Here is a 115,101-nt window from a genome sequence, read left to right as displayed (position 1 = left end):
AGCTTCTGTAACGGGCGGGGGCAGCAGCCACTGAGGCATACTTCTGTGACCTCTTTCCAGCAAGGTGACTGCATCTCTCTCCCACTCTCTCTCAACAATTTTGGTAAAGTACGTGTGCTTCGACCAACTCAACATCAACCATGCCGAAGCCACCACGCTGTGCAACGGCATCATCGATCCCAACTTCACTGGTAACCTGGGAAGACCAGAAATGCTTTGAGCTTTGTGGGAGATAATCTTTGTAGGACGCCATTGGAGAAAGCTTCGAGCTTTGTGGGCTGTAATCGACAAATTTCAATTACGATTTTAACTGAGAGAAAAGTACCAATTTGAATGGTCATGATTCCAGAATTGCAGCCAATGTCAGGACAATCTTTTCCTTCGAACCATTCCTTCTTGAAAACCTTTCAACCTAGCATCTTCTTCCATTTCTTGGCCGATCTGATAGCCGTAGTAATTTTTGTGGTTTCCATAAGGGAAAATCTCTTTGCGTTTCTTATTACTGATCTGCCCATGTTGTTGTTCACCTTCCAAACCTAGATGCGACACCTCCGGCCCAACCCCATTCCTGCTCCCAAACGACGTCATCTCGTACCTGCCATTTAATGTCTCCCAGCTCCCCCCGTTCATCGCCCGGTCTGAATACACCACCACCCGGTGTTCCGGCTTCCCAATCTCGACGTGGAGGTCGTTGATGATTTCCTAGATTTCCTTCGATTTGACCAGAGTAGGGGGTAAGTCGGCGGCGGTAGGCAGGCTTGGGCTTGGCCTTGTGGACCCGGGAGCGATAAAAGGAGAGGAGAAAGAAGATCAGGACTATCAGAGAATCGACAGGATTCAATGATGACCCAGAGACGAAGCCCAAAGATTGATGTCGGTTTCGAAAGCTGCGAGTTCACAAACGCTGCGACGTACAACGATATTGTGAATACTAAGAGAACGGCTCAGACAGTTCACTGCTTGGGTTGTGGGTTCCGTCGTATTGGGTCTCCGGAGTTTGATTTTCCTGCCATCGACCTGGTGTTGGGAGAAAAAGGGGGTTTATGTTGGGAGAAAATGATTGGGAAAGTGTTTGATAGTTTTTTTATAGATAATACACATAGAGGAGGACGAAGTGTTTGCTTGGTTCAGAAAAAGATGGATTTTTTGGATTTCTTTTTATTTTGGTTCCTGGGTTTTGTAGATCCACAGTGGAAGTGGAAAACTGAGAGAGAACCGACACAACTTTTCCTATCGATTCCCACAGACGGCGTCAAATGTTGATGCACAAAACCAAAGGTTTTGGTACAACGTAAATCCGACCATGAATCTGCAAGTAATGTAAATAACACAAGATGTATCGTGGTTCACCCCAAGGTTTGGCCTACGTCCACAATGATTATGTATTTATTTGAGAGAGAGAGAGCTCTGAGAGTGAGAGCTTTGAGAGCGGGTGAGAGGGCCCAGGAATTGGCCTCTTCCTTTATTACATAATTACATTTAAGTCCCCCGAGTATTTATACGAGGTTTAAATACGAGGCCCTAAATATGGTATAAACAAGAGACTCTCCCTCACCTTCATAAAAGGCCTCACATCCAGAGAGTCTCAGATACATCTCTCACAATAATATAGAGGGCAATACCCTCTCAGCCAAATAGAAAGCAAAATGGCAAGGGCTGCATCCACAGAGAGCTCCCTTGCTGATCTATTGTAATTCATACATTTATACAGTAAATGGAATCAACATCAGTGTGGACATAACCCAAACATTGGGGGTGAACCACGATACATCTTTATGTTCTTGTGCGTTTGTGCGATTCACTGCCGAATTTACGTTGGTCCAAGATCCTCCGGATTTTGTGCATCAACATAGTTAATGAGGAATGCTCAACAAGTTTTAGGGCAGAGAGAGGTGTTAGGCAGGGTGATCCTCTCTCTCCATATCTTTTTGTGTTATGTGTTGAGAAGTTGGGGCATCTTATCAGTGAAGTTGTCTCTAATAAATGTTGGAAGCCTGTCAAAGTGGCTAAAAAGGGCCTGCCATTTCGCATTTGTTTTTTTGCAGATGATAATATTTCTTTAGCGAGGCTTCTATTTCTCAAGCTAAAGTGGTTAAACATTGTTCGGACACTTTATGTTTTTTTGTCTGGGCAACAAATTAGCTTTGAGAAGTCTCAAATTTTTTGTTCTTCTAATGTGGACAGCAATGTTGCTGATCTAATTAGTGAAATTTATGGCTCTCCAATTGTTCAGAACTTGGGAAAGTATCTAGGTGTGCCTTTAATTCATTCTAGAATTAATTACAGCACCTATATGGAGGTTGTTAACAAGGTTCAGAGTAGACTCTCTGCTTAGAAAGCCAACACTTTATCTCTTGCTGGAAGAACTACTCTTATTCAAGCGGTTACTTCAGCTATTCCAGTTTATGTGATGCAGACAGCCAAGCTCCCAATTAGCACTTGTGATTTAATTGATGGTTTGAATAGGAAATTTTTGTGGGGTTCTTCTGAAGTCAAAAGTAAAACTTGTTTGGTTAGATGGAGTTCTGTTTGTCTTCTTAAGAACAAAGGTGGTTTAGGTCTTAAGAGAATGAAGTACATGAATGCTACTCTTTTGGCCAAGTCCAGTTGGCGTTTATTACAACGAGATGATGGTCTTTAGGCTAGTACTTTCAGAGGTATGACTGATAATTCCTATTATGACTTTTGTGATGGTTGTGTTGAATCTATTGATCATATTCTTCGACAGTGTGATCGTGCAGAGTTAATGTGGAATCAATTGGGTATGCATTCAATTGTTCGATCTTCGGTTGGTATTGACTTTCATGATTGGATGAGAGTGAATCTTTTTTCGAGAAGATTACTCTGCCATAATCTGCCTTGGTGGGGTGTTTTTGCCTTTGCTTGTTGGTGGTTATGGAAATGGAGGAATTTAAGCATTTTTACGTCTGATTTCATTTTCCCAAGTCAACTCATATTCTCATTTTTAAAGCTGCTAAATAGTGGTTTGAGGTGCAAAATTTTAGTGCTAAGCCTGTGAAGAGTATGATTTTTTTAGCCTAGGATCCTCCTCCTCCTATGTCACAGCCCGTCCCAAAATTCATTTATCAGTGATGTAAAATGACAGCTTTATCCTTGGACGGGAAAATGGTAGTGTGTATGTGGGACATATTGAGACTTAGAGATTGTTATGTGGTCTTGAATTGGTGACCACGTGGATCACACACATACCACACTCACTCATTATCTCTTATTCCCGTGCTCTCTCTTTCTCTCCTCTCTCAGACTCTCTTTCTCCTTCTTCTTGTATGGACGAACATCAAGGACCTCTCAAACCTCACAGATCGAGGAAGAAAATGGTACCATTGTATTCATGAGGACCCTACGAGTTCAAATGTATCAATTTCTGGTAAGGAAACCTTTGATTTCACGTGGAAACCCTAGCCCTGATTTTGGTCACTAGTCATGTGGACGTAAATATGTTGATTTCAGGGAATTTCTAGCTCATAGAGAGCTTTAGGAGGTCCTAAGGAGGCTCGGGGTGGTTCGTTGGATAAATTTGGACGTCGAGATAGCTAGTTTCGAAATTGACCGGATTATCGAGCTTTCTCAGGTAAATTCTAGTGGATTTCAAGGCTTAAAAATGGTATAACGTGATTCTGCATGTTATTAGTTTTCCAATGGTTCAAATTTCATAAGTTTTGGTGAAGAATCGAGTGAAAACAAAGGTTTTGAAGTTTAACCCAGTTTTCTGACAACCGGCAACTCACCGGAGAAGAAAGGGGAATATTCCATCAGTTTTGACGGAATATGTTGACGCCGTCAGTTAGTTTGGATGGTTACCGTTGGACTTAACGGAATATTTTGGGGAATATTCCTAACAGCAGTTAAGGAATCCGCAGGATTCCCTGCGCGTGGCTGCTCGTTTTGCTGTGAGCTCGCCGGCGCGTGAGGGGTCCAAAAATTAATCTAAAAATTTGGGGATGATCCTGAGGTTGTGTAGGTCACTATGGTATATTCATATACCCATTTTGAGCAATGTATGAGAAGTTATTAACTAGTTTTGTCTATGTGCTTTAAAATAACGTTTTTATGGTTAATTCACATATATGTGGGACTTATCCCGAGGACGAGTGTATCCACGGGCGACTCGGGGGTTACGACCCGTCGACGTACCAGTGAGTAGGCTTTTGTTTTCAATATATATTTATATACTTGATATATTTCCCATAAATGCATTTTTAAGGAAAGTATGCTTTGAAATAATATGCCAAATGCTTTTATATTCTGAATACGCATTTCATGGTTACATATATATATATATATATATATATATATATATATATATATATATATATAAATGTGGTGTTGTGGAGGCACATGTAAGTTCAGGTAAGTTATGTTTGGTTATGTGAATCATCAATGATGTGGTATGTGATGGATTGATGTTGAGCTCTTAAAACTGCACCTAGGGTGATTGTGATTTCGCTAGAGATATGAAGTACATGCCTGTTTAATTATGTCACCTCCCGCATTATATGCTCATATTGGATCCAACTTAAGTGCACAGTTTTGTCGTACAGACCTTAATTATGGTTCTAACTCATAGGTGACTAGCGATTTATCGCCCGGCTATTATGAGAAAGTAAAATTGAGCATAACTATATTACACCCAATCTTGTCGTACATACCTTTTTAGTGGTTCCGATTTATGTGTAGTATATTGCCGTATAGGTCATTGTAGTGACTCCGGCTAGATTGACTTAGAGCTATGAATTCAGCCGTACAGACTCTCATAGGGGTTCCAGCTAACATATCATATTTCTATGAATTTATTCTTACCTGAATTGCTTACTCTGTTATATATTGGCATGACATATATTTGAATATAATTATGTGAAGCATGAATTGAATTGATATGATTTCATATATATATATATATATATATATATATATATATATATATATATATATTATGTATATGCTTATATTCTGATTCTGGGAAAAATTATACATGTTTTACAGCGAGGGGTTAGATATGTTGATAAAGAAAATGATTTTGTAAAACATTTGTTTTTGCCCACTCACGTTTTCTATTTTGCGCCTCTCCAGGTTTTAAGTAAGCTCGCTGTTGGTGGCTTGAGGACGTCGGCAATTCTGACTTATCTAAATAATAGTAGGACATTCTTAGTACTGTATAACTAGTACTTGTTCTACTGGACTGCACCTAGACTTTTATGCTCTGAATATGAGTGTTTACTGTTGTAACTAACTCCTATCACTCCATGTTTAGTAGTGCACTCTAGTAATTCGGTTTTTAATTATTCGTATAATTCTTATCTTTATTGCTTCCGCACTGTGCACATAGCTACGTCACTCTCACGTGACGGCCAGCATGCCTTGATCTTGGTTGCGTTGTGTCATCCTAATTATGTCAAGTTGAATGTGGATGGCAGTAGGAAGAGTGGCAAGGGGTGCTCTAGTGCTGGTGGGATTCTACATGCTGCTACAGGTGTGTGGATTGCTGGTTTCACTATAAATATTGGTGTGGGGAGTGTGCTTAATGCTGAGTTATGGGGTTTTTTTCATGGCCTGACTCTTGCTTGGAGATTGGGTTATAGAAAAGTGCTTGTTGAATTGGACTTCGATGTGGCTGTTACCTTAATAATGGATTTTAATTCCTCTATGCACCCTCTTGCTCATCTCATTACTGCTTGCCCAGAGTTATTGCGCAGGGATTGGATTTGCTTGATTTCACATGTTTATCGTGAGAAGAATAAAATGGCTGATGGTATGACATATTTAGGCCATAAGTTTGACATTGGTCTTCATGTTTTTTATGAGTCTCCTCCTCTTGTGGATAGGTTGATCTTTGATGATGCTGTTGGGTTTCCTCATACCCGTTTTGTTAATAGTTAGTTGTTTTTCTTGGGTCTTTTGACCCCTAATTTTACCAAAAAAAATATAAAAATTTCAGATCATATTTCCTACTATTCAAATTTGAAGAAAAAAAAATGTCACTCAATACTACAGTTTGGTGGTATTCCTTTTCACTTGAAAGTGAAAGGTCTTAAGTTCGAATCTCGTGGATGGCGAATTTGATACCAAATTAGGCTGCCCATTGTGTGGCTTAGCTAAACTCCCATTTTTTTTAATGTAAAAATATCGATTGTAAAAAAAATTTGAGGAAAAAAAATAAAAAAATTCATGTCTGCTATTAACCTTTACATACTTTTAGGGAGAAATTATTAATTTTTGTTATTAAATTTATTAATTAATACTGAAATTTAACATTTTATCCTTCAATCAAATTCAAATTAATAAGGCTTTAATATAAGATTTTGGTCAACTTGGCACCAGATCCAAAGTTCTCTTCCTATTATTCTGGTCAAAGCTAGCCAAATCTTACTAAAATGTTTAGTGTATGATATTTTTTGTTGTTTATTATTTTATGCGTTGAATAATACATTGGGTCGTGGCTTCAATGCAAATATGACACTCAGTATTATGGTTGTTTTAATCTTAGATATAATTTTTGCAATTAATTTTTTATTTTCAATCTCAGCGATTCAAGTTTTGTTTCACTCAATGCTAAGTACTATTGAAGAATCATAAATTCATTGATAATATCATAACGATAGAAAATGTAAAAAATATTCCCCCCCCCCCCAAAAAAAAAGCCATCAATCCATTTACTATACTTTTATGGTGGTTTGTGAGAAAATTAAGACTCCACCGTAAAATTATTTGGAAATGTAGGAAGTAGCCCAACGTATTTATAGGGGTATGTTATCCATACATCCCATTTTACTTCCTACACACCCTCTTAATTTATAACCGTCAGATCGACTAAATCAAAGAAAATCAAATGACAGAAATTAATTAAGAGTGTGAGAAGTAAAAATGAATGCAATGTCCCTTCTCCCATAAATATGAGATTCATTCTCAACACGTCTTCTCACGTGTGAGAAATTTTCAAGTCTAATAAGTGGAACAACCTGCTATGATAGCATGAAGAAAGTTGCAGTTTTACTGTAAAACCAATTAGCAATATGGAAAATGCCTAACGTACTTATAAGTCCATTCAATGTCTTCCTTTCCACTAATATGAGATTCATTCTTAACAATTCGGACTCTTGTAACTGTTAAATATTAGTTGTTGTATTTCGTAAAATATCTAAAGTTAGAAAGTCTGGACACTCTAGAAAATCTCATCCTTCTTCTGAGTTGGTGAAGTAAGGATGCGAGCGACTTATATGAAACATGTTCAACGATATGGCCGGTCCTAAGAATTTGAGGGCCCTAGGCAAGCCTTCAAGGTGAGGCCCTAAAGTTCTCTAACCCATAACTCTTTGTACATTGATATATATAAAAAAGTTCGCTAAATACACAAAAATATCTATTTATACATCAAATATCATTAGAAATTAATATCAAAATATTACTTAGATGTTACACATATAGCGTTTTTTAAAAACAAATGTACTAAATTAAGTATAGATAATCGAGATAGAGTCATAGTCCACTAAAACAACTCATGTGTTAGAAAAACTTGTGCACATAGTGATCGATAGGGGTGGGAAATTTTGCCATAAACCGATTTATCGACCGAATCATACCGATTGACTCATAATGGTATGATATAGTTTTGGCATTTTTTCATAATCGGTTGGCATTTTACCGAACCGACAATTAATGACATGGCTTTGGTAATTGATTTTGTATGGCGGCGGTAAGCTATACCTACTAATATATATATATATATATATATATATATATATATATATATATTTCTATTTAAATATTTTAGGTTTTTTTTTTACATGCTTGACTCCTCAGTTTTAGGGTTTAGAAAATAAATGACTCTTTAGTTTTAGGGTTTAAAAAATATATGTATATGCATATGTTTCATGCCATGATAAATATAGAAAATATTGTTAACAAAATTGATAGCTTGATGATTATTGATACTATATATACACGTACATATATATGATTTTGAATGTATATGCGTTGCTTATGTTTAGGATGATGGAGTCTAGCCAATCAACCGCTAGTGCACAACATGGATTAATCAAAAATGAACCGCACAATGCAAGCACCCCAATATGACAATCAAATTGAGCCCTTGGAAATGGAAGATAGCGAGGAAGAAGTGGAAACCATCAGTTATGCCATTTACCAATCGAACCAGCCAATAATGTTGGCTGAACTAATTTTTGGCAACTACAAGAAAACGGTTAACTAGCGGTAACTGATTTTCAATAATTATATATATATGGCTGGTAAGTTGCACGAAAAATTTGTCAATCGAACCGAGCCTTAGTGATTGACAATGGAATGGAAAAGCTCTTGCAAAGACAAAATATTAATGGCGCGTTTATTAATCCGTAATCAAATTGAGAGGAATTAGATTGAGGGGGGATTGGATTGAGGAGGAATTGAAATGAGGTGGAATCAGAATCTGATTCCTGTTGAAGTTGTTTACTAAAACTAATAGGAATTGGAGTAGGAATAATGTTGAGTCCATATAAGTTGTTTACTAATTCATTTCAATCGGAATGAAAACTAGGTTGATTACTATATTGCCCTTACATAAATAAATTATTTTCATACTAATTAATTAAATTAAATTCTTAATTAAATTTATATAATAAAATTCATCTATATAAGCATGTATAAATAGGTTTATTTATTTATTAAAAGATGGCAAGAATGATGTTGAGTCCATATAAGTTGTTTACTAATTCACTTCAATCAGAATGAAAACTAAATTGATGACTAAATTGCCCTTACATAAATAAATTATTTTCATACTAATTAATTAAATTAAATTTATATAATACAATTATCTATATAAAAATATATAAATAGCTTTTATTTATTTAATAAAAATGACAGAATGAGTGTCAAATGAAGATCAATGTTGGGATAATAAGAAACAAATGAGGGCATAATTGGAATAAAAGATGCATTCCCGATTCCCTTGCCCTCAGGGAATTCAAATACCTCACAAAACTAGGGAATCTGGTTCCTCCAATTTCAGGAATTGGATTCCTTGTTTCGTGTGAGCTCCACCACTTTTTTGATTCCTTAATATTTAGTAAATACCGAAATACTCCGTAATCGGAATTCAATTCCTTTTTTTTATTCCGATTACCCTTAGGTGAACATACCATAAGTGGAGAGTGGAGAGAGAAAAGGGTATTCTATTCTCTACATCACTGCGCCCGCCGCCCAATGCCAGTTCCAGTTCCAGTTCCAACTCCAACGCCAATTCCAATTCCATTTGGCAGTTGGCAATTCCAGTACCAATTCCTTGCCTGCCAGCTTTGACACGTTTGTTTATGATCCATCGATTAATATTATTTTAATTATTTATTCAAAGGGAGAAAAGTCAGAATTCAATGGATTCATCCCTAGTAAACGAATGAATCCAGAGGCAAGACAAGAGAGGAAGCAAACTAGGTCTAGGCTAGATTATTAGTAGAGAGACAGGATGGTCCCCCTTCAGCATCATCAGTTATATTACAATAATAATATTAATATTAATATTAATAACACTGTGACTACCTGTACCTGGGGAGGAGGAAGAGGAGGAGGATTTGGATTAGGTTATAGTAATCTTCATAATGTTATCCTTTATCCGGGTCAGGGTTTTGCATGTCATCAGATTCATCATCACACTCCTCCGTTAGCCAAACATTCCGTTTCCGCTCTCCACGAAAGAAGAAAGTCAATTCCAGATTCCAATTCCAATTCGTTGTGTCGCCTTCTTATACCAAGAGGAAGAACAAGGAGGAGCTGTTTGTGGGCGTCGCCCAAATTTAAATCCTGCGGTTGGGACATGGAATCATCATCGCCTGATCATGCTGCTAATAACAACAAGAAGCCTCGTAATAATCCAAATTTGATTACAACAAGCGATCACCTGCGGCATGTGGAGTCGATGGCCACAATGCCTTCTGGCGCCGGAAACATTTCCCACCTGAACGCCATCATTCTCGGAGAATCACTCGCCTCTGAAGAGAACGATCTCGTCTTTCCCAGCGACCACTTCTCCCTTCAGGCTCACGTCTCCTCTCCCCAACAGGTACGGTAGTTTCTTCTCTCAGTTCTCTGCGCTTTGCACTTCCGCTTCCAAGTTCCAACAACATACTCTAATTTCTTGTTACCCTCCTCCTCCTCCTCCCCCTCAGTATCTGGAGATGTATAAACGGTCCATCGAGGACCCCGCCGGATTTTGGTCCGACATCGCTTCCACCTTCTTTTGGAAACAGAAATGGAGCAAACCAGTCTACTCGGAGAATCTCGATATCAGGAAAGGCGATATCCGGATTGAGGTCTTTCTTTTGATTCTTTGATTTTATTTGCTTGCCTTGTATTTTTTTGAGTTCAGAAAATTCTAATTTGAGTCGAGCAGTGGTTCAAGGGCGGTCTCACCAATATCTGCTACAACTGCCTTGACACAAATGTTGAAGCTGGACTTGGCGACAAAATTGCCTTCTACTGGGAAGGCAATGATCTTGGTGTTGATGCCACTTTAACTTACACCCAGCTTCTCCACAACGTTTGCCAGGTCGGTCCGTCTATCAATCTGCCTGGGACTCCGAGTTGCTTCATAAAACTAATCAATAAATATTTCACCTTTTCTTACCTGTACCATTCATTTGCAGCTTGCAAACTATTTGAAAGATGTTGGAGTTAAAAAGGGTGATGCTGTTGTGGTTTACCTGCCCATGTTAATGGAACTTCCAATCACAATGCTTGCATGTGCTCGAATTGGTGCCGTTCACTCGGTGTTGCACCATCTTTCTCTTTGCTTTCCAGCATCCCCAATGCTTTCTTTTTTCATAATTAATTGACTTTTCCACTCTTTCAGGTTGTCTTTGCCGGATTTTCTGCAGAATCTCTTGCTCAAAGGATTGTAGATTGCAAACCGAAAGTCGTAATCACTTGCAATGCTGTTAAAAGAGGTTCTAAGGTTATCCACCTCAAAGATATAGTTGATGCTGCCCTTATAAAATCATCCGAAAGCGGGGTTTCTGTAGGTATGGAAATTAGCAAATTGATATGTGATTTATATAAACTGCTTCTTTTTAATAACCTATATGCGTGTGTCGTGGCGAGGCAATGCACACTTTTTATGTAAAAGTTCTTTGTATCATGACATCTGATGCCCTGTTTGACCAGATATATGCTTAACTTACGAAAATCAATCGGCTATGAAGAGGGAAAGTACTAAATGGCTGGAAGGAAGGGATGTATGCTGGCAGGTTAGCACTTGTACTAGCACCTCTTTATATAGACTTCCATGAAAGAAAGGATTCTTTTATTTGTTACATGCATAAAGGATTCTTTCATTTGTAACATGCATGCTGCATTGTGTGCTCTTCCTATATTATTGTTTCATCATATGCTTATAATTGGCCTGAATGTTTGTCTTACGGACGGTTGTGACTGATGACTCATGATTATCTCCAGGATGTCATACCTAAATATCCAACTACTTGTGCAGTGGAGTGGGTTGATGCGGAAGATCCACTTTTTCTGCTCTATACCAGTGGGAGCACTGGTAAACCGAAGGTAATTTATGTTCCATGCTTCAATTAATTGTTTTCTCCTTTTCCTTTTGGATTCTTCTAATAATAAGCTCTTATAGGGAGTTCTCCACACAACTGGAGGATATATGGTGTACGCTGCAACAACTTTTAAATATGCATTTGATTACAAGTCATCTGACATCTACTGGTATCCTTCAAAACCCTAAGCTTATCATTATTGTTATTTTGATTTTTTTTATGTGAAAGAAGCTTGCTTTGTTCTGCTATTTTTTCGTGACTGAACATGGCTTTATCTTTATTTAGGTGTACAGCTGACTGTGGTTGGATCACTGGGCACAGCTATGTCACTTATGGACCCCTGCTAAATGGAGCGACTGCTGTTTTATATGAAGGGGTAACTAATAGATAGATTTTGTATACATATTATCGTTTACATGTATGAGAGTAACCTAATATATATGTCCAAAGAAAAAAACATTCATCTGTGTACATATAGATCAGCCGACATCTCTACTCTGGCACTTGGAAATTTTTGGGAAAGAAGAAAAAGAGTATACCAAGAAGAAGCTGGACAGCTAGTCTAAAGATTATTTTTTTCTTTTTAACTTTTTTTTTTGTCAGTATAGTACTATCCCCTTAAGCGGAAGGTCTCTAGTTGGACATATGGTATTGTTTAAAGGGTGGATAGGTTCTTATGGTAACAAGGGTAAGCCCTAGGCTGCAGACTAACCATTGGACTGAGAATAACTTAATAAAAGGTGTCTTTATTTCCTCAAGAAAGCAAAATAACAAACAGTAGTTGACTAGTTATGAATATGACATTTAATTAAAATTTGTACATGTTTACTTCTGGTGAGAAGAATTACGTATCACTGTCTATGATCTATATAAAATTTTAATTTCTTTGTACATTATACTATAAATGAAATGAACTCTTCTAGTGCTAAATACATAATTACATTTAGGACACTGACTAGCTGTATCTGAATATGTGCATAATGCCAGAGGATCTCATGTGTAAAGAGTGCTGCAGTAAGATTGATTATGGTGTAATTTTTGGTGCATATGCTTGCTCTAATTTTTTCTAATTGGATTTCCTATGTTGACATTTCATTTAGCAGTTACAATCCATGTATATGTTGCAGGCTCCAAATTATCCTGACCCTGGACGCTGTTGGGATGTTGTTGATAAATACAAAGTGAGCATATTTTATACTGCCCCTACATTGGTGCGGTCCCTCATGCGTGATAGTGATGAGGTAAGATATTTTAGCCATTCGTTCATCATATATGGATGTGATTATTTTAATGTATTTGTTATTGATCCGGATGATTATGATTTTATAAGTTGGTGATGGCTGTTCCCAGCTATGTAGTCCAAAAAAATTCATTTCTCTATTTTCTTTTTTCTAGGTTAATCATTTCCCAAACAATTTTTTTCTTCAATCTAATGGATTTTTTTTCATTAACTGAACATGATTTTCTTGAAGTATAAAGCTTGTCTGTGTTTTTTAGCCATAAGATCCTCTTGTCATTTGTCCTTGTTTAAATTTTGTTCTTTTGTTCTGTCAAAGATGCTCCCCTGTTACACATCTGGTTTTCATGGGTGTCCCGCCTCTTGATGTATCTTATTAAGTTACTGATCAAGAAATCAGTCCTCTTTATAATCTCCATCATTTACTATCTGCATTGCAAGCATTGCAAGACTTTCCATTCTACATAGCGTTCTGTTTCTGCATCCATGGTGGTCTTGTTGTCTGGATGAGGCTAAGATTCAAGTACCCCTTACATAATGCCTTAAATATTTATGGATGTGTGTGTTCATTGAATTTTATTTATTTATGTATTATGCAGTATGTTACACGATACTCGCGAAAATCCTTACGGGTCCTTGGAAGTGTAGGCGAGCCTATTAATCCAAGTGCATGGAGGTTGTCATCTCATTTGTTGTCTGATTCAAAAGCTTCACTTCACACCAAAAAGAGTTATTAACCCAATGCTGTTTGGTACAGGTGGTTTTTCAATGTGGTTGGAGATTCAAAATGTCCTATTTCTGACACTTGGTGGCAAACTGAAACTGGTGGCTTCATGGTATTGTAGTACTGTTCTTATATAGTTTTTAACCCGTGCGCCATTGACTGGTGTTAAGCAGAAATATTATTGGCACGGGAAAATTCCGGGAAAATTCCTCAAGATTTTACTTTTGTTAAACACTCCCCTCACCACACTTATGTGCCAATATGCATGTGCATTCACCTTTCCACCAGCGAGACGTTTTAACTTGAAATGCTTGACCTTCTTTACCTGACAGATAACTCCATTACCGGGTGCCTGGCCACAGAAGCCTGGTTCTGCTACTTTCCCTTTCTTTGGGGTTCAGGTATTTTATTCTAATCTAGTTTATGGATCTCATTAAGTGTCCTCTTTTTATACTTTTGAATCTGCAAGATCTATATCTTGGTAATTATTTTGCTTGTAACTGCAGGCTGTCATAGTTGATGAAAAGGGTGTTGAGATTGAAGGGGAATGCAGTGGTTATCTGTGTGTAAAAAGCTCATGGCCTGGAGCCTTCCGAACTCTGTACGGTGATCATGAAAGATACGAAACCACTTACTTTAAACCTTTCCCTGGGTATTATTTTAGTGGTGATGGATGCAGCAGGTAAATAATAACATCAAATTGCAGTTACATCAGCGTGAGTGCTAACAAGTGTTATGCACGGAGGTTTTTGCTTCCAGGACAAGATTTGATTCCTTTATTTAGTTTAGAGTTTATAATTGATTCATTAGCACTTATTCTAATGTATTATAAAACTAAGCGTTACACATCAATGTCTCAGGGACAAGGATGGATATCACTGGCTTACAGGAAGGGTTGATGATGTTATCAACGTTAGGTATTTTGGGATTCCATAAACTATGTGCATATAATTTTTCGATCTTAATTTTTGTATGAGTGAGCTAAATGTAGTGATAGGATAATTAACGTGTGGATTTCTTAGGATGTAATGTGGACGACTCTGTGATTGTTGTTTATTCCCTTTGTTCAATGATAAAATCATAATATGTGCAGTGGACATCGTATTGGTACAGCAGAAGTGGAATCTGCTCTGGTCTCACATCCCCAGTGTGCTGAAGCTGCTGTGGTTGGCGTTGAGCATGAGGTATGTGAATGTGACGCATTTACTGAGTTTATAGATTAGTATTGCCACTTTACACCCTGAAACTCGACTTTTGCTCTACTTTGGTGGTATTCCATCTATTCTGTCAAATAAGTGTTAAAGTTTGCTGACGTATAAGGGCAATACAGTAATTTTGTCCTAGTTGGCACTGTTGGAGCACAAAGCTGTCAAAACAGCCGATTAAAAGTTGCCATGTAGTTTCATTTTCCACGTCCTTATCACCACCGTCTCTCACCTCAACTGATCCTTCCCTCTTTCTCGTTCTCTCACTTTAAGTCACCGTTTTATAGTTTGGCGATGAAATTCCAGCTGGGAATTGGGTTGGGCTGTCTGGATGTTGGGTAGGAGAGTGGTTGTACAAGATTAGCAAGAAAAATTTCCATAAAATCATGACTGAAGGAGAGCAGCAAAGTATGATGAAGAACGGCACAGCCAGAACATTATGTTGTTGAACTCAAATTGGGTTGGGCTTCAATCCCATACAAATACAACACAATCAAATTAGGAGTCAATTGATTGAATTTATTATGATTTCTTTGGATTTGAGCTACGATAAATGAGGAAATTAATTAAATAATTAGAAATTAAACGAGGATTTGGAATGGTTAAAGGCTTGGGTAATTTGCAGTTTCCCAGAGCTTGGAGATCAGCGAATATCTTTGCTGCTATGGCCCTCCCTCCCCCTCCTCTTCTCTCTCTCCTCCGTTTATTTTCTCTTCCTCTATGACAGATTCCTTCGCTGCTATGGGTTCTCAAGTACGTTGCAGGGCGGGACATTACACCTTGTGGCTGCCACATAAGCAATTTATTGGGTCCCACCATGCCGCATAACACCTATTTGACAGAATAGACTGAATACTGCTAAAGTGGAGCAAAAAAAAGTCGTGTTTCAAGGTGCCAAGTGGAGATATTTTTTGCTTCAGGGGGGAAGGGAGATTGAGTTTGAGTTCCATGGGGTATAACAAAAAATAAGCCAATAAAATATCATATCCCATTTGAGAAGAATAAACTTAGCCCATTAGAGAATAATAAACTCCTGTCTTTCTATAATCTGCATTGAAAATCTGATAATTTGTCTCCATATACTTTGCATTGTTTTATCAATTGTGCATGACATATTTAAGAGAGGGTGGGAGAGCGGGAGGGAGGGGTAGATGCTTCTGGCTAGTATGTCTGAACAAAATTACTTTCTTTCTATAGGTTAAAGGACAAGGTATATATGCCTTTGTTACTCTTGTGGAAGGTGTACCTTACAGTGAGGAACTCCGGAAAAGCCTTATACTGGCTGTGAGAAAGCAGGTATATATCTAGTCCTTGCTGTTCAGGTATATATGCTTTGTTTTTCTATTGCATCTTGTAATTGCAGTGCAAGTGCAACGGCACTCTAGTCCTGTGCTGTTCACAATCCAGGAGTCATATTTCAGATCTGATGGTTTCCGGTTACAATTATTAAATTTGGAATGTAAACATTTTTCAGATAGGACCATTTGCAGCACCGGACAAAATCCACTGGGCCCCTGGCCTTCCAAAAACAAGGAGTGGGAAGATCATGAGGAGGATTCTGAGGAAGATTGCTTCTAGACAGTTAGATGAGCTTGGAGACACCAGCACCCTTGCGGAACCAAATGTGGTCGATCAACTAATTGCTCTCGCAGATGTCTAGCAAGTGCGGAGGTTTTATTATTGGCCGCTTCATTTCCCAAAAGTTATCAATTGCACAAGATTAAACCTTAAAATACTTCAAGACCTTTGTTGCATGTGTCATTTTGCTTCCTTTTTATCCAAATGATTCAGATTCTCCGCAGCTACTTGCACAACTGAACACATTATGGATCTATTTTGTAACCTATTCGGTCTGGTTTTGAGCTTTCATCTTTTGTCCCAGATACGTATGACAGTATATGGAGGAAAGGGGGGATAAAGGTGCCGCTGGATGGAGAATGTTATATTGAATGACAATGACTGACAGGAACTATTTGAATTATTGATTACACATGTGACGCATGTCAATTTTCTAAGATGGTGGCAACAGTCACCACCTAGTTAAGGTGGTGAGCAAATTTGGATTCTATTCTGTGTACGGTGTAGTATAGTTTTTAGCATGAATTCTAAATAATGGCCAAGCGGACAAAAACAAAGAAAAATCATTACTCATAAGAGATTCACGCATACCACTAATTTAGATGCATAGTGCACTCTTCAAATGTGTTGCAAGCGTTTATTTGATGATGACACCATTGCATGAGAGAATCTCTCCTCACACTGTTTGTTTCATTAGCTGGACCTAAATGGTCTATTTGTTTAAACTCCTAACATCCAAAGGTCAAGCTGCTGAGAGAACTTAGATTTCATTCCCGAATGGGTCACTTTCCATGAACGAGGCTTTGTCGAGATGAAGAAGGCTGGAGTGGAAGAGAAAAGGGGGGGAAGAGGGGGTGCAGGTTGTCCCAAACGCCCCGGGGGGGGGGTCCAACCCAATTCGGCCATGCGGCAAACTTAGTGGGCCAAAGGTATGCCAGGTCATTAATCAATGGTGTATTTGACGGAAATGTTAACCGAAGTATGAAAATGTCACAAAAATTGAAGTTTAGGTATGAAATCGAGACCCAAAAAAATTGATTTATGAAAATTTGAATATCACGATACTTGTGGATAACAAAGTAAGAAGTACTCATAATATTATTATAATTTAACTCACCCCTATCACTCTATATCATTCTACTAAAATTTGAATAATATATATATATCATATTCATTCGTGGAGGGTTGAGTAGACTGATTTGGTATTTATTGACCCGGCACAAAAAAAAAAAAAAAAAAAAAACTGATTTGGTATTTTGGATTTGGTGTTTGGGCCGGGGCCCAATTCTGTTGCCTGTCACGGTAGGAGAGAAGCCACAGCGCCAAGTGAGGGCAAATGGGTTGTTAGCAGCCGTCAGATGGAAGCGGAATGGTTGGAAGAAATCTGAAGCGGGGTAAATGACCGAATGAGTTACAGGCGTCGTACGCTGGTGATGCGATTTCGATGATTCAGTGCCATACGTTCGTATCTTAGAGTTATTATTATTATTATTATTGGAGGATTAGTGAGTAATTAGGTTAGGATTAAAAGAGGAGGGAAAATGGAATTGCAAATGAAGGTGGCGCAGGCGGTTCACGTACTAAATCACGATACAGAGTCGTGCAACCGCGTGGCGGCAAATCAATGGCTGGTTCAATTTCAGCAGACCGACGCCGCTTGGGAGGTCGCCACCTCAATACTCACCACCGATTTTCACCACTCCGTCGTCTCTGATTACGAGGTCGAGTTCTTCGCTGCCCAGATTCTCAAACGGAAGGTAGCTGTCATACAAATACAATCATGATTCTTATTTACTTGCTTTGCTTTACAACAGTTTATCATTTCATTTGCTTACTGATTGACCGGTGATTGGTGCATTGGGCTGTTGTAAATACTGGACTGACTAATCAACTTTTTGTGTGTTTAGTTCATGGCCAAATCAACTGTTAAACGTTAAATTTGTTTATTTTCATCTTGTATATTTTTCTGTAGAGGCAATCAGGAAATAGCATATTTCTGGAATTAATGGAAATACATTGTTATGTGATCTGAGGCACAAAGTGTGAAACTTGTAATGGAAAATGATGACTGCCTCCTTACTTGGAAAATCGTTTCAATGATGATCAATTAGAATGTAACATTGTACTGCTTGCTAACGTTGGCATATCAGTTGTATTGTATGGCTACACAAAGTGTTCCTAGTGAAGTTTCTATGAGAAGAACACTGTTTGCTAGTTAGATGTCAGTATGTGTAGGCTCTGTCTACCCGCTGAAGCCACTCTTTCTTTGCCAGGGCTTTTGATAGCTGCGTGAAACCTAGATATTTGTGTGTAAATCATATATTTGGTTTCTTGCATGCCTAGTTTTCTAAAGATATAACATATTGCTTATCGTCATTTTACATTCCAGATCCAAAACGAGGGCTGTTACCTGCAATCTAGAGCCAAAGATGCTTTGCTAAATGCCCTTCTTGTTGCTGCTAAAAGATTTAGTTCTGGCCCTCATCAGGTTCTTTTACTACCCATCTCTAGAAAACCTTCTGATGCTTTAGTTGGTTGCTATATGAAGGCTATAACATTTGACCATTTTGATAAAGTTATGTCTTTTACTGCTTTATCACCTTAAATTGTTGCTAGAGCAGGCTATGTTTTTCATGGCTGGAACAAAAGATATTATCTTATTGCCCCTTTATCTTATTACTACATTTAATGAAGGTCCTTGTTTGTTTGTATCAGCTTTTGACACAAATTTGCCTTGCACTGTCTGCACTTATACTGCGAGCTGTTGAGCATGGAAAACCTGTTGAGCAACTATTTTATAGTCTTCAGAATCTACAGACTCAGGTTGATGGAAATGTTGCTGTGCTGGAGATGCTTACTGTTTTACCAGAGGAAATTTTAGACAACCAAAATGCTGACTCTAAAATAAGTTCAGCTGACAGAAGCCAGTATGGCCAAGAGGTTTATGAAATTTCTTTCCATTTCAATGCTCCTATATTTCTCCATCACACGCATCTTCTCCTCTTTTATTCGCTCTCTTTGTATTTATCTTTCTGTTGTATCACTTCTCGCCTATGCAGCTTCTTTCGCATACACCTATGGTTCTTGAGTTCCTACTGCAGCAATCTGAGAAAGGGTTTGATAGTGGTGTACAACTACCTGAACGGAACAGAAAGATTCTGCGTTGCTTATTAAGTTGGGTATGATAATCATTCAATTGTTCTAATGTCCAATGCAATAAAAAAGTATTTGCATGTTTTGCTGCCATCAAATAACCAAATGTTGATGTCCAAGTTGTGTTTCTGGTTGAAGCTCTGAATACAGTTGTGGTACTCTCACCTTATACCGTGACATAAATTTCTTTGCAGAAGTTTGAACTTTTATTTATTAAAGGGTAGGCATTTCTGGTTTTCTTTTTACAGTAGAATTGTTATTATGTTCAGGTTCGAGCTGGATGTTTTTCGGAGATTCCCCATGGGTTACTACCAGCGCATCCACTCCTCAACTTTGTTTTTAATTCTTTGCAGGTAATTTGTATAACTTTATTTACCCAAATTTAATACTTAAAATATGTTTAAGTTGCATAATTGATCTATTTCTGCATTGTTGGCATAGATGTCATCTTCATTTGATTTGGCAATTGAAGTTCTTGTTGAGCTTGTGAGTCGACATGAGGTATGCTATTACTTTAATTAATCATTTATGCTATTACTTTAATTAATCATTCTTGCATATATTATGTTTGCTTAATATCTGGACGATGTGATGCCATCAACTGTTTGATCCTATTTGTATGTGTTTCTGTTCATATGCCTTGTGTTGTACTTTTATGCGCAAACGGAAGCGAATTCTAATAGAGTACCAAATATCAATGGCATAGGTGAAAGCGAAAAGCGAACAATCTCAAAATAAGTACACAAGAGATTGAACGTGGTTCAGCATAAAACCTACGTCCACGGCGAAGCATGGCGATGGATTTCACTAAACAAACAGAGATTACAAAAGAGTATTTAAACTCTCACAACCCAGATCCCACAAATAACAAACCCTAAACCAAACGAGTGGAGAACCCATAACAAACTGAGTAGTCTCTCCCCAATTGTTCTCTAACTCACAAATTGTCTCTCCCCAAATTTCCAAACGAATGACTCATGAATTTGCCGCACGTTCATGTCTCCAAATTGTGACCTCCACCCAAAACCCAATTAGAGAAAACTCTCTAAACTAATGGTGAGGCACACAAATAAACTAACCCTAAGGTCCTATTTATAGTGCATAGGACTTAGGTTACAATGAGAATCTTAATCCTAATCGGAAGTAAACACAAATACAAATCCTAATCAAATAGGTAATTAGCAAAATCTCTCCACCAATCAAGGAATCTAACCAAGAAGTCAAATCCAAACCCAAATAGGACACCAAACAAAATAGGTAACACAAACCTAATTTCTGCATCATCCTAATTTTGAGCGCAAAACCCACCACCTTGCACTCTCTGCATTTATACTGCAAGCTGTTGAATAAATAATCTTATTAACAGATTCTTTCTTCTGTAGGGGCTGCCCCATGTTTTGTTATGCAGGGTGCATTTTCTTAAAGAAGTATTACTTCTGCCAGCTCTTAGTAACGGTGATGAGAAAGTAGTAGGTGGTCTTGCTTGCTTATTGTCAGAGATTGGCCAGGCTGTAAGTATTGATATAGCTCTTTGTTAATTTCCCTCCTGTAACTGCTGTGGGTGGACGTCCTGTTCACTCTCTGTTCTGTTCCCAATAAAATTTTTTCTTTTCAAAAATAAGAAAATCATACTCCAAGTTATCTTTCTCATTAACTTTTAAATTTGTTTTGTATTCCAGGCACCATCTCTTATCGTGGAAGCAAGTGCTGAGGCAGTTGCACTGGCTGATGCACTTTTGAGGTTATTTACTTAATTAACATTTTTTCATGTTTCATTAGGCAAGGCAATATTGTTAGGATTTTGGCTTGTCAAATATGTCCTAGTTAGTTTAGGATTGTTTTAGGAAACCTAGAGGTATACCGATTCTTGTCCTAGAGGGATTAGGAAAGAATTTCAGTTTCCTTATTCAATTTAGGTTTGGATTTCTAGAAGTCTATTTGGATTTGGATAAGTGTAATTTCCTAATCCACTTAGATATAGGAATGAAATCAGCTTTGGGACATGTAACCCTATGTCTATAAATAGGGTGTGGCAAGGCTGATTTTTTAAGAGAAAAAAGAAAACAGCCAGACAGCCAAGAGTTTTGAGATTAGTTATAGGGTTTGCAAAAGTTCTGTAATCTCTATTATTAATCAAAGGAGCAGTGATTTCTCTACCTAGAGAAATCACAACTGGACGTAGGCATAAGTTCTGCCGAACCAATGTGTTTCTAAGTTTTCTAATATTTGCTAGTTTAGTCTATTGCCGTTGGTTACATTAAAGAACAAGGTCTAGTGTGCGGGTTTTTCAACAATTAGTATCAAGAGCTAGGATCAAGGTGTTCTACGATGTCAAAAGGGAAGATGAATGCGGATCAAGGACCTGCGTTAAAGCCCTTTGACGTCAAGGATGACTTCACGGACTGGCAAAGGATGATGAAGAACGTACTGATACACAGGATTTGGATGATGCACTCGATGGTAAGAAGCCGGAAAACATGACAGAGGCAGCATGGACTAAGGTTCTCAAGAAGGCCAAGAGTTCCATCGAGATCCATCTCACAAGATCAGTTCGGTCACACATCACCGAAAAGATGACTGCCCAGGAAGCATGGGAAAAGTTGGAGAATGTTTATATGGGCAAAACCGTGTCCAATAAACTTTTTCTAAAGGATGAACTATTCGGGCTTCGACTAGAAGGAGGTGATATTGAAGATCATGTATGCAGGTTCCAGAATTGCATAGCTAATCTTCAGAAGGTCGAAGAAACTTACAAAGATGATGATATGGCTATCATCTTGCTGAGGTCTCTACCTTCGTCTTTCAAGCACTTTCGAACAGCTCTAATGTTTGGAAAAGAGTCCTTGAAGCTTGAAGACGTAATTCAAGCTCTTCAGTCATATGCTAAACTGGATGATATAACTGAAAGCTCTCAAGGCCTTTATGCCAAAGGCAAGGAGAGGGGGCGGGAAAAGACAAAGGAAGAGAAAATCGGCAATAGAGGTAGGTCAAAATCCAAGAAGAAAAAGGAAAAGAAGGAAGGTTGCTTCGAATGTGGTTCAGCCGATCATTGGAAGAGGAACTGCAAGATTTGGAAAGAGAAGAAAGCCAAGATGGAAGGAAGCTCAGGTTCAGCTAGTGCAGTCACCGAGCATGAGAGTGACGGCGAGCTTCTTTCAGTAACATCAGGCTCCAAGGCTTTCACCAATTGGATTTTGGATACCAGATGCACTTTTCATATGTGTGCAGTAAGGGAATGGTTCGATACTTACAAAGAAGTCAGCAGCGGGGAAGTCTTAACGGGGGACGATTCTTCATGTCCTGTAAGAGGAATCGGCACTGTTCGAATCAGAATGTTCGATGGGATGATACGAGCTTTGGGGAAAGTCAGGTATGTCCCTAGACTAAGAAAGAATTTGATTTCCTTGGGTACTTTAGATGAGGCCGGTTATGAGTACAAGTCTAAAAAAGGAAGACTCAGGGTAACCAAAGGATTGCTAGTGGTAATGCGGGGTGACCTACAACCTAATAAGTTGTATAAGTTAATTGGGACCACTATAGTCGGGGGAGCAGCTGTTTCTATAAATCAGAGTGTAGAAGACAAGACTGAACTCTGGCATCATAGGCTCGGGCACATAAGCCAAAAAGGGTTGCAAGAATTACGCAAGCAAGGCCTCTTGGAAGGCGTGTCATCTTGCAAACTGGACTCTTGTGAATACTGTGTTCTCGGAAAGCAAAGAAAGGTATCATTCGCAAGTAGCAGTGTAGATAACCGAAGCAAGGAGCAACTCAGCTATATTCACTCAGATGTTTGGGGCCCTGCACCAATTAAATCAAATGGTGGAGCTAGGTATTTTGTTACTTTCATGGATGATTTTTCTAGGAAGGTTTGGGTTTATTTCATGAAGCAGAAATCCGAGGTTTTTGCAAAGTTCAAGGAATGGAAAACAGAAACCGAGAATCAAATTGGAAGAAAGATCAAGTACCTGAGAAGTGACAATGGAGGTGAATATACAAGTAATGAGTTCACCGATTACTGCAAGCAAGAAGGCATCATAAGGCACTTCACAGTAAAGAAGAATCCCCAACAAAATGGAGTTGCTGAGAGGATGAACCGAACTCTCATGGAGAGAGAGAGGAGCATGCGATTTCATGCAGGATTGCCTGATAGTTTTTGGGCAGAAGCTGTTAATCATGCAAGTTATTTGATTAACAGGTCACCATCTACAGTTCTCGGTTCTCGGTTTTAAGGGTGCATAAGAGGTATGGTCTGAGAAGCCGGTGGACTATTCCAAGCTCAGGGTGTTCGGCTGTAGTGCTTATGCACATATTCCAAGTGATGAAAGGTCCAAGCTCAAACCGAAGTCTACACATTGCATATTCTTAGGTTTTGAGAAAGGAGTTGAGGGTTTCAAGCTTTGGGATTTCAACAACAGGAAAAAGGTTGTCAATTGAGATGTTGTCTTTGATGAGACAACCATGCCTCTTAATAAAGTCGAGAGTAGTAGGGAGAAGACGGACGATGCTGAAATTGAAGCAACAAAGATTCCATTAATCAGTTCAGATGAAGAAAAAGCTCAGGTGGAGCAAATCGAGCAAGAGGCCGAATCTGATGGTTTTGAGGAAGAAGAGCATCAGCATCGTTCACCAGTTAGGAATCAGGTGGAGCAAGAAACAGGGCAGATTGAAGGCATTCCAATCTGCCAGACATCCCAAAGGGTTCGAACTCCAACCAACAATCCACCTGCATTCCAGAGATGCATAGCACTAGACAAACTTAATCGGAACAAGAAGAAGCCTGACAGATTTGGGTTTGACCAAGACGAAGTTAATTATGCTCTTAACATTAGTCAAGGAGATCCGACTACTTATCGAGAAGCTATAGCTAGTGATGAGCGAGATAGTTGGATAAGTGCTATGACAGAAGAAATGGAGTCTCTTTACAAGAACTCTGTTTAGGAGTTGGTTCCTAAGCCCAAAGATAGAAAGCTAGTTGGATGCAAGTGGGTATTTAGGAAAAAGGAAGGACTACATGAACAAGATGCCGTGAGATTCAAAGCAGGGCTCGTGGCTAAGGGGTACTCACAGAAAGAAGGTGTGGATTATGATGAGATCTTTTCACCTGTAGTCAAGCATACTTCTATCAAATTGCTTTTAGCATTGGCAGCTCAGCATGACATGGAGATTGAGCAGATGGATGTGAAGACAGCATTTCTTCATGGGGATCTAGAGGAGACGATTTTCATGGCTCAACTAGAAGGGTTTGTTGAATATGGGAAAGAGAACCTAGTATGTTAGCTAAGGAAGTCCCTGTATGGCCTAAAATAGTCTCCAAGACAGTGGTACAAGAGGTTTGATTCATTCATACTGAAAATCAATTTTAGAAGATGTTTATATGACCTGTTGTGTGTACTATCATGTGTTCCAAGATGGGATGATCATATTGCTATTGCTATATGTGGATGACATGCTAATTGCTTGTCAAGACAAGTCTAGAATTCAAGACTTGAAGAAGATGTTGAGCGAGGAGTTTGACATGAAGGATCTAGGTGCTGCACAAAAGATTCTTGGCATGGAAATTCAGAGAGATAGGACCGCTGGAAGGATCTGGATATCACAAGCCAAGTATATTCAGAAGGTTCTTGAGAAGTTCAACATGCAAGAAGCAAAGGTAGTTTTGACTCCTTTGGCGGCTCACTTCAGGTTAAGTGGGCAACAGTGTCCTACGTCCGAGGAAGAGCAACAAGTAATGAAGAATGTGCCTTATGCTAATGCAGTGGGCTGCCTCATGTATGCAATGGTATGCACACGTCTCGATATAGCTCAAGCAATCAGTGTCGTTTCCAGATACATGGCAAATCCAGGAAAGCAACATTGGGATGCAGTAAAATGGATTTTGCGTTATTTGAAGGGTTCTTGGCGACAAAGGATTATGTTTGAGAGGCAAAAGGAAAGTGCAGGGGTGTTAGGATATGTGGATGCCGATTATGCAGGGGACTTGGACAAGAGAAGGTCAACTTCTGGTTATGTGTTTACATGTGCAGGAGGACCAATCAGTTGGAGGGCACTATTGCAACCAATTACAGCTTTGTCGACCACAGAGGCAGAGTATATTGCATTGGCCGAAGCTGGAAAGGAAGCGATTTGGCTTAGTGACTTGGTAAGTCAAATGGGAATCACTCAAGATTGTGTGAAGCTGAAGTGTGATAGTCAAAGTGCCACTCACTTGGCAAAGAATCAGGTTTTTTCTGGAAGATCAAAGCACATTGAAGCAAGGTATCACAGAATTAGAGATTGGGTGGAATCTAAGGAAATTTGGATTGAAAAGGTTCATACGGATGACAATGCCGCAGATTTCCTTACAAAGATAGTGCCGGCCAAGAAGTTCAAGCATTGCTTGAACTTGATCAATCTCGTTGATTGATTAAAGTGGAGCACCTCCTCACTTGAGGTGCAATGAGGCAAGAAGAAGATTGCCAAGGTGAAGACTCTTGAAGATTTCCAGAGCTGCTTCAAGAAGGTTCAAAGATACTCTGGGGTGCAACGATCAAGACTTGGTTTGACTCACCAAGGTGGAGATTGTTAGGATTTTGGCTCGTCAAATATGTCCTAGTTAGTTTAGGATTGTTTTAGGAAACCTAGAGGCATACCGATTCTTGTCCTAGAGGGATTAGGAAAGAATTTCAGTTTCCTTATTCAATTTAGGTTTGGATTTCTAGAAGTCTATTTGGATTTGGATAAGTGTAATTTCCTAATCCACTTAGATATAGGAATGAAATCAGCTTTGGGACATGTAAGCCAACCCTATGTCTATAAATAGGGTGCGGCAAGGCTGATTTTTTAAGAGAAAAAAGAAAACAGCCAGACAGCCAAGAGTTTTGAGATTAGTTATAGGGTTTGCAAAAGTTCTGTAATCTCTATTATTAATCAAAGGAGCGGTGATTTCTCTACCTAGAGAAATCACAACTGGACGTAGGCATAAGTTCTGCCGAACCAGTGTGTTTCTAAGTTTTCTAATATTTGCTAGTTTAGTCTATTGCCGTTGGTTACATTAAAGAACAAGGTCTAGTGTGCGGGTTTTTCAACAAATATATCGGTAAAGACACAAGAATTAGTTGAAAAGGTATTGTTTTTGTTCTATTTTCTTTCTTGTTGTAAGGTCACCCATCTTTTATAGTGTTAAGGATGATAAAAAGGTCCAGACGTGCTTGCAACAATGTGATTGAGCCCGGGTATTATTGGTAGTTAGTAACTAAGTTAGTAGAAACTTAGAGTGGTTAAACGTTCAAACATGACACCTTCCGCACTAAAATTGAATACCATCTTATGTTAATGAGTCAACACTGAATAGCAACGCGTTAGGATCAGGCCAGGAAAGGCCAAATTCTTATTTTTGATTCAAATGATCACAATAGATATGGAGAATTATCTCATGCATGCTAAAGAAAATTCATTACAGTTCGGTTGCCTGAAGTCTTCTTTGATATGGCCTGGTGTCGGATTCTTTTTCATGTGTCAAATTTTGTATCTTACCCTTTAAAAATTCTGGCAGCTGCGTGACGTTTCCAAGTGAAGACTGGGAGATAGCAGACTCAACCGTGCAATTTTGGTACTTAAATTTATTTATCAATTTGAAGGTGAATTGTTGTTTGTCTGTATTTAACTTAGTCTGAAAGGATGGTTGCAATTGTGAACGATCTGTTTCCAATTCTGGGACCAAAGAAAACCTAAAGATGATTGAAGAATTATGGAGTACCATGTTTATTGGTCCTTAGTGATTCTATGAATTTCTCCTTATTTAGGTTAGACTCCATTCACAACCTGTTCTAGGTAAGTGTTGTATCCACCAACAAAAAATGTTAATGTTTATCTTTTATTAGAGATTAGAGATAGATCGTTTTTAACTTGTGAGACTAGACTAGGTGGTATAATGCACGGACAGTGGAAAATGAGTTGCTAAATTTTACTTGCTATGATCTTCCTGTTATGGTGAGAAATGTTAGCATCTGCTGATTTTTCAGGCTTTTGGCGTTCTCTATTAAATTTCAATGATCATCATTGCGAGTTTTTCATATTCTTAGGTCTGGTTTTGCAAGCTATATTCTTGGCCTTGATGAGGATGGTGCAAAACAGAGGAAGCAAGTGGAAGACATGTTTTTCCCTGTATTTTCAGCATTACTTGATGCGCTGTTGTTGCGTGCTCAGGTCTCTATTTTGCTTGTCTGCCTTTTTATATACGGATTGTGGCATGATGCCTTTCTAAGCTGAGTAAATCATGTTGCTTTTTATCAGTATGTTGTGTGAAGGTTAAATTTTTAGACTGTACAGTATTACCACCCTCTGTGTCTGATCCAGTTCTAGCTTCAAGCACTTAAAAACACACTACTGATGCTAAAGCCTTTTGTTCAAATCCACATCAAGCAGGTCCATGTTTTGTTCGAGAGGAGGGAATAGGCAATGCCAAGATTTGGCGCTTATGTTTTATTGGTCATTCCAAGCTGATGGAGGCTATTGATCTTCTATGCTGTGCTTGCAGTTACTAACTGGTCGTCCCTAAAGATGATTAAGAGTTTTAGAATGACCATTATCAGACGTAATAGGTAGGGGATAGGTTGTTATGGGCTTGCTACTTCTCATTGGCTATTATCATGTCTAAACCCCTAAAGGTAGATTTAGTTATTTTATTTTTAGTGAGGTATTAGTTAGAGCCTAGAGGGAAGGTGTATGCTTTTTAGGTTTTAACTGTTAAAGCCTGGTTGGAACAGAGCTAGTAAGGATTACCATGAAGAAAGAGATTATACAAACTAGACAATGATCTTCATTACTCACACATATATACATATGATATATTTATATGCTGCAGATGCTGTTCTTGATGACATGATGAAATAGGAGTTAGCTACTCTGTATTTTGATCTCTCTGGTCTATACTTTCATTTTCATTGTTTCTGGTAATTAGAATACTTCTATAATGATAGATATATAAAAAGTGAATCTTTGTTGTTGACTTGACAGGTAGATGGTTCTATGTTTGATGATGAACAAGGAACACCTGAGCTGCCTGATGGTCTTCTCCACTTTAGGATGAACCTTGTTGAGCTTTTAGTGGATATATGTCATCTTTTAAGATCTGCTACATTTATTCAGAAGGTGGTTGATTTGTATTTTGAATAAGCTTATTTGATTATGGACTCGACTTGTGTTGCTGCGTAAATCATTGCATGTAATAGTTCTTCAGTAACTTGCACATTGGGTCGAAAATAATATTTCAGAGCACTGTTTCACCAGTCAATGTTTATTCCAATAGGTGTTAGATGCAACCTTTATTCTTGTTAATTGTTGGTATTGTCTGCGGTAAGATTACGCGTTCAACATGTTGCTAGAGCTTGCCATCATGTTCAATCTCATAAGAAATATTTGCATGTTTTTTCTTTATTTATTTGGATAGTTCTTTACTGTTGAGTTAGTATTTCTCATTTTTTATTTTATTTATCCCATTGTAGATTTTTTTTGGTGGGTGGGCATCTGCAAATACACCAATACCCTGGAAGGAGGTGGAAACCAAGTTATTTGCTCTTAATGTGGCAAGTACAACATATGCTCCTACACTCAATTATTTGTTATCTAATTACCTTATGTTGTTGCCTTTAATGTTTTTGAATATCTAAGAGGACGACTATGTTAATTTTCTTCTGGTATGTATGTATATGTGCGTCTACGCGTGCAGAATCTTTCACTTCAACAAGAACTCACAAGTTTTATAACTTTGGGACCTCCTTTCCCAGCCATTGGATTAGTTGAGTTGGGAATTGGAAATACTAGAAACACATAAGAACCCCAAATTTTATAGGGAACTTTAACGAAAAGCACCCGGTACTGTTCACTTTAACGAAAAACCACATTTTTACACTAAAAAGTCAATCCTGGTACTATTCACTTTAACCTTTATTTTGTCCTTATCATTAAAACTCAAAGTTTTCAAGCCCTTTTCATTAGTTTTCCTAATTTTATATCCCCCTTACAAGTTTTAAGGATTGAGACCTGAAGTTGCAGGGGGGAGGTTGGAAAGTAGGCAGCGATGAGTCAGGAGAGGTAGCTAGCTGAAGAGGATGAGAGGAGTGAAGAGACATGTGTAAGTGAGCGGATTAGGGAGGATAGCTTTCAGAGTTAATAGTAATGATGAACATGAACTGCTGGAGCTGGGAGTTTGGTGGTTGGAAAGGTTGAAAATTGAGGAAATACATTATCGAGACCTTCACAATGCAGAATTTGCATGGTTCAATATGAGGGAGAGTGTCATTAAGCGAAGAATGGAAAGATTTCTATTCACTTTACATGGTCCAAGAAAGCAAAAAGGATTATGGGGGAGCTGATTTCAAGAGCTTCTGTTGAGATTTGGATCTGGGAGGTGTTTTGAGTTGTGATCGACGTACAAGAGGAAGAATTAAACTCAGACAAAAAAGAAAATGGAGTTTAGCCAATCCGAGAGACTAAATTGAAGAAGAGATAGCACTCTCTGAAATTGATGGGTCGGCGCCAGTTGTTTGTTTTCAAGTCAAGCCCTGTATCCCTATCCATAGGAATTGGATGGATGACTCACTCTCTCTTGAATGAGATGTCAAACAGGTTGTGGGAGCTCCTCTCTTTTGGATGACTGATCAATTCGAGGAGAAGGTTAATGAATTTGAAGCTCTGTTTCCCAATTCTGTGACTCTTGCTGACCCAAGGATGGTGGATAGAGTGGAGATGCTCCATGGAAAGAGGTGGAAAGCTGTGGGTATTTGGAGTCAGTAACTGAGGAAGATGATTTTGCTCAAAAGAGGATGATGCTTGTTTTTGAATTGTTAGATCAACTGAGAGGAACTTTGAATAGTTATTTAAAGAAAACAAGATGCAAGACAATGAAAATAGGTATGAAGCAACAACAGCATTCCAATGTGAGAAAACAGAAAATGAGGTCTTCTAAAATTCTGGAGACACTGATGCCGAAAAATGAATCCATTTCCACAAACAATTCACTTCATCACTTCTCATATCTTTAAATATCTGTCTATTATTATCTATCCAAACAGCCCTAATTGTAGCCATGACTGCACGTCTTTGCGACACCAAACCCCTATTCCTTCCTCCAAAATAGTTTCTTCGTGCAGAGTAGTGCTACATATGTAGCTAGAATCACCCAGCTCAAATTAGCCTCCCCTAAGTAACCTTAACCACAGAGTCAATGCTAATGGACAATATAAATTTTTGGTGATACATATGTAGCGAGAATCATCCAGCTCAAAATAGCCTCCCCTTAGTAACCTTAACCACAGAGTCATTGCTAATGGACAATATAAATTTTTGGTGATCCATGCGCTCAGAATATTACTTACGCATCTGACACTAATGTGCAAAAAAGATGCTACGGGTTGGAGGAAGCCTAATGAGATTGTGAGATTTGGATGTATTGAGGATTCTCTATTGAGAACCCTTCGATGTGATTGAGAGTCTGGGAGAGTACGAAGAATAATTTCAAGAGGCTCCTCTTTTGTAATTCTCTTCTTCTTTTGACAGATGATTGTTGTCATCACACGTGGATTTAACCCAGTTTAGGCTGAATCCCATTAATCCTCGGCTGTTGTTTGTTGATTTTCTCATTTTTGTCTAACTCGAATTTATTTTGGTGTGATATGGGGCTAAGGATTCAATCTGTTGTAACTGAAAGAAAGGAATCCACAAGTTGTTAAAATTGCAGGCATATATTTAAAAGAAAGATCTTGTGTGTGCTTGTATATAATTGGTTCTCCTGATTGTGCTCTTTCCCAACTGCTCTTAGGACTGTCAGCAGCCATTCAGAAAGTTATTGTATTTGAGATTATTCTGCTTTGTAAATGTATTTTTAAATATCAAAGTTCCATATTCCAGGTTGCCGAGGTAGTCCTACAGGAGGTCCAAAACTTTGATTTTTCGGTCATCATGCAGTTGGTCACAGCGTTGGCCACTAGGCCTTTAGATGAGCTGAAGGGCATCATGTGCATTGTATGTCAAAGATTCCCCCTTCCCCTCATTTGCGGGGAAAAATTGGTTTCAGCAGTTTAGTTCACAGAAGATTGCTAGCGTATATTGATTTGTATACCTGATGGATTTTTTTCTTTATTTAGGTGTATAGATCTCTTGCAGATGTTGTTGGTTCCTATTCCAAGTGGATATCTACTTTTCAAACAAATGCTAGACCCTTACTGTAAGCACTTTCTTCTTCCAATTGATGCATTTACAGTCAGTGCTTTTCATCTTCTTTACTGTCTTTTGGTAAACCATTGTGTAAAAGAATTTAACATGTGCCTAATTTGTTAAAATATATTAGCACTCACAATTTTCTTTTCTCTGCTGATTGGTGCTATAGATTATTCCTAGCAGCTGGAATATCAGAACCCCTGTCCTCGAGTTCATGTGCTTCTGCTTTGCGCAAAGTTTGTGAAGATGCTTCTGCAGTGATGTATGAACCTTTGAATTTGGAGATTCTGATGTGGATAGGAGAGGTGAAGTATTATCTGACTATAATACATTCTAACATAGATGTGTGCTTGACATTTGATCTGTGTGCTTGCTTCTTGATTAACGTGAATTCGTGGCTTATGCATTTTAGCATGTCAATGTCTGTTACTGTTGAGAGCATATCTAATGAAGGATTCTTTCACCCAATGACACCGCTGAGAATTTCTTGTTTCTTATTTTTAATGGTTCTTTTTTTTTTTTAAAATAAAAATTTTGCTTGCAAATTTTGCTAACTAATGTATAGTTGTTTTTATTATTTACATGCATTCTCTCACAGTCTTTGCCTTATAAATGGTGTTCTCATCTTTGTAGGGTTTGGAGAAGAGATATTTACCTTTGGAAGATGAGGAAGAAGTTATCAGTGCTGTTAGTCTGATCCTTGGTTCTATTACTAATAAAGAAATAAAGAGCAGCTTGTTGGCTAGATTGCTTTCATCTAGCTTTGAAGCCATTGGGAAACTTGTAAGTTTGTCTTTTGTTTCTTATGTTAATTTGTTACATTGAAATCATATGGTTGCCAGAGGCCTTGTACCATGGTTCATTGCAGGATTTTTTTGGTACTACTACTGATCAATAACCATCTGTGGATTCTGATATGCAATAGTGTCTCAATGTTCTTTTAGGTAGATGCAGATAATAGCCACCGTCTTAGACTGAATCCTGCTACGTATACACAAATTTTGAACTCTGGTGCAAGAGGGCTTTACAGGTTTGCTCAAAGATTACTTGTTTAGAGCCTGTGAAATGTTGCTTCTGTTATGAAGGGAATATTGTGGGTATTCCTAGTCATTAAAAATTTAAATAGATATTGGGTCACGGGCTTGTAGAATTGTAGAATTCACATGATACTTGAAATTTGGCAAATGTTTTGCATATGCTTATAGGTATTGGGGATTGATTCTTTTTTATTTATGTTTTTTTTGGCGGGGCTTACTCACACTCTTTATGTTAGGGGTGATTTTCAAAATGGGCCATGAAGTTCAATTTTCCCATTTGGCACCATAAATTGTATTAATTTATGTCTTTGGTCGGATTGATTGTGTTGTCCATTAAATTGATGACATGGTGAGCTTGAGACCTTGTATGGGCTACCATACATGTAAGTAACGTTTGAACCACATTGACAAAAAAAAAAAACTCATCAATTTAATGGAGGATTAGATGTTTAAAGAAACAGAAGGTGTAAATACAAGTTCAAAACTTAATGGTGGAATCTGAGAAAAGTAGAACCTCATAACCCATTTTGAAAATCACCTAAAGCCATCTCCAAACATGAAGGAGTAATAAAAGCCATAGGCACAATTTTAGCCCTCAAAAATGTAATTTTTCAAGGAATAGTAGCCGGCTAATTTTTCCCGTTTCCAACCAAGAAGGGCTAAAGATTCGACCCTATATTTTTGTTACTTTTTAGTATGCCCAAGTACCTCTTTACCATGCCATCAAGTGGTGAGCTTCCCGAGAAAGAAATGCCTATGTGCCCAAGCTGGCACTTTTTAGCCCTTATGGGGGCTGATTTGAGCCTCCAGACCACGCCCATTTGCAAAATGCCCTTTGGTTGGAGAATGTTTTGTTCAATTTTGGTGCTAATATTGGCCAAATGCTCTCTTGGTCATTTTTTTTCATGTTGGTTGCTTGATATATTTTTCTTTAGAGGTTACATGGACATCTTTTCCAAATCTATGTAACACATTACTTTCACTTCTAGCTCTGTGTGATCTCTGTTTGGCAACTGTACCTAGTCAATGTCATTGAATTTAATTGGTGTGTGCTTGAGCTCAATAGTCATTTCCACAATCATAAAGTTGTGGAATAAGAATAGATTTTATAGGTTTCATGTCAAAAGCTGGGTTTTTCATTTCTTGGATTTTATGGTGCTCTAGGAATCTGTATTTTCCCAGAACTATGTATTATGCTGTTATACATAAATTTTTGAAATTAATTTTAATTTCAGGGTGGGAACTGTATTCAGTCATCTAGCAACATCTGTCCAGAGTGGGCCTTCTGCAGATGATTGTATGCTGGCACTGTTGCAAGTTTTTTGGCCTATTCTTGAAAAACTTTTCAGGTCTGAGCACATGGAGAATGGTAATTTATCTGCAGCAGCTTGCCGTGCTCTTACACAAGCAATTCAATCATCAGGTATATCTCACATTGGAACATCTGTGCAAGTGTATATATTTGTTTGTGCACACAATAACTGAACTTTTTTATTGCGCAGGTCAACATTTCTTAAGATTACTGCCCAAAGTACTAGATTGCTTATCAACAAATTATGTCACATTCCAAAGTCATGAATGCTACATAAGAACTGGTAGGATCCTTGATATCATTATGTGGGAAACTTCTTGTGTTTTACTGTTATCCTACTTAGTTTTTAGATGAACCATTTTCTGCAAGAATCAGATCATAGGGCGATTTAACGTGAGGTGGCTTACATTTTTGAGATAGTGATTGAGGAGGGAGTGAGACAGGATGATTAAATGATTTTTCTGCTAGAATAGGATAGCGAGACGATCTACTGCAATTATGTTGTAAACTTTTATGTATGATGCTGGCTTTAAATGTCCCATTTACTTGCTTGAAAGTTCTAAGATGTTACAGCTAACTCCCAAAGGTTAACAACATGTGGCGTTTTCATTATACAACACTAGGAAAGTGAATATAATTACTATTTAAGGAACCATTTTACAACGTAGGGGGTACAAACTTTGGTTAAAGCTTTTATCTGTCAGACATTATTTTGTTTGTCCTAGCCTTAATTTGGTTTCATCAAGACAGTAAAAAGGCCCACATAGTTCCAACTGTTGGATTTTTATTGTGATATCTATGGTTGGGAGTTAGTGGGAACAGGAGGTTCAACTTTTAGGATTTATTTTAACTTTTTCAGTATGTTCTTTTGGGTTTCTTGTAGTTACTTATTTCCTCTTTCTTCATATTGGAATGATACCATTTCAGCATCTGTTGTCATTGAAGAATTTGGCCATAAAGAGGAGTATGGGCCCTTGTTTGTCACCACTTTGGAGAGATTTACATACGCAGCATCGGTAATGGCTCTTAATTCTTCATACATATGTGACCAAGAGCCTGATCTAGTGGAGGCGTACACAAATTTTGCATCCACATATGTGCGCGGAACTCGTAAGGTTTTGTACACTTATCACTATAGAATTTCTTCCACCGCTTTTATAATTGAAGTGATTAAATCAGGGCTTAATTATCTTATATACTTAAATGATGATTCTAGTTTGGTGACATCTCAGGAAGTAGTGGCTGCATCTGGTACCCTTCTTGAAATTTCCTTTCAAAAGGCAGCTATATGCTGCACAGCCATGCATCGTGGTGCAGCACTTGCGTCCATGTCATACTTATCTTGTAAGCTGATATTGCCTTTTCTTTCTACTTACTGGAAAGAGAGATAATTTCTTGATTTTTCTGTAGTTTTTTCTATTGATTTTTTATTAGGGACCAATATGCGGTTAAGGGTTGATACAGAAGTTTTATTTGCAAGTAATAATCACTAATAGGTTCATATTTTGTGAAAAACTGGTTATATATGACCTTTTTCTCATTTTTGGTTTTGTACTAAGCTAACCCAGTCTTTCTTATCACTATGCTTGGTAAGAACTATGAAAGAAACAAGGAAGATAGAAGAGGCCTAGTAGAAGTAGGGAGGATAAGGGCAGGGATGGAGGGATTCCTTATTTCTTGATTGCAAAGATGAAGGAGAGCATTAAATCATGTTCTTACTATACCCTTAAATGAATGACATAAGATTCCATTTGCCAACCTCTCCAATTTGGGGGATCGGGTTTCTGAGGGCCCTAGAGGTGGTCTCTTCTTTTTTCATCTTTCAACACTCCGACCAAATGAATGTTGTTTTTTCCTCTTTTAGTTTTTCGTCTCTACCTAATATGGTGTTGAGTCTCATGCTACCTATGAGTACGACACATTCCAACTCTAACTCCATTAACAGCAGATCCAAGGCCAACAAGCAAAATTTACGAGCTGTTGCTTCATTTGTCTTTCTACTACATTCATACTGCTAGGGCAACTTCATTATTAGCATTGGAAACCTTATCCTTCTACATGCATTTTTCAATAAATTTTTATATAATTTTCTTTTAATTTTATATGTTTCAAATGCTTACTCTTTCGTCACTTTACTCCGGCATCGTTGTGTTTTTGGTTGCATCTGAAGTAAGTTTTTACTTCTCATATCATTGAAGTCAGTTCCATTTCCACATATTATAAGCCAAAAGAACCTTCCTCTCTACAACAAGAACAATAGTTGTGGGTAACTGACAGTATTCTCACTGAAGTCGTTTCTCTTTATGGTCCTTCACAGGAAGTGCTGTTGCTTGATCTTTTATTCCTTGAGCTTGATTTATCCTGTGTATAAGTGCTACCTGATTGAGGCTTATTATCTATCTTGTATGGACCTGCTAGGTTTCTTGGAGGTGGGCCTGGCCTCTTTGTTAGATTCTTCTATGACTTGTATCTCTGAAGGATCATTCAGCGCAATGGCCATTCAAGTCATCTCCCATAGTGGCGAGGGACTTGTATCAAACCTAATTTATGCTTTACTTGGTGTTTCTGCAATGTCACGGGTAAATTTACAATATCCTCAGATTTCAGGTTTTTCCTTTGCAAGTAAAGACTCATGTAAATAAAAATAAAGTGGAGGCATATATTATTGATATGATCTTTACTCTGTTCAAACAGTAAAACTGACTGAGAAACCACCTAGGATGAGCTGCACTTTGTCCTAAAACATATTGATTAGCTTTGCAGCTAAGGAATTATTTGCTACTGATTCCTCACAGGTTCACAAATGTGCAACAATCTTGCAACAGTTGGCAGCAATATGCAGTTTAAGCGAGAGAACAACCTTGAAGGCTATTCTTTGTTGGGAATCTTTACGTGGATGGTTACGCACAGCGGTCTCTCTCTCTCTCCCTCCTCTCTCTCTCTCTCTCAAACACACACACGGAGGTGTGTGTGTATGTTAGTTTAGATGCAACTTGATCCAAGAGCTAAATGAACGGTATAGAACTACTCTAAAAGCTAGTGTTCCTTAAACCTGACCATATCAAACACACACACGGAGGTGTGTATGTGTATGTTAGTTTAGATGCAACTTGATCCAAGAGCTAAATGAACGGTATAGAACTACTCTAAAAGCTAGTGTTCCTTAAACCTGACCATATGTGTGTACATACCATAGATTGTCTCTGCAGGATGTCATTTCTCTCAAAGGGCGGACACATGAGAAAATCACACCATGCTTAATTTTATTCATCTTGGATCCCAATATTTTTTTATAGAATTGATTATTTTGGATATGGATCTCCCTTGATAGCATAGATTTTAAAATCTAAGTGATTAACCAACCCCATAATAAAACCTAAAATCTAAGCTCTAAATCACACTATGCTCTACATTGTTGAATACGCTCAAAATTATGTTATGTGTCTGTCAAATGTTTCTGTATCTTTCTATATCAACTTATGAATGTATCTTTACCAATGAGAAACATAGGGCACCGGATGTTAGAGCTTGCATATTTCTTCAGATTCCGCTGTTTAAATATTTCAGTTACAGCAGGTGCAGGCTCTTCCTGCTGAATACCTAAAGCAAGGGGAAGTTGAAACCTTAGTGCCAGTTTGGTCTAAGGCCCTTGCTGGTGCAGCTTCAGATTATATAGAGAGCAGGAGCTGTGATGGAGGACACAATAGTTACGGGCACATGCAAGGAAAAGGGGGGAGGGTTCTAAAGCGTTTAGTTCGTGAGTTTGCTGATAGCCACCGCAATGTTCCAAATTTGACTTGATTACTGTCGAATTTTACTTATGCCATTTGCATCTGATTTAGCTGGCGGCTTTAAGAGCTATTGGGGCCTTGTGAATCGGAGTTGGTACCGCATTTTGCAGTTGTAAAGCGATTGCTGTTTTTTTTTTTTTTTTTTTTTTGGGTCCAGGCTTGCCAAATATGGGCCTGTTATTTGAGCTATGTTCCCAATACACATATTCTTCAATCTAATTTTCTGTATAGTCTCTTGCCCAATTTTGACAGGAAGAATGCAAGTCAGGATGTGTATGCCAAATTTTTTGCAGGGAAGGTTACTCGATTCAGGAGCAGGTCGTGGGTACGAGCTTTGTAAGAAAATAAGGTGATCATGCGTTAAGCCGAATGCCTCATAGCGTGTTATATGGCTCACAGGCTCACAGATTGATGATTATGACATGTACGACATCTCTTTTCAGATTTTGGGTTAAAGTTGCGGCTTGGATATTTAAGAGATTGGATTAGCTGTATGTATAATTGTTTTTTCCTGGTCGATAGCAGCTTGGGTTAGCTGTACACTCGAAAATGATCTTCTCTTGGATTAGTTAGTTTCATCCAGTTTGATTATCAAAAAACTGATCATGGCTTGAAGCACCAATCTATAATGTCATTTCCCCCAAAATGTATTATCGCACTCACCTGCCCTCTCTTCTCCTCACTTATTCTATCTCAAAACTGAATGATCGAACTGATCAGAAAAAAGGAGTCTCGATGAGCTAGAATGGGGATTTTTGTTGAAGTTGTTTATTAAAACTTTCTTGAATCAGAGTATGTATGATATTGATTGTATCATACAAGTTTTTTACTAAATTAATTGAAGTGATTACTAGAATATCTTTGTTCTAAATAATTATTTTAAGCTTAAAAATGTTGAAGTATTCATTAACTAATTTTAAATAAATAAAAATGTATTTGAGGGTCGTTATGGAGCGACAAATATTTTTACGCTCCTTATAAATTGATGTTTCTTTTGTTTTTAAAAAATAGTTTTTAAAATAATAGAAAATAAATATATATTGTAAAACAAAGTTAGAATTTTAAGAAAAATAAAATTATGTGTGCCACCACTTTTGCTACCTCAACATTCCACTGTTATCGCCCACGCCAATATGACCGTTACCGCCTCGACTGTCTCACCATTGTCACTATTGACACGTCCCGACCCTGATATTTCTCGAATATCAGGATAGACACGTGTTGGTCGACATCCGAGAGTAACAAAAGCCATTAATTGATTACAAGAGCAATGATTATGAGAAAATATTTATGAATAAACATTTGAAATCCAGAGTAATAAACAAGTTTAAGGAAGTGTCTAGAGTGCACATAACACAATCTAATTCAAGATTTACAAAAAGGAAAGATCATTACAAGATATCACACAAGTGGGTGATAGATTGCTACTGGTAGGGGATGCCTCGTATGTCGTCTCGTAGTCCTCATTTCTAAGACCTGAATGGGGGCGCAAAATAAAGGTGAGTATACCAAGTTCATATATACAATAATAATAAAACAGTTATCAATGTACTAACCCTCACAGTTTATATAATGAAAACTACTAGCATAATAAGTGATGGATTTAATCAAAATCCTAGCATGCCAAAAATATCTCCAAAGTCATATCACAAAATAACATCGTGGAAATCAAAACAATAAACGTATCGTAGATCGTCTCATAAGCGCGGTGTGCTGCTAGAAAGATCACTGAATAAATATAACTCCCGGCCCAATGCCTGCTCCGTGGTCTCTGTGCCCGTAGCCAGAGATTACCAACTCCCGGCCCAATGCCTACTCCATGTCCCTCAGCCCATAGCTAGGGATTATTTCTCCCGGCCTATATGCTAACAACAGATCCTCGCCCCAGGCGGCATAGTGTCCTCTAGGTACGCACAAATAGTTACGCCTCTCATAAATAACCACTTCATAGTATAAAGTCATCTATCATCTATATCATAAAGAGGGATTTCTAAAACATGTTCTAGCATCCTATCGTCGTCCATCCGATAGTCGACCAGATCATGGTTTTTATAGAAAATACGATATATTAAAATATAGCTCAATATAGATTAACAATTGATTCCTCACCAAAAACACGAGACGAAAATCAGTGTATTTAATAAACAGGCTTCACATAAATCAAATCATAAACTCGTAGGCATGCTAATCATTTATGCAATTAAACTATAAAATCATGTAATTTTAGAAGGGGTCCACTCACAAATATTCCTTAGCAGAAGAGTCATGCGGATAAGGATTAAGAATTTTTCCACTAGCAACTTTACCTAAGCACAAAAATGTAATAAATAAATAAAAGGATTTTCTAAAATATTAGGCTTGAACTAAATAAAATAGGGGATTTGGGGTTGGATGTGTTAGGGTCTAATGGGTTTTAGAATTCTAAGGTTTTTGAGTTAAAAGGGTTTTAGGGTGAAAAATGGTGGTTTGGGCTTAAGCCCAAACACACACACACACCACAAACACACATACACATGCACGCCATGCATATACACGCATGCGCACACACACACGCTAAACATACACACACACACGGGCTGCACAACACACACACCACACATAAGCCGGCCTTAAGGCCTCACGAAAGGGCAATGCTTTAAGCCCTTTAACAGAAACCGGCCCAAGGCCCTTCAGTATAAGGCTCGTGGCCTTTTGGGTTTTAAAAACAAATAAATAAAAATAAAAAGGATGCGGGCTGGGGTACTGGGCTGGCCCAAAACGGCTAAGGCCCGAGGGTGAGAGAAGGCCGGATGGCCTGCGTTTGCCGAAGGAGAAGGCCAGAGCTGCTACAGCTCTGGTCACCTGAAAACAAAGGTTCAAGACCCTAATCTAAGTACGAAAATGACGAGCAAAGTGAGGGGAAGAGATTGCTACCCCCAAATAACCGTGACATGGCCGGAGGTGACTGGAGATTCCCTCGACGCTCACGGGTTCGTCGAAAAATAGGTGTGCTCAACCCAACTCGATTCCGAGGCAAAACCTACGTAAAGAGGGAAGGATTTAACTCATAAATTACAACCAAGTATCACACTAATAGAGAGAGGGATAGATCTGCGACTTACCTAACTGAAAAAGGGGAGGGTTCGTCGAAGCTTTTTGCTCATGTGCCGTCGAACTCACAGGGAAGATGTGCTAGGCTCGTTGCGAGCCTCCCTTGATGGTGACAAGGTTTAAGCGTGACCAGGAGAAGAGAATGAGGCGAGAGGTTGAGAGAGAGAGGTACGAGAGAGCTGAGAAAGAGTACATAGAGAGAGATGAAGAAGATAGAGGTCTCGGGGTTTGGGGGGGGGGGGGACATAAAGAGAGAAGAGGGAAGTTAGATTTAGGGTTGGGTTCGGTTTGAAACGGTTCGGTTTTTTGCAGAAACTGAAACCAAACCGAAATTTCGATTCGGTTCAATTTTTTTTCGGTTTTTTTCGATTCGGTTTCGACCCGGTTCTGTTTTTACCATGATTTTTTTTTTCGGTAAATCTGGATATTGGTACTGATCAAACCATTATCTTCATCTACAAATCACAACAACAATTATATTCATTTAGGGTTTGCAGGATTTGTGGGCTGTTATTGATGTAGCAAAATACGAAAAGGGAAAAGCTAATTTTTTTTTTGGTCAGAACATGAATCTTTTATCCAACACAATAAAAATAAAATAAAAAAACTTGGATTGAATCAGATGGAAAGAAACAAACACAGATACATAATCTGCATCCCCACGCATGATTTGCAACCCATACTTTCTTTGCTCTCTGTCCGTCTATTGAATATAAAACCAATACATAATCTGCAGCACACACCTCTATGCATCTCCACCCATTTTTATCTCCATAACTGAAAATCCCAAAGAATTTCCCAACGACCCTCACAAAGCAATAACCCAAAGTTTTTATCTTCATACAATAACAACAAATCAATAACCCAAAATCCCAATAAAAACAAATCAATTTTTATCTTCATACACTAACAACAAATCAATAACCCAAAATCCCAAAATCTAGAAAACCCTAAGTTACTCTTCCTAAATCCCTAAAATTGAATACCTTTTGATTGAGAGAGAAGAGAGGATGCCGCAGGGTCAGCATGCTCGTAGCCATAAGGATGGGTGTTGGAGCCAGAGGGAGGATTGAGAGAGAAGAGGGGACGAGAGAGAGAAGATGGAGAAATTGGAGGCATGGACATGAAGGGTCTCACAAATATGAAGCTTGGAATAGAAAAGAAGGATGCGGGTTATGGAGAAGAATGGAGAAATGGACATGGAGGAAGCTGGAGGCAAGGAACGAGAGAGAGATGAGGGGAATGAAAATAGAATAAGTGTGGCTACGCTAGGGAAATGTGTGTTGAGCTAGGGTTTTGTTGATTTGGTCATAAACATTGAAAAAAAATTTCCAAAATCCGGGAGGCATGAGGTGGATTTGAACCCATGTGCTCCACTAGCTTGGAAAGTTTCACTGAAACCAACTTCACAACAGGTTCTGTTTTGTCATAATTGTATAACTAAACTATTTATAAACATTGAAAAAAATAATTAAATATATATATCGGTTTGGTTCGGTTTTCAAACGTCAAAAATCGAAACCGAACTGGCCAAATTTAGTTCGGTTCGGTTTGAGAGTTTCAGTTCGATTTTTTTCGACCTCGATCCAGTTTGGTTTTCGGTTTTTTTTTTTTTTTTTTTCGGTTTTTTGAACCCACCCCTAGTTAGATTGCTACCACATGACAGTTTGGGGTGAAAATAACATTTATCACATATAATTAGGGGTGGTTGTAACAACCACCATCTTTGAAACCACCACGTCCCACCACCATTGCTGCCACCATGCTATCCTCGACTGCCATTAGCCCGCCACCATGACCACTACCAAATCAATCGTCTCACCATCGTCACCACTCCACCATTGTTGTTGCCGTTGCCATTGTCTCACCAAAAACACCACCATTTGCACGTCCGCCAAGGCCACCACACCACCACCTCCACTATCTCATTGTCTCACCATCACGTACACCAGCACCATATTTTCCATCGCCATCACCACATACCACCATTACCACCACCATATTTGCCATCGCCATCACCACCATTCTTGCCACTTCTTAACCATCCCTCACAATCATTGTAAACACAACCAAAATTTGCCACCATCACCGTTGTCGTTGCTGCCGCCACCACCACACTACCACCACCATTGCCCCCTAGACCACTATTTTTACCACCTACGTCCTATCAGGTCACCTCACCACTATTAACACCACTACTTGTCTAATACCACCATCCCAGCCACCATTTATCGTTGCTACAACACTCCCGTTGCAGTTACCATTTCTAGAACTACAACCACCACCACCATCGTAATTATGTTACAAAAAATATTACTTATCCGCACAAATTTATTATTGTTTTTTGACATTTTAGCTATTGATACTAAACACATTTGCGAACTTTTTCTTCAAATTTTTTGTTTGTAAAACAATACCGGACGGATGTACTTGTGAAACTTCTCATCCAAACGCGCGGTGACCAACCATGGCCATGAAACCATACGCAGGGTCTCGAATTGCTTGAAGCAAACTGTCGCTTCCCCGAAGACTGCCAAGATCCAGAACCATGAGCAGAAGTATTCGACAAAGAACAGACTATCCATTCTAGATCGCCACCGTCCACAGACCACCCGTAATCTTCCGGAACGCAGATCAACGGCCACAAGCGTCTGTCGTTATCGGGCATGGACATGGGAATCCCGTTTCCCGAAGAGCTTGAATTGCTTGAAGCTAACTATCACCTTCACGATGACTGCCTAGACTTTGAACCGGCGGAACCTTACCCAGAAGAATACGGCAAAGAACAACCTACCCGTTCTAAATCGCCGCTCTCCACAGACCACCCGCCATCATACGAAGTCCGAAACAATGCCCATAAGCGTTTGCGATCATCCGACAGTCCTGATGAGTCGATTGCGGAAAAATCCGGATTGTCGGATGAGAAACGGAGCAGGGTCGATGATGTGGACCGGTTCGAGAATGATGAGGACTGGCTTTACTCGCCGCCACACGAGATAGATCCCGTGGTCGATCAACGAGTTACTGATGTTGTGGAGGAGAAAGTTGTGTCAAGGTATGCGTCGGAGATAGATGGTAGTTTCATTCCGGTGACGGCGCCGAGTGCCGGGGATAGAGTTTACGCGAAGATATGCTTGGTGGAGAAGGAGCGTCCCAAGAAATTGCATATAAAAGGAACATCGGGAGGTAGAACCAAATTATTTTCTTGAATAATTGGATGCTTTTTTCTCTAGCTGCATGTTTGGTTTCTGAGAAAACCTTGGAAAAGTAGAGAATCGTTCCGTCGCATAGCAGTTAATGGTGTATATAAGTTGCAGTTCACATACATTGCTTTCTATACACATTAGCTTGACTGGGAAGTATAATTTTTGCAGGTCTTATATCAGAACCTATTAATGATCTATTGCAAAGAGTGGAGAAAGAGGCATTTAGGAAGGTATGGTATGCATTTTGAAGATGAATTAGTTCATTGTGAACTTAGGGTCTGTTTGATAACCATTTTGTTTTATAGTTTTCAATTTTGGTGCTAGAGATAGAGGTGAGGAGGGAGAATGTATGAAATGGAAACTTAAAAGTGCAAACAACTTATAATTGTCTTCAATTTAGGTTTTTAGTTTCCATTTTGTGTATCACTCCTTATACCCATTTCTTCTGCATTCTTCCCAATATCCTTCCTCCGCCCTATCTCTGATTTCTCCTATGCATTTCCCTATCATCTTTAACAAAATGGTTATCAAATGGGCCCATAAGAGTCATTGGAGTCATCCAACTTTAATCCACATCATTTTATAAGAAATCCATGTTAAGTTGGCTTCAATGTCGTAAACAGTACATAAATCCTATCGTTTATTATCATATAGGGTGAACTGCCAATTTAGTCCTTGAATTATCACCTGAGTAGGGATGAAATTAGCAATTTTTAATGAATTTAGGGACTTATTTGTTTCACAGTTAGAAAACTTTCTAAGTGAGGATTGTTTAACTTTTCTGTGTTATGCCATGAGACACTAGATACTCTCTTGAAATATTTGGCGAATCATAAATGTTTTACCTGATCAGTGAAATCTGTATTGATATGCTAAATATAATTAGAGTTGTTTGAAGACCTTGCAAGCTCGCTCTGAAGTTCAGAGTGAAACACCACTATTGCATGAACAACTTTGGGTGGATAAATATGCTCCAAATTCATTTATTGAGCTTCTGAGTGACGAACAAACAAATCGTGAGGTAACTATGCTTGTTTTCATGTTTTTTCATAACTTTTTAGGGGAGTTAATGCTCCAAAAGGCGCACATGTTTTTGTAGTTTTTCTTCCCTAGAAGGTCTTTTGTCAACTGTCTGTTCTTTTTTTATTTGCATTGCAGGTCCTCCTATGGTTAAAGCAATGGGATCCTTGTGTTTTTGGATCTGAAATTAGGAGCACATCCGATGAGGTTTTGTCTGCGTTGAGACGGCATTCTTCTATCACTCAACACCACAAACTTTTTGATTCAAAGGTTTCAAGGAATAACAGAGGATGGAATAATGAAAAAAATATGCATTTTAAGGATATGAATGATGAAAGTGCTAATTCAAAAAGCATTCCAGAGTTGTGGAATAAGTCAAGGTCTACCAGTCCCCCAGAACAAAAGGTAGAATATGAACTCTTTCTGCATTTTGCTTTTATTCTTACTGTTTTTTAATTATGTGCCTTGTAACATAGAACTACCTTGCATTGGCTGACCTGCATATTTGATGGTCACTGCAGATCCTTTTACTTTGTGGCCCTCCAGGGCTTGGGAAGACTACACTTGCACATATAGCTGCAAAGCATTGTGGGTACCGAGTGGTGGAGGTATGTTGTTCACTTCATATCTGCACACACTACTCTTATCTGCGCACACATAATCGTGATTAATAAAAAGAATTCTTTTAAGAAATTGTCTTTGCATGAATCATTCAGTATCATTTGCTGTGTTAGCTGGAGTTACTTGTCAGGATATCATTTTGGTCCTTAAAGTTTTCCCCATTTTTCGGTTAGAAAGGATCGGAAAGATGAATTCCATTCCCAATCCAAAAAAGTTTCGGAATCAAATATTAGCTCCAATTTTGGAATTTTGGAATTTTGGATTATTGGAATTTATTGGAGTTTTCAGAATTGGTTTTATCTCGGAATTTTCAGAACATATTTCGGATCTCCTACATTTTGCAAGACTACGAAATGAAAGTTTTCAAACTTTTGTGCATCCACCATTCAATATTTATTGTGAAATTTTGCGATATTTGTAGCCATTTTGGTATGTAAAACATAAAATCATATTAGACAAGATAAAATAGTAATTATGATTATACTCTTCATTTTTTATATATAATAGTATAATTAAATATACAAATAAGAAATAAAGCATATTTAGATATAACAATGAACGTGATAAAATAAGCATATGCATGGTTTGTTTTAGGATAGTGCTATTCACACACTCATTTTTACCTCCCACACACCCATGTTGCTGTTTGGCCATTGATCTTCTTCAATTCATTTGATCCAACAACCAAAAATTAAGAGGGTGTGTGAGAAGTACCAATGTGGGACTCTTTTACCTTCACATTCTCACAGATAGCACTACCCTTTTTTCATAGTACTAAATTTGAGAAATTTCGGGTCAGATAGATGTATTCCAGTTGCCATCCAAGTCTGTCAAAATTTTTCGGAATCAGAAATTTCGGTTTGGATTGGAATTTCCAAATTAACTTGCACAATGTGATTTGGGGAAGAGATGAGCTAAGGAGGTGGTCAGGCAGTTGACCAGTCCCCTATGTCAAAGTAATTATAACTAATGGTGGCTGCGGAAGATACGTAGGATTTAGGCCTTGATTAGTGAGGTTGCTTGATTGTCACACATGTCAAGAGAGGAGCACCTCCCACTTTTTCCTTCTCACTAATGTTGTTTGAGCATTATGGAACAATCTATCACAGGCCGTTCTATCATTGTGTAGATCCTCTAATACCCCAATATCAATCAATCATGGATTAGAAATAGCAATCATCTGATGTACTTAAATCACTTGCATGAGGAGAACCCTAGCTTCCATATCAAATGTTTGAATTTTTTTTTTGAGAAGAAACAATTTTATTAAAGAATAGTGAAAAACATAGAAGTGGATAAGAAGTCCACCAACAAATTAGAAAGGAAAATCCCAATAGGATTTGGCTACAGTAGCCAATTCTAGACTTAGCTCACTTAACTGCTGCTAACAAATCCCACAGTATTTGAGATAGAGAGCAATTATTAAACTCTTTAGTAACCGAAGCCCAAAAAGATGCCCAATATTTTACTCTCCCCCAAAGTACTTCTGCCCCCACTCCAGTATAGTCTTCAAAAATCCTTCTGTTGCGTTCCAGCCATATATTCCAAAAAATTGCCGATACCAGGCAACCCCACAAAGCTTTGGATTTTTTCCCTTTTCCAAGTGCCTTAAAATTGGTGCTTAGTAGCTCAAAACACCCTTTAGGAATGACCCAACTTACTTTAACCTCCTGAAACAGTTTCCACCATAGTTGGATCGAGTAGGAGCAATGAAGAAAGATGTGATTTACACTCTCCTCCTTAGCTTTACATAAACTACACCAATGTGGGGATAAACACATCAGAGGGTTTCTCCTTTGAATTTTGTCGCAAGTGTTGAGACTCCCAGTGGCCACAAGCCATACAAGTATTTTAACCTTCGGAGGAGCTTTTGATTTCCAAATCTGAGAGTAGGGTGGATAATAGTGCACAATCCCATTGTTGCTCAGTAATGAACGATAGGATTTGCATGTGAACAAACCTGAAGCTTCTAGGTTCCACCTTCTGTTATCCATTTTTGATGGAGACAAGCGAACCACTTCCACTTTCTGTAATAAGCTGGCCGCCTCTTCTATCTCCATCTCATTCAGATTTCTCCTAAAATCAAAGTTCCAACTCAAGGAACTTGACGAAGCTTCCACAAAGCTAGAAATGTTATGATTATGCTTCCTCGATAATAAGAATAATCTGGGGAATTGCTCCTTCAGCGGTCCTCCTGCTAACCACCCATCCTCCCAAAACCTCACCCTCTCTCCATTGCCCACCTCAAACTTGCAGCATCCAAGAAACTGATGAGCACCACTCGAAATGTCTTTCCATGGGCTACGACTTGAAACCCTCCTTGGAGGAAGTGCATTCCATCCATTCACTTGTAGCCCATACTTGCTTCTTATCACCTTGTGCCATAGGGAATGAGACTCCCTTGGGAATCTCCACAACCACTTAGCCAATAGTGCTTCGTTCTGATTCCTCAAATTCCCCACCCCTAGACCTCCTTCCTCCTTGTTTTTAGTAACTAACTCCCATTTGACCAAATGGGATTTCTTACCTTCCTCCACGCCTTCCCAGAGAAACCCTTTCATTAATTTTTCTAGACGTCTTCTTACCTCGCCAGGAATTTTGAACAATGACATATAGTAAATCGGCAAACTTCCCAAGACTGATTGAATTAGAGTTAATCTACCTCCTCTGGATAGGAAAGCCTTCTTCCAACTTTGAAGTCTTCTTTCCATTGTTTCTACCACTGGATCCCAAAACCTTATAGCTCTTGGCCTTCCCCCAAGGTGAAGTCCCAGATACTTTATAGGCCAACATCCTACCTCGCAACCCCAAGAAACTGCCATCCTGTTTAATTTCTCACTTTCTGAATTTATTCCTGCCAAAAAGCACTTCGCTTTGTTGATTTTCAATCCTGAGACCGAACAGAATAAGTTGAGCACTTGTAATAGGTTGTTCCAAACTTCCTTGTCTTCCGTCAAGAAGAATATGGTGTCGTCTGCAAATTGAAGATGAGAGATCTCCACCTTTTCTTGCCCGATACACAAACCTTTGATGAGATCATTTTCTTGAGCCTTCTCCATTAACCTGCTCAAAACATCGACTACTAAGGTGAAGAGAAAGGGTGACAGTGGGTCGCCTTGTCTCAATCCTCTTGAAGCTTGAAATTTTCCCTAGGCCTCCCATTGATCAAAACTGAAAAATTTGCAGAGCATAAACATCCCTGCATCCATTTCCTCCATCTATTGCCAAAACCTTTTCTTTGTAGTACTTCTTCCAGAAATCTCCATTCAACATGATCATACGCTTTTTCAAAGTCGATCTTGAGCATCAATCCCTTCTCTTTTTTCTGCCTTATCTATTCTACCACTTCATTTGCAATGAGGACAGCATCCAAAATTTGTCGATCCTTAACAAACGCCCCTTGATGTGGAGAGACAGTGGTAACCAAAACCTCCTTCAATCTTGAAGCCAGTGTTTTCGCTATAATTTAATACAATCCAGTTACTAAACTGATGGGCCTATAGTCCGTCACCTTCAAAGAATCTGACTTCTTTGGGATTAGGCAAATGAAAGTTTCGTTCGTCACTGCATTTATTATCCCTTTCTCAAAGAACTCCTCCATGATCTTCATTATATCTTCCTTCAAAATATCCCAGCAATGTTGGAACATTTGCATAGAGAAGCCATCTGGTCCTGGTGACTTGTCCTTTCCACAATCGAAAACTGCTCTTTTCACTTCTGCTTCCTCAAAAGGCCTCTCAAGCCAAATTGCCTCAAGGGCGCTTATTGGGGCCCAATTTATACCTTCTAAACCCCAACATGCCTCGTCGTTACTGCTAAATAAGGATTTGAAAAAATTTACAATATGCTCTTCAATCTCTTTTGCATCCTCTATTAATCCCCCTCCAACCGACTCCAACCTTTCTTGTCAGAATCACTTAGAAAGGCCTAATACGACGGAAGCCTTGTCTTCTAACCTCACATTCACCGACTCAATTAGTGAATTAGAGGAAGATATGGAGTGCGAGGTCGATGAGGACATTGTCCGATCACCGGGCGGGTCGAGTGAGAAGAATTCAGCAGATCAATGGTGGAGAAGGATGGAGGATTTTGGCATGGATTCGGTTCAATTGTTAGACAGTGACGACGAAGATTTCTCCGCTCAATCTTCTGTTGCTGATGGGGAGGTGGATGCTTACTATCAAGAGGAAAAAGAAATATCTGACGATTTTGAAGTATCCTGTGAGGACCTCCACAACCTCTTCATTGATTCAAATTTGGAAGCAGTGACAACGTTGGAGGAGGCAACCAATCATGAGGAGCAGTCCGTTACTGAGGAAATAGGAAAAAACAAGAAAATATTGAAGTACAGTAGAAGGAAAAAATTGGCAGGAGTATCGGCCAATCGTGAGGCCCAACATCTAAGTTCCAAATTTTTGTCTAAAATGAAGGTTTCCTTGTTTCCGTTGAAAAGGTCTCTATTCCAAGAAATGAAGAATGGGAAAGCCAGAAGAGGCAAGGGAGAGGGTGGTTTTAAGGGAGAAAGCAAACTTCACAGGGGCACTAGTAGTGTTAATGAAGATAATTAGTTGGAATGTTAGAGGATTGGGAAGTACACGGAAGAGGCTAACATTGAAAAAGCAATTCCAACGGTTACAGCCGGACATCATCATACTACAAGAAACTAAGAAATCATTGATTGACAGAAGTCTTGTGGCTAGCGTGTGGGGAAGCAGATATAAAGAGTGGATTTTTGTCCCTGCTCAAGGAAGCTCAGGGGGCATAGCTGTAATCTGGAACACAAAACACATTTCAATAACCGAATCTTTGGTCGGTGTTTTCTCTGCATCAATAAAAATTAAGGCGCCAAATGGGATGGAGTGGTGGCTATCCGGAGTCTATGGTCCATGTAAAAATAGAGAGCGAAGGGAGTTTTGGGAAGAATTGGCAGGACTTTTTGGTATGTGTGGAACAAGATGGTGTATAGGAGGAGATTTTAACGTGGTTAGATTTATAAATGAGAAATCAAACGGGGGGAGGCTGACTAAAAGCATGAGGAATTTTAATGATTTCATTCGAGAGACAGAACTCAAGGATTTGGAGCTACTCAATGCACAATTTACCTGGTCAAATCTCAGAGAAGAACCTGTGTGTCGAAGATTAGACAGATTTTTATGCTCTACAGGTTGCGAAGATATCTTTCTTGAGGCTAGACAAACGGCCTTGGCTAGGGTCATCTCCGATCATTGTCCAATCCAGCTAGACACCAACAAAGTGAAATGGGGGCCATGTCCTTTCAGATTTGAAAACATGTGGCTCCAAGATCCAGAATTCAGAAACAAATTCAAGGAATGGTGGCAATCGGAGCAAGTGGAGGGGTGGGAGGGTTATAAATTTATGAGCAAGTTAAAAGCCATGAAAAAAAAGGTGCAGAGCTGGAGTAAGGAGAGTTTCGGCGAAATCGAAAAAGTCTTGAAAGAAGCGGAAGTAAACATAGAGGAATTGGATAAGAGAGAGGGGGCGGAAGGCTTAGATTTTGAAGCTAGAAGTAAAAGGGAAGAACTCCAAAACCTGGTGGGAGACTTGGCTTTTAAAGAAGAAGTGAAATGGAGGCAGAGAAGCAAAGTGGAATGGGCAAAGGAAGGGGACGGTAATACAAGATTCTTCCATCGAGTTGCAAATGGAAGAAGGAAGAGAAACTATATTGAAAGGTTGGAGTCGGTTGGAGGGGGATTAATAGAGAATGCAAAAGAGATTGAAGAGCATATTGTAAATTTTTTCAAATCCTTATTTAGCAGTAACGACGAGGCATGTTGGGGTTTAGAAGGTATAAATTGGGCCCCAATAAGCGCCCTTGAGGCAAATTGGCTTGAGACGCCTTTTGAGGAAGCAGAAGTGAAAAGAGCAGTTTTCGATTGTGGAAAGGACAAGTCACCAGGACCAGATGGTTTCTCTATGCAAATGTTCCAACATTGCTGGGATATTTTGAAGGAAGATATAATGAAGATCATGGAGGAGTTCTTTGAGAAAGGGATAATAAATGCAGTGACGAACGAAACATTCATTTGCCTAATCCCAAAGAAGTCAGATTCTTTGAAGGTGACGGATTATAGGCCCATCAGTTTAGTAACTGGATTGTATAAAATAATAGCGAAAACACTGGCTTCAAGATTGAAGGAGGTTTTGGTTACAACTGTCTCTCCACATCAGGGGGCGTTTGTTAAGGATCGACAAATTTTGGATGCTGTCCTCATTGCAAATGAAGTGGTAGAAGAGATAAGGCAGAAAAAAGAGAAGGGATTGGTGCTCAAGATCGACTTTGAAAAAGCGTACGATCATGTTGAATGGAGATTTCTGGAAGAAGTACTACAAAGAAAAGGTTTTGGCAATAGATGGAGGAAATGGATGCAGGGATGTTTATGCTCTGCAAATTTTTCTATTTTGATCAACGGGAGGCCTAGGGGAAAATTTCAAGCTTCAAGAGGACTGAGACAAGGCGACCCATTGTCACCCTTTCTCTTCACCTTAGTAGTCGATGTTTTGAGCAGGTTAATGGAGAAGGCTCAAGAAAATGATCTCATCAAAGGTTTGTGTATCGGGCAAGAAAAGGTGGAGATCTCTCATCTTCAATTTGCAGACGACACCATATTCTTTTTGACGGAAGACGAGGAAGTTTGGAACAACCTATTACAAGTGCTCAACTTATTCTGTTCAGTATCAGGATTGAAAATCAACAAAGCAAAGTGCTTTTTGGCAGGAATAAATTCAGAAAGTGAGAAATTAAACAGGATGGCAGTTTCTTGGGGTTGCGAGGTAGGATGTTGGCCTATAAAGTATCTGGGACTTCACCTTGGGGGAAGGCCAAGAGCTATAAGGTTTTGGGATCCAGTGGTAGAAACAATGGAAAGAAGACTTCAAAGTTGGAAGAAGGCTTTCCTATCCAGAGGAGGTAGATTAACTCTAATTCAATCAGTCTTGGGAAGCTTGCCGATTTACTATATGTCATTGTTCAAAATTCCTGGCGGGGTAAGAAGACGTCTAGAAAAATTAATGAAAGGGTTTCTCTGGGAAGGCGTGGAGGAAGGTAAGAAAACCCATTTGGTCAAATGGGAGTTAGTTACTAAAAACAAGGAGGAAGGAGGTCTAGGGGTGGGGAATTTGAGGAATCAGAACGAAGCACTATTGGCTAAGTGGTTGTGGAGATTCCCAAGGGAGTCTCATTCCCTATGGCACAAGGTGATAAGAAGCAAGTATGGGCTACAAGTTAATGGATGGAATGCACTTCCTCCAAGGAGGGTTTCAAGTCGTAGCCCATGGAAAGACATTTCGAGTGGTGCTCATCAGTTTCTTAGATGTTGCAAGTTTGATGTGGGCAATGGAGAGAGGGTGAGGTTTTGGGAGGATGGGTGGTTAGCAGGGGGACCGCTGAAGGAGCAATTCCCCAGATTATTCTTATTATCGAGGAAGCATAATCATAACATATCTAGCTTTGTGGAATCTTCGTCAAGTTCCTTGAGTTGGAACTTTGATTTTAGGAGAAATCTGAATGAGATGGAGATAGAAGAGGCGGCCAGCTTATTACAGAAAGTGGAAGTGGTTAGCTTGTCTCCATCAAAAATGGATAACAGAAGGTGGAACCTAGAAGCTTCGGGTTTGTTCACATGCAAATCCTATCGTTCATCGCTGAGCAACAATGGGATTGTGCACTATTATCCACCCTACTCTCAGATTTGGAAATCAAAAGTTCCTCCAAAGGTTAAAATACTTGTATGACTTGTGGCCACTGGGAGTCTCAACACTTGCGACAAAATTCAAAGGAGAAACCCTCAGATGTGTTTATCCCCACATTGGTGTAGTTTATGTAAAGCTAAGGAGGAGAGTGTAAATCACATCTTTCTTCATTGCTCCTACTCGATCCAACTATGGTGGAAACTGTTTCAGGAGGTTAAAGTAAGTTGGGTCATTCCTAAAGGGTGTTTTGAGCTACTAAGCACCAATTTTAAGGCACTTGGAAAAGGGAAAAAATCCAAAGCTTTGTGGGGTTGCCTGGTATCGGCAATTTTTTGGAATATATGGCTGGAACGCAACAGAAGGATTTTTGAAGACTATACTGGAGTGGGGGCAGAAGTACTTTGGGGGAGAGTAAAATATTGGGCATCTTTTTGGGCTTCGGTTACTAAAGAGTTTGATAATTGCTCTCTATCTCAAATACTGTGGGATTTGTTAGCAGCAGTTAAGTGAGCTAGGTCTAGAATTGGCTACTGTAGCCAAATCCTATTGGGATTTTCCTTTCTAATTTGTTGGTGGACTTCTTATCCACTTCTATGTTTTTCACTATTCTTTAATAAAATTGTTTCTTCTCAAAAAAAAAATATAGTTTCTCTTCCTTCTTCCATTTGCAACTCGATGGAAGAATCTTGTATTACCGTCCCCTTCCTTTGCCCATTCCACTTTGCTTCTCTGCCTCCATTTCACTTCTTCTTTAAAAGCCAAGTCTCCCACCAGGTTTTGGAGTTCTTCCCTTTTACTTCTAGCTTCAAAATCTAAGCCTTCCGCCCCCTCTCTCTTATCCAATTCCTCTATGTCTGCTTCCGCTTCTTTCAAGACTTTTTCGATTTCGCCGAAACTCTCCTTACTCCAGCTCTGCACCTTTTTTTTCATGGCTTTTAACTTGCTCATAAATTTATAACCCTCCCACCCCTCCACTTGCTCCGATTGCCACCATTCCTTGAATTTGTTCCTGAATTCTGGATCTTGGAGCCACATGTTTTCAAATCTGAAAGGACATGGCCCCCATTTCACTTTGTTGGTGTCTAGCTGGATTGGACAATGATCGGAAATGACCCTAGCCAAGGCCGTTTGTCTAGCCTCAGGAAAGATATCTTCGCAACCTGTAGAGCATAAAAATCTGTCTAATCTCCGACACACAGGTTCTTCTCTGAGATTTGACCAGGTAAATTGTGCATTGAGTAGATCCAAATCCTCGAGTTCTGTCTCTCGAATGAAATCATTAAAATTCCTCATGCTTTTAGTCAGCCTCCCCCCGTTTGATTTCTCATTTATAAATCTAACCACGTTAAAATCTCCTCCTATACACCATCTTGTTCCACACATACCATAAAGTCCCGCCAATTCTTCCCAAAACTCCCTTCGCTCTCTATTTTTACATGGACCATAGACTCCGGATAGCCACCACTCCATCCCATTTGGAGCCTTAATTTTTATTGATGCAGAGAAAACACCGACCAAAGATTCGGTTACTGAAATGTGTTTTGTGTTCCAGATTACAGCTATGCCCCCTGAGCTTCCTTGAGCAGGGACAAAAATCCACTCTTTATATCTGCTTCCCCACACGCTAGCCACAAGACTTCTGTCAATCAATGATTTCTTAGTTTCTTGTAGTATGATGATGTCCGGCTGTAACCGTTGGAATTGCTTTTTCAATGTTAGCCTCTTCCGTGTACTTCCCAATCCTCTAACATTCCAACTAATTATCTTCATTAACACTACTAGTGCCCCTGTGAAGTTTGCTTTCTCCCTTAAAACCACCCTCTCCCTTGCCTCTTCTGACTTTCCCATTCTTCTTTTCTTGGAATAGAGACCTTTTCAACGGAAACAAGGAAACCTTCATTTTAGACAAAAATTTGGAACTTAGATGTTGGGCCTCACAATTGGCTGATACTCCTGCCGATTTTTTCCTTCTACTGTACTTCAATATTTTCTTGTTTTTTCCTATTTCCTCAGTAACGGACTGCTCCTCGTGATTGGTTGCCTCCTCCAACGTTGTCACTGCTTCCAAATTTGAATCAATGAAGAGGTTGTGGAGGTCCTCACAGGATACTTTAAAATCGTCAGATATTTCTTTTTCCTCTTGATAGTAAGCATCCACCTCCCCATCAGCGACAGAAGATTGAGCGGAGAAATCTTCGTCGTCACTGTCTAACAATTGAACCGAATCCATGCCAAAATCCTCCATCCTTCTCCACCATTGATCTGCTGAATTCTTCTCACTCGACCCGCCCGGTGATCGGACAATGTCGTCATCGGCCTCGCACCTCTTTATTTTCTCAATAAGACCGGTGCAGTAATTCAATCTGCCATATTCACAATTTTGGGTATCACAAGTTGATTTTATAATTTGCTTTTTGCTATTTACAGGGATGTTGAAATCAGTTTCATAGCAGATGTAGTATGACGTTCGTGTTACCTACAGTCTACATGTATATTTAATTTAACTATCACTTGTTCAGTTAATTTATTCTAACTTAAGATAATAGGCTTTCAAAATCAGTTGCATCTAACCTAATTGGATTCTTTGGAATTTGGATGCAAGATTACGTTTAGTGACTTATAACATTACTGTCAAATTAGCAGCTTATCTGACAGCCCTGATTATGACAAACGGAAAACAATTAAAATACAGTTAATTTTGGGTTGAATTTCAGGGACCATGTTTAGCATTTTACAAATTTCATAAGTTGATCTATAGTTTAGATATTACATCACTAAGCATATTAGAGCTTTATATTTGAGCACCAAAAATGTATTGAGGAACATTGCTTTTCACTTTTTATGGGAGCTCTTCCCGGTTTAATTTGTCATCTGTCACTTGTTTAGAAAGAATAATAATTGTAGGTTTGTGTATAATGGAATGGTGGATTTATTACATGTTTTGTAGGTTAATGCTAGTGATGACCGATCATCGTCAACTGTTGCAGCTAAAATTCTTGATGTTGTTCAGATGGAGTCCGTCGAAGTTATTGAGAAGAAGTTCCTCAGAATGGACTCGATGCCAAAGTGTTTGGTTGGTTCTAATTTTCAAGCTTAATCTTTTTATTGTGTGTGCTCGTGACAAAATCCAACTGCATTTCCTCTAGGTGATTGACGAAATAGATGGGGCTCTTGGAGATGGGAAAGGTGTCGTGGAAGTTATTCTAAAAATGGTAAATGATAAGGTTCTGAATTTTTAAATTCTGTGTTATATGAGATATACATGTGGATTTCATTGATCTGTTTTGGTGGCTTAATGGGCACCTTTATTGAATGCTGCTTCTATTTTTATCATCTTGACAGCTGCGAAATTAAAGAACTAAATATCAATGACTTATTGATCATTACGAAATAAAAACATGAAAAGAACATGTTATTACACCTTCGCATCTGAAAATTAAAAAGTGAAATCCTTTTAGTTTTATGCATTATAAATTTGCCACCTTAGGGATGGTAGGTGTTGTATGGGGTTGGTTGGTTGGGCTGGTTGTGGCTAGGGTTGGTGGGTGGTGAGAGTAGATCGTCAAGTTGGTGGGAGGGATGAGATCTAAGGAGCGATGGTGGGTGTTGTTCGACATTGGTTAGGGATGGATGGGATCAGAATTGAGTATCTTTGTGGGTGGGTGTGATTGGGTTTGGGATGGACGAAGTTGGGTGTGGGTGCTGAAGGGGAGATGGGGTTGGGTTTAGGGTCAGGGAGGGGAGAGAGGACTAAACAGTTGGTGGAGACTTTGTCATTTGGGGTGATGCAGTAGTTGTGTTGCTGGTCTAGTGGTTGTTTGTGGCAGCTAAGGGAGGGGATGGTTTGGGTTTTCCATGTTTAGGTTGTATTTTGCTTTTGATTTTCACTTTTCTTTATTACTCATTTTTTTTTTTTATCAATTTTGATTTTCAAATGTTTGTCTACAAAAAGTTTTAGTGTTTCTTATTAACTGTAGCATTATTTAGGATTTAATATTTATTTCGATATAGGGTCTAACATTTTTAAGGAAAGGAGGGGGTAAATTGACATTTCGCCAATAAACAGTCAACTAAAGATTTTTGTGGGGTCTTGTAGTGAGACCAAACCTCAGGGGGGGACATTGTTGAAGGGTTCCCCAAGTTAATTAATCAATTAAGGGCATTCTAAGGGATTTGAAATTTTTTAACCATAAGGGCTGTTTTGTTTTTTATTTTATATAAAAACGTAGTTTTCTTAACTATAAAAAGTTTTGTGGTTAGCTTAAGTAAATAAAGGGGTGCAAATAATAAAGAACTAGTTGAACTAAAAATGTTATGTAAAGAGCCAATTTCAGCTCACTAGTTTGTTTTGTATAGCTGAACTTTTTTTTTTTTTATATTTTCATGCAGGTATGTGCTGATAGGAAATCTTATATGGAGAAGGAGAATGTCAACAATGAACAAAAATCAGGAAGGGTTTCTTCAAAAGGAGGGAGAAAAACTGCATCGTTGTCGAGGCCTGTGAGTTTTATTGATACTTAATGAACTAAATGTTTTTGGTTTTTTGCCTCGTGGATATTATAATTAATTGATTCTTCTTCTGTAGGTTATTTGCATATGTAATGACCTATATGCACCTGCCTTGAGACCATTGCGTCAAGTTGCAAAGTAAGTCTTTCTTAGTATTGGTTACAAATCATATAAACCCAATTCAACATTTGTCTATACATCTATAATTAAAGCATAATTCTTTTCCTTCCAACTTTGACGAAGCTAACAATATCTATGAGCATACTGATGTCATTTGAGTCCTCTAAGATTTGGTTTTTGTTGATATTTGTAACTTAGATCAATTGTCTTGTGACTTGAAATAAAATGTTAAGATCATGGGAAGAATCAAATGCATTCGACAACCGAGTCAGAACACATGATAGGGTAGACTGCAGAGCCCTCGATGAGATAAAATGTTGTCTGAGGTAAAATATATGTACACCTCTATGCTTAAGCAAGCATGCCTTTTATTTAGGCACCCTTATGTCATGGCCGAAACCAAGCCAATGCTTGTGTTGTGAACCTTTTGGTGTGATGTGCGTCACAAAGCCATGGAGGTCTAGGTATGTTCCTCATATTGAGTATTCAAACGCTGCATAGCGGTTAAACATGTCATCAGTTAACAGTGTGCAACACTAATTTTGCCTGCTAGTCCACGAGTTGTCTTGTAGAGACATTTGACTACCGTCTTGTAATCTATGCTTGTTGTCTAGGCTCCAAGGTTAGCCACATGAAACTCACTCAATGTTCCATATGCCCATAGGTGGCGGTAAAAAGGTTGACACCATGCCTCTCCCTAATGAGCATTACGAGTCTTTTGGCTTTCGACGGAGGAAATATCACCTATGCTCGATGAGCCATTCTAGTGGTAAGAAAATCCAAGCGAACTTTACATGAGATGGCATGTCCTGAGGTTTCTCAAGCATGCCCATGATGCATGCTTTGGCAAATGACGTGGCCTTAAACCCTAAACTCTAAACCTTCACTATCAAACCAGCCACCTTTACCTTCCATACACCTTAACCCTAAATGTGGTTCCTTTCATGCTCTGGCAAATGACGAGACCCTAAACCCTAAACCCTAAACTCTAAACCTTCACTATCAAACCAGCCACCTCTACCATATATACACCTTAACCATAAATGTGGTTCCTTTCATAAGACATGCTTAGGTTCATGTGCATGTCAGCTATCCTGCATGTTGCTTTATGCAAACTTCTGCTGGCAACTGCTAAGAGCCCATGGGCTAGCATAAACGGTTGGGATGCTAATATAGTTACTAAGGGGAGCTGTCAACCCTTGGAAGGGCTCAAATATATGAAGCTTTTCAGAACTGCTCGAAGTTGGTAGTTGGGAGTGGGGTGACATCCTTGGAGAAGTTGGCAGATGCTTTTCCAAGGTTATATAGATAGTAGAGGTAGTTGGGTTGCAAGAAACTGGAAGGGCTCGCGTGGTTCAATCAAGAATGAATAATTGAAGGTGGAAGCTAAACGGGTGCATCATTTTCCATCATTCTCTCAGATCTGGAAATCAGATATTTTCTCCACAAGGGATTACACCTAGAATAAGGAAGAATATATAGTCCTAATCAAGTAATAGGACCTAAAAAAGGTTCTATATATAAATTTTAAAAAAGTTAACTAGACCTAAAGAGCGCAATGTACATAGCTGATAGCTCTAACAATAACACCATCTTAGTATAGATTCATGTAAGTTTATGGAGTAGAATGTGCCACAAACATACATTCCAAAGTCTTTACTAGTTGCAAATGTAGTAATCTTGGGAATTCTTTTAAACCTAGTTTTGCATTGGTTAGTACGCAAAATGAAGCAGCGTGTCTCTTATCAATCTGTATCATTTTATTTCTATCCATTTCAATGATAATGTGAACAAATTTTCTTTTTCTTTTCTTCAATGAAAGTTTGTTGCTTATCATAAACTGATAATTGTAACAAATAGAGTTTTAAATAATGTCCCATAAGTTCATACCATAACATTTTATAAAAAGAAAACATTTATGAGGAGTTGTTGGAGAACTATTTGCTTGATAACACTACTTATTCTTTTACAGGGTTCATGTTTTTGTACTACCAACAGTGAGTCGAGTGGTGAGCAGGTAACGTTTAAAAAATATAAATTGATGTCTAAAGATTGTTTGCTGGATCAATTGTTGTTGAAAGATTGTTTGCTGGATCAATTGTTCTATAAGGTTTAACATAATTTGATGTGTTTTGGAATCTGAATATGCTCATGTTTTTTGCACAAGGTTATACATCATTTCTTTTATAGTTGAAACTTCTACGATAATCGTTCAGGGAGAAAAACCACTATTGCCATATCACGGAAGTGCCAACCAAAGTTGTGTGGCATTAAATCTGTTCATCAATAATCTCATATTGAGGATTGAGTTTATCCTTTAGCGGGGTACCAAATTTATAACAACGAAATTTTAACTGCCAATCAAATTTGTTGGAAAAGGGAAGTTCTTCAAATCTGTAGAATGTGAATAAATCACTTTTTGAAACATCTATATGTACGGATCATGGGGGAAGCATATGCATTTGTGTAATGACAACATAGTAAACTATCGAAAGTTAGAAACATGGTGAGTGAACGACTTCGTGCAAATTGCGATTTATAAGCCCACGCAATTAATGAGTAACTTGTGCATGCTTGAGTTAATTCCAATACTGGTATATTTTGTTACTTTGTGACATGTCACTTTATGTGGAAATGAATCTTGTTCTCACTTCTCAGTATTCTTTATTTGTTCAGGGAAAATTAAGTTCTTTAAATGAAATAACTAGGGTATCTAATTGGTCTGTTTACTATAAAATAGTAATTATGTGTTGGAGCTGTACAACCTAAATAGAAATTAGAAATTATTTATTAGCAATTTAACATACTATACATAGATATCACATATGTTCATACCCATATTTGGGATTGGTAAATTATTTGTTACTTGCAGTACATTTTCTCATTCAAAGGAAATGGCTTTTATATGTGGCTACTTTCCTATGTTAGTTCGGTCCTCAAATTTTGTTGTTACATTACAGGCTTAAATATATATGTAATAAGGAGGGAATGAAAACAAGTTCCATTGCACTTGCTGCACTTGCAGAGCATACAGGTGAGTCGTACATCCCTTTTATTGAGAATTACCTTATTTGAATTCATCTGGTTATTCATAATGTACAAACCATTCTATAACCAAGTCTAGATGTGTTGTGTACTAGTTCGATTGTGTTTTTAAGTTTAAAATGGAATTTTGTCATTCCTTAATGTTATGACTGAAATTTGGTTTATACCAGTTTGTACTAATTTCAAACTCCCCTTCATTTATTCAATCTTTGATCTTTTCCATTCACTTCAACCTTTATGTTACAGAATGTGATATACGTTCATGCTTGAACACTCTTCAGTTTCTCAACAAGAAGAAGGAAACACTCAATGCGGTAAGAGTTTGATGTGATCCTTCTTTTGCAGAGTTTTTTCCCCTTTTTTTTCTTGTTATATAATAAGCAAAAACCCAGAGGAACTACACGACAATCAGATAGTACCGTGAGTGACCCATTCAGTCATCATAATAATCGAATGCGAACATCCAGGAGGCTCCTCCGAAATCTGCAAGGCTAATTATCTCTCTTTTGCAGACTATTCCTTAATTAAGAAAGCCTTCACAATATCAGATTAGCTTTGTCTGGGATGGTTTTGTTTAGACAAGTAAAACAGTTCCGTTTGAAGTTTCCGAGCATTGACCAGTTAAAAATATTTATTAAGGTTTGAGCACATTAACAACTTTTCGGAGAAATGGAGTAAAAAAGGTGGATCTCTTCATGAAACAAGTTTGTCACAATCATGGATGTCTCCTATGATTACTTTGAGCTTCCCTTACTACCATCTCACCATATTTTAGGGGTTCTTCTCATCCTCCCACTACCTATGTTCCTGTTGAATGGTGATAGTTATTTATGGTGGAGTTCTCAGTTTGGTTTCTGTTTGAAGAACTGTATTTTCTTTAAAAGCGAGTGGTTAACACTACGTTGTACTCATACTTTTCCAGTGGGAGATTGGTTCTCAAGTGGTTGGTCGAAAGGATATGTCAAGAAGTGTGATTGATGTCTGGAAAGAGGTAAGTGTAACTGTAAGTTAGATGATGTGTGTCTTATTCTTTATCCATAGTTTTCACAACCTTATATTTGAAGACGCGACTCTCTTTAGATCTTCCAAAAGAAAAAAACGAAGAGGGAAAGAACAACCACTAGTAGCTGTGGAGTTCTGTCAAATGATTTTGACTTTTTGCATTCTCTCGTTTCTAACTGGTAGGTAGTAAATTCCAGCAAACATTATATGTTCAAGTGTTTAAAATATCTAATGTCTACCTCACCTACTCAATAAATTTGCAGCGGTGACTATGATTTGATTGCGGATGGTCTTCATGAAAACTTTTTGCATCTCCCTTATCATGATCCAGTGATACAAAAGACTGTAAGCCGCCTGGTTTGACTATATTGATTACCTGTGATGTGCTAAAACAAAGTTGATGTTGTACAATTTTCTCTTATCTGAAGGTCAAATGCTTAAACAGTCTTGGTGCCTCTGACCTTATGCATAAATATATTATGCGTACACAACACATGCCTCTTTATGGTAAGGATATTTGAATATCTACTTGCAGCGACTTGTTTGCGACTTGTTTGAATTACATTGTTCTTTGACTCTTTCCTCTTTTTTCTATTATGGAGTTTATCAGCCTGCTATTGCAATCACTATACATCGTTTGGTAGCCCAAGTGCAGAGACCTAACATTGAGTGGCCAAAATCATATCATAGGTATCCTGCAAACCTGTTAGATCTTGAAGTAAGTCATGAAAGTTATTTTTCAATTTTTTTTTTCTGATTTGAATCCCATACATATTCAGATACCGCACGGTGTTGATGGAAAAGGTGGAAACTTTGAGGTCTTGGTACAACACAATTCCACCATCTATTTCAAGACATTTGTCAATTAAGTCCTTGGTAGAAGACTCAATTTCATTACTGTTACACATCCTGTCACCCCCAACTCTACGGCCGGTAATAATGTCATCTTAGCCATGTCTTATCTTGTTTCTTTGAGGTTCTTGGTGGCAGTTCCATATTTCATTTGTTGTGTTTGTGTGTTGATCTTTATTTTCAGTTTCATATGTGAGAGACGTGGCAGTTACATATGCTACTAGTTCAAGTGATTATCAGACAGCCAATGCTTTTGAGATATTTTGGTTGTGTTCGTCATTTATTTTATAAGAAAAGAATGTGTGATATCATTTTATTCCAATAGAATATACTTAAGTTTTTTATTTGTTTTCTTATGTTATATTTATGATTAAGATATGCGATCGACATTTAAGGTGCATGGGTCCAATACCATGTCTTTACAAGATTTCAATGCAAATGTCGATCACATATCATAGACTCTTTAGTCGTTGTAATGGAAAAATAAAGCTACAGGTAATAATTTGACTTTTGAACCTAAATAAAATAGTTTACTGGACTAAAAGAAGGCTTTACTTAGTTTGGTGAACTTGGCACTATAAAATTACAGAGTTTTTGTCCTGATCTATTAGTCATATTCTCTCCTGAAATTTTAACCTGTAACATGTAATCCTCTGGATAACCTTTCTAGCTCTTAAGGGAATATTTTTGGAGCATATAAAACACTGTTGTTTACATTTTTCTCAACTTGGTCCATTTCGTTTTGTTTCTTGTATATTTTTGCTTACTTTTAGACAGATATTCTGACTACATTCTTTATGGGTTAAATTAATCTGCGCTCCAAAAGAACTGTGAAAGGAAATCTATATGAACTCACATAGACTACGTTGCATACATCCTTTATGGGTTAAGCTAATCTGCGCTGCAAAAGAACTGTGAAAAGGAAATTTATGTGAACTCACTTAGACTACATTTTTTAATCTCTCTCTCTCTCTCAAATGCTAATTTAGTTGTATTTGTCTTAAAGTGTAATTGTTCCTTCCTGAGAATCACAGCTGTGAGAAACAACACACATCTCTCTTACGAGAAAGCTACCCATTATTCTTTTGTCATAGATCTATTTGTTGCTATCTTTTGCTCTCTCTCGTTGCATGCGCTTACCAAGCTGTGGCTATAGTCATTTGATTGTTTATGAAATAGTATGGTATGTTCCTCAGGTGGCATTGCACTTGCTATCAGAAAAGGAGAAGAATGATTTGGCTCAGTTAGTTAGCACGATGGTCTCCTATTCTATAGCACATAGAAGCATGAAGGCCGATCTTCTGCCTAGCAATCCCAGACATGAAGCAGCTGATGCCTCATCACTCTCTTTCGATCCCCCCATTAACGACTTCATTAACTTCAAGGTTTGAGTTGTTGGTTATGGTTGTTTTATGCAGTTTGCTTCATATTATGATTCTCCTCGTATTTCTGTTTCTTGTGATCAAGCAGGGCTATAGATCTGGTCATCATCTACTCGCCTCAACCATGAAGCAGGTGTTGACGCATGAGGTGAGTGATGCAATTTGTATTAGTTTTTCCTGCTCATTAGACTATATGTAAAACTATAAATCCTTAATCGCCAGAAAAGGGTGAACTAAGTCAGCTAGTGTCTCTTATCATGCGAATTCTTTGTTTAGGTGAAGGGGCTGTTTTATAAAACCTTAGCATATATTTCCAAAACCTCTCTCTCTCTCTCTCTCTCTCTCTCTCTCTCTCTCTCTCTCTCTCTTAGAAACTCCGTTCAACTAGAGCTAATGGATTACTGAATCTAAATGAAATTCATCTTTTAAGGATGCGAGTAAGTCTTGTGAGTGTCATCTCTCTCTCTCTCTCTCTCTCTCTTAGAAACTCCGTTCAACTAGAGCTAATGGATTACTGAATCTAAATGAAATTCATCTTTTAAGGATGCGAGTAAGTCTTGTGAGTGTCATCTAAAGGTGGGCCTTCAGTTCATGACGTAGTTTAGAATCTTTATATTCCGAACCAGTAAGCCACTGAAAAAAATATGCACTTCTTTTTTTCACGAACTACTTGTATTTATAAGTTGGAGGACAAAAATGTATGGTATTGAGATTCTAAAACATTTAGAATATTGGGCCTTAAGTATTGAAGGGGTGTGATCTGGTTTCCTATATTAAGTTATTTGTTTGATTATTATTAGGATTCTTGTACTTTATCTAAACACTCCTATGGTTTATGATTAATGCATCTCATATTTTCCTATTACCTAAGCAGACAATTTAAGGGAATCTGTCGTCCTAAAATGCATAGTTAAATCTAAAAGAAAAGTACTTATGTGTGCAAATTTTTTTTCTTGAAAGTTACTACACTCATTGCAGACAATCAACCCCCTGGCCCAACCCCTTCTTTTAACTTAAAATCAATTTGTGTCAGGTTGAAAAGCAAAGGATCTTGCAAGCAAGCGCTGGAAGATCTGTGCATACAACAGTTGGATGCAACAAGGAAAACCATGGTCTTTTCGTTGCAGAAACTAGTAGATTACAATTTGCTAGAGCTTATTGTGAAGGTGAATGTGCTGTAAATGCTGGAAACTCAGAAAACATGTCAAATGGAAGGCAGCCAAATCCCTGTACTTCAAGTGTTTCATTGAACTTGAGCTCCAAAATTACCACAGCCAGGGCAAAATTAAATTCTCCTGGAAGTATGAGGTCTTCTAATGGTTCTTCTGGTTTTTTTGACAGGTAATAACTATTTTTTCATTCTGTACTTGACTTTGTCTCTTTCACTTATCTTTAGTAATCACTAAAGTTAGGTATTGAGTGAGATCTGATTGATACGGTGGTTTTATGCCCCCAAATCGAGTCCCCAAATCTGCCCTCCACAAATCGACTACCTATCACAGTTGTGATAAATTGCGTGATAAATGTCACAACACAGATTCATAACCAAAGGCTTGTTTATGGAACAAATTTTATTTTGGTCTTCAGTGGTGAAAAGGGATCATGGTCTCTAAGAATGCTATAATGCATGGTTGTCATATATGCTGTCAGTGACCCTTTTTTGTTCTGATCTCTCTTTTACAATTAAAAATCAGATTTAGAAAGCTGAACAAAGGTACTCAGAAGACTGATGATGCTGTTCAGAAGGAAGCAACGGCAGAGAGAGATTCACGGCCACTAGTTTTTAAATATAACGAGGTGTGAAATCATCCGTCGTTTCTTTTTCTTCATTTTTTGGATGCAAAAATTACATGTTATTCAGTTCTTAGTTCTTACATCTACATATTGAGTGGTTGATGTCTTTCACACGTGTGATGCATTAAACTGACTCTGAAAATCCCAACTGGGGGTGTAGGTACCACATGCAATCGCATGTATGTTATTGTCATCCCTCCTTTCTCCAGTCTTTTGTACGATATGAATGGAGTTTACCAACTGATCTAGCTGATACCTCCATTTATACCTTTATTACCTGCAGTATTGCCACAGTTATATATGCATGTCCTACCCCACCTAATCAATCATTAAACTAAGTCTGAATGTACTTCCAGTCTTATTTCCCAGATTTAATAAAAGATATATAACTGGTTTACCATTTTTTCTACACGACGGTATCATCCTTAATTCGCTGGGTGCTAAAGTAGTAGAATATTATTTGCCAGAGAGTAGAAAATGTATACGCAGGGGGAATTCACAACCCCATTTACTCTACCAGTGACTTTAAATTTGTGTGAGAAATATAGAACATATTAACAATGCAATTTTTCCTTTCCTGTATGCAGGGCTTTACAAACGCAGTTAAAAGGCCAGTTCGCATTCGTGAATTGCTGCTGTGATGATCTTGACTTTTGTATGCAATATGATGGTACAATATTTCCGCAATTTCTTGTTCATGTGTAAAAGTTTATCCTTTATAAATTTTTAAATACCTTTATATGCAACATGGCAACATGGTTTTAAGAGAGTCATTCTATGATAAATTTCTAAATACCTTTATATGCAACATGGTTTTAAGAGAAAGTCATTCTATGGGTGATTCCTGAAGGTGCTATTACTTTGATTTTTTCTCATTGTTCTTTTTTAATTTTCAGTTTTCGAAGGGAAGACTTGCATGCCGTTTAGGTCTCTCTGAGAGTTACATTACATAGACATTGAGGCTCGTCCCAACTAACTGTATTCTATTGTGCCCGCTAATGAATATTACCATTTTAATGATGGTCATGTTCTAACTTTTACAAATGTAATTCACTCTTAAGGATGGCCCTTGATGATGTGGAACTTGGAAAGCTTGTAGATGTTTACTCAGCCATATGGAGAAACTAAGACAAGTCTTCATTTTCTTTCCTGAGAAGACATTTTCTTAAAAGTTCAAAACAATTTCTGATAATTAATGGTTTTTTTTTTAGCCTCATAATGGGCTAGCAATAATGTGGCGCCTTTGGCAATAATTGATTCCAAGACCTCTCACTTACGAGTGAAGAGAAATACCAGTAGATTGTAGTGCTAAGTGACATAATTAATGATTGTTGAAAGTGTTGTTTTCCACGAAGTGATTGAGGTAACATAAGTCAAAGGCACATCATGCCAAGGAAGGGCGCGGTAGAGAAAATTGTTTCTAAGAATGGGTTACTATGTTAAAAATGACTTTAGTGTGAATTTTATCATGGTTGATAGCGGCTTGTAAATGTCCACCTCTTGCAACAAAGCTTCGTCTGGCCAACCATGGTTGACCATTGAGATTAAAATTAAACCTTACCCCTTATTGACAACATCATATATATGCCTACCTAAGGCACCAATGCTTTGTGCGGGCAATAATGGCCGATCTATGAGATTAAAACTAAACCCTACCCTCAATAAATGCCCCACCAGCATCACCTATGGTTCGTACGACAAACCATGGTTGACTTGTTGGGTTAAAACTAAACCTTAAACCCTATACCCTATAATCCCCTACCTTGGCACCAGTGGTGAAGCCAGGAATTGTCGGGTGAAGGGGCGGAAGTTTGTGCGTCTTGGAGCTTTGCACTTTGATTTTTTCACGTGCGAAGTACCCTTGTTGGACTAAGTGAAATCCTACGTGGACATTTGAACTTGTTGATGCACAAAATCGGTGAGAACTTTGGTACAATAGAAAATGTTAAGTTTGTGACATTCGCTAGATTGCTCCGGTCACTAGTGTGGATAAATATGTAAATGGATAGAGATAGGGAAGCAAACACAAGATGAACGTGGTTCACCCAAATTGGCTACGTCCACGGAGTAGATGAGTTCTCATTAATTGTGAAGGGTTTACACAAGTACATAGGTTCAAGCTCTCCTTTAGTGACTACAAGTGAATGATTTAGTACAAATGACATTAGGAAATATTGTGAGAGAATGATCTCTATTTATAGAAGAGAGTTTCTAGTTTCATTCTGACATTGACACTTGTCGTGTTGTGATTGGCTTCTGATGTTGATACGTGTCGCACTATGATTAGATTATGATGTCGACACGTGTCGCGCTGTGATTGGCCTCCTGGTTGAAGGGAAACTCTTCTGGGTCCTTGACGGTATAACGTTGACCGGTGCTCAATAGTTTCGAGATTGGTCAAGTATGGTACAAACAGTGCTCCCCTAAGTTCCTGAGTGAGGGAAGCTCCTCGGTTGGGGATTTGCAAGATCCAAGCCATTAAGTAATCACGAAACTTATAAGTACCGAAGTATGGTATCATTTTCACTTGCCTTATCTGTCTCATATATAGATGTGGCATCTTCTCTGAAAGTAGTTTTCCTCCATCCAGGGATGGTATCTTTAACTGATGAAGATGCACAAGGTAATGTATCAATTTCACTTGAAGCTTACTTGTAGTTTCGGGCTTGGTCAAGTGTGATACAAACCCTATAGTAGGAGTCTCCCAAGTCGCTAAGCTAGGAGATTTGCCGAAGGAGGTAACAGACAAGGTAAGCAATCAGACTTCCAAGCAAGCAACCTGGATCGAAGGTTCGACTTTGGCTTCCGGTTGATTGTTCTCCTTCTCCTTGTGTCGTAAACAACAACAAGGATAAGGAGAATCAAATGGAGAAGAGATGATATGAGATACTTTTGCTTTTGAAGAAGTAACTTTTCACAGGCTTATTCTTGAACTGGGCTGGAGGGCTTTCTGGTTTTCTACAGAGTATAAGGCCGACTAAAGAATTTGAGGGTCCAAACAAGTCCATCAAATCTAGAGTACGTTCGACCCTGATGATATGGGATACTTTTGGTGTTGACAAAGTAATGGATGTATCGGCACATGTTCTGTTACGCTTGTCTCCACATGCTTCCTTGTATCCTTCTCACTTGACCTATATATTCCTCAGGCAGATGTGGTATCTTCTTTGGAAGCATAAGATGTTGAAGATGAGTACTCGAGAGCAATTCCAGGTAAGTAATCAGGCAAGGGGGTTCCAGGCAGTCAGTTCCTGACTGGAAGCTTGATTCCAAGTGCTGACTGATTGCTTTCTTTCTCCTTGTCTTGCAAGTAAGAACAAGGCCAAAGGAAAAGACAGGGAAAAAGCATGATATGAGATACTCTTGCTTTTAACCCTAATGATATGAGATACTCTTACTATGGTGTGGCTTGTTTGCAGAGGTATTATCGGAGGGAAAAGAAGCTGAGTATTTCGAGAGACTCTGCTGAGAGTGCCTTCTCGGATGTGAAGAAAAGTTGAGCAATTTTTTTTATTTGCAAGTCTGCCTGGCTGTGGAGGAAGAATGTCGACATATATATGAATTGTCCCAACAACGAGTGGTAACGCTGTTCCTTTACCCTTTTCGGTCATAGCAATGTAGTGGGAGCTGTAAGATTCACGTGTTTTAACTTTGTCAGAGCACTTTGAAAAAGTGGTCTGTGGTATCTAGAAAGCTGATGTTACGTGTGAAGATTGTAGACAAGTTTTATCCAAGGAAATCTGGCTCTCGAAGTTCGGATAGTGGTGCCTCTTTGGTTTTCGAACAAGCAATCTTATCGGGGTTCTGGCTCTCGAGATGCAGAGAATGGTACCTCTTCGATTTTTGAGAAAGTAATCCTGTTGGGAGTCTGGCTCTCGAGATTCGAAGAGCAGTGCCTCTTCGATTTTTGAGCACGTAATCCTGTTGGGAGTCTGGCTCTCGAGATTCGAAGAGCAGTGCCTCTTCGATTTTTGAGCACGTAATCCTGTTGGGAGTCTGGCTCTCGAGATTCGGAGGGCAGTGCCTCTTCGATTTTTGAGCAAGCAATCTTGTTGGGAGTGTTTTCTCGAATGTGAGTAAAGGTTGGGCATTTTTGCCAGTCTGCCTTGCCACGGAGCACGGAGGTTGACACACATAGGGACTTTTTAGTTATCAAGCAGTGGTGCTATTCCTTTACCCTTGTGGGTAATAGTAGGGTAACTGGACCTTCAAAATTTATGTGTCTAAACTTTGTCATAGATCTTTGGCAAAGTTATCTGTGGTACCCGAGGAGCTGATGTTGCATGTGGAAAGTGGTGCCTCTTCGGAATCCGGAGAGTGGTGCCTCTTCGGAATCCAGAGAGTGGTGCCTCTTCGATTTTTGAACCAACGGCCTTGTTACCCTTTCTTTTATAAGGGCACCAATTGTGTGCAAGAAGTACATTAAGAGAGTTATTGCTTGTAGGAATTTTCCCCTTACTTCAGACATTTATTGCACCTCATTTCTCCTTCATCATTTATGAGAATGTCTGGCCCATCCGACTGTCGTTTTGACTTGAACTTTGGTGAAGAGGCAGCCATGCCTTCTCAAGACAACATATGGCGCCCATCCTTCTTATCCCATACTGGTCATTTTACCGTTGGGGACTCTGTGATGAAGAATGATATGACCGCTGTGGTGGTGGCCAGGAACCTTTTCACTCTCAAAGATAACAGACTACTTTCCAAACGGTGTGATGAGTTGGCTGTTAAGGATTCTCTGGCTCTCAGTGTTCAGTGTGCAGGTTCTGTGTCTAATATGGCCCAACGCTTATTTGCTCGAACCTGCCAAGTTGAATCATTGGCGGCTGAAATGATAAATCTCAAACAGGAGATCAGAGGGCTCAAGCATGAGAATAAACAGTTGCACAAGCTCGCACATGACTATGTTACAAACATGAAGAGGAAGCTCAACCAGCTACAAGAATCTGATGGTCAGATTTTACTTAATCATCAGAGGTTTGTGGGTTTGTTCCAAAGGCATTTATTGCCTTCGTCTTTTGGGGCTGTAGCACGTAATGAAGCTCCAAATGATCAACCTTCGGTGTCTTATCTTTCTAGGGTTCTGCCTAGTACTGAGGCTCAGAATAATTACCCTCTGGTGCCTCATCTTTCTGGGGCTCTGCCGACTGTTGAGACTTCTACTGAGCAACCTTTATGAAGGCTTCCTCTTGTTTGTTTATTTTGATTCATGTATATGTACATATTTGTAACTTATCAGAGATATCAATAAACAAGCTTTGTTTCATTTCAACGTATTGTGTTAAATACACCAAGGCCTTCTTTACTAAGTTCTTTGAATTTTTTCTTTTGTTAAAGCTTGTATGTTGAAGCTTTGTGAGTGAAGCATGTAGGTTGAGGTAGTGCTCCCTTAATTTCCCGAGTGAAGAAAACTTCTCGGTTGGAGACTTGAAAAAATCCAAGTTACTGAATGGTCGTGAGACTTCCGAGTATCAAGGTGCAGTAGCATATGGTAGGAGTCCCCCAAGTCTCCGGTCGAGAGAGTTGACGAAGGAGGTGTCTTTCTAGTAGTCAAGTTTCCAAAGTAACAAAACTTCACAATTTTCCTTTCTAAGTGGTAGCCCAAAACTCCTCCTTCATATATATTTGTTATGAAAGTTGTTAGGCCCAAAGAAGAAGAGGCCTAGGCAATTTTTTTTTTTTGAATTTTTGAATTTTCGAATTTCTAAATTTTCAAATTTTCGAATTTTTGAATTTTCAAATTTCCGAAAATACATATATATATATATATATTTTAAGCTTTATAGGTGAAGTTTTGTAAGTGAAACTTTGAGGTTGAAGCTTTGTTGGGTACCATGAATTGATTTTGCTGCACACTATCTTGATCAAGATAATGTGAAACTTTTGTAGGTGAAGCTTTTGTGTTGAAGCTTTGTAGGTGAAGCTTTTGTGGGTGAAGCTTTTGTGGGGGAAGATTTTATGGGTGAAGCTTTTCTGGTGGGGGAAACTTTTCTGGTGGGGGAAGCTTTTATGGATGAATCTTTTGTTGGTGAAGCTTTTGTGGGGGGGGGGAGAAGCTTTTGTGGTGGGTGAATCTTTTGTGGTGGGGGAAACTCTTATGGGTGAAGCTTTTGTTGGTGAAGCTTTTATGGGTGAAGCTTTTATAGGTGAAGCTTTTGTGGTGGGTGAAGATTTTGTGGGTGAAACTTTTGTGGTGGGGGAATCTTTTGTAGGTGAAGCTTTTGTTGGTGAAGCTTTTGTTGGTGAAGCTTTTATGGGTGAGGCCTTTATAGGTGAAGCTTTTATGGTGGGTGAAGCTTTTGTGGTGCGTGAAGCTTTTATGGGTGAAGCTATTGTGGGTGAAGCTTTGGATTTGAAGCTTTGTAGGTGAAGCTTTAGAGTTGAAGCTTTTGTTGGGTACCATGAATTGATTTTGCTTCACAGTATCTTGATCAAGATAGTGTGAAGCTTTTGAGAATTTGTAGTTGTCCTCCATTGATGAAGCTTTGTTGAATTTCCCTTTTTTTTTTTTTTGAGGAAACTAGAAATTTGAAAATGTGGGAGAGACAACATATACAAATTTTGTTTCCACACTATTGAGTAAGAGATTGTGATGCAAGCCACACCATGTAGTAGTTGAAGGTTTGGATGAACCATATAAATTGAATTTGCTTCGAACAGTCTTGAATTTGCTTCGAAGGTTTGAGAATTGTAGTTGCCTTCCTATTGATGAAGCTTTTGTTGACACCATAAATTGGTTTTGCTTCACACTGTCTTGATCAAGAGTGTGTGAAGCTTTTGAGAATTGTGGTTGCCCTCCATTGATGAAGCTTTTGTTGGCACCATAAATTGGTTTTGTTTCACACTGTCTTGATCAAGAGTGTGTGAAGCTTTTGAGAATTGTGGTTGAACTCATTTGATGAAGCTCTTGTTGGCACCATAATTTAGTTTTGCTTCACACTATCTTGATCAAGAGTGTGTGAAGCTTTTGAGAATTGTGGTTGCCCTCCATTGATGAAGCTCTTGTTGGCACCATATATTGGTTTTGCTTTATACTGTCTTGATCAAGAGTGTGTGAAACTTTTGAGAATTGTGGTGAACTTCTTTGATGAAGCTCTTGTTGGCACCATAAATTGACATTGACTCGCCCCAAATGGTTGGTCTCATTTCTTGCCATAATCTTATGGTATTCATCACCACAAACGTGTGAGTTCAAGCATAATAGAATTTAGAGTTAAAACAAAAAAACTTATGAAAAAGAATGTTAAGGAGATCGACTCGCTCAAAAGCAAGTCCTAACGACTCACTTGACACTTGTAGTCCTTGCTTCTTAACATTAACATTGTAGTTTTGGCACACAAGAACTTTAAAAATATATTAATTATTTGAATGCCTTTCTTCCCTTCATCCTCTCCATTACCCGAATTAAGAAGAACTCAGAAGCTAGAGAAAAACCCTTTAAATTATGATTCACAACCTCACTTCCTTACCCCAGATGCTTTGTCTTTCTTGACCATCTCATTTTTATATATCTTTTGTTAAAAATTCTATAATTAAAATGGAATTTTAGTTGTTAAAACTGCAAAACAAAGTCCCATCTATAAAATTTGCAGAAGTTGGTCCTCTTATGGTAGCCTATCCCCCATTCAATATCTTCTTATGTGTAGCTATGTGTACCCTAGGGATGAGTCGTCCCTTGCTAGTTAGTTTATTAATTATTATTTTTGAAATGAAACGATGTCGTTTACTCATTTTCATTTGAATTTTTTGTTTTTTTCCCAGCCAAAAAGATGTCGTTTGGCCTGTGTTTTTTGAAAAAAAAAAAAGAAAAAGAATGTAGCCATGCCGTAGCCATGCGGCAGAAAACCAGTGTAGCACTTGAGCACCAGATCAGCAAGACTAGAGGAGATGTGCGGAAACTTGAGTTGTAGGAATGATCTCCGGCGAGCGGAGGGGCAGCCACCCCTCCTTGCCCCTCTGTGGCTTCGTTAGTGCCTGACACTAGTGGTTCGTATTGGTGACAATGGTTGACCCATGAGATTAAAGCTAAACCCAACCTTCATATTGATAGTGGCTTATATATGCTCCACTATTGGTTTTCGTGCACGACCCGCTTCAGTTTGCATGCCTTATTTTTCGTTTGTCAAGCCTGCCTCAGTTTGCGTGACGAAGCTCACATTGTTTTGTGTGCCTCGTCTTATGTGTGTGAAGCTTGTCTCATTTTTTCTGCTAAAAGTTCTACTCGTTTTTCATGCACGAAACCTGCTTTGTTTTGCATGCCAGTATCATACCTCATTTTGCGTGCGTCGAGCAAGTCTCATTTTGCGTGCGTGGAGGTTGCACCATTTTGCGCCCATTGATCAGGACCTTAGGGTTTAGGGTGAATAGCATGTGAACATGTACAAGTACACTATAGGGTGAATAGTAATGTCACTTATAAATTAGGTTCCTATCATTTATTCTGCTACTCCTTTGATTAAAACCTTATTCATTTTCATTTTTTGATCAAGGTCCTTAGTATTAATAACATCATTAATTATTTCAATAATAAAATAATTTTTATTTCTAAATATATTCATTTAATGTTAAAAATGTTACAATTAGTATATTTATATTTATGGCTAAATTTTTATGCTGGATTGGAAAGTGTCAACGAATATGCCAAAATCACATACCATTGGATTTGGTCGATGAAAATCTGTTGTTCCCACTACGCTAGATTGGAGAGTGTCAATGAATATGTCAAAATCATATACAATTGGATTTGGTAGATTTGTTGGACATAAATCGTTTAGAAGTGTGACATTTTTGAACGTAGTATTATCACATTGTAAAGTACTTAAGTCGCAATCATTTTCAGTTCGACAAGTAGAGATCCAACAATCTATCTCTCGTTGAACAGAAAAAAAAAGTACCAAAATACTCCAAGGACCTAACAAACCAAGAACTGCATTTGTAACTCAACAGTATTTACAAACAACTTATGGAGCAGTTACAATAAATTAGGGTAAATCACATTTTACCTCCCTTAGGTTTGGATGCAATTGTATCATTTTACAACATCTTTAAAATATTTTAATCTCATACATTTACTAACATTTCATTTTAATTTCACACATCCATTATAAATTCTGAATGTTAATTGATGACATGACAGTATAATTTGTCCACAAAAATAAAAAAAACAAATTTATGCCATGCGAGCGCCCCCTCCACAATATGCATTTGCATCCTCTCTATTTGACTCTCATTAGGTACGTTGATGTCATCACTGACAGAGATAGCTCGCCTTCTGGTTGAACCTACCTCTTCTCCAGCTAACTTAGACCCAGCCACACTTACACCTCATCCCGACAACCGTTACTGACCGAACCCTCTCAGATCCGTTGCAGGACCCACATTCTGCGTCTTCCCAAGCGATGTCGTCATCCTTCTTCCCCGTCCAAACTCATCTTCCCCATTCTGCGACTGTCGTCTGTTTGCAAGCACGGGGACCTCCACAACGTCTACCTCCAACACTAGGAAAAGCTTCACAGCACCACTATCAACTTCCTCCTCTGTTGTGTAGACTTTCAGGTACTGTCGCCCACTTTCCTAAATTCCCCAAATTAACCATTCACTCTCGCTTACTTGCTCTAAATTTTTGTACTTTTTCTGTACTCAATTGCCCTAAAAGTAACGAATTTTAGTTGGATTATTAATTGTTCAATTAACTCCGCCTGTGTAAGTTTATCTTACATTGCCGGTCCCAAGCCCGGATAAAGGAGGAGGGGGAGGGCGTCAGGTAGTCGATAGCCGGTACTCCTAGTTTACGTTGAATCCTTATGAAAATGAATTCAGAACAAAATCGCACTAAAGCTAGGGCGTCACCCGTAAGTGGCGCGCTGTGTGGCCCGAGCACAGTGATAAGTGAGCAAGGGTCGCTGTATCTTCATCAGCACCCGGATGCAGTGTTAAATGAGCAAGGGGGCCATAGAAACTTCTTTTTGAACAACTCCACTCAAAGTTGTTTGGGAGCATATGCTCCTATCAACTTTACACAGGACATACAAAAGAAGTACTTTGATCCTATTAGACGAGGAAGGTTGAAGAAGCTAGGACAGAAGGGTAAAGTTCAAGAGAGTAGAATGCGTTTAGGAACGTGGAATATAGGAACCCTAACGGAAAAATCTATGGAAGTAGTGGAAGTTATGGTGAGGAGATGGATAAATATTATGTGCCTACAAGAAACTAAGTGGGTTGGTCTTAAGATAAAGGATCTAGAAAACTCAGGATTTAAACTCTGGTATTCGGGCACAAATAGAACGAGAAACGGTGTTGGCATCATCGTGGACAAGACCTTGACACAAGATGTTGTAGATGTCAAGAGGGTAGGAGATAGAATCATGGCAATCAAGATTGTAATAGGACAAGAACTCATCAATGTGATTGGTGCGTACGCACCTTAAGTAGGGTTGGATATGAGTTCGAAGGAGAAATTTTGGAAAGACCTTGGAGACTTGGTGCAAGGAATTGCTTAGACGGAGAAGTTATTTATAGGAGGAGATTTAAATGGACACGTAGGCAAGGAGACAGGCAACTATGGAGGTTTTCATGGTGGCCATGGTTTTGGGGAGAGAAACGAGGATGAGGAAGCTATCTTGGATTTTGCAATGGCATATGATCTCTTCTTAGCCAACACCTTCTTTAAGAAAAGAGAATAACATGTGATCACCTACAAGAATGGGTCGTCAAAAACACAAATAGATTTTCTTCTAATGAGGAAAGGGGATCGTATAACTTGTAAGGATTGCAAAGTTATACCGGGAGAGAGCTTGGCTAATCAACATCGCTTGTTGGTGATAAATGTACATATCAAAAGAGTGAGAAAAAAGAACAAGACTTGGAAGTGCCCAAAGACTAGATGGTGGAATCTAAAAGGAGAAAAACAAGCCATTTTCAAAGAGAAAGTAATCACCCAGTGTGTGTGGGATAGAGAGGGGGAAGCTAGCCAAAGGTGGGATTCCATGGCTAGTTGTATCCGAAAAGTAGCAAAAGAGGTATTAGAAGAGTCCAAGGGCTTTGCTCCACACTAAAATGAATCTTGGTGGTGGAATGAGGAGGTACAAACAAAGGTGAAGGCTAAGAAGGAATGTTGTAAAGCCTTATACAAGGATATGACCGATGAAAATGGTGAAAGGTATAGAAGAGCGAAGCAATAGGCGAAGAAAGCTGTGAGAAAAGCTATAGCAAAAGGCGAAGAAAGCTGTGAGAGAAGCTATGTTAGTGGCTTATGACGATATGTATAAGCAACTAGATACCAAGGAATGAGAGTTGGATATCTATAAACTAGCTAGAGCAAGGGAAAAGAAGACAAGGGACCTAAACCAAGTGAGGTGCATCAAGGATGAGGATGGAAAGGTTCTTGCTACGGAGAACGCGGTCAAAGACAGATGGAGAGGTTATTTTCATAATCTTTTCAATGAAGGACATGAAAGGAGTACTTCTTTACTGGAGTTGAGTAACTCAGAAGAGTGTAGAAACTACTCATTTTATCGTCGAATCAGGAAGGAAGACGTGGTTGTAGCTTTGAAGAAGATGAAGCATAGAAAAACAGTGGGCCCAGATGATATACCGATCGAAGTGTGGAATGTCTTGGGAGAGACAGGTATAGCATGGCTCCCTGACCTTTTCAATAGGATTTTGAAAACGGAGAAGATGCCAAATGAGTGGCGAAAGAGCACTTTGGTGCCTATCTACAAGAATAAGGGCGACGTACAAAATTGCATGAACTATAGGGGTATTAAGCTAATGAGTCATACAATGAAGCTCTGGGAGAGAGTCATTGAGCATAGATTGAGGCAAGAGACACAGATTTCGGACAACCAATTCGGGTTCATGCCAGGGCGCTCAACCATAGAGGCAATCTATCTCTTACGAAGATTGATGGAAAGATATAGAGAGGGGAAAAATGATTTACACATAGTCTTTATAGATTTGGAAAAAGCGTATGATAGGGTCCCAAGAGACATTCTCTGGAGGATTTTGGAGAAGAAATGAGTACGAGTATCATATATCCAAGCTATAAAATATATGTATGAAGGAGCAAAGACTGCCGTAAGAACTCATGATGGACAAACCGAAAGCTTCCCCATAACTGTAGGATTACATCAAGGCTCATCCTTAAGTCCTTACATTTTTGCGTTAGTAATGGATGAGTTAACAGGACATATTCATGATGATATTCCTTGGTGTATGCTTTTCGCAGACGATAAAGTGTTGATAGATGAAACTCAGGAAGGGGTAAATGTGAAGCTTAACCTTTGGAGAGAAGTGTTAGAATCTAAAGGTCTTCGCCTAAGCTGATCAAAGACAGAATATATGGAGTGCAAGTTCAGTGCAAATGGAGGCCAAAATGAGTTAGGGGTAAGGATCGGAGATCAGGAAATACCAAAGAGCGACTGTTTTCACTACCTAGGATCTATCTTGCAAAAGAACGGAGAATTAGATGGAGATCTCAACCATAGAATACAAGCTGGATGGATGAAATGGAAGAGTGCATCCGGCGTGTTGTGTGACCGCCGTATGCCACTGAAGCGCAAGGGAAAATTTTATAGGACGGCAATAAGGCCAGCGATGCTGTATGACACAAAATGTTGGGTGGTGAAGCATCAACACGTACATAAAATGGGTGTAGCAGAGATGAGGATGCTCCGTTGGATGTGTGGGCACACGAGAAAGGATAAGATTAACAATGAGGATATTCGAGGTAAAGTAGGAGTAGCCGAAATTGTAGGAAAACTGAGAGAAAATCGGTTACGATGGTTTGGACATGTGCAAAGAAGGCCTACTGACGCTTCGGTTAGAAGATACGACTACGTGATAGAGGTTCAGGGCCGAAGGGGTAGAGGAAGACCTAGGAAAACTTTGGAAGAGACTCTAAGAAAAGACTTAGAGTACTTGGATATAACGGAGGACATGACACAGGACCGAGCACAATGGTGTTCTAAGATTCATATAGCCGATCCCACTCAGTGACTTGGATTTTTCAAGTTTCCAACCGAGAAGTTTTCCTCACTCGAGAAATTAAGGGAACACTACCTTAACCTACATGCTTCACTCACAAAGCTTCAACAAAAGAAAAATTCAAAGAACTTAGTGAAGAAGACTTTGGTATATTTAACACAATACGTTGAAATGAAGCAAAGCTTATTTATTGATATCTCTGATAAGTTACAAATACGTACATATACATGAGTCAAAATAAACAAACAAGAGGAGGCCTTTACAAAGGTTGCTTAGGAGAAGTCTCACCAGTCGGTAGAGCCCCAGAAAGAGAAGGCACCGGAGGGTGATCACTCGGAGCCTCAGTATTGGACAGAACCCTAGAAGGAAGAGGCATCGGAGGCTGATCATTTGGAACTTCATTACGCAGTACAGCCCAGAAGACGAAGGCAATAAATGCCTTTGGAACAAACCCACAAACCTCTGATGATCAAGTAAAATCTGACCATCAGATTCTTTCATCTGGTCAAGCTTCCTCTTCATGTTTGTAGCATAGTCATGTGCGAGCCTGTGCAACTATTTATTCTCATGCTTGAGCCCTCTAATCTCCTGCTTGAGACTCATCACTTCAGCCGCCAATGATTCAACTTGGTGGGTTCGAGTAAATAGGCGTTGGGCCATATTCGACATAGAATCTGCACACTGAACACTGAGAGCCAGAGAATCCTTAACAGCTAACTCATTAGACCGTTTGGAAAGAAGTCTGTTATCTTTGGGAGTGGGAATGTTCCTGGCCACCACCGCAGCGGTCATATCATTCTTCATCACTGAATCCCCAACGGTAAGAGGACCAGTAGGGGATAAGAAGGATATGCGCCATATGTTGTCTGGAGAAGGCGCGGTTACCTCTTCACCAAGGTTCAAGTCAAAACGACGGTCGGAAGGGCCAAACATTTTCAAATGTGTTAAAGAGAGAAGAGGTCAAACAAATCAAGATCTTAGAAGTGCAAGAAGAGAGCTTCTACTGGTGGAGATTCCAGTGTGCTTTGGAACTTAATGTTAGCCTCTATAAAAATCTGCACTCGACGGAGCTTTAGAAATCGAAGAGGCGCTTGCTCAGAAATCGAAGAAGCGTTTGCTTTCTCAAAAACTGGGCTGCTCAGAAACCACGAGGGCCGATCTTAGAGATCAAAGAGGCGTTTGCTTTCTCAAAAGCTGGGTTACTCAAAGACCATGAGGGCCGATCTCAAAAATCGAAGAGGCGCTTGCTTTCTCAAAAGCTGAGTTGCTCAGAGACTACGGGAGCCGATCTCAGAAATCGAAGAGGCACATGCTTTCTCAGCCTTGTCAGCACCTGTCACATGCACACTCAGCTTTGCGGAAATTACGGGCAATCTGTCGAAGATTTCTGGTGAAGTAGAAAGCACGTGAATCTTACTGTTCAATCATCCACTTTCCACACGCAACATCAGCTCATGGGTACCATAGATAACTTTGCCAAAGATCTCTGACAAAGTTTAGACACGTGAAGCTTGCAGCTTCCACTACATCGCTATGACCAAGAAGGGTAAAAGAATAGCAAAGAAACAGCACTAACCAAGTTTAGACACATAAATTTTGAAGGTTTAGCTACCATATTATTACCCACAAGGGTAAATGAACAACACCACTGTTGGATAATTGGAAAGTCCCTGTGTGTCAACCTCTGTGTTCTGTGGTAAGGTAGACTAGCAAAAATGCCTAACCTTTACTCATATTCGAAAAAACACTCCCAACAAGATTGCTTGCTCCAAAATCGAAGAGGCACCGCCCTCCGAATCTCGAGAGCCCGACTCCCAACATGATTACTTTCTCAAAAATTGAAGAGACACCGCTATCCGAATTTCAAGAGCCAGACTTCCAGCAGGATTGCTTTCTCAAAAATTGAAGAGGCACCATTCTCTGAATCTCGAGAGCCAGATCCCCGACAGGATCGCTTGTTTGAAAATTGAAGAGGCATCGCTTTCTCAACTTTGAGAGCCAGATCTCATTGAATAAAGCTTGTCTGTAATATTCACACGCAACATCAGCTTTCCAGATACCACAGACCACTTTTTCAAAGTGTTCTGACAGAGTTAAAACACGTGAAGCTGGCAGCTCCCACTACAGTGCTATGACCAAGAAGGGTAAATGAATAACATTACTACTTGTTGTTAGGGAGACTCCTATATATGTCGACCTTCATCCTCAACGGACAGGCAGACTTGCAAAAATGTTCAACCCTTCCTCATATCTGAGAGGGCACTCCCAACGAAACCTCTTGAAATACTCAGCTTTCTTTCCCCCGATAATACCTTTGCAAACAAGCTACACCAGAGTAAGAATATCTCATATCATCAGGGTTAAAAACAAGAGTATCCCATATCATGCTTTTTCCCTGTCTTTTCCTTTGGCCTTGTTCTTACCTGCAAGACAAGGAGAAAGAGAGCAATCAGTCAGCACTTGGAATCAAGTTTCCAGTCAGGAACTGACTACCTGGAACCCCTTACATGATTACTTACCTGGCATTGTTCTCGAGTACTCATCTTCAACATCTTATGTTTCCAGAGAAGATACCACGTCTGCCTGAGGAACAGATAGGGCAAGTGAGAAGGATACAAGGAAGCATGTGGAGACAAGCGTAACATAACACATGCCGATACTTCCACTACTTTGTCAACAGCAAAAGTATCCCATATCAGCAGGGTCGAACGTACTCTAGATTTGATGGACTTGTTTTGACTCTCAAATTCTTCAGTCGGCCTTATACTCTGGAGGTAACCAGAAAACCCTCCAGCCCAGTTCAAGAATAAACCTGTGGAAAGTTACTTCTTCAAAAGCAAAAGTATCTCATATCATATCTTCTCATTTTCTTCTCTTTATCCTTCATTCTGCCTGCAAGATAAGGAGAATGAGAACAATCAGTCGGAACTCGAAATCAAACTTCTGATCTAGGACTGATTGCTTGGAGCTCTGATTGCTTACCTTGTCTGTCACCTCTTTCAGCAGATCCCCTATCTCGGCGACTTGGGAGACTCCTACTACATGGTTTGTATCGCGCTTGACCAAGCCTGAAACTACAAGTAAGCTTCAAGTGAAATTGATACATTACCTTGTGCATCTCCACCAGTTAAAGATACCACCCCTGGACGGAGGAAGAGTACTTCTAGAGAAGATGCCACATCTACCTATGAGACAGATAAGGCAAGTGAAGACGATACCACACTTCGGTACTTAGAAGTTTCGTGATTACTCAGTAGCTTGGATCTTGCAAGTCCCTAACTGAGGAGCTTCCACTCCAACTAGGAGGCTAATCACAGAGCGACACGTGTTGACATCAAAAGCCAATCATAGCGCGACACGTGTCAACATCAGAAGCCAATCACAACACGACACGTGTCAATGTCAGAACAAGGCTAGAAACTATCTTCTATAAAAGGAGATCATTCTCCCAAAATATTTCCTAATGCTATTTGTACTAAATCATTCATTCGTACCCACTAAAGGAGAGCTTGAACCTATGTACTTGTGTAAACCCTTCACAATTAATGAGAACTCCTCTACTCCAAGGACGTGCCAATCTGGGTGAACCACGTACATCTTGTGTTTGCTCTCCTGTCTCTATCCTTTTACATACTTATCCACACTAATGACCGGAGCAATCTAGCGAATGTCACAAACTTAATACTTTCTGTTGTACCAAAGTTTTCACTGATTTTGTGCATCAACAATCCTTAAGTCCTTACCTTATTGCATTAGTAATGGATGAGTTAACATGACATATTCAAGATGTTATTCCTTGGTGTATGCTTTTCGCAGACGATATAGGGTTGATAGATGAAACTCAGGAAGGGGTAAATGCGAAGCTTAACCTTTGGAGAGAAGTGTTGGAATCTAAAGGTCTTCGCCTAAGCCGATCAAAGACAGAATATATGGAATACAAGCGGGATGGTTGAAGTGGAAGAGTGCATCCGGCGTGTTGTGTGACCATTGTATGCCATTGAAGCTCAAAGGAAAATTTTATAGGACGGCAATAAGGTCGGCGATGCTGTATGGCACATAATGTTGGGCGGTGGAGTATCAATACGTACACAAAATGGGTGTAGCGAAGATGAGGATGCTTCGTTGGAGGTGTGGGCTCACGAGAAAGGATAAGATTAGGAATGAGTGGGTTGGACATGTGCAAAGAAGGCCTACTGACGCTCCAGTTCGAAGATGTAACTACGAGACAGAGGTTCAAGGCCGAAGGAGTAGAGGAAGACCTAGGAAAACTTTGGAAGAGACCCTAAGAAAAGACTTAGAGTACTTGGATCTAACGGAGGACATGACACATAACCGAGCACAATGGCGTTCTAGGATTCACATAGCCGACCCCACTTAGTGGGAACATGCTTTGTTGTTGTTGTATTAATTGTTCAATTTCCCAAATTCGGCATTTGTAGTTCCCCTTTTACTTATTTGCCCGAAACTTTCAATCTTTTTGTTGGGGGTAATTTAATTGTTTATGAAATTAGAGCATTTGTTTAATCATGAGGAAAACTATTGATTTTGTGAAATTAGGCTGTGAGGAATAAGGACTTGGATAGCTTAAATGAGCATCAAAACCATTCTGGAAATATTAGTCCAGAAGCATAGGGCAAATAAAAACCATCACCACGATCAAATTTGCTCTCCGAATAAACATATCATGTCGATTAAATTGTATGGAGCACTTTGATCTATCTCCTCCATCTCTCTTGCCATACTCCCCCCTTGCAAGCTCTAAAATTTCATCACCTGACAACCTGAACAATTAATATGTATTTAGTGACGAGCACCATAGAGAGTTAACACACGAGAGGGAGGTTTAGGTTTACGCGTCCTAGAACAAATTTAGGCCCAAAAATATCAGCCCAGCCCAGCCCAGCCCACCCGTGTGGGAACTCCCTTGTCTTCCTACTTGAGTCGTCTTTAATCCGTCATATTTTAGATTGAATTTGTTCACTTTCTCTTCTCTTCCCCCTCTCTACTTCTTCTGTAGTGTTTCTTCGGCTGGTTGGTTTTCTGCTTCATTATTTTCTTCAATTAAAGAGGTTTGTGTAATTCAATTTATTTATCACTTCATTTTTTTTTAATTTGCTAATACTATTAGGTAATAACTAGCTTCTTTTATCATGGATTTTTTTTCAGGGGTTCTCGCTAATCTTATAGTGGTTCATTTTGGTTTTCTCCTTATCACTAAGGTTTAGAGTATTTCAATCTATAGTATGTTGGTAATTTTGAACGAGAAAGTAGATGGCAAATTGTTTTGATGTTCGTACAAATTGTTTTGTTGAAATTTCAATTCCTTTAGTTATTAAATCACATGAAATAGATGTTTGCACTTTCAACTCTGCAATTATGTTAAATAAATTCTTTCTGTAATGCAGCCCTACAACTATAATTCCATTGGAATATGGAACCCGAGTCTCGAAAAGTTGGAGATCAAGGTGAGTTTTTGCTATATAGGCCGTTTAATTTTTGATTGAGAATTTTTAGGCTTTATTTGTGTTGATCTAGACCCAAGACCTCATATACTGATGGATTTTTCACAACTTTTCAGATCACAAATTCATCGATGATAAATACAGTGTTGAAGCCAGCGAAAATCAAGCCAATGAGGCACTAGTATGACACTGCAACTCTGCCTTAGTTTCAACTTTTTCTGGGGACAGTTTATTTGGAATTTTGGAGGAATATAATGTACCCTAATTATTGTTAATATCTTTCCACTTAGCGTTTGCCCATTACAGAGGCAGCACCAATATACGAGCAGCTTTTAACGGTGTTTCCCACTGCGGTGAGTTCCTTGTAACTGCTGTATATCTAGACAGATAATAAACTTTTATCTTGTGACTTTGTCTTTTTAGGTCATTCTATTCTTCAGTGCAATTCTATTTCTACTTGGATAATAGTACAATACGGATGTTGAATAAGTCATGAAAACTCTATAGTCTATAACAGTTTCACTTCAAAACATTGACAAAGTCTTAGAATTCTAGATCAATTACTTCCCTCCATTTTAAACTGTTTTATTTAGCTTATGTTGAGCGTTTAAAGTATCACTGGACACAGGGCACATAAGTGTGCCATATTAACATTTGGAGATGCAGAAATTGTTTTTTGTATTTGATTGATTTACATCTATTTATTTTCTTTCCAGGCAAAATATTGGAAGCAATATGTGGAGGCGCAAATGGCTGTAAATAATGATGATGCCACAAAACAGATATTTAGCCGGTGTCTATTGAATTGTCTGCAAATTCCTCTTTGGTATATTGCACTCTACGGCCAAAATGCTGTCAGCAATATCTTGGTTGCTTTTAGTTGAAGTTTACCTAATTTCATAGATAAGCGATTTATAGGAAACTATTTTATTGATTACTTTTTTTTGGTGATTCAAGATTATGATGTCATATGCTTGGTTTCTGAATGGGGAATGGAGGTCAAATTATTTTTCTTTTTTTTTTTGATATAGTCAAATGTGACAAGCAATTACAATGGTTCTAATATTTGGATTATTTATTTCTTGAACCCACTCTATCATCCATTCAAAAGAACAGAAATAACCATGTTTTCTTGTTTTCCTCTAAAACTTCATTCCTTCATAAGATCTTTTCCTCACAACTTATCCAATTTTTTCCATATTTGGAAATGTCTTTCTCCTATTATTTATTTAAAGTTCTCCATTGTCTTGCTTGTATTGGCTTTGTAGGCGATGCTACATTCGTTTCATCAGAAAGGTCAATGACAAGAAGGGGGTAGAGGGTCAGGAAGAGACTAGAAAAGCTTTTGATTTTATGCTCAGTTATGTTGGTACGTTCTTTTAACTTTATTTAATAATTTAAACACTTCAAGTTTTGATAGGTTATCTCTCACCTGTAGGTAAAGAACAAATATTACCGAAGTGTTTCATCTTGATCTGCTATATGATGAGAAATAAAGGGACTCTAAAGGATAACTTCAAAATTGAAACAGAAATATGCACACACACACAAGCCGCTGCTAGACGAGTGGGATCTCATGTTTGGGAATCCTTTTCTGTGCGAATGATTGGCAATCGTTTTTTGAAATATCCACTTCAGGGCTTAGGGTTTATGGTTTAAGTTCTATGGTTGAGGGCATTTAGACCCTAAAACATAGGTTCTGAAGATAGTAGCTTTAGGAAATAAACCATCTCGTAATTGGTGAAAAATGTAGAACAAAAATGAAGTTCCTTTGAATGACAAGGTTTTCCGTTTGAATGGTGTGGTTTTAAACATGAGGAGATGGGTGCTAAGCTGACATGTTGATGCATTCAAACAAGTTTGGAAGTTTCAGACTACGCAGTCCATGACAAGTTTTTTAGACTTGATTCTTTTACCAATTTTTGAAGGTTCTAATTTTTTTTCACATTAGTAAGGTTATATTTTATCTGACATAGTTATGATATGTTATGAAATATTTTGTTTCTAAAACTGAGGGATGTATTTTTTAACTAAGCATTTACTGCTTATACTTGCATTATATAATATATTAGTCCATTTAGTGAATTGAAACATGCTCTTAATTCAGTGTGGTTTAATGTGTTTTGTTTTTATTTTTTGCATGTGCTACCAGGAGCAGATATAGCATCCGGGCCTGTGTGGATGGAGTACCTCACTTTTTTAAAGTCTTTGCCGGTCTGTTATTTCTTCCTTTATGTTTTCTTTTAATATGAATTCTAATGGGTGAACTGGGATATAAACAGAAAAAGGATATCGTCTACTTCAGACAATAGAGCAAGAGTTGATTTTTATCCAACAATGTTGGACTGAGATTTTGTTAGGTGTGTTCTCTGAAGCATAACTCAGGAAGTTACTCAGAGTTTTGAGAGAATACTGGAAAGTGACTGAACAATCGGTACCGAGGTCTGGTAAATTCACTGGTTTGATCAAGTGGCTCTGGTATCACTTGATGTAAATAATTTACACCAATTGTTGGATCAAAAAATTAAAGCTGCAATCTAGGAAAGACCTTAATTGTGGATTTGAGTGTTTACTTATGAGAATTGAATATCACAAGATGTTGTTCCATTTGCTACGTCTCATGCTAAAACTAATTAACCAGAATTTGCAGCCCTATTTTAAAGGTAGCATTGGCATTGCCAATTTTCCATGCCCCTTCTCACCAGACCGTTGACTTTTCCCATACCCATTACAAGGGAATGCTCTAAACTCCAGCCCTAGCCTGTCTCTACCAGTCCATGGTATTTCCATGGCCTTGTCTTGCTGCCATGGACATTTTCGCAAGATTTTTGAATTTTCGGAAGTTTTGTTTTAGTTACATATAATTTTATATGGGGATAATTTGAAGTAAGTAAAGGCGGGTGGGGAGAAGAAGATGGGGGTCGCATAGGCTGCTTGTATTTTTGTTGCGTGCCTCCGAAACTGTGTAGCTGTTGTTGATTGTTTTTTCATGTCAAGGAGTTATTTTCAAAACGTGTTGTTGCAGGCTTTAAACACACAGGAAGAGTCACAGCGCATGACTGCTGTGCGAAAAGTATACCAGAAAGCCATTGTTACTCCTACCCATCACATCGAACAACTCTGGAAGGATTACGAAAATTTTGAAAATTCTGTCAGCCGTCAACTGGTAACCTTTTAGTTTTGGAATGCAAACTTAATATAAACTAGTATAAAACATATATGTACAGACTGTCTTCGTGTGTGCATTAGTTGTTTTTTTTATCTTAGTAATGAAATATACCTAAAAGATTGTCAATCTGATTTTATTACATTAAGCAGGCAAAAGGACTGTTATCTGAATATCAACCCAAATTTAACAGCGCCAGGGCCGTTTATAGGGAGCGGAAGAAGTATGTTGATGAAATTGACTGGAATATGCTTGCTGTACCACCAAATGGCTCTTATAAGGTAATTTTGCATCTTATTGTGCTGTACTCTGGTTTGTTGGCTCACAGATGTTTATGTTTTTTTATTTAATTTTATCTTAAGCTGGTTTCTGTTATCCAAACATGCAATCAAAGTTGCTTCCCCTTGCTTTGGAAACAAAAAATTTACTTGAATCAATGTTTTAAAAGGCTCGCCTCAGGGCGCCCTCTGAGGTTGAGCTTGAGGGTTGCCTCCTCTGTTCGGAGGGAGTGGGCGTAAGGCTTCGTCAGAGCCACCTAGGCGGCGGGAGGCGCACCTCAAGGCTTTATTTATTTATTTAACTCCCAAACCCAAATTTTGGGTAGGGTTTTAACTGCCTCATACCTCTTCCTTGCACCATTGTCTCTCTGCCCCTTTTTTTTCTTTCTGATTTTTATTTTTTATATAATGGATGTGTGTGCTGTCTGCGTGCATTGTTATATGTGTGCTCATTGTGCTTTGCATCCTCTATTATATATATATATATATATAAATATATATAATATAATATATGTCTATATATATGTGTGTATATATATTTATAATATATGTGTGCTTAAGGTGATTATTGGTTAATAATCTTTTTTTTAATATAATATATGTGTACGCTCAGTGTATATATTAAAAAATTTAGGTCCCGTGAGGCTTTGCCTCACGCCTAGGCCGGGCTATCCCTCGGACGCCTTGCCCACACCTCATGCTTTTAATACACTGCTTGAAATTAAATGTTCTTTTTCCCCTGCATGGATTCCTACTATTTAATTTTGGGTTAATTCGAGTGTCGACCCATGGTATATGGTTTTGTCTTGATTTACTAGTTATATTGTAATATATGCACTCTTAAGACATTTACCGACTTGCCTGTATAAATGGGTTGCATGGGAACAAGGACATATTTGGTTTTCAGTAAGGTGCCTTGTATGAGAGAGATTGGAAGTTCTTCCCACATATTTTGTAATGGAAAATGCTAATCATGTATTGTGCTCTTACAGGAAGAACTACAATGGATGGCATGGAGAAAGTTATTAGCTTTCGAAAAGTAAGTTACTGCCATACTTTCTTTTTCTTTAGTGGTTATGCATTTATAGACTATGAATTTACAGGGGTTGCATAACCTTATTTAGTTGGTTATGCATTTATAGCTTTTGAAAAGTAAGTTACTGACATTTAGACTGAATTTACCGGGGTTGCATAACCTTCCTGCTTAATTTATTAATCTGCAATTATTTGGCATATGAAGTTAAGAATGAGATGCTTGTAGGGACGATTGTGAAAAATATATTATCTGAGTACTCTTTTGTGCAAATTTACCCTTTTAAGATGTTTTGTACTTCTTAGAATGTCCTCATATGTCAAATGTGAAAAAGATATGATTGAGCATTACTACTCAGCGAGTGCATGAGTTAGAAAGAACACAGATTAGATAACTACTTGGAAAGAGTTCTTCACAGCCACCTTTTTATAGAACCATACAGATTATCTCTATGGGCAAGCGTTGGATGTTCCACACGCAGCCCATCCTGCATGTGGAGACGCAGATTGATAGGGGGAAAGAAACAAGCATATAGGTGCAGCCCCACCCTGCAACCTACTAACCAACTAAGAAGTATGGAACAAGGAGCAAGTTCGTGACCACTTGCAAAGAAGACTCTGATACCCAGTTAGAAAACCATATGGCCGAAGAACTCAGTCAGGGAATGAACCAATAATGTATATGAATTATGAAATCAAGTTGATTAAGTCTCTGAGGCTGCATTGGCTCTTGACAAATAGTTAAAAATTAGAATGAATAACTTGCCCCATATTTGGATACTCATTATTATTATTGGTTTTTCAATCTCTCGTCATGCTTTGTTTGAGAATATTGCGTTCTTCAATCAAATACCTTGTAATTGCATTGCAGAGGAAACCCACAAAGGATAGACAATGGATCATCCAACAAGCGAATCATTTTCACTTATGAGCAGGTAAGGAAAATATATCTTTTTCTCCTTTTAATTCATACAATTAGTAGATGATATTCTATTTTGTCTCTGTTGATGCATGGTTGAACAAATGCAACTTCACGGTCTTTTTCTTCTGGCTCGAACAGATTTTAATTTTGAATGTCACCTTGTGTCTTTGTAATCCTCAATTGTATGATGGGGATAATGTGCTGGTTAAATAATATGATTTAAGTTATGTGTCAATTACAGATGCAAGTAATTCAGTAGCACAAAAATGTAATCTTGTGAATAATGCTGTTATGAAAGTTAGCAATTACTGTGTTTCATTTAGTATTTCTTTACATTAGGTTATGTTTTCTCCCCTATATTCTTGCGTATGATTTTAATTAGTGTCTGCACATTCATGGAGTCCTATTCTTGATCTGATTTTCTCTTCTTGACTTTTGTTATTTACTCAACCATCATGAAGAACATATTTCGAAGTGTTGTTGATTAAATAAATATACTAAATTATGCGTGCACATAATGGGGATTATGCACTTAAAATTGTGTGCATTTATTTTAATTTATTTATGCAATTGTTAACTGTTTGTTTAAAATTTTATTTCTGACTTCCATACTGCATTCCCTTGGTTTCCAGTGTCTAATGTATCTATACCATTATCCTGATTTATGGTATGACTATGCCATGTGGCATGCAAAAAGTGGTTCTGTAGATACTGCAATTAAAGTATTTCAAAGAGCATTGAAGGTTCTTCCTGGTAATTTTTTTCCTATCCTTTATTGTCTCTTGCTTTTTAAAGTTCTCTGTTTGTTTCTGTTTTAGAAGCTTTGCTTGTAAGGATTTAAGAACTTCTGTTTTCTTATTTCTTTGATCTTGCAACTTTGGCTTGACTGTTTAATAAGCATGAATGTAGTGCTCCTATGAAATTTTCTATGGATAGCTTGAAGTTGCTTACATGTCTCTCCCTCTCTCTTTCCTTATCAGACTCGGAGATGCTTAGATATGCTTATGCAGAGCTGGAAGAATCCCGTGGAGCAATTCAGGTATTAAGATTTTTGGCTCTTAAGGCTTCGTAGTTGCAGTTGAGCTGGACTTATTGGTTCTTGATTTTTAAATGTGCTACTGGTTTCATGAAGCCCACAAAGAAAATATATGAAGGCCTTTTGGGAGATGGTATTAACACATCAGCACTTGCTCATATACAGGTAGGAATTTTCTTTTGGATCTTTTAGTGAATGTGATCCTCCTTTTGGCGTGTAATATGCTTGACTCAGGGGTCTTGGGGTTTTTCTCTTTTTCCTGGCAAGTCTATTCTTCTTTCTGTGCCTAGATAATCTCAGTCAGCGTACCATTGGTTGCAATGATTTAATTTTGTAAGACTGGTGCTCCCACTAAAGTTCAATTTTTTGCTTGGCTGGTGGCTCATGGTAAAACCAATACGTTTTATATGCTTCAAAGAGGAGGCCGTATACTTCTTTACATCCTCATTTTGACCATGCTTTGGAAAAATCTCATGCTTGTGTTTTTCACTGCAGTTTATTCGCTTTTTAAGGAGAAATGAAGGAGTGGAAGCAGCTCGCAAGTACTTTTTAGAGGCGCGCAAATCTCCAAACTGCACGTACCATGTTTATGTTGCTTATGCGATGATGGCTTTCTGTCTTGACAAGGATCCAAAGGTTATTTTAGTTATAATCAAATTTTTCATGATGAGCAGTAGTCGGTGCTGAATTGTTGGATAGGATTTATTGGTGTTTGGGTCATATATATTGCCTATAAAATTTTCTCACATAGATTTACCAAAAGAAATTCTTCAGTTCTTTTCTTCTCCTGGTTGTTAAAGAAAGCCATGGTAAAGTGTAAGGTGATGTTTGGCTTCAAGGAGTAGAATTTAATCTGCATTGGAATGAATATTATGGAATGCCTATTTGATTGATTAGTTCACATATTTACTTTGGGAATGCTCTACCACTTTCCCCCAAACAACGGAATGGGCATTCACAAGGTAAAGGAACAAGCATTTACTACTTCTTTACATTCATGCAGATGGCACACAACGTTTTTGAAGCTGGGTTGAAACGGTTTATGCATGAGCCTGTTTACATTCTTGAGTGAGTTCATGTTCTTGTTCATAATACTAAATTTAGTTGCTGATTTTTATTCTGGGTTTTCTATGTGAAATGATATATGCATGTCCAGTACACTTAGTAAAAGGATCCTCTAGGCATATGAGAGAGAAGGAATTCTTTACAGGCTTTCTTTGGGTGAATTGAAGAGCTCTCTATGTTTTCCACGTGCAATCTACTGTTGTGGCATCGACTCTTATTTGATTTTATGGTATAAGACACAAGATTTATAAAGAGAAAACACAAGGAATACAAGCATGGACAAGTGGTCCAAGAAACAACAAAACAACAGAAGAAACACAAAAACCCAAAGAGAAAGCCTAAACCAACAGGCAGAACTCCATCCCAGAAAGCTTCCTATACAAAGAACCAATCCTATCAAGAAAAATCACACAAAAAGTAATGTTTTAGACATTTTGACCGAGATTCCCAGAGAAGTAATATGACTCTATCCCAGATTGCACCCACTTCCTCCTCCTTACTGTCAAAAGTTCTCTTGTTCTTGTTCTTCCAAACACACCACCAAAGTGAGAGGGCACATCTCCACAAAGTGAGTTCCTTATTGGCATAATGGATTCCACCTGTGGCTGCATTGTGTTGTATGGCTCTAACATATGGTTGGCCAAGTAGTGACTTTGAGGCAGATTTGTTATGTTACTGGCAACCCTATTTTGTATTTCATAATATTAGTCATTCAAGGATATTGAAGGATATGATATCTATGCTCTTATGATTTATTATTGCCTTGGTAGTATTTTGGGTTGTGAAGTATCTCTTTGTGTTTTTCTTATTGGTTATCGTGTCCTTAATGTTGCAGATATGCAGACTTTTTAACTCGTTTGAATGATGATAGAAATATTCGGGCCTTATTTGAGAGGGCATTAAGCTCATTACCATCAGAAGAATCTGTCGAGGTACACACGTATTGCCATTCACATAAGTGTACATGTTTGCTCGTGTTTGTATTAGCTCTATTTTTATTATGTGGTGGGTTATTTATTTCTTAACCGATGCTTTGTTATGATTAAGTAGTATAGTCATCTGCATTACTGATTATTGCACACTTCTCCAAACTTTTGTTTTTATTGGTTTTTTTTTTTTTAATATTGAATACCAGATTCTGATGGATATTCCTTCTTAGGTATGGAAGCGATTCACCATTTTTGAGCAAACTTATGGAGATTTGGCTAGCATGTTGAAGGTAGTACTAAATATGATCTTTCCTTTTAGTTTGCAATGCATTATCCCATTTTAATCTTAATATTTTTTTAAAAAAAATTTAATTTTAAAGTTTTTTCCTATTTGATTATTTTACTCTCGTTTTTGCTTGAGTTGTTTTGGCTCATTGCCGTTAGTAGACCTTATGCCAACAGGCTCCCCTAAGCTGGTGAAAACAGTGAGTTTCTCTGCTTAGTAATAATTGTGAAATTTGTTTATGGATTTGGTAAAACAAGTTTATTCAACCCTTTGCCAGCATTTGTTCGATAAATTTGTACCTGAATAATACTCTTTGATTTTAGAAATAATTTCCTATTAGTTTGGAAAGAGTGTACAAGTGTTATGTAGTTTTGTCAAGAAAGCTATTCTGTATTTTAAGTTCGTAATGATTTAATATATGTTGTGATTTGGCTCATCAAAATACCAAGGCCAAAAAAGTTTATGTTTCCAATTGGTGTTGTGAAGGTGAAAAGGAATGTGCACAAAACATTTCCCATAAGAATTGGGAAGTAGGTTTTCTTTGTAATCCCAACCAGTTTAGATTAGGAAATAAGTTAGTTTTTCCTATTTTTGAAGTGTTTAGGAATCCTATACTTATAAGGCATGTAACCCACTTCCTTTTCACCTTCAAAGTATTGAGTAGAATATGAAAAGAAATCTAATGTCCAACTCGAAATCTATCTGCAAATGGTGTTTATCGCAATGGCGGTAAGTAATTAAGTCTATGTATTATGATGCGGGTTCAATCTTTACCAATTTTCCTGCTACATCTTGCTGACAATGTGATGTGTCGTCTCGATGAGTATATGAGCGCTAAAGAAACATGGGAGTAGCTTGAGAAATTTTACTGGGGTAAGACTTTATACAGCAAACTTTTCTTGAAAGATGAACTTCTCGGTCTCCTTTTCTTGAAAGAAATGAAGTTGGGAGAAAACAACCTTTTATCAGAAACCAAAGAACTCAAACTGGTGAAATGACAAAGAAATTTAACTCAGAAACTATTCGATAGAGCGCCTTGTTTCAAATTTGCTCATATGATCTTTAGCGCTTTAGTTGTTAGAAGGACGGGAAATTGGTGAAGATTGAACCCGCATCATAATACATAGACTTAATTACTTGCCGCCATTGCGATAAATGCCATTTGCAGATAGATTTCAAGTTGGACATTTGCAGATAATATATATTTAAATATATTTATTATATATCAATGTATTAAAAGCATGAGGCGTGGGTGAGGCGTTTGAGGGGAAGCCCGGCCTAGGCATGAGGCGAAGCCTCACGGGACCTAAATTTTTTAATATATACACCGAGCATACACATATATTATATTAAAAAGAAGAAGATTATTAATCAATAATCACCTTGAGCACACACATATATATACATATATTATATTATATATGTATAAAATAGAGGATGAAAAGTACAATGAGCGCACATATAACAATGCACGCAGATAGCACACACATCCATTATATAAAAAAATAAAAATCAGAAAAAAGGCAGAGAGATGAAGGTGCAAGGAAGAGGTATGAGGCAGTTAAAATCCTACCCAAAATTTGGGTTTGGGAGTAAATAAAAAAAAAAAAAAAAAAAAAAAAGCCCTGAGGCGCGCCTTTCGCCGCCTAGGCGGCTCCGGCGACGCCTTATGCCCACTCCCTCAAAATAGAGGCGGCAACCCTCAAGCCTAGCCTCATAGGGCGCCTAGGCGCGTCCTTAGGCGAGCCTTTTAAAACATTGTTATATATGGATATCGGTCTTGTAAGGCAAGCTCAAGCGACGATGTGAGGCCCATGATCAAGGCGTTTGATGGAAAGGATAACTTCACGTTGTGGCAGTGGAAGATGAAGAATGTCCTGATTCAACAAGATCTGCAAGATGCTATTCTCGGAATAGAGAATAAGCCACAAGGAACCACAGATGCGTAGTGGAAGAAGTTGGACAGAAGGGCGAAGAGCTGTATCGTGCTACATCTTACTGACAATGTGATGTGTCGTCTTGATGAGGATATGGGCGCTAAAGAAACATGGGAGTAGCTTGAGAAATTTTACAGGGGTTAGACTTTATACAGCAAACTTTTCTTGAAAGATGAACTTCTCGGTCTTTGGTTAGAAGGAGGTGGAGATCTGTAAAATCATATGAGCAAATTTCAGAAAAGTGGTACCATATCAAAGATAGATGTGAAGTATGAAGATGATGACAAGGCGCTCTTACTGTTAAGATCTCTACTGCCTTTGTTCAAGCACTTCAGAACAACACTTATGTTGGGTAAGGATACTCAGAACAACACTTATGTCAAGATGGATGAGAACACCAAAGCTCTTAAGCACATGGTCTTTATGCGAAAGGTAAAGAGAGGGGTCGGTCACAGAACAAGAGTGATAAATCTGGTGATGGGTAGATCAAAATCCAAAATCCAAAGGAAAAGAAAAGAAATGTTACTTCCATCGTGGTGCCTTAGACCACTGGAAAAGAAATTGCAAAATATGGAAAGATAAGAAGCAGAGGCGATGACAGTGAATTCAAATACAGTTAGTGTGGTTGTTTCAGAGGAAAGTGATGGCGAACTCCTTGCAGTAACATCGAGCTACAATAATAGGTGGAGCCTCAATATCTACTGAGGTTGGTTCAGAGAACAAGACTGAGCTTTGGCACCATAGGCTAGGGCATATGAGTAAAAGAGGATTGCAAGAACTACAAAAGAAAAATTTGCTAGAAGGTGTTAGTTATTGCAGACTAGATTTCTGCAAGTATTGTACTCTTGGGAAGCATACAAAGATGTCATTCAAGGTAGCAGACTGAGAAAAGAAGTTAGGATTTGCTGTACTATACAGATGTATGGAGTTCGGCTCCAACAAAGTGCAAAGGAGGCTCCAAATACTTTGTTACCTTTCTAGATGATTTTTCAAGAAAGTTTAGGTGTACTTCATGAGGGAGAAATCCGAGGTCTTTTCCAAGTTCAAGGAGTGGAAAACAGAAGTAGAATATATGACGGGTAGGAAAATCAGATATCGAAGAAGCGACGACGGGGGTATAGGGAAGAAATTCTTCCAGTTTTGCAAGGAAGAAGGCATCACAATACACTTTACGGTGAAGAAAACCCCTCAACAAAACAGAGCTCCAGAGAGGATGAATAGAACTTTCATGGAAAGAGAGAAGCATGCAGTTTCATGGGGGATTGCCTGACACGTTTTGCGTAGAAGGTTAACCATGCTTGCTACTTGTTAATCAATCACCCTCAAGGGTTCTTGATTTCAAGTGTGCAGTAGAGGTATGGCTTGGTAAACTTGTTGATTTTTCCAAACCAAAGAGTTTTTGGTTGCGCTTTTGTAGCGCATATGCTCATATTCCGAGCGACGAGTGGACCAAACTCAAACCAAAATCTCTTGAATGCATATTCATCGACTATGAGAAAGGAATGAAGGGCTACAAGTTATGGGATCGTATCAACAAAAAGAAGGTTTTAAGTAGGGATGTCATATTTGACAAAAAGACTATGTTGCTAAATAAAGTCAAGACAAATGAGGAGAAGAAGACTGATGTTGTTGAAGAACCAACTGAATTTCTTATAACCAAATGGGTCATGGAATCCAGCTCAGGTTGAGCATGAGCAAGCGGAGCATGACAAAGGGTTAATGGAGAAGAAGTAGAGCAACAACAACAATCACCCGTTTAGGTTCAGGTGGAGCTATCACCATTGTGGAACCAAGACTCCCGGGTTCCTCAATCACCTAACAGGTATGGATTTGATCAAGATCAAGTCAATTATGCTCTAAGTGTTAGTAAGGAAGATCCAACCACATATCAAGTAGCTATAGCAAATAATGATTGGGAAGGTTGGATGGTTGCTATGTCTGAACAGATGAAATCTCTTTTGTAAGAACTCTATTTTGGAGCTAGTTTCTAAACCAAAGGAGCAAAAGATTGTAGGCCGTGAGTAGGTTAGAAAAAAACAAGGAACACATGAAGACGATGCCATGAGATATAAAGCTCGGTTAGTGGCAAAATTCGCAAAAGGAAGTAGTTAGATTATGACAAGATATTTTCTCCAGTGGTTAAGCATACTTCTATAAGAATTCTGTTATCAATAGCAGCTCAACAGGATATGGAGATAGAGCAGGTGAAGGTTTTGTCGAAACAGGAAATGAAAATCTGGTTTGTTGATTGAAGAAGTCTTTTTATGGGCTAAAGCAATCTCCAAGGCAATGGAACAGGGGTTTCGATCATACATGTTGTATATTAATTTTAGAAGATGCTTATATGATTGCTGCATTTACTACCATGTGTTCAAGGATGGTATGGTTATACTATTGCTGCTTTACATAGATGACATGTTGATTGCATGTGAGGATATGTCTAGAATTCAAGTGTTAAAGATGCAACTAAGGAATTCGACATAAAGGATCTAGGAGTTGCACAAAAGATCCTTAGAATGCAAATTAGGAGGGACAGAGAAGAGGGTAAGATATGGCTGTCACAGGCAAAGTATATTCATAATATATTGGAGCGTTTCATTATGGATGGAGTGAAGCCCGTGTCTACTCCATTGGCAGCAAACTATCAGTTGAGTGCGCAACAATGCCCAACTACAGAAAGAGTTGGGAGAGATGAGAAAAGTGCCTTATGCAAGTGTAATAGGATGTCCTCATGTATGCAATGGTTTGCACAAGACATGACCTAGCTCAAGCATTAACTGTTGTTACAAAGTATATGGCGAATCCAGGAAAGGAGCATTGATCTGCGGTTAAACGGATTCTCCGTTACTAGACAAGGTAAAAAGAGTTGGAGAATCTTGTTTAAAAACAAGAAGAGGAAGTATGTGTACTACAGTCAATTTCAACATTGTCTAGTACTAAAGCAGAGTATATTGCAGTAGCAGAAGCTGGAAAGGAAGCAGTTTGGATTAACGGTTTAACAAGAGAGTTTGGAATTACTCAAAGTTCCACGGTGATTAGATGTGACAGTCATAGTGCTATTTACTTAGCAAAGAATCAAAGTGCATATTGAAGCTCAATATCACCGGATTAGGGACTAGGTAGAATTGAAGGAAGTTATAGCCGAGAAGGTTCATACACCGGAGAACATTTTAGATTACTTGACTAAACCGGTTACAGCAGAGAAGTTCAACTATTGCTTGAACTTGCTCAATCTTACAACATACTAAGGATTGGATGGAGCACCTTCTCACTTGTTGAGGCAAGAAGATTTTTGCCAAGGTGAAACTTCTTGAAGGTTTCTGGAGTTACTTCAAGAAGTTCGAAGATATTCTGGGGCGCAACAATTATTTCTTGGTTTTGACTCACCAAGGTGGAGATTGTTGTGATTTGGCTCGTCAAAATACCAAGGCCAAATAGGTTTAGGTTTCAAAATGGTGTAGGGAAATGAGAAAAGGAATGTGCAGAAATTATCTCTCATAAGAATTGGGAAATAGGTTTTCTTTGTAATCCCAACCAGTTTAGGATTAGAAAATAAGTTGGTTTTCTCTATTTTAGAAGGATTTAGGAATCCTATACTTGTAAGGCATGTAATCATCGGTTTATGTACTATAAATAGCCTTGTTGGTGGCTGTTTATTCACATGAACATTGGAGAACTGCAAGGGTAGAGAGCCAAGAGTGATAGAGAGATATAAAACAAGGTTTTGGGGTTTAGCATAAGGGTTTTGAATAAGTTCTTCTAACCGAGTTGTTGTTCTCCATAGTGCAGGTGATTTCTTAAGAGAGATCACATGAGTAGGCAAAGTCTGCCGAACCTCGCTAAATTGTTTGTGTTTGTGTGTGGCGTGTTTACTTTATTTTTCATACATTGGCATAGCTCATCTTATAAGTTTGTGTAAAGACTATCAATAAACAAGATCAAATAAAGGGGATTAAACCAACTATATAAGTGGTATTTACACAAAGATGAGCACACGTTGATCGTTGACTCTTGGGAATTCATGTGTTGGAACCCCTTTTGCACCTCAGGAAATATCAGCACACAAGTATATACTGCTGTAAATATATATCGTAGGGAACAGTACTGTGGTTTTATTTTACTCTTTTGTGCTGGTTCTATATATGATATCTTATTATAAGATGACACACAATGGTTGATGGTTCATTGGTCAATTTGAAGTAGCTGTGCAATTTTTTTTTGGTCAAATGATAGATTTGTTAAATTAGATGTCAGATTAAGGAGCGGGGTTCGAACCCATGCCGTGGTGCAAGGGCGACACTCCTCTCCACCACTGGTAGAGGGCCACTTGCAAGTAGCTGTGCAATTTAATTTGATAGAAGACTTGAGATCCTCATCAGCTATACAGGGTTCGGGAATAAACATTACTTGGGATACTAAAGCTATAAACATTATTTGTTTGTCTAAATATAAATTTTACAAAAAGCTAGTGCTGGATTATTGTTGCTAATTTTGATCCTCATCTTACACAAGCAGTAATCTGTTGAATTCATGATTCATATAGGTTGAACAAAGGAAAAAAGCAGCACTTACCGGAGCAGGTGAAGAGGGACCTTCATCATTGGAAAGTTCATTGCAAGATGTTGCATCACGATATAGTTTCATGGATCTCTGGCCCTGCTCTTCAAAGGACTTGGATCATTTAGCCCGACAAGAGGTACCTTTAGTGAAAATGTTATGCTAGTATTTCCATTTCCACCATGAACATCTTTGTCATCAGCCTTTCCCTTTTTCGTAGTATGTACACATGCCCCGTACTGCCATCTATTAAAAAAGCTGATGCCTAAGAGATTATATTTATTTATTTATTTTACATTTTCTTCATGCTACCAACAACAACAACAACAACAAAGCCTTTTCCCACTAAGTGGGGTCGGCTATATGAATCCTAGAACGCCATTGCGCTCGGTTTTGTGTCATGTCCTCCGTTAGATCCAAGTACTCTAAGTCTTTTCTTAGAGTCTCTTCCAAAGTTGTCCTAGGTCTTCCTCTACCCCTTCGGCCCTGAACCTCTGTCCCGTAGTCACATCTTCGAACCGGAGCGTCAGTCGGCCTTCTTTGCACATGTTCAAAATCACCGGAGCCGATTTTCTCTCATATTTCCTACAATTTCGGCTACTCCTACTTTACCTCGGATATCCTCATTCCCAATCTTATCCTTTCTCGTGTGCCCACACATCCCACGAAGCATCCTCATCTCCGCTACACCCATTTTGTGTACGTGTTGATGCTTCACCACCCACATTCTGTGCCATACAACATCGCTAGCCTTATTGCCGTCCTATAAAATTTTCCCTTGAGCTTCAGTGGCCTACGACGGTCACACAACACGCCGGATGCACTCTTTCCATCCAGCTCGTATTCTATGGTTGAGATCTCCATCTAATTCTCCGTTCTCTTGCAAGATAGATCCTAGGTAGCGAAAACGATCGCTTTTTGTGATCTTCGCTAGATTGCTCCGGTCATTAGTGTGGATAAGTATATAAATGGATAGAGATAGGAAAGCAAACACAAGATGTACGTGGTTCACCCAGATTGGCTACGTCCACGGAATAGAAGAGTTCTCATTAATTGTGAAGGGTTTACACAAGTACATAGGTTCAAGCTCTCATTTAGTGAGTACAAGTGAATGATTTAGTACAAATGACATTAGGAAATATTGTGGGAGAATGATCTCGTAATCACGAAACTTCTAAGTATCGGAGTGTGGTGTCGTCTTGACTTGCCTTATCTGTCTCATAGGTAGATGTGGCATCTTCTCTGGAAGTACTCTTCCTCCATCCAGGGGTGGTATCTTTAACTGGTGGAGATGCACAAGGTAATGTATCAAGTTCACTTGAAGCTTACTTGTAGTTTCAGGCTTGGTCAAGCGCGATACAAACCATGTAGTAGGAGTCCCCCAAGTCGCCGAGCTAGGGGGTCTGCTGAAAGAGGTGACAGACAAGGTAAGCAATCAAAGCTCCGACTGATTGTTCACCTTCTCCCCATCTTGCAGCAGCATGAAGGATAAAGAGAAGAAAAATGAGAAGAGATGATATGAGATACTTTTGCTTTTGAAGAAGTAACTTTCCACAGGCTTATTCTTGAACTGAGCTGGAGGGTTTTCTGGTTTCCTCCAGAGTATAAGGCCGACTGAAGAATTTGAGGGTCAAAACAAGTCCATCAAATCTAGAGTACGTTCCACCCTGCTGATATGGGATACTTTTGCTTTTGACAGAGTAATGAATGTATCGGCACGTGTGCTGTTACGCTTGTCTCCACATGCTTCCTTGTATCCTTCGCACTTGCCCTATCTGTTCCTCAAGCAGATGCGGAATCTTCCCTGGAAACATAAGATGTTGAAGATGAGTACTCGAGAGCAATGCCAGGTAAGTAATCAGGTAAGGGGTTCCAGGCAGTCAGTTCCTGGCTGGAAGCTTGATTCCAAGTGCTGACTGATTGCTCTCTTTCTCCTTGTCTTGCAGGTAAAAACAAGGCCAAAAGAAAAGACAGGGAAAAAGCATGATATGGGATACTCTTGCTTTTAACCCTGATGATATGAGATATTCTTGCTCTAGTATAGCTTGTTTGCAGAGGTATTATCGGGGGGAAAGAAAGCTGAATATTTCGAAAGGCTTCGTTAGGAGTGCCCTCTCAGATATGATGAAGGGTTGAGCATTTTTGCAGGTCTGCCTGTCCGTTGGGGATGGAGGTCGACATATATAGGAGTCTCCCTAACAACAAGTAGTAATGCTATTCCTTTACCCTGCTTGGTCATAGCACGGTAGTGGGAGCTGCCAGTTTCACATGTTTTAACTCTGTCAGAGCACTTTGAAAAAGTGGTCTGTGGTATCTGGCTCTCGAGATTCGGAGAACGATGCCTCTTCGATTTTTGAGAAAGCAATCATGCTGGGGGTATGACTCTCGAGATTCGGAGAGCAGTGTCTCTTCGATTTTTGAGGAAGTAATCATGTTGGGAGTCTGGCTCTCGAGATTCGGAGGGCGGTGCCTCTTCGATTTTGGAGCAAGCAATCTTGTTGGGAGTGTTGTCTCGAATGTGAGTAAAGGTTGGGCATGTTTGCTAGTCTACCTTGCCACGAAGCACAAAGGTTGACACACAGGGACTTTCCAATTATCCAGCAATGGTACTGTTCCTTTACCCTCTCTTCGATTTTGAGAAAGTAGTCATGTTGGGAGTCTGGCTCTCGAGATTCGGAGGACGGTGCCTCTTCGATTTTGGAGCAAGCAATCTTATTGGGAGTGTTTTCTCGAATGTGAGTAAAGGTTGGGCATGTTTGCTAGTCTACCTTGCCACGAAGCACAGAGGTTGACACACAGGGACTTTCCAATTATCCAGCAGTGGTACTGTTCCTTTACAGTTGTGGGTAATAATATGGTAGCTAGACCTTCAAAATTTATGTGTCTAAACTTTTGTTAGTGCTGTTTCTTTGCTATTCTTTTACCTTTCTTGGTCAGAGCGATGTAGTGGGAGCTGCAAGCTTCACGTGCTCAACTTTGGCAGAGAACTTTGGCAAAGTTATTTGTGGTACCCATGAGCTATTGTTGCGTGTGGGAAGTGGGTGATTGAACAGTAAGATTCATGTGCTTTCTACTTCACCAGAAGTCTTCGACAGAATGCCCATAATTTCTGCAAAGCTGGGTGTGCGTGTGACAGGTGCTGACAAGGCTAGAAAAGTAGGTGCCTCTTCGATTTCTGAGATCGGCCCTCGTGGTCTCTGAGCAGCCCAGCTTTTGAGAAAGCGAGCGCCTCTTCGATTGATTCGGAGAACGATGCCTCATCGATTTTTGAGAAAGCAATCATGCTGGGGGTCTGGCTCTCGAGATTCGGGGAGCAGTGTCTCTTCGATTTTTGAGAAAGTAATCATGTTGGGAGTCTGGCTCTCGAGATTCGGAGGGCGGTGCCTCTTCGATTTTGGAGCAAGCAATCTTGTTGGGAGTGTTTTCTCGAATGTGAGTAAAGGTTGGGCATGTTTGCTAGTCTACCTTGCCACGAAGCACAGAGGTTGACACACAGGGACTTTCCAATTATCCAGCAATGGTACTGTTCCTTTACCCTCTCTTCGATTTTTAAGAAAGTAGTCATGTTGGGAGTCTGGCTCTCGAGATTCGGAGGACGGTGCCTCTTCGATTTTGGAGCAAGCAATCTTATTGGGAGTGTTTTCTCGAATGTGAGTAAAGGTTGGGCATGTTTGCTAGTCTACCTTGCCACGAAGCACAGAGGTTGACACACATGGACTTTCCAATTATCCAGCAGTGGTACTGTTCCTTTACCCTTGTGGGTAATAATATGGTAGCTAGACCTTCAAAATTTATGGGTCTAAACTTTGTTAGTGTTGTTTCTTTGCTATTCTTTTACCCTTCTTGGTCAGAGCGATGTAGTGGGAGCTGCAAGCTTCACGTGCTCAACTTTGGCAGAGAACTTTGGCAAAGTTATCTGTGGTACCCATGAGCTATTGTTGCGTGTGGGAAGTGGGTGATTGAACAGTAAGATTCATGTGTTTTCTACTTCCCCAGAAGTCTTTGACAGAATGCCCATAATTTCCGCAAAACTGAGTGTGCGTGTGACAGGTGCTGACAAGGCTGGAAAAGGCTGGAAAAGTAGGTGCCTCTTCGATTTCTGAGATCGGCCCTCGTGGTCTCTGGGGAGCCCAGCTTTTGAGAAAGCGAGCGCCTCTTCGATTTTTGAGATCGGCCTTCGTGGTCTTTGAGCAGCCCAACTTTTGAGAAAGCAAACGCCTCTTCGATTTCTGAGATCAACCCTCGTGATCTCTAAGCAGCCCAGCTTTTGAGAAAGCAAACGCCTCTTCGATTTCTGAGCAGGCGCCTCTTCGATTTCTGAAGCTTCGTCGAGTGCAGATTTTTATAGGGGCTGGCATTAAGTTCCAAAGCACACTTGAATCTCCACCAGTAGAAGCTTCATTCTTGCACTTCTAAGATCTTGATTTGTCCGACCTCTTCTCTCTTCAACACCTTTGAAAATGTCTGGCCCCTCCGACCGTCGTTTTGACTTGAACCTTGTTGAAGAGGCAGCCCCGCCTTCTCCAGACAACATATGGCGCCCATCCTTCGTCTCCCCTACTGGTCCTCTTACCGTTGGGGATTCCGTGATGAAGAATGATATGACCGCTGCGGTGGTGGCCAAGAACCTTCTCACTCCCAAAGATAACAGACTACTTTCCAAACGGTCTGATGAGTTAGCTGTTAAGGATTCGCTGGCTCTCAGTGTTCAGTGTGCAGGTTCTATGTCTAATATGGCCCAACGCCTATTTGCTTGAACCCGCCAAGTTGAATCATTGGCGGCTGAAGTGATGAGTCTCAAACAGGAGATTAGAGGGCTCAAGCATGAGAATAAACAGTTGCACCGGCTCGCACATGACTATGCTACAAACATGAAGAGGAAGCTTGACCAGATGAAGGAAACTGATGGTCAGGTTTTACTTGATCATCAGAGATTTGTGGGTTTGTTCCAAAGGCATTTATTGCCTTCGTCTTCTGGGGCTGTACCGCGTAATGAAGCTCCAAATGATCAACCTCTGATGCCTCCTCCTTCTAGGGTTCTGTCCAGTACTGAGGCTCCAAATGATCCCCCTCCGGTGCCTTCTCTTTCTGGGGCTCTACCGACTGCTGAGACTTCTCCTAAGCAACCTTTGTGAAGGCTCCCTCTTGTGTGCTTATTTTGACTCATGTATATGTACATATTTGTAGCTTATCGGGGATATCAATAAATAAGCTTTCCTTCATTTCAACGTATTGTGTTAAATACACCAAAGCCTTCTTCGCTAAGTTCTTTGAATTTTCTTTTGTTAAAGCTTGTATGTTGAAGCTTTCTGAGTGGAGCATGTAGGTTGGGGTAGTGTTCCCTTAATTTCCCGAGTGAGGAAAACTTCTCGGTTGGAGACTTGGAAAATCCAAGTCACTGAGTGGGATCGGCTATATGAATCTTAGAACGCCATTGTGCTCGATCCTGTGTCATGTCCTTCGTTAGATCTAAGTACTCTAAGTCTTTTCTTAGAGTCTCTTCTAAAGTTTTCCTAGGTCTTCCTCTACCCCTTCGGCCCTGAACCTCTGTCCCATAGTCGCATCTTCTAATCGGAACGTCAGTAGGCCTTCTTTGCACATGTCCAAACCACCGTAACCGATTTTCTCTCATCTTTCCTTCAATTTCGGCTACTCCTACTTTACCCCGGATATCCTCATTCCTAATCTTATCTTTTCTCGTGTGCCCACACATCCAACGAAGCATCCTCATCTCCGCTACACCCATTTTGTGTACGTGTTGATGTTTCACCGCCCAACATTCTGTGCCATACAGCATCGCCGGCCTTATTGCCGTCCTATAAAATTTTCCCTTGAGCTTCAGTGGCATACGGCGGTCACACAACACGCCGGATGCACTCTTCCACTTCATCCATCCAGCTTGTATTCTATGGTTGAGATCTCTATCTAATTCTCCGTTCTTTTGCAAGATAGATCCTAGGTAACGAAAACGGTCGCTCTTTGGTATTTCTTGATCTCCGATCCTCACCCCTAACTCGTTTTGGCCTCCATTTGCACTGAACTTGCACTCCATATATTCTGTCTTTGATCGGCTTAGGCGAAGACCTTTAGATTCCAACACTTCTCTCCAAAGGTTAAGCTTTGCATTTACCCCTTCCTGAGTTTCATCTATCAACACTATATCGTCTGCGAAAAGCATACACTAAGGAATATCATCTTGAATATGTCGTGTTAACTCATCCATTACCAACGCAAAAAGGTAAGGACTTAAGGATGAGCCTTGATGTAATCCTACAGTTATGGGAAAGCTTTCGGTTTGTCCTTCATGAGTTCTTACGGCAGTCTTTGCTCCTTCATACATATCCTTTATAGCTTGGATATATGCTACTCGTACTCCTTTCTTCTCTAAAATCCTCCAAAGAATGTCTCTTGGGACCCTATCATACGCTTTTTCCAAATCTATAAAGACCATGTGTAAATCCTTTTTCCCATCTCTATATCTTTCCATCAATCTTCGTAAGAGATAGATTGCCTCCATGGTTGAGCGCCCTGGCATGAACCCGAATTGGTTGTCCGAAACCCGTGTCTCTTGCCTCAATCTATGCTCAATGACTCTCTCCCAGAGCTTCATTGTATGACTCATTAGCTTAATACCCCTATAGTTCATGCAATTTTGTACGTCGCCCTTATTCTTGTAGATAGGCACCAAAGTGCTCATTCGCCACTCATTTGACATCTTCTTCGTTTTCAAAATCCTATTGAAAAGGTCAGTGAGCCATGTTATACCTGTCTCTCCCAAAAGTTTCCACACTTCGATTGGTATATCGTCTGGGCCTATTGCTTTTTTATGCTTCATCTTCTTCAAAGCTACAACCACTTCTTCCTTCCGGATTCGACGATAAAAAGAGTAGTTTCTACACTCTTCTGAGTTACTCAACTCCCCTAAAGAAGCACTCATTTCATGTCCTTCATTGAAAAGATTATGAAAATAACCTCTCCATCTGTCTTTAACCGCGTTCTCTGTAGCAAGAACCTTTCCATCCTCATCCTTGATGCACCTCACTTGGTTTAGGTCCCTTGTCTTCTTTTCCCTTGCTCTAGATAGTTTATAGATATCCAACTCTCCTTCTTTGGTATCTAGTCGTTTATACATATCGTCGTAAGCCGCTAACTTAGCTTCTCTGACAGCTTTCTTCGCCTCTTGCTTCGCTTTTCTATACCTTTCACCATTTTCATCAGTCCTCTCCTTGTATAAGGCTTTACAACATTCCTTCTTAGCCTTCACCTTTGTTTGTACCTCCTCATTCCACCACCAAGATTCCTTTTGGTGTGGGGCAAAGCCCTTGGACTCTCCTAATACCTCTTTTGCTACTTTTCGGATACAACTAGCCATGGAATCCCACATTTGGCTAGCTTCCCCCTCTCTATCCCACACACATTGGGTGATTACCTTCTCTTTGAAAATGGCTTGTTTTTCTTCTTTTAGATTCCACCATCTAGTCCTTGGGCACTTCCAAGTCTTGTTCTTTTGTCTTACTCTTTTGATATGTACATCCATCACCAACAAGCGATGTTGATTAGCCACGCTCTCTCCTGGTATAACTTTGCAATCCTTACAAGTTATACGATCCCCTTTCCTCATTAGAAGAAAATCTATTTGTGTTTTTGACGACCCACTCTTGTAGGTGATCACATGTTCTTCTCTCTTCTTAAAGAAGGTGTTGGCTAAGAAGAGATCATATGCCATTGCAAAATCCAAGATAGCTTCCCCATCCTCGTTTCTCTCCCCAAAACCATGGCCACCATGAAAACCTCCATAGTTGCCTGTCTCCCTGCCCACGTGTCCATTTAAATCTCCTCCTATAAATAACTTCTCCGTCTGAGCAATTCCTTGCACCAAGTCTCCAAGATCTTCCCAAAATTTCTCCTTCGAACTCGTATCCAACCCTACTTGAGGTGCGTACGCACTAATCACATTGATAAGTTCTTGTCCTATTACAATCTTGATTGCCATGATTCTATCTCCTACCCTCTTGACATCTACAACATCTTGTACCAAGGTCTTGTCCACGATGATGCCAACACCGTTTCTCGTTCTATTTGTGCCCGAATACCAAAGTTTAAACCCTGAGTTTTCTAGATCCTTTGCCTTACTACCAACCCACTTAGTTTCTTGTAGGCACATAATATTTATCCTTCTCCTCACCATAACTTCCACTACTTCCATAGATTTTCCCGTGAAGGTTCCTATATTCCACGTTCCTAAACGCATTTTGCTCTCTTGAACTCTACCCTTCTGTCCTAGCTTCTTCACCCTCCCCCGTCTAATAGGATCAAAGTACTTCTTTTGTGTGTCCCGGGTAAAGTTGATAGGAGCATATGCTCCCAAACAACTTTGAGTGGAGTCGTTCGAAAAGAAGTTTCTATGGCCCCCTTGCTCATTTAACACTGCATCCGGGTGCCGATGGAGATACAGCGACCCTTGCTCACTTATCACTGTGCTCAGGCCACACAGCGCGCCACTTACGGGTGACGCCCTAGCTTTAGCGCGATTTTGTTCTGGATTCATTTTCATAAGGATTCGACGTGATCATGGAGTGCCGGCTGTCGACTACCTGACGCCCTCCCCCTCCTCCTTTATCATAAGAATGAAATATGTAAAGGGGACGGTGTAATTTTATGTTGAATCAGTATTCATTCACCATCCAAAATGGAATAGTACTAGCTTATGTGTAGAGTAAACCCTTAGACGCTAGTAAGCTCTAGCCCTTGGCATGGACAAGGGCATTATTAAGCTGATTGTGGAAATGTTTACTGCGGCTGCTGTTACTTTGCTGCAGCTGGATGCAGCTCATCAGTTTCACCCTCTTGCCTCTCTTTTGATCAGTTGCCATAAGATTTGCTGCTTTGAGATCAAACATTTTTGTTGTTGTGAATATCGCGTTTAAGAATGGGAAAAATAGAACAAACAACAATCTTTCACTATATCAATGATGAGTACAACGGATCTTGCCAAGTCTCTAGAATTAAGACTTGACGAGAAACCTGAAAGAACAAGAAGAAAAAAAAAAAACTCTTTATCTCATTTCTTTTCTCTCGCACACACTTTGCCTTTACAATATTCTCTCACTCTAATTCTTTGAGTGGTATACAATTTATTGTTTTGCTCCAATTCAAAACTAGTACAATATCCCCTTTATGTAGACATAATAAAGGTCTTCTTCAATAAGGATTACTAATCCTAATTGGAATCTAGTTATGCTCCAATTAGCTAAACAAATCCAATTTGTTTTCCCAATTCCAATTGGGTAACCAACTTCAATTGGGAAAACAATTTAATCCTCTTAAGACTATATTTCCCAATAGCCTTAGGACAACTCATCATGGGTTGGAAAAATCCAACAATCTCCCCCTCCAGACCATGAGGAAAGTATACCAAAATATGATTGCTCCTCTTGATCAAACTTCTCATGACCAAGCTCCCCCTTATCGAACTACTCATGACCAGGCTCCCCTTGATCAAACTACTCATCTTCATTGGCAAAAGATATAGAAACTGGAAACTTCCTCTGTAAGCTTTCAATTATATTTCTGAATAGTTAATTTGTACACTGTGAAGACATATATATATATATATAGCCTTTGGCTATTTACAAAGATACCCCTTAACTGCCTAACCTTATAACAGTTCTAACTAATCACAAACATTAGCACAGCTAATTACATTTAGAGATAACAAACTATTTAACAGTAACTGAAATGGGTGACTTATCATTTTCCCTAATACACCCCCTCAAGCTAGAAGGGGAATCAGAACAGATTCCAATTGGAAGCTTGGAGCACAGGAACTAAAATCGACTTTTGGATAGAGACTTGGTGTGAAGATCAGCTAATTGGTCTTCACTGCAAACATACTGGAAACTTCCTCTGTAAGCTTTCAATTATATTCCTGAATAGTTAATTTGTACACTGTGAAGACATATATATATAGCCTTGGCTATTTACAAAGATACCCCTTAACTGCCTAACCTTATAACAATTCTAACGAATCACAAACATTAGCACAGCTAATTACATTTAGAGATAACAAACTATTTAACAGTAACTGAAATGGGTGACTTATCATTTTCCCTAATAAAAGAAACTATAGACTTTTTTGCCAGAAAACATCGATCATCTACATTAAGAAGCTCTTCATCATAAGTCACAACACCTACAGTATTGTTCTCATTTTTTGTTCCCTTTTCCATTTACGACAATGCTTCTTTATGTGACCCTTTTTCCCGCAATAGTGGCAGTCGCCACTGAATCTCGTCTCACCATAATTTTTGCCTCTTTTCTCTGTGACAGAGTTGTCCAGTGTCTGCACCTGAAGCTTTTCTTCCTTGTTCCTTCATTAAACATGCTACTTACACGTTTGCGTTATTGGGGGTTTTTTTTTGGGGGGGGGGGGGGGGGGGGATAGTTTAGTTTGTTTGGGGTTGTTCCCCCTAGTTCACCAAAAATAAGTCCTAGCATTTAAACTTAAAACAACTTCTAAAATAAGTGCAGAAAAGTATCTCCTACTAATGGACTACAGCTCGCTGCCAGGTCAATTGTGTTGGGTTTTACGGCTCAAAATTAGGATGATGCAAAAAATTAGGTTTGTGTTACCTATTTGGTTTTGGTGTCCTATTTGAGTTTGGATTTTGACTTCTTAGTTGGTTTCCTTGGTGGAGATATTTTGTTAATTACCTATTTGATTCGGATTTGTATTTACTTCCTATTAGGATTCTTATTGTAACCTAAGTCCTATGCACTATAAATAGGACCTTAGGGTTAGTGTATTTTGTGTGGCTCATTTGTGTGGCAATTTGGTGAGAGTCAATTTGTGAGTCTGTGAGTTGGAGAGCAATTTGGGAGAATCTTTTCCGTTAGTTTTTGGGTTCTCTACTCGTTTGGTTTAGGGTTTGTAATTTGTGGGATTTGGGTTATAAGAGTTTAAATATTCTTTTGTAATCTTCGTTTGTTTAGTGAAATTCCTCGTTGTGCTTCACTCGTGGATGTAGGCTTTACGCCGAACCACATAAATTTCTTTTATTAGTTTGAGATTGTTTGTTTTAGCTTTCACCTACGACGTTGATATTGGTACTTTGTTAGAATTCGCTTCCGTTTGCACATAAAAGTACAACAAATTCTAACATTGCTACAACAACACTTTAAATTTACAAAGGATGCACTCCACTGGGTGTGCCTTTTGGCTTCTCCATCAAGTCTCTTTGTTCCTGTACTGATTAGTACCTTTCCCTGTTTCTGATATTTCAGTGGCTTGCTAAAAATATCAATAAAAAAGTGGAGAAGTCAAGTATGTTGAATGCACCTGGGTTTGCAGGTACCTCGATTGTCATATATCAGATCTGTTGCTACTGTTTGGTTTTTACTTGGTAATTTGTGGCCTATTTTTGTGTAGAAGAGGGTTCTGCGAGCCTGATAAGCAATTTAGCGGCGTCATCACAAGTAGTTTACCCAGATACTAACCAAATGGTTATCTATGATCCAAGGCAAAAACCTGGTAGGCAATAATATATTACCTCTTTTATATGTTTAAGCAATATGGGCTGCAGTGCACATTTACACTAATAGCTACTTGCCAAACACCTTGTGAAATGGAATGGGTTTGAGAACTTCTGAATGCCTTGTATATGGTAAAGAGAACTAGAACAACTAAATTGGACAAATAATAAAGGAAAAAGCATCGAAGAACGGAACTTTTATCCGTTAATTGTAGCATGAGCTTGATATATTCTTGGGGTTATGTAGCTTATGCTCAAATGGTTGAACTGTATCTGTTAATTTTTTACTGCAGGGGCAGAAAATTTTCAAACCACAACAGCAGCTGTAGTTCCCACTGCGTCTAAATCCATATCAAATCCCATGATTTCAGCAGTGTGTGGTCAAACAATCAGTTCATTTGATGAAATATTAAAAGCAACACCACCTACTTTGGTAGCCTTCTTAGCAAATTTGCCAGCTGTTGAGGGTAACTTTTTAAGTTTCTTTCAGTTAAATGCAATGTGATTTCTTTTTCCAGTTTACAAAGCTTGTAGTCTGTATATTTAGAGCCATTTGACTTTAATTGCAAGTCAGAATAAACCATAAAAAAGCTGGACTGCAAGGTCACTACTTGTGATGGGTTTATAAATGCACATTTGGGGTTTTGTTCTTCATTAAGATATGGGATGACAATTGAGAAATGTATGATTCAGCCTGTAGAAATTGTTTAGAATATGCATGATTCAGTGGTGGTCTATAAATTGAGAATATTAGGATCCCATAGATTGGGGAATTGGTCTTGCTAAGGACTTCATAACAGGAGGTTAGGCAACCCATCCTGAATATTCTAAATTTATGATCTGCGTCGAATATTATGTTGTGCATCTTTCAATTGCATGGTACCCCTGGTCCTTTATGCTATTCCTGAATGGAAATTTTATTCTTAAAAATTTTCAGGTCCAACACCAGATGTTGATGTCGTGTTATCGATTTGTTTGCAAAATGATGTACCAACACCACAGCCTGGGAAGTCAGGGACTGCTCCAATGCCATTGGCATCTATACCCGCCCCTTCTACAAGTGACCTTTCTGTTTCAAGCAAGTCTCATCCCATCCCAAGTGGATCATCTTTCAAGCCAACCAGGGGGAAAAGGAAACATTTAGATAGTACGTATCTCCTTTCTTTGTTGAGATATAGGTGTGCGTGCTAGTATACGATTCCAGAAAGATCGTACAAGTATAACCCAGGCTTCTGGACAAGTTTATATTTCATGGTAACAAATTATCTTATGATTGATAGGCCAGGAGGACGACGAAACGACGGTCCAGAGTCACCCGCTCCCAAGAGATGCTTTCAGGATACGGCAGATCCACAAGGCTCGCGGTACCACTTCACAGACTGGATCAGCTTCATATGGAAGTGCAATTTCTGGAGATGTATCTGGCAGCACTGGCTAATTTGCATATTTTGTTTTTCTTCCCTTTCTGATGTACAAGATTAGTTTTTTTTTTTTTTTGCCCTTTAAATGAAATTTCTGCTGTACAACTTTTTTGTTTTCTATTTATATTAATTTCTTGTTTTCCGTTCGTTGGAGATGAGATTCACGAAAAATCACATTGTCAATGTTTCTTGGTGGTTACTTTCCTTTTGGGACATTGTTACTTTTATTTAGGGGAAATAAATTTAGGAGGCACCCTCGACCTATTTCAGCATGTAAGGCACTAGCCAGTAAGGATTTGCCGCATAAGCATTAAATAAAAACAGGCAAAGAAAATCAAAAAAGAAAAAAAAGAAGAGGAATTATAAAGAGAAGCCCGAACGGACGGTGATTCACAAAAAAGGCCATCTATTCGATTCATGCTTACACAAATACACGATGCAATTGAAATGTCCAATAGAAACATAATGAAAACCTGCAACAAGAGTCATCAATGACCTGAAACCAAGTAGGTGGAATAAGCTCACCAAGACTGGTGTCTTGGCCAATGCAAGTCGGGAATATTCTTGCACACCACTCTCAAATGATAGTTGTGGAGTAAAAAATAATCCCAAAAATTTTGGAGCTGAAATGTGAACTATTTCTCAAGAAGGACAAGACTGCCCTTTTTAAATGAGTAGGGAGCATTCTCTTTCACAACCCGTAGTTGATATAGAGCAGACAAAGATCAACGATTGCTCAAGGCACCCCTACCTGTAGGAAAAGTCAAAGGCATTTATGATAGAATAATTCCTTATTCATATCATAAATACATTCCTAATCAGAGAAGACTTCTTTCAAGTAAGTAATCCTAATTCCATTTATTTAGGACATTTACCTAATTACTCTAAAATATTTATTTACACAAATATCTTGAACTCACCTAAAATACTACCTTAGGGCCTCTTGCCTTAGGGTTTCCTCGCCATAAGTGGCTCTGATTCGAAGACACGAAGAAGACTCTCGCTTTCAACTTCCTTCGCTCATAGATCCATGACCATGATGGAAGGAAATTCAGAAACTACAACCAATGGGACCCCTACGTTGAAGGACATTGACCAACCAATACAATTGTAGTATGGATAAGTAGGGATCGTTATGGACCAGGGATTAGAAGGGATTGCTAATCTACTCTAAACTTACTCAAAAACTCAAAAACAAATTTGAAGACACTTAACTAGACTTTAATGACTCAAAACAAACTCAAAAGACCCAAAACAGCTTAAAACAACTAAATAGACTCAAACTGGACAATAGGAATGACTTTGGACGAAAATTGATTTTAACTTGACTCAAAACACTTAAAAACACAAACTAAGACAGTTTAACTAATTTGACACTCTAAAGTAAAGGGGATTGGGTTTTGGACGAAATTAAAGTAAAAACAAGTTAATTAAAGACTTAAACAAAATTGGACGAATTTGGTGAATTAAATGGATGATGGGCTAACTAGAGGGTCCTTCTCCACACATGACACACTTGCATACAAATCAATCTCCAGTTGCTTTTTCGATAAACCATGAATGAAAATACCCCAGATTAACCATGCCATCATTAATTAACCCTCAGATTTTCCTTAAGTCATTGAATTGGATGGAATACGCATCATCAACCCAAATCATTCTTCAATAGTCCCCTACGTGCACATCATAATAGAGATACAATCAAAGATCATTAAGTTCTATGAAATCATAAGCATTGACAAATCATTCGTAGCTATGACATCATGATACTTATGCTAGGAATTTAACTTAATGCGATCGTAACCAGTGACCTTCACTACTTATGAATATAAGTTTGTAACGATTATGTGAAACTCTCTTATATTCTAGCATCAGATTCACGCATGCAAACTAAGTAGGCCTCCTTAATCAACATACAAGAATAAGTTTTGAATAAAACAGTTAAGCAAATTACATTCACACATTATTAAATCACAATTGGATTTAGGGTTTAGGGTTTTAGGTTTTTAGGGTTTAGGGTTTAGGGTTTAAGGGTTTAGGGTTTTAGGGTTTAGGGTTTAAGGGTTTAAGGGTTAAGGGTTTTAGGGTTAAGGGTTTAGGGTTTAGGATTTAGGGTTTTAGGGTTAAGGGTTTAGGGTTTAGGATTTAGGGTTTAGGGTTTAAGGGTTTTAGGGTTTAGGGTTTAGGGTTAAGGGTTTAGGGTTAAGGGTTTAGGGTTAAGGGTTAAGGGTTAAGGGTTTAGGGTTTAGGGTTTAGGGTTTAGGGTTTAGGGTTGAGGGTTTAGGGTTGAGGGTTTAGGGTTGAGGGTTTAGGGTTTAGGGTTTAGGGTTTAGGGTTGAGGGTTTAGGGTT

At 38.9% G+C, this 115,101-nt stretch overlaps 4 protein-coding genes and 1 long non-coding RNA gene across 15 annotated transcripts; 4 read left to right on the top strand and 1 right to left on the bottom strand.

The window, feature by feature from the left end:
• Positions 1-9,145: 9,145 nt before the first annotated feature.
• LOC103442064 (acetyl-coenzyme A synthetase, chloroplastic/glyoxysomal) lies at positions 9,146-16,742 on the top strand. Of its 2 annotated transcripts, XR_011571663.1 has the most exons (19): positions 9,163-10,072; positions 10,179-10,322; positions 10,403-10,558; positions 10,656-10,778; positions 10,862-11,030; positions 11,173-11,255; positions 11,464-11,565; positions 11,642-11,730; positions 11,847-11,937; positions 12,689-12,802; positions 13,398-13,474; positions 13,556-13,634; positions 13,855-13,923; positions 14,029-14,204; positions 14,383-14,439; positions 14,616-14,706; positions 15,455-15,618; positions 15,925-16,023; positions 16,202-16,742. XR_011571663.1 is itself a non-coding variant. In XM_070805570.1 (18 exons), the coding sequence occupies exons 1-18, from the start codon at positions 9,479-9,481 to the stop codon at positions 16,385-16,387; spliced, it is 2,499 nt and encodes an 832-aa protein (XP_070661671.1). In that variant the 5' UTR covers positions 9,146-9,478; the 3' UTR covers positions 16,388-16,742. The 2 variants fall into 2 exon arrangements, 1 of the variants encoding a protein (XP_070661671.1); XM_070805570.1 differs by lacking the exon at positions 15,455-15,618 and having other exon boundaries at positions 9,146-10,072.
• Positions 16,743-17,634: 892 nt separating this feature from the next.
• On the top strand, positions 17,635-38,439 carry LOC103442063 (uncharacterized). 5 transcript variants are annotated; one of them, XR_003775839.2, is made up of 24 exons: positions 17,635-18,062; positions 18,695-18,793; positions 19,021-19,245; positions 19,365-19,484; positions 19,728-19,811; positions 19,900-19,959; positions 20,841-20,969; positions 21,138-21,199; positions 26,990-27,046; positions 27,519-27,642; positions 28,453-28,587; positions 28,941-29,021; positions 31,345-31,458; positions 31,581-31,660; positions 31,823-31,958; positions 32,287-32,436; positions 32,598-32,683; positions 33,926-34,113; positions 34,193-34,285; positions 34,930-35,112; positions 35,235-35,346; positions 36,421-36,581; positions 36,798-36,914; positions 37,579-38,439. XR_003775839.2 is itself a non-coding variant. In XM_029107600.2 (24 exons), the coding sequence occupies exons 1-24, from the start codon at positions 17,847-17,849 to the stop codon at positions 37,114-37,116; spliced, it is 2,904 nt and encodes a 967-aa protein (XP_028963433.2). In that variant the 5' UTR covers positions 17,636-17,846; the 3' UTR covers positions 37,117-37,316. The 5 variants fall into 5 exon arrangements, 3 of the variants coding, with proteins under 3 accessions (XP_028963433.2, XP_017190046.3, XP_008379024.3); XR_011571668.1 differs by having other exon boundaries at positions 37,576-38,439; XM_029107600.2 differs by lacking the exon at positions 37,579-38,439 and adding an exon at positions 37,082-37,316 and having other exon boundaries at positions 17,636-18,062; positions 34,930-35,117; positions 36,798-36,966.
• Positions 38,440-39,067: 628 nt separating this feature from the next.
• On the bottom strand, positions 39,068-42,282 carry LOC114826833 (uncharacterized). The gene is made up of 2 exons (XR_003775841.2): positions 41,870-42,282; positions 39,068-39,269 (listed from the first exon to the last, which is right to left on the bottom strand). It is a non-coding gene; the product is annotated as an uncharacterized lncRNA (long non-coding RNA).
• A 780-nt stretch (positions 42,283-43,062) lies between these two features.
• Positions 43,063-67,336, top strand: LOC103421434 (uncharacterized). 2 transcript variants are annotated; one of them, XM_029107599.2, is made up of 24 exons: positions 43,063-44,069; positions 44,258-44,319; positions 44,976-45,110; positions 45,248-45,514; positions 45,631-45,717; positions 56,388-56,513; positions 56,587-56,652; positions 57,830-57,940; positions 58,026-58,087; positions 60,042-60,086; positions 61,030-61,103; positions 61,361-61,428; positions 62,037-62,105; positions 62,195-62,295; positions 62,380-62,461; positions 62,545-62,623; positions 62,719-62,806; positions 62,896-63,049; positions 64,165-64,353; positions 64,439-64,498; positions 65,384-65,691; positions 66,045-66,147; positions 66,732-66,814; positions 67,041-67,336. In XM_029107599.2, exons 1-23 carry the CDS (start codon positions 43,550-43,552, stop codon positions 66,783-66,785), a joined length of 2,910 nt encoding a protein of 969 aa, XP_028963432.2. In that variant the 5' UTR covers positions 43,063-43,549; the 3' UTR covers positions 66,786-66,814; positions 67,041-67,336. The 2 variants fall into 2 exon arrangements, with proteins under 2 accessions (XP_028963432.2, XP_028963431.2); XM_029107598.2 differs by having other exon boundaries at positions 43,223-44,069; positions 56,587-56,664.
• A 16,732-nt stretch (positions 67,337-84,068) lies between these two features.
• On the top strand, positions 84,069-112,921 carry LOC103411288 (cleavage stimulation factor subunit 77). 5 transcript variants are annotated; one of them, XM_070804792.1, is made up of 25 exons: positions 84,069-84,197; positions 84,295-84,347; positions 84,534-84,593; positions 84,707-84,771; positions 84,881-84,943; positions 85,307-85,416; positions 85,859-85,959; positions 86,743-86,804; positions 87,616-87,756; positions 87,909-88,037; positions 89,027-89,073; positions 89,938-90,001; positions 90,621-90,741; positions 90,969-91,027; positions 91,121-91,189; positions 91,520-91,660; positions 92,028-92,092; positions 92,925-93,021; positions 93,249-93,308; positions 99,785-99,937; positions 111,082-111,148; positions 111,230-111,328; positions 111,623-111,796; positions 112,267-112,476; positions 112,610-112,921. In XM_070804792.1, exons 3-25 carry the CDS (start codon positions 84,560-84,562, stop codon positions 112,765-112,767), a joined length of 2,289 nt encoding a protein of 762 aa, XP_070660893.1. In that variant the 5' UTR covers positions 84,069-84,197; positions 84,295-84,347; positions 84,534-84,559; the 3' UTR covers positions 112,768-112,921. The 5 variants fall into 5 exon arrangements, with proteins under 5 accessions (XP_070660893.1, XP_070660889.1, XP_070660892.1 ...); XM_070804788.1 differs by having other exon boundaries at positions 111,227-111,328; XM_070804791.1 differs by having other exon boundaries at positions 84,295-84,369; positions 111,227-111,328.
• Positions 112,922-115,101: the final 2,180 nt, after the last annotated feature.

Source organism: Malus domestica, chromosome 09 (assembly GCF_042453785.1).
Source record: "Malus domestica chromosome 09, GDT2T_hap1".
NCBI lineage: Eukaryota > Viridiplantae > Streptophyta > Magnoliopsida > Rosales > Rosaceae > Malus > Malus domestica.
This window is presented reverse-complemented; position numbering and strand designations above follow the sequence as displayed.

What these genes read in the sequence shown, in the direction of transcription:
- LOC103442064 (XM_070805570.1), top strand. Translation starts at nt 9,479, where the DNA reads ATGGTCCCCCTTCAGCATCATCAGTTATATTACAATAATAATATTAAT. An exon ending in GAATTGGTGCCGTTCACTCG is followed by an intron (nt 10,779 to 10,861) that starts GTGTTGCACCAT and finishes CCACTCTTTCAG; the next exon opens with GTTGTCTTTGCCGGATTTTC. An exon ending in GAAGGGATGTATGCTGGCAG is followed by an intron (nt 11,256 to 11,463) that starts GTTAGCACTTGT and finishes GATTATCTCCAG; the next exon opens with GATGTCATACCTAAATATCC.
- LOC103411288 (XM_070804788.1), top strand. Translation starts at nt 84,560, where the DNA reads ATGGAACCCGAGTCTCGAAAAGTTGGAGATCAAG. An exon ending in TGTCTGCAAATTCCTCTTTG is followed by an intron (nt 85,417 to 85,858) that starts GTATATTGCACT and finishes TTGGCTTTGTAG; the next exon opens with GCGATGCTACATTCGTTTCA. An exon ending in CAGCACTTGCTCATATACAG is followed by an intron (nt 91,190 to 91,519) that starts GTAGGAATTTTC and finishes TTTTCACTGCAG; the next exon opens with TTTATTCGCTTTTTAAGGAG.
- LOC103421434 (XM_029107598.2), top strand. Translation starts at nt 43,550, where the DNA reads ATGGACATGGGAATCCCGTTTCCCGAAGAGCTTGAATTGCTTGAAGCT. An exon ending in TATAAAAGGAACATCGGGAG is followed by an intron (nt 44,070 to 44,257) that starts GTAGAACCAAAT and finishes TAATTTTTGCAG; the next exon opens with GTCTTATATCAGAACCTATT. An exon ending in CACCCCCAACTCTACGGCCG is followed by an intron (nt 63,050 to 64,164) that starts GTAATAATGTCA and finishes TATGTTCCTCAG; the next exon opens with GTGGCATTGCACTTGCTATC.
- LOC103442063 (XM_017334557.3), top strand. Translation starts at nt 17,847, where the DNA reads ATGGAATTGCAAATGAAGGTGGCGCAGGCGGTTCACGTACTAAATCAC. An exon ending in CCCAGATTCTCAAACGGAAG is followed by an intron (nt 18,063 to 18,694) that starts GTAGCTGTCATA and finishes TTTACATTCCAG; the next exon opens with ATCCAAAACGAGGGCTGTTA. An exon ending in GACTCAACCGTGCAATTTTG is followed by an intron (nt 27,047 to 27,518) that starts GTACTTAAATTT and finishes TCATATTCTTAG; the next exon opens with GTCTGGTTTTGCAAGCTATA.